The sequence below is a fragment of the Miniopterus schreibersii genome (assembly GCF_964146895.1).
Source record: "Miniopterus schreibersii genome assembly, chromosome: 1".
Lineage (NCBI taxonomy): Eukaryota > Metazoa > Chordata > Mammalia > Chiroptera > Miniopteridae > Miniopterus > Miniopterus schreibersii.
In genome coordinates, this window is record NC_138101.1 from 124,775,719 (window position 1) to 124,897,030 (window position 121,312).

The 121,312-nt window shown below is 39.8% G+C and overlaps 1 protein-coding gene and 2 pseudogenes across 5 annotated transcripts; all 3 read left to right on the top strand.

The window, feature by feature from the left end:
• Nucleotides 1-34,984: 34,984 nt before the first annotated feature.
• LOC308549445 (keratin, type II cytoskeletal 8 pseudogene) lies at nt 34,985-36,432 on the top strand (annotated as a pseudogene). Its single transcript has one exon. The product of its transcript is annotated as a keratin, type II cytoskeletal 8 pseudogene (transcript).
• Nucleotides 36,433-52,028: 15,596 nt separating this feature from the next.
• SNX6 (sorting nexin 6) lies at nt 52,029-113,255 on the top strand. Of its 3 annotated transcripts, none has more exons than XM_081122059.1 (14): nt 52,029-52,253; nt 52,411-52,458; nt 63,737-63,841; nt 66,140-66,250; nt 68,161-68,282; nt 70,200-70,323; nt 79,102-79,197; nt 80,969-81,074; nt 92,486-92,561; nt 95,453-95,492; nt 100,016-100,102; nt 106,718-106,877; nt 106,958-107,043; nt 112,539-113,255. In XM_081122059.1, exons 1-14 carry the CDS (start codon nt 52,248-52,250, stop codon nt 112,590-112,592), a joined length of 1,221 nt encoding a protein of 406 aa, XP_080978185.1. In that variant the 5' UTR covers nt 52,029-52,247; the 3' UTR covers nt 112,593-113,255. The 3 variants fall into 3 exon arrangements, with proteins under 3 accessions (XP_080978185.1, XP_080978186.1, XP_080978187.1); XM_081122060.1 differs by having other exon boundaries at nt 52,181-52,253; nt 112,666-113,255; XM_081122061.1 differs by lacking the exon at nt 66,140-66,250 and having other exon boundaries at nt 52,195-52,253.
• LOC308549487 (SIN3-HDAC complex-associated factor pseudogene) lies at nt 84,454-85,921 on the top strand (annotated as a pseudogene). The gene has a single exon. The product of its transcript is annotated as an SIN3-HDAC complex-associated factor pseudogene (transcript).
• Nucleotides 113,256-121,312: the final 8,057 nt, after the last annotated feature.

A 121,312-nucleotide genomic window follows, 5' to 3' on the forward strand; every position in this document is an offset into this window, starting at 1 on the left:
GACTATGAAATAAATAATACAACTTTGACATATAAGGCTATGTCAAAATTATGTATGTTTTTTGGCATATTGATTTCTCATGTGCAGTTACATTATTTTTTTTTTAATATATATTTATTGATTTCAGAGAGAGGAAGGGAGAGGGAGAGAGATAGAAACATCAATGATGAAAGAGTCCTCATTGATCAGCTGCCTCCTGCACGCTCCCGACTGGGGATCGAGCCCACAACTCAGGCACGTTCCCTGACCAGGAATCGAACCCCGATCTCCTGGATCCTAGGTCGATGCTCAACCCCTGAGCCATGTCCTGCTAGGCCAGTTACATTATTCTTAAAGCACTTTCTATAAATATATGTTATACCATGAAAGATATATCTACTCAGGCAGGCAGAATTGTATAGTGGTAAAGCCTGGCTTTGCCGTCACGTGTCATCAGAATGTCTGCTTCTACTTTCTACTAAGTTCATGATCTTTGACAAAGTATTCACTTTTGTAGGCCTCAGAGCCCTCATCTGAAAAACGGGAACAGTATCAAACCCCAGGATTGTCGGATAACCAATAATAATAGTTAACGTTTATTGAGCATTTACTATGGGTCCTTCACATAAATTATCTCATAGATTATCCCCCCAAACAAGGCAAGTAGTGGTGCTACTATGCCTCTATTTATGTATTAGAAACTGTAACTTAGAGATTAAATAACTTGCCCAAGGTTATGTGACAATGAAAGTGGAACAGACAGTATCTAAATCCAGACAGTCTTGACTCCAGACTTGTTCCTTTTTTTTTCCTATTGTAAAAACAGCTTTATTGAGATATAATTCACATCATACAATTCACCCACTTAAAGTGTACAATTTAGTGATTTTTAATACAGTTATGTAACTATCACCACAATCTTTTTGTTGTTGTTAATCCTCACCAGAGGATATTTTTTCCATTGATTTTTCAGAAAGAGTAGGAGGGGGAGAGGAAGGGAGGGAGAGAGAGAGAGAGAAAGAGACATTGATGTGAGAGACACATCGATTGGTCCTCCCGCCTGCACTGCAACCCAGGTACGTGCATGTGCCCTTGACCAGGAACATAACCTTCGACCCTTACGTTCGAGGGCCAACTCTCAAACCACTTACCCACACCTGCCAGGGCACGACAGTCTAATTTTAGAACATTTTTATCCGTCCTAAAAGAAACCCCATGTCCATTAGCAATCAATCACTCCACCCCTAACCCTCCACTCCCAGTCCTAGGCAGCCACTAATCTGCTTTCTATTTCTATAGATTTGACAGTTCTGGACATTTTATATAAATGAAATCATAAAATATATATGGTTTGTGACGGGCTTCTTTTACTTAGCATAATGCTTTCAAAATTTATCCTGGTTGTTTCATATATTGACTTTTGATTGCCAAATACTATTCCATCGTGGGGACAGCACTTTTGTTTATCCATTCATCCCTTGATGGGCTTTCGGGTTGTTTTCACTTTTCGGTTACAGTGAGTAATGAGGCTGTGAACATTTGTGTATAAGTTTTTGTGTGTGTGGATTTAAGTTTTCATTTCTCTTGGTTATATATCTAACAGCCATATGCTAGGTCATATGATAATTTTGTTTACCTATTTGAGAAAATTCTTTATTTTAATTGTGAAAATTTTAAAAAGTTGAAAGAGTAGTGCAGAGTACACATGTTCCCTCCATTTAGATTCAATAATTGTTAACATTTTGCCAGGTTTACATCCCCACTTCTTTCCCTCACATCCACCTTTCCTTCTTTCTCTCATTACATTTTTAGAGCCATCCCTCTTAACTACTACTTTATATTTATCACCAATTAAATGAGTGAACATCAGTAAAATAGTATAATGTATAATGTCTGGCCAATAATAGCTACTCAATAAATGTAAGTTCCCTCCTTTCCTCTTTTCCCCAGCACTTAGAAATGTTGTGTACAATCTGGGGCTGCAAGCTCTACATCAAGATAAGAGAAGGGAGATCTAAATAAAGATTTGTAGACCTTACTTTCTATAGTATTCCTCTACCAAGGTCAGTAGACTAGGTAGGTGACCAGCTAAACTGTGGTGATTCAGCTGTCCAATTCCTGGTTGATCTTATTAGGGTGACAATTAAGAAGAGCAAGATGGATTCTATGAATAGTTAAATTAATAGAAAGTAAAATAGGTAAAATCCAAACCATCACAACTGTGTGTTTTTTAAAGGTAACAGGAACTTCAGCTCCTATGCTATACAAACAAGCCTATTCTAAAGCAAAATAAGAAATCTTATTTACTAATTCAGGCCTTTTCACATTCTCACATTTTTTGTGGAAACATGAGGAAGGAGCTGTGAAAGAGAACTGACCAAAGCTGAAGTTTTACCAAAAATGCCAACAGGAAAGGTCAGTTTCTTCCTGGACAGTGACATAGAACAGGTGAGAAATAGGGTCACATGCTGCTGGGTGTACTGCCTGAGTCCCACCGGACCTGGTCCTGAGATTCTGAGTTCTGGCTTGTACATCAGAGAGAGACCATTATCACACCTAACAAAATTAACAGCTGCTTAATATAATCTGATACTTGATTTATATAAAAATTTCCACCACTGTCCCCAAAATGTCTTCTTATAGCTGGTGTGTTCAAACGATGGTCCAACAAAGTCCACACGGTGCATTTGGTTTTATTCTTATAAGTCTCTTGTAATCGAGAATAGTCTCCAAAACACCTTTTTAAAAAAAATGCCATTGAGTTGTTAAAGAAACTCAGTATGTTCAGTAGAATGTCATACTTTCTGTATTTGTCTGACAGTTTCCTTGTGATGTCATTTCCCTGTTCCTCTAGTCCCTGTAAACTGGCAGTTAAATCTAAAAGGTTGGTTAGATTCAGGTTAAACATTTTGGTGAGAATACTTCATAGGTGGTGCTGTGTCCTTCGTACTGCATTCACATCAGGTGCACACTTACCTGGTTACCCCACTGATAATGAGGCCAAGGTTGATCCCTACCATTACAAAGTTCTGTTTTCTCCTATCACCAATTAATTAATCTGTGGGATGATACTTTGGTCCTTCTATTTATTGTCACCATGTGCGGTAATCTCCCAAATTCTGGAAGATTAAAGGGGAAATAAAATAAATAAAGAATTGCCTTTGTTTTTCTATTTTGAATCAGTAGATTGAAACAAAGCATGTTTTATGATCACAGTGAAGTTAGAAATTAATAATGGAAAGAGAACAGGAAATTCACTAACATGTGGAAATTAAACAACTCCTAATTTCTTCTTCAATTAAAGCAAGACTGCAAAAATTGGCTCTTTACAAAAGAAAAATTTAAAAAAAAAAGATTGTCTAACTCAGCTTCATGATTGTAGCTCCTCCACCAAACTTGCTTCCTTTCCAGTATTCCTGATGTAGAGACTGTGCCTCCAGTTCAGCAAGTCAAAAACCAGACAGCATCCCGACACCCCCTCCTCCTTCTTCCCTCCTTAACCAATCCACTGCCAGTCCTCCAAATTTTATCTTATAAAACATCTCTCAGATTTGTTCACTTCTTCCCCAGCTCCCTGGCCCAGGCTGCCATCACCTCTCACCAGGATGACTGTTCAATTTCCTCCCATTCTCACCCCATCTCCAGCCTGTGCTCCACACTGTAGGCGGAGGAATCTTTCCCAAGTTCAGTGTTTATCCAGTTTACGATCCTTCGATCTCTTTTCCTTTTAGGATAAAGATCAAAATCTACAATGAGCCCTAGCTGGTTTTGTTCAGTGGTTAGAGCGGACTGAAGGGTCCCGGGTTCGATTTCAGCCAAGGGCACGTACCTCTGTTGCAGGCTCAATCCTTGGCCCTGTGCAGGAGGCAACCAATCGATGTGTCTTTCTCACATCTGTGTTTCTCTCTCTCTCTCTCTCCCCCTCCCTCCCTACCACTCTCTCTAAAAAGCATTGTATAAAATATCCTTGGATGAGGATTTTTTTAAAAAAAGATCTACAATGAGGCCTGCAGGGCCCAACTTCCACCCTCTTGCTACCAACCCCACCTCTCTGGCTCCTACACCCTCTTGCTTTCTGAGCTACAGCTCCTCCAGACTCTTCCTCAAATGCCCCATGCTGCTCCCTCCCACAGGGCCTTTGCATTCACTGTTCCCACTGCCTAGATTGCTCTTGTCCAGCCTCATTGCTCATCTGGCTCCAACTTTTCATCCAGATCTCAAGCCCAATATTACTTCCTCCAAGAGATCTTCCATGATCCCCCAGACTAGAGCAGGTCTCTGGTCTCTGGTCTGGTGTATGCTGTCAGCAACATGTGCCTTCCCTTTTAATCATAGTATATATTTACAATTTTATTTTATGACCAGTGGATTAATGAGGGTTAAGCACCCTCATTAGATTGCTAACTCCCTGAAGATGGGACCATGCCTCTTTTGCTCACTGTTTTCTCTCTTGTGCCTAGCACAGTAGCTGACACATAGTAGGAGCTCAATATATATTTGATCATTCATACAAATAGAACAAAAATTTAAGATGTTCATCACAATTTTATGATACAAAAAAAGAACGAATATAGAGGTTAAATTATAGGAAATTTATACAATGATATATGTAGCCACTTAAAGATCATGTTTCTGCGGGGGGTGAAGAGAGTAAAGGGAGGCAAATATATAGTGATGGAGGGAGACTCTGGGTGGTGAGCAAACACTGCAATATACAGATGATGTATCATAGAATAGAATTGTACACTCTAAACCCTATATAATGTTTTCAACCAATGTCACCCCAATAAATTTAATTTTAAAAATAAATAAATAATGTTTCTGAGTAAAATTTAATGATATTGAAAAACACTCATTATGTAATGTTAGATTTAAAAAGCATGATGAATGTGGAATAAAAGTCCTATTTATCATTTCCACATATTTTTAAAACATAGTTATTCAATGTAGTTTTGTTTTCTGCTTTTTACTTAACATTCTATGCAAATATGTATAGTATATATACACGCAAAAACTATATAGTAGTGCCCCTTTATCCAAGGTCTTGCTTTCCTCAGTTTCAGTCACATATGGTCAACCTTGGTCCAAAAGTTAAATGGAAAATCCCAGAAATAAACAGTTCCTAAATTTTAAATTGTACACTGCTCTGTCCTGAGTAGTGTGATGAAATCTTGTGAGTACACTACTTCCCGACCCAGACACAAACCATCACTTTATCCAGCGTATCCACACTGTATACGCTACATACATTACCAGCCTGTCAGTCACTCAGTAGCCATCTAGGTTGTGAGAAGATTGTCCGTTTTTGCAGTGCTTGTGTTCAAGTAACCCTAATAGTAACCTAGCGCAACATCACAATGCCCGTGTCATTCACTTTACTTTGTCTCATCAGGTAAGCATTTTAATCACCTCACATCATCACAAGGAAGGTGAGTACAGTACATTTTGATATTTTGAGAGAGATAGATAAAGGTCACATTCACATAACTTTATTATGGTATATTTTCATAATTGTCTATTTTATTATTAGTTATTGTTAATCTCTTTCTGTGCCTAATTTATAAATTAATTTTTATCATAAGCATGAATGTATAGGAAAAAAATAGTATATGTAGGATTTCATATTATGCACAGTTTTAGGCATCCGCTGTGGGTCTTGAAACATATCCCCCGTGAATAAGGGGGGACTACCATGTAGTAAAGGGAAAGAAAAAGGTTGATGACAATGTTATTGTTGATCTATTGTGGTAGACATGATTTCAGGGGAATTTATTTATTCTTCAGACTTTTGGTATTTTCCAAATATTTTTACAATAATCATGTATGTTTTTCTAATTATGAGGCAGTTATAATTAAGAGCATGGACTTTGGTGTTAGCTAGGTCTAAGTTCCAGTTTCAGCTCTACCTCTGCCACCTAGTAGCTGAGTGACTCTGGCCATTACTTAACCTCCCCAAAGGCTCAGCAAAATACCTACCAACAAAGTTGTTGCAGGAACCAAATGATAGAATGCATATAAATCACTTAGCACAATTTCTGCCATGTCAATAAATAGCAGCTCTTGTTACAGATTTTGATCTGATAAAGATGCCACTTTTAAATTTAAAAACAAACAAACAACATTTCCTAGGGAAAGAAGAAACAAAGATTAAACCCACATCTAGTTTCAAGTATATTTTCGAAAAGAAAAAAATGAGTTTAAAGTCACCAGGACCTTGAAAATGTGGACTACAGGACCTGGAGGATCAGCTGTAGGGAGCAAGATAATTGAATGTCAAGAAATAATTCCTGAGTCACTTTCTAAAAAGCAAAAACAAAGCCCTAACATTGCCAGCTTAAAGAGAACTGAGAAAGTAAGCGTTGAATGGAGTCATATACTGAAATGCAGCTGCTACAGCAGAGCCCCTCAGAGCTGTGAATACCATGATTGTGAGCAGGAAATAATTTAGCCAAACTGATTTGACTTGTGTCAGCAACATAGTGGCCAGCTTTGAAATCTGGATAACCCTCTACTCGATGGGCACAGACTTACATGACCTCAGCTTCTCCATAGCAAATCGGCAAATTGGCTCCACAGTCAGGTTGATCATTTGTAAGCTATCCAAAATTTGGGCATCATGTTCCAGTCAGGGCAGTGTGGAGTCAGGGAGACCAATTTTATAACCCTCATTAGATTTTCTCCAGTGGAAAGATCTGGTTTGAATCTCAGCTCCACCACGTACCCAGTTTTATGATTTAGGGCTAAAACTTAACCACTCATGAGCTTCGTTTTCTCATTTGTAGCTCAGAATGATGGTTGCTTCCTCACGAGGGGGCTGTGCAAATGGAAAGAAGTGATGTATGCGAAAGCCTAAAACAGAGCTTTTTACAACTGGCAGAGTCAATGCATTACTCCCCCCTCCTGTGGCAAGTCAATTCGCAGGCCAGAACCAAGCATGCCGTGTCTATATCTGAACATGGCTACTGCAGTGAGACATGTAGCCCACGTCCTTCATGGGACATATGTCCAGTGAACAGGGCTCCCTGCCAAGTGGTGGAGGCCTCCGGGGAGGGGACTGACGCAACCCCTGCCTTCAGGAAGCAGCATGCCTAAGCGGCCCTTCCACGCACTAGAACAGTTCAAACTGTTAATGATTTTAAAAAAGCAATGATTACATTGGCTTTCTTGAATGATTATACCTCCAAAATTTCTTTTTTATTTGTTAAAATTTTTATTGATTGATTTTTAGAGAGAGAAAGGGAAAGAGAGAGAGAAAGAAACACGTATCGATTGCTCCACTTATTTATGCATTCATTGGTTGACTCTTGTATGTGCCCTGACCAGGGATGGAACCCACAACCCTGGTGTATCAGAACAATGCTCTAACCAAATGAGCTATGGGGCTAGGGCCACCTCTGAAATTTCTAAATATAAACTTAAACCATGATACCTCCTACACACACACACAGTCCTTGAATCAAAAGAGTGATGGCTTTTCCCCAACCTTTTATTTTCAAAAATTTCAAACATAGAAATGTTGCAAGTAGCACATGAACATCATGTGCTGTTGACTTAGATTTATCAACTGAATTTCACTGCATTTCATTTCTCCCTTGCTGTTCTTTTATTTTTTATTTGTTGTTGAACCATTTAAGATTTAATTATAGACTCTGTGACACTTCATCCCAAAATACTTCAGAGTGTATTTCCTAACAACAAGGACAGTCCTCCTACATAACCATAGAATAAGTATCTCACTCAGGAAACTTAACATTAATACACTAGCATTATTAATATAATCAAATATTCTCAATTGTCCCGAAAATATCTTTTGTAAGTATTTTTAAAAATCCAGACTTCAAAAAGAAAAAAGGGGGCGAAAATCACACATGACATTTAATTGTCATGTCTCATCCAGTCACTCTGAAATTCAGCCCTTCTCTCTTTGGAGCTAGAGCTAATTGCTCTCTTTTTAATTTTCCTTTACATCAATGGGCCTCAAAAGTAAAATCAGCAATTTTTCATCTTCATTGCTTTCTCATTTTTTAATGGATGTTGAGAGAGAGAGAGAAACATTGATTCATTGTTCCACTTATTTACACATTCATTGGTCGATTCTTGCGTGTGCCCAGACCTGGGATCAAACCCACAACCTTGGCATATTGGGACACAGCTCTAACCAACTGAGTGAGCTAACCAGTCAAGAGTCATCTTCATTTCTGACCCATGTGCTTAAAAAAAGCAAAAGGTGACCTGTACTGAATATAATCTCACTATTTTTCAGTTCTTAGCTTTAAACCATATTTAAATAGAATAACAAATGTTAACAGCACCTACACAATGACAGCCCTGGGCAGGGAAGGAACAAGGCAGTCAGTTTCGGGCGCGTTCAAGTCAAAATAATGAACAGAATATCCAGATGACAAGACCAATAGGTCTTGATTGGATGGGAGCCTGAATTTCTCCCTAGATAAGATAAAGAAAATCACCTACAGAGAGGCGAGAAGGGAAGCCACAGAATGGTGACTTTCCCAAGGGAGGGACTATTCTGCGAGAAGGGCCAGCCTAAACCCTGGGAGACTTCCAAGCCAGAGGGGAAAGAGCAGGGCATGCTGCAGACCCAGAAGATCCAGGGAAGTGAGGTGTCCTAGGAAGCAAAGAAAGAGAGGGGTGTACAGGTAATGAGGAAGGAAGAATGAATCTCACCCCTGAGCCACTTATGGTTTTTAGTTCCAGATGCAAATTAATTCTCAGAACCAGGACAGGAGAGAGGCCCTGGGACCTGGAGCTATGACAGCTGAAGTCAGATCAGGTAACCTTCTTGAGGGGCAGGGTGGAGGCCAGGCTAGAGGTGCAAAGCCCCACGCCTCAGATCTCCTGAGGCAAAACTCCTTCAGGTAAAACTGAAGACACAATCCAAGAATAATCATCAAGAAGAGAAGTTACAGAGGAGACCATGAAGGGACAAGCTGGGGGACAAAAGCCAATTCAGTTGGGATGGCCAGGGAACAAGTGGAAAGAATCTGTGTCCTTGACAACACTGAGCCACTGAATTAACCAACTCCAAAACTGTCCCACCTTTGGACTTCCTGTTACTTAAATAATAAATTTCTGTGCCATTAAAAAAAACAGGCAACCTAAATCGATGAATTAAGAAAATCTCTTTAAAAACGTATTTACCAAGAACTCTTAAGAACCAAGAGAATAAAGTAAAAATATCAAATAGGTGAACATAACATAGTCACAGTGACTGCAGCAAATTCACTAAGCTCGTTAAGTAGATCTTATACAGATGATTATATTTGGAAGTTTATGGAGACTAAGCCTATCAGCCAGTAACTCAGTGATTATAAAAGATCAGAGGGGCCCTAGCCTGCTTGGCTCAGTGGTTAGAGCGTCGGTCCTCAGACTGAAGGGCGCCTGGTTTGATTCCCGCCAAGGGCACGTACGTTGGTTGCAAGCTTCATCCCCGGCCCCAGTTGGGGTGCATGCAGGAGGCAACCAATCAATGTGTCTCTCTCACATCAGTGTTTCTCTCCTCCACTCTCTTTGAAAAGCCATGGAAAAATATCCTCAGGTGAAGATTAAAAAATAAATAAAAAGATCAGAGGGAAAAACCAGAAAGGCAGGCAAAGGCAAATCTGTTATATATGCCCTCAGTTTCTAAAAACAAGACATATAAATACATACACACATATGCATATTATATATGTGCATATACATATATGTGTATGTGTATATACATGTATATATATGGGTGTACACACATGTCTATACAACACACATATATGAATATATACACCTATGTACATACTATATATATGCATGTGTGTGTACGTGTGTGTATACACAAAATTTCTCCCACATAGGAAGCACCGATGAACACATAAGCAGTTCTTATTACTCAGGTGGTGAGAACAAGAAAAGGCAGGGTCCAAACGACTAAACACTGAAAAGAGCTTTGAGGTGCTCTCACCACCTAACAAGGGAATTGTTGCCAGAGTTACTAGAATTAAAAGGGCTTTCGCAATGCAGCAGCTTTAATGGGCTTTCAGAGCAGCGTGAGTAACAGAGGGAAGCGTCCTGGCACTGCTCCCATTGTCGTGTTTCTCCGCGTAACTTCTCAGCAGAGACTGAATCATCAGCGGAGATTACTAAGCCCTTTTTGTATCTAAGAAATTAGCCCCACAGTGCTTCAGTTTACGCTACAAATCTTGCTTTAGAGTTGTTTACAGGACCGTGAATGGATTTAACAGATTATACTTTGCAAATGTAACTAAAACTTTTAAACTTATTGCCTTCAATTTATTATGAAAATAGCCTGGCTGGAGTTATGAAGAAAGAGGAAAGCATATTTTCCCTCTCAAATTAATGATATGACTGTAGACGTGAAACATCCATAATTTCATTTAGAGACTGTAGTATAGACTGCTTCTTTCCTAGTCCTCAGATCCTCTAATCCTGCGGGGGAGGGCTGGGGGGGTTTGAACAGCTGCGCATTTCCAACATAGTATTCCCTAAATGGTGTCAAATGACTGGGAATGAAGTTTTGGTGACTGGATGATTTATTCACTTAGTCATCGTTGTTCCATCAGGGGAAACAATAAGAGGCTTTTGTTTGTGTTTCCCTGTGTAGGGTGTGAGGGACAAAGAGAAGAAAATAGCTATATAATGAAACCTCGGTCCTCTTTTTTCCTCTCTCAAAAGAGGTCTTTATCTTCAAATTACTAAAAGCATATCATAAAAATAGAATATACGCTGCATTGTGGCTCTTTCTACATAGTCTTTTTGCACATGTTTCTGAAAAGGTTCTTTTTTCCTTCTCTATAAAAAAATGGTAATTCATGAATGTGTCCTGATCATAAAATATTCAAACATCACAGAAGTATACAGGGTGCAAAACAAAAGCCTCCCTTCAGTGCCCTTGCCCAGCTCCCTTCTCCCACCATTCAGCCTTTTTTATAAAAAAGTTATTTTCTTGTTTTAAACTTCTGTTACCCCGGTTCAGGGCAGTTTCATAACGACAGATGGCATATGACAAGCAACAGGCAAATTCCAAAATACAGACAACCACGAACCACTGAAAATGAGCCTCACTGAGGAGGGCAGTCCCAGGGAAAATCGTCACAGAGTGACTGAATACAGACGAAGGTAGCGCCTCTGAGAAAAGGGCACACAGAGCCAGAAATATCTGGGTTTGCTTCCACTCTGTCCCCAGCTAGCTGGATGTCCTCGGGCAACTTTTGTTTCCTCTGCTGTAATGTAGGCATGATATTAGGAGCTGAAATAACATCACGTGTATGAAACAAGTGCCTGATTTATGCTACGTCTTTGGCAAATATTAGTTTTCCTCCCACTTCCAGGGGAACTTTGTTGCATCCAAAGCACACTTTGGTTTGTTTCTAGTGAAGTTCTAGCTATGCCTGCGTGTTTACAAGGATGTTTATGACTCTGTTTTGTACCCTGATAATCAGCAGTGAAAACGAGCATGCTTTGCTCTCCTGTCAAGCTCCTCAGAACATGCCAGTGCTTTACAGGTTAATCAAAGGCTGATTAGAAATAGATCTGCACCACATTTGGGTTCAGGCAATGTACAGAGGTGGGCAAAAGTAGGCTCACAGTTGTATTACAAATAATAAAATAATTAAGAATAATACAAGAATAAACTCTGTATTTTGAGCACTCACAACAGTAAACCTACTTTTACCCACCTTAAATACGGATTCAGGCAACAGTGTTCAGGATTAAGAAATCCTCATAATTGTGTCTTTTTTGCCGGAATTCTGAATCATTAAATGACCGAATCAAAGAACAAGTTGAATAGTTTGGCAACACCGACGCAAGAACATTGGATTATTTTTAAATAATTCGTGTAACATTAACATGACTATTTGGGAGTTAAGAAATTTTGGGTTTCAGCACCAAGAAAGCTGCTCTGCAATCATCCAATAAGCAAGCTCATAATAAGGTTAAAGTGTCTTGCAGGAGGTAAAAGATGAAGGCTTCTGGAGGGATCCGAGAGCGCTTTTCCGCCGTCTATGAAGCGTAGAGTGCCCCCTACTGGTTACCTTCCAGAAAGCCAGGCAGTTAATGGTTTCGCAGAGGACTCGGTTCTGAAACACCCTAAATATAACCCTTTCTCTCTCTCTGTACCTTCCTTACTGACTGACCCTCTTCTGAAGGCTTATCGTTTGAAAGAGAAAGCAGTGGCTTTTTTTGATACCAACTTGATCCCTTAATCAGAGTGTGTCTGAGATACCATTCTAAATGTGATCAATTATCTTTGTTGTATCCTAAATTCTAAAGTAATATGCATTTCAGAAGAATAGTTAAATGGAATACAGTGGCCCAAAAATATTTAACTGGATTTTACCTTTTCAAAATATATTTTGTTGTAGGCCACACTCATCTCTCTGTACTAGTTTTTTTATTATTATTATTCTTGTGAATATAAAATTATTTCAAAATAAAAAGTTGAAAGAAAAATTCTGACTCAGCTTTAAATCATTTAAATATTTCTTTGAGCTTGTTGAACCACAAAGGAAAGAAAATGCCAATGACAAAGATAGAAAAATGTGCATTACTTGAAATTTGTATTTTCTGTTCTTTCACTTTCCCTGCTTCTTCTTTTGCTGGTAGCTAGTAGTCCTTCCTGATCATCCTTGAGGGGCTTGAAAGATCCAGCAAGAGCAGATATGCCCACACTCACAGGCAGTCAAAGCCAACCAGACTTCACATGTGAACTAACTCGCTGCTTTTCATACATGTGTTTAAAAGAAGAATCCTTATCTTTTAATGCAGTGTTGCCCAGAGTTCATTTACTTTTCATTCATCCATGTATTCATTTATTCCAGTTACTGGGCACTCATTATGTGCAGCACACTGTCTATATGTCATGAATATGTGTCACTTCTACCAGATATAGGTCTAAAATATAATCACATTCCTTTTAACATTAAAACTAAAGCTGTCTCTATCATTCTCTCTCTCTCTCTCTCTTTCTCTCTCTCTCTCTCTCTCCCTTTTGCCCTCCCCAGAATTCCCTTCTGTAATAAATCATAAACTCCAGAGAGCATACTCAGGCTGGAAACCAGTCATTCTCTTGGCTTGCCTACTGGTCTCTGAAGGAAGTATGAGAACTTAGGTTTGAACTTGTTTCTATTGCTCCCGACATTGCCCTGGATTGTTCCCCACAAAGGGTAGAAATCTCAAACTGCTCTTTAAACACACACACAGCGCAGAACCCACCTTTCCCTGGATGACTGGCAGCTGGAATACCCAGTCTTGCATCCATGACCTGAGAAATTTCTAAAACAAAGTAGTCTGTCCTTGATCTGGACTCCTTAGTCATATCCTTGGTTATCTTGGTCCATATAAAGCAGACAGCAGAGCTTGAAATACAGATGGGGATCTGTCTCTTTACTCCTGTCCTTTCTTTCTCTCTCTCCCCATCCAGGTTGGTGAACATTGAGGTACCTCTATGGAATTGTGGGAGGTTGTGAGCTGTAGACTGAAAGCCACCAATATTTTAAAACCCTTATTTTACAGATGAGGCTCAGAGGTATTGTGAATTGCTGATCTGGAACTTGATGGGGAGGGAGATAATTCCCTCCCTCTATCCTTCTTTAGTTCTTATGGCTGGACTAATAATAAAATAATAAGATTGATTAATAAAATAATAAGCCTAGATTAATAGGCTAATTTAATATGTGTGCTTTGGAGAATCACAATATGATGCTCAGATCATAAAATGAGGCTCAAAGAAATCATCAAACCAGACACCTTTTTACACTTTTTAGACAAAGAATAAATTTGTAAGAGATTGACAGAACAAAGACAACCTGATTAAATTCCTTTCTGAGGAATCTAGGCAAGGTTTGGGTATTTGTTAGTAAGGAATCTAAACAAATTATGGGCTTGGGTAGTAAATTAGTAAAGGCAGTACAGGCTTATTTATATAAGCTTTTTACTCTAGATTCTTTTAACTCTTGTGATTAGATTGTCTCTCAGCCCTCAGGAGCAGGGAGGCACCTATCACATGGGAGATTCATCTTCTGGTTTAGGGGGACAGAGAGGTCAGGGTTTTCTTCTTGAGTAGGCAGTTTCTTAAGTAATTTTAATTGAAAATGATCAATATGACCTTGGGGCACTCCTTTTCTGTAGAATCCCCTTTCTCAGCATCACAGTTTAGACTGACAGGATTTGAATCATCTTTATAAAAAAAAAGACTAAGCAAATAAAAACATAGGTGGATCTTGCCCTGGCCAATTTACCTCAGTGGTTAGAACATCAGCCTGCAAACTGAAGGGTCCGGGGTTCGATTCCAGCCAAGGGCACATACTTCAGTTGTGGGCTTGACCCGGCCCCAGTCAGGGTGAGGGCGAAGGCAGCTAATCAATGCGTCACTCTCACATCGATGCTTCTCTCTCTCTCTCTCTCTCTCTCTGAAAAAAAGCAATGAAAAAAATATCCTCAGGTGAGGATAAAAAAACACACAACACGATGGATCTTGAGAATATCATACTAAGTGAAATAAGTCAGACAGAAAAAAATCAAGAACCATGTGATATCACTTATATGTGAGATATAAAACTGAGAACAACAAATGAACAAGCAAACAAACAAAAACTCGCAGACAACAGCATGGTGGTTACCAGAGGGAGAGGGGTTGGGTAGGAAAGGGTGAGAGGAGGTCAAATATATGACGACAGAAAAAATTTTGGCTTTAGGTGGTAAACCTAAAGCAATGCAATATACAGATGATGTATCATAGAATTGTACACTTGAAACCTGTATGATTTTATTAACCAATATCACCCAAAAAAAAATTTTTTTTAAAAGATCAATATGCCAGTATAGGCTATCTTGGCTTGGCCTGCCTTGGGCCCTGATGAACTCAAACTGAGATATCCTAGTCTCATATCCCTTGCTCTTCCTGTTGTGTTGTTTCTCTTTTATTTCTACAAAGATTTATTTGTCTTCTGTCCCATTCCCTCTGAGCACAACCTTAGGTAGTTAGACCTTGAAAAGCAATCTCATAAACTAATTTATGAGGGGATGTCTATAGCCAGTAATAATTTGGTAAATTGCTTCTATCAAGGTATATCTGTCAAAGTCCCAGGAGGAAACAGATGGAGCACTCAATTAGGATAATTCAAGATGGATTTAATAATAAAGGTACTATTTACACAAGTGTGTGTAGTGTATAGGGAGACCACAAGAGATAGCAGCATATGGGCATCCATCCTTAGGCCTGGAAGGATGAAGAGAGGGAGCAGACTCTCCAGAGAGGCATGGGATCTGCCAGAGAGGACTTGTGACCTCTAGTCAAGGGACCCAGGCAGCCCAAGGTGACCTTTCAGGGATGAAGCTGAACAATTATAACACTACCCTGACTGACCTCTCTTCTTTTGATCTCTGCTGGGGTCTTCATTGTTTGAATCCAACTGGAAGTCAGAGGCATTGAACTAGCAAAGGCTGGAGGGGCGGGGGGGCACGGACCTGGAGGGCAAATGGAAAATATCCTTTCTACAAAACTTATACAATTTAGTAAGAAAATCCTGGAGTAATCTAATGGTGGCTCATTGTGATATGACTTATAATAAGAAGTATGTACTTGGTCCCTTTTCTAGTACAGAGCTCCTAAAACTCTTGAAATTTTCCAAGTGCTGAAAATGATAAAGGTGTCATTTGTTGTGTTAATGAGGTAATTTTTGGACCCACCTCAGGATGAAGGCTGATGGCAAAAAAAAAACACACAAAAAAAACACACACACAGAAAAAGCACTGCCTTGTGATTAGAGGGTTTGAACTTTCAGTCCCACTCCCCTGACCTCCAGGGAGGGGAGAATGGAATGGAGGTTGAATCGACCACCAACGAGCAATGGTTTAATCAATTAAGTCTCTGTAACGAAACTTCCATAAAAACCCAAAAGGCCTGGGTTTGGAGAGCTTCTAGGTTGGTAAGCCAGAATGCTTCCACATGCCACTGTGTCAGGCCCCAAACCCCATTAAGACCGAAGTTCTTTTGTTCAGGGGCTTTTTAAATATCCTTTGTAATGAACTGGTAATCTAGTGAACAAAACAGTTTTCTGAATTCTGTGAGCCACCCTAGCAAATTAATTGAACCCAAGAAGGGGGTCATGGGAATCTCTGACTTATAATTAGTGGGTCAGAAGAACAGGTAACAACCTTGATTTGCAATTAGCATCTGGAGTGGGGGCAGTCTTGCAGGACTGAGCCCTTAACCTGTGAGATCTGATGCTAACTCCAGATAGACAGTGTCAGAAGTGAGTCAAATTGTAGGGCACCCAGCTAGTGTCAGAGATCGGCTTGGTGTGGGGAGAAGTGGTGACAGACCACATTCATCTAAGGACGGTGTAGACATAAGAAACTTCCAAACCTGTACAGAATTTTTATGAATGTATTTGAGCCAAAATGATGGCAATTGCCAGGAAGCAAAAATCTCAAGGGATTGAGAAAATACTCCCGAGAATGTCACTTTTGCAGCTTATTTTATACATTAGAATAAAAGGAGGCAGTGTAAGGAGGATTACAGGAAATCCACTGGAGTAGGTTAAGAGGGTGGGAGAAAGCAAAGCAGGGAGGAAATCTCTAGGAGTAGATAAAAAGTAAAATGGAGAAACACATGCTTCTTTTACACTGGTGGGTCCAAGATAGTTAACAATTAACATTTGCAGCACATAGAAATAGTATGCAGGAAAGAAGGCAACCTTGAAGGGTTCTGTGGTCTTGTGCTCTGGTGCTAGGGGATGTGCCTTGGGTTCTGGTGAAGATTACTCTGACATTTCAAAGGTATGTTATCTTAGATGCAAAAAGAGAGTAGACAGGCTCACTTAAGGTAAAAATTGACCTTTGTCAAGGAAGCTACAAGCCTAGGATGTAACTACCTGCCATGACTCAGATGGTTACTTTCAGTCTCTGAGTTTCCAAGGACTGCCATGCAGGTCTTCCCTGAGCTTGTCAGGTTTAATATGTGGCCCCTTTTTTTTAACTCACAATGGGATCTCAGGTTCTGGGGGAAAACAAAGGGCAAGAGGTTTGGGGGAGAGAGCTTTCCCAAATACCCTCAACTCAAACCACACAGCCTATCCTGGAATTAATGTTACTGTAACCCGCTGTTCTATATATTTTTGACACAATTCATATGCAGGGAATTTTACATGAAAGTGTTATCATTTCCTAGGTCCACACAGGTATTTGGGAAATCCCTCAAAGTATTGTCCTAGCAAAGAGGGAGAGCCTTGCTTAGAGCCAAAGTCATAACAGGGGTGCAGAGGCATGCATTGGTTCCAAGGGGGGAGCTGAGGTAAAATGGAAGAAATTAGTGAACTTCAGATAAATATTTTTTCAAGGTAAAAACTAATAATTCCCAAAAGATTTCTCCAAAGTAAAAAAGAAAACATTTGAAAAGAAAAAAAACTTAGGAGATTAATGTTACTCTTTTTTCTTGGCTAATTTCTTAATGGGTATATGTTTAAGTTTTGATTTAGTCAAAGTAAGTAAAACGGCTCTTAAAAATCAGATTATATAACCGATGTCCTTAAAAATATTGTTTAAATATCCAAACTACATTTTAAATTTTTCTTTAAATAAGTTAATAGAAAAAGGCTGATGTGAAAAAAAAATCTTGAAGAACAAAATATTTTAAAAAGCATTTATTTTAATAAAAACACCCAACCACTCCCGAGTTATGGGAAGATAGTTATATAGCTATTACCTATTATAACTCCACAAAGTCCAACTAGGTAAGTAAATTTATCTTGAATAGAAGTGTGACCTTCAAATGGAGATATCTGAGCTGTGATGGACAAGTAGGATGCAAATTGGACTGAATCCTTCATAGCAAGTCATCAAAGCTGGGGAACCTATACATACAGCAAGATTCTAGAAGGCAAAAAAAAAAAAAAAAATAGACCACAGGAATTATTTTAGTCTCTACCTTTCCTGCCACAGCCAATCCAGTCCCTTAATGGAGGCAGTGCTATCTTTTATAAACACTTCATGGTCCATTTCTCTAACTTCCAGCTTGATTGCCACTCAAGCTTGCTCCCTACCACATCATACCTGGATAGTGTGATAGCTTCCTAATTACTGTCCTGCCTTTAGTTCCCCAGCTTCCACCACTTTTATCCAACTTCCACACCACAGGCAGAATTTTTTCTAAGATTCAGATCAGACCACTTACTTCTCTGCTTAATATCCTTCAATGATTTAACATCACCTCACTGATATATCCTGTATCAGTAATAAACTATTCTAAAATGTAGTGGCTTAAAACAACAATAATCGCACATTCTCTCACTGTGCGATTCTGATTTCTATGGGTCAGGAATTTGGAAAGGGCTCACTTGAACTCTGAGGATGGAATCAGATTTTGACTGGGGCTGCAGTCATCCAAAGCAAGGATCACAGGAGGTCATCGTGGAGACTGGCTATTACACATACCTAGGATAGCATCTCATCTCCAAGTCTCCTACAAGGCCATTCACCTTTGTCATCAGGAACAAGGACTTGCATGTCCTAGTGCATCTCCAAGCTTGCTATTTCAGACAAAAGAGGCAGTTCTTGATTTATTTACTCCTAAGCCCCAATAATTAGAGGTGGGGGCTCTAGTCCAGTTGGCTCATTTCTTTTTATTTTCTTGGGGAGGCAAAGGTTAGTGATACTGAAAAATAAGACATTCTTTGATTAGCATTACTGACAAATACAAAATTATTTGTAAGTCATGTATGTAAAATAGTATACATTAAATTAAATATGTATATTTAGCCCTGGTTGGTGTGCTCAGTGGTCAGAGCATTGGCCCGGGCACTGAAGGGTTGAGGCTTTGATTCACAGTCAAGGGCACCTACCTGGGTTACAGGTTCAATCCCCGGACCTGGTAGGGGCACATGCGGGAGGCAAATAATCAGTGTGTCTCTCTCACATCGATGTTTCTCTCTCTCTCTCCTCCCCACCCCCTTTCCACTCTCTCTGAAAAGCAATGGGAAAAATATCCTCAGGTGAGGATTAAAAGAATAAATAAAATAAAAATTTTTTTTAAAGTCAATGGAAAAAGTATCTTCAGGTAAATATTTTTTAAAATAATAAATAAAGCCCAGCCAGGCATGGCTCAGCGGTTGAGCATCGACCTAGGATCCAGGCGATCGCGGTTCAATTCCCGGTCAGGGCACATGCCAGGGTTGTGGACTCGATCCCCAGTCGGGGGAGTGCAGGAGGCAGCCGATCAATGACTCTCTCATCGTTGATGTTTCTATCTCTCTCTCTCTCCCTCTCTTTTCCTCTCTCTGAAATCAATAAAGATATATTTTAAAGAATTTTTTAAATAATAATAATAAATAAATATGTATATTTAGAGAAACATAACATAATACTTAAAGTTTTATATATTTGATAGTTTAAGTATAACATACTCAATAAAAACAAAATTCAGTTGCCCGGCCAGCATGTCTCAGCGGTTGAGCATTGACCCAGGAACCAAGAGATCACTGCTTTGATTCCCCGGTCAGGGCACATGCCTGGGTTGCGGTTGCAGGAGGCAGCCGATCGATGATGTTTCTCTCTCATCAATGTTTCTACCTCTCTCCCTTCCTCTCTCTCTAAAAATCAATAAAAACATATTAATTAATTAATTAATTAAAAACAAAATTCAGTTAATAAAATGTAATATACCCAATATTTCCCATCTGCCCTCTCTTCTTAAGACAAGGTAATCACAGCACTCTTCTTTATTTCCTCTTATAGCAGCTCCTAGCCCAATTTTTAGCATAAAGTAGAGGCCATTAAATATCTGTTGAATTGGATTGAATAATACTAGGAATAAATAATCCCCCAGTCTTCTCTTTGCTGTTCCTTCTGAATTTCTTCAAAGTAGTGGACAATATTATGTTCTAGGCACTAGGTTAAGCATTTTTCATGTATTAACTCATTTAATCTTTATAGCAATCTTAGGAGGGTGGTACTTTATTCTATCCACATTATAGATGATAAAACTGAGGCTTGGAGAAGTTGGTGTCTACTATTCACATTCTCCCCAAATTCTTCATAGTCTCTGGTTTGAGTCAGAAAAAGACTATTCAGTTAACTTTATGCCTGGTTATGAATATACTGATTCTACTGCTTCTATTTGCATGTATTTAGCAACAATATAATTGAAATTGCTTTCTTTTCAGGATATAGAGGAATATGGGGTAGAGGACCTATACAGAAAATATAATACTCCTTGCTTCTAGAATACAGTTTTATTGTTCTCATTTTAAAGTTTTGAAATCAAGACACAGCCTATCATTGGTGTGAACATTTAATACACTCCCTTTTTTGTTTCCCCCAAATGCTGTTGGTGCACCTTAGAGTCGCAGAAATACCTTATGTCAAATATGTGGCTCATGTCTCTGCTTCCCCGCGGTCTGGTAAAAAACGTGAAGACTATGACAGTACATATGCTTCATACAGCTGGGCTGACATACTGTTGTCTTCCAGGAACTTGTTGGCTGCCTGCTATCCACATACATTTACAAAATGCATCTGCAGAGTTAGGCATTTTTAATTTTGAGAGCTTAAAGCACTTTACAGACTGATTCTGTAGTAAACAGGGGTATAATATGCAATCTCTTACATATCAAAGAAATGACCATTGATTTTCCTGGAAGAGACCATTTTTTTCTTCATATAATAACTTCAGCATATTTACTTAAGGGTTGTTGTCATCATTACCATCATTATCATCATCATTATCATGTTCATGTAATGGAGGAAAAAATTCAACACCCTCATGTTCCTTCCAGAGTAACAAGTGTTAAAGTTTAAGAGCACATTTTATTTTATTTTATTGTATTGTATTGTATTGTATTGTATTATTTTATTATTAATATGTCTTTATTGATTTCAGAGAGAGGGAGAAGGAGAGAGAGAGATAGAAACATCAATGATGAGTCATTGATTGGCTGCCTCCTGCATGACCCCACTGGGGATCGAACCCGCAACCTGGGCATGTGCTCTGACCAGGAATCGAACTGCGATCTCCTGGATCATAGGTCGATGCTCAAGCACTAAGCCACGCAGGTCAGGCAAGAGCACATTTTAAAATTAATTATAAAGATGTGGCCTTTGGGAATGACTTAAATGGTCTGGAGCCAATAAAGAAAGGACTAAACTGCTCTATAAGAAATGAGAATTTGGAGGATTGAGGACAAGTAAGTTAGGAAAGGACAGGGGCTAAAGCAAGATGAGTGGCACTGAGGCTGAGATCTCACCCACTTTCTGCTGTCAAGCTGTGAAGTACAAAAACTCCTGAAGGAGAGCTGCCTCTTTCTAAATGTGCACAAAAGTGTCATATAGGCCAGCAGTGACTCCAAGAAGGACCCAACACAATGCCAAGAGACTACAACCTCAATGGACGAGATATAGGGTGATTTCTCCTTAGGAAGAAATGGACCAGAGAATTTCGAGTTCAGAATTGCTAAAATCCAATTTAAGTCATTCTGACTTAGAACATCATCTCCTCCATGGCTCTCTTCCTTCGATAATATCTGTTCACATATAGAATGAATGAGTGGCGCTTCAGGGAGAAGAGGTTGGGCAGGCTCCAGTGAGGGAATGAGGGGGGGGGGAGAAATAGAGAAACACTGAGTAGAGGGGCTATAGTGTTGCTGGAAGCAAGACCTCAACCAGAGGAGACTAAGCCCCAGAGTATCCTCAGAGACACTGGGATGAATATTTGAATCAAAAGTCATTTGAATTTCAAAGAGCTTGAGGACATCCACGCAGCTGACATTTGTATTATACACATATAAATATCACTTAAAATCATTTGAGTGTTCAATAAATGGTGCTGGAACAACTAGACATCCACATGCAAAAAAATTAATCTAGACATAGACCTTACACCTGTCACAAAAAATAACTCAAAATGGACCATACACCTAATGTAAAATGCAAAACTATAAACTCTTAGAGGGTAACATAGGAAAAAAATCCAAATGACATTGTATTTGCTTATGACTTTGTAAATACCACACCAAAGGCACAATCAGTGAAAGAAATAATTGGTAAGTTTAACTTCATTAAAATTAAATTTTTCTGTTCTGTTAAAGACACTGTCAAGAAAATAGAAAGACAAGCCACAGACTGGGAGCGAATACTCACAAAAGGAATATCTAGTAAAGGACTGCTATCCAAAATGCACAAAGAACTCTTAAAACTCAACAATAAGAAAACAAGCAACCCAATAAAAAATAGGCCAAAAACCTTAACAGATACCTCACTAAAGAAAATATACAGATGGCAAATGAGTATATGAAAAGATGCTCCACATCACGTGTCATCAAGAAAATACAAATGAAAACAACAATAAGATACTACTGCACACCTATTAGAAGGGCCAAAATCCAGAACACTGACGAAGCCACTTGCCGGTGAGGGTGTGGATCAATAGGAACTTTTATTCATTCCTGGTGGGAATGCAAAATGGTACAGCCACGTTGGAAGACAGTTTGGCAGTTTCTAACAAAACTTAACATACTCTGACCACACTGTCTGAGTAATCATGTTCCTTGTTTTTTACCTACAGGAGTTAAAAAACGTATGCCCACTCAAAAACTTACACACAGATATGCATAGCAGCTTTATTCATGATTGCCAAAACATGGAAGCAATCAAGATGTCCTTCATTAGGTAAATAGATAAATAAAATGTAATACATCCATAATAGAATAGTATTTAGTGCTGAAAAGAAATGATCTATCAAGCCATGAAAAGACATGGAGGAGCCTTCAATGTATATTACTAAGTGAAAGAAGCCTATATGAAAAGGCTTTGTACTGTATGATTCCAACTATATGACACTCTGAAAAAAAAGGCAAAACTATGAAGATGGTAAAAAAAAAACCAACAGTGGTTCCCAGGGGTTCAACTGGCAGAAATGACGAATAGGTGGAGCATAGAAGATTTTCAGGGTGGTGAAACGACTCTATATGATACTATAATGGTGGATACGCGTGATTGTACATTTGTCCAAATCCATAGACTGTACACCAAGAGTGAACTCTAGTGTAAATTGTGGACTCTAGGTGAGAATGATGAATCAATGTAGGTTCGTAATACCATATGTACCATTCTGGTGGGGGATGCTGATAATGGAGAAGGCTATTCATGTGTGAGGGCAAGAAGTATACGGGAAATCTCTGTACCTTCCAATTAATTTTGCTGTGAACCCAAAATTGCTCTTTAAAAAGTCTTTTTTTTTTTAATATCTTAATTGATTTCAGAAAGAGGAGGGGAGAGGGAGAGAGAGAGATAGAAACATCAATGATGGGAGAGTCATCATTGATCAGCTGCCTCCTGCACGCCCCCAACTGAGGATGGAGCCTGCAACCCAGGCATGTGCCCTGCGGGAATCGAACCTCAATATCCTAGATCCTTGGTCGATGCTCAACCACTGAGCCACGCCCAGCCGGGCAACAGGCTTTTTGTTTTTTTTGTAATCATTTGCAGAAGTGAGGACTGAGAAGTTAACTAACTTGCTCAGGGAAAAATAGCACATCTGTAACTGAAATATGGTTCCTGGGACTTCTGCTTTCTGCCATGATAGAGTAACAGGAACTAAATTTGCTGCCTTCCTTAAAAAACTAAAAAACTGGAGAAAATTTTTGAAACAGCAGTTTCAGACATTGAACAACAGGCAGCATAGGACTGTGATCCCTGAAGGGAAACAAAAAAGATGAACCCCAAGGTTGCTGCAGCTTACTGTTTAGAGAGAATTTCCTGGCAGTAGCACAGAGAGGGGGCAACTAGGTAGAGCCCTGAGGTCTCCCTGAGTCTAGGAGACAGAATTTAAAATTTGAGAAAATTCAGTGGCTAGAATTTGCAAGGCAGAGTACCAGAGAGATTAATTCAGAGAGAGAGAGAGATTCAAAGATCTGAAGAGAGTTCTTCTTAAGTATTCAGCTGAGTGCTGCTACTGAGGAAAGAACCACCAAAAAAAAGATTGCTGAAGCTTACACAGGACTGATAATAGTTTACATTTTCAAACACCAGACTGAAGAAACCTTATAATCAGGTCATCAGATAGTGTGCTCAGAAAGCTATTTATTTCCTCAGTAATAATGGGGTCATTTAACCTTAAATTAAAGGCTGCTCTGGTCCCACCTAGCAAAGCTTAAAAACAAGCCTCTAATGAATCAAATTAGTTATTTAACTGTGTGCCAAAACAAAGCTCAAAAACATTTAAAGGAGCCCGGCTGGGCGTGGCTCAGTGGTTGAGCATCGACCTAAGATCAAGGAGATAGAGGTTCAATTCCTGGTCAGAGCACATGCCTGGGTTGTGGGTTCAATCCCTAGTTGGGGACATGCAGGAGGCAGCTGATTAATGATGACTCTCTCATCATTAGTGTTTCTATCTCTCTCTCTCCCTCTCCCTTCCTCTCTCTGAAATCAATAAGGATATATTAAATATATAATATATTTAAAGGAATACAAAAAGTCCAGCACCTAATAAGGTAAAATTTCACAGTGTTTGATATCTAACCAAAGCATGCAAAGAAGAAAATATAACCGATGTTGAAGAGAAAAATCAAGGCAGAAGAAATCCAGAAATGAAATAGACGATGTAATTAGTATACAAGGACATTAAAACAGCTATTACAAATGTGAAAATGCTCCTTGACTTATGATGGGGTTATATCCTGATAAATCCATCATAAGTTGAAAATATTTTAAGTCAAAAATGCATTTAATACTCCTAACCTATCAAACATCATAGCTTAGCCTAGCCTACCTTAAACATGCTCAAAACACTTAAATTATCTTATATTTGGCCAAAATAATCTAACACAATGAATAGACTGTAGATTATTGGTGATTTACCCTCATGATCATGTGCTGACTGGGAGCTGAAGCTCCCTGCTACTGCCTAGCATCATGAGATAGTATTATACAACCTTTCGCTAGCCTAGGGAAAGATCAAAATTCAAAATCTGAAGTGCAGTTTCTAGTGAATGTGTATCACTTTCACACCATCATAAAGCTAAAAAATAATCATAAGTCAAACCATCATGAGTCAGAGACTGTCTGTACTCTATATTTTCAAAATGGTAGAGAAAAGATGAGCATGGTAAGGAGAGACATGGAAGATATAAAAATATTCAAATCCAACTTCTACTGATAGAAAAAAAACAGTATTTGAGATAAAAAATACACTGGATGGTATTACTTACTGCAGATTATGCACTGAAGAAGAAAAGACTGATGAATCTGAAGACATAGCAAAGGAGACTATCCAAAATGAAATACACAGAAGAAAACTACTGGAAAAAAATTGAACAAAGCATCAGTGAGCTATGGGACACCTTTCAGGAAGCCCAATATACATTAGATGTAAGTCCCAAAAGGAGGAGGGAAACAGAAAAATATTTGACTAAATGGCTGAAGTGTTTCTAAATTTTATAAGCTCTATAGATCTTATGCAATAGTCTCAACCAACATCAAGCAGAACAAAAAACTACCCCAAAGCGTATCCTAATCAATGTGTTAAAAACAATAATTTTTTTAAAATCTTAAAACCAGAGAGAAAAACACATATTTTATACAGAGAAGCAAAAATAAGAATGACTGTACACTTCTCTTAAGAAACAATACAGTGGAGCAATATCTTTAAATAAATGAAAAGGGAGAAAAAAAACCTGTCAACCTCAAACTCTATAATCGGCAAAAATATCATTTAGTAACAGAGTTTTGAAATACATGAAGCAAAAAAACTGATAGAACTACAATGAGAAATAAAGCCACAATTATAGTAAGAGGTTTCAACATCTCTCTCAATGACTGACAGAACAAGTAGACAAAAAAATCATGAAGGCTGTGAAAGGTTTGAACAACACTGTTGTCATTGTGACCTAGTTCACACTTACAGAACACTCTACCCAACCAAAGCAGAATATACAACCTGTCGTAAGGACACACTAGAACATTTATCAAAATAGACCATATTCTAGGCCATAAAACAATATATTTTATTTTAAAAGATTCAATAATACAAGGTATGTTCTATGGCCACAATAAAATTAAATTACTAGTCAACAACAGAAAGATAATTGGAAAATGCCTAAATATTTGGAAACCAATCAACACACTTCTAAGTAACTTATGGGTCAAAGAGGAAATCAGAGAAAAATTATAACATGTGGCTCTTTAATCTACATTTCAATTTATTGAAATAAACTTACAACTCAAATGCTAATTTATTACACTTCTTAAAATCCCTTCTATTTTTTCTGTCCAATCATCATGCAGAAGTAATCTTGTCATGACATCTTTAAGGTTTAACAGGTTTTTTTATTCTGGAGATCTATTTTCTCGTATTAGTGAGAAGTACTGTTTTATAATGAGTCATCTTTGTAAACTGAGTTGCAGGAAACCAAAACTCAACTCAAACTAGCTTAAGTAAAAAGAAAGACTCATTAGAAGGATTCTATAATATCTCACAGAATTGAGAAATGCCATGTATTTTAGTTTCCTGTTGCTGCTGTATGAAATTACCACAACTTTAGTCACTTAAAATAACACATATTTATTATCTTACAGTTTTGGAGGTCAGAAGTGAAAAATAATCTCATGGGCTAAAATCAAGGTGTCCCAGGGCTGTGTTTTTTCTATAGGCTGTAGGGGAGAATATATTTTCTTGCCTTTTCCAGCTTCTAGAGGCTGGCTACATTCCTTAGCTTGTGGCCTTCTTCTGTCTTCAAAGCCAGCAAAGTTGGGCTGAGTCTTTCTCACACTATCTCACACAATCCAAGATAATCTCTCCATCTCAAAATCAACTGGTTAGCAAACTAAATTCCATCTGCAAACTAAATTGTCCTTTGCCATATAAGGTAACACACTCACAGGTTCCAGGGATTAGAGCATGGATCACTTCGGGGGCCATTATTCTGCCTACCACACCATATAGACTACTTAGAGTTAGAAATGTGACATATAATGTCATCTGTAATGAGGACAGATAGCTTTGGTCAACTTTGCTGGAAAATTAATTTGATATCCGCAGGGCACCTTTAAAGCTGCAGGAAAAAGTAAGTTTATGAGCACTTCCAGATCTTTTTTAGGAGCAAACAAAAGGCCCATTTATCCTAGGATTGTCTTGTTATCAGCAAACTTAAGATCTACAAAGGACATGCAGAATATTCTCATGCTATTTCTTGTTCCTTTAAACTTTATGAAACAATGAAATGAGCCAATTGTTACAAAGGCAATTATCAAATAAATGTGCTAGTAGAAGACACTTTTTCACTTGCATTTAATTTTGGCCTTGTTGAGGTACCTACCCATTGCCGTAATTCTTTGGTCCACTCAGCAGAAGTTTCAGTGTAGTCTCACAACACCTATGGTTTAATGAAGTCTTTCCATCCCCACTGTCTTTCTTCTCTTCTGATGGACTCTTTCCAAGTTAAGATCTCACCTTCCAATTGCTACATCACCCTTCCCTTGTTTCCATACAAGAAGAATTAGGAGGAGGTCTCCCACTCCTAGTTACTATTTACAGGGCCATTCTAACAATTCTAAATTTTCTTGTTTCCAAAGTTACCTGGTGTTTAGCTTTCCAATCTCAAGACTAGTTCCTCTTACTCAGTGGTGGCTCAAGCTTGTAGTCTTCCACTCCAACTCAAGTCTGTCATTATCTTAGACCTGCTCTTTTCCAGTGACCTTCTCTATTCAGTTTTATCCACTCCCTTCCATGGTTACACCCCGGATCTTGCTGTCACCAGTAACTGCTACCCCACTGGAATAATACATTTCAACTCCCCACTTTCTGGCCACAGCATTCTATTCTTCCAGCTCCCTCACTCACTCTCCCAACTCCTGTTTTAGTCATTGCTATTTAGTAAACCACCCTAAAATTTATTAGATAAAAATAACATTCATTATGAAGCACAAATTTGTGGGTCATCTGGAGTTTGGCTGATGTAAACTGGGCTTGTGGTGATGGCAAAGACAAATGAGTGCAATCAGAAGAACAGTGATGTCTTAAGGCCGAGGCACACTGTCAGTCACTTCCACTCACATGCTATCGCCAAAGCAAGTCACATGGTCAAGCCCAAAGTTAGGGGCCAGGAAATACAAGGGGCTTGGCAAAAGTGTGGACACAGGGAGGATAGAAGCATTGGGGCAGTAATTCAATCAACCACAGTGGCTTGACATAATATAAGATTTTTCTCCCTCATTTCACAGTTCAGTGTGGTCAGTAAGGAAACTCTTCTCAACCCAGTCATTCAGTGACCCAGCTTCCTTCTTTTGTCTCTCCCATCTCTTTTTGGCCTTATCATTCTCTGCAATCAGCTGGAAAATATAGAAAGAGAGACAAAGTGTGTAGGATTACTATAGTAGGCTGACTAATGTCCCCTAGAGACATCCAAGTCCTAATCTCCAGACTCTGTGAATGTTATCTTATATTGCAAAAGGGGTTTTGCAGACGTAATTAAGTTAAAGGTCTTGAAATGGGGAGATTATCCTGGATTATCTGGGTGGGCTCTAAATGTAATCACCAGAGTTCCCTTATATATAAGAGGGAGGCAAGAAGGTCAAGGAGGAAGTAAGTAGGAGATGTGAAGGTCAAAGATGGTGGGGTGATGTGAGGAAGGGGTCATGAACCATGGAATACAGGCGGCCTCCAGAAGCAAAAAAAGGCAAGGAAATGGATTCCCCACTAGTGTCTCCAGAAGGAACTAGCCGTGCTAACATCCTGACTAATGGCTTCTAAAAATGAGAGAATAAATTGTGTTGTTTTAAGCAACTAAGTTTGTAGTAATTTGTTACAGAAGCAATAGGTAACTAATGTAATTACATAAGAGGTTTTTAATGTGCGCATCATTTTCATTCATGTCCCATTGAATTTAGTTATACAGCCACTCCTATCTCTACGGGGTGTGAGGAATGCAGTCTTTCTAACTTGCCAGGAAAAAAGGAGAGGGTGTGATTTGTGAGTGTCTGGCCAGTCTCCTCCCTTCATGGAAGCTTCCAAAACCATGGATCCCACGAGCCAAATGGAACAGCTTTTAGCACTCCAAGAGCACCATGCTCCTGCCCCACACCAGGCCTTTGCAATTACTACAGTCTCAGTTTTGCAGTGAACCCTGTTGCAGGTGATGGTAGTTTTTACCCAAATTCCTGAGACCCTCCCATACCAAGTTTATACAAGGTCCCTATTCAGTTAAATTCAGGAGAGGGAAAGAAGTATCTTTAATAATTTAGAATTTAGTGTATGCTACCAAGAGGTCTTTAAAATGAAAATACACATGTTCTGACTTTCCTTTTAAGAAACTACAAAGCAAAGAAAATTGTGTAAGTAGCAAGGTCAGAGAAGTAACTAAAAAATGTGATCAAAGAATATAAAATAGTAAATAATTTAGTACATTTTCTGAATCAAAAAGCCCAAAGAAACCTCAAGAGGTAATTTGGCCCAACTCTTTACTTCTTCCTTTTTTTTTTTTAATATGTTTTTATTGATTTCAGAGAGAGGAAGGGAGAGGGAGAGAGAGCACTATAGAAACATCAGTGATGCCCGGCCAGGCGGGGCTCAGCAGTTGAGCATTGACCTATGATCCGGGAGATCACAGTTTCATTCCCAGTCAGGGCACATGCCCGGATCACGGGCTCAATGCCCAGTAGGGGGCATGAAGCAGGCAGCCCAACAATGACAACTCTCATCATTGATGTTTCAACTCTCTCTCTCTCTCCCTTCCTCTCTCTGAAATCAATAAAAATATATTTTTAAAAGAAAAAAAAGAAACATCAATGATGAGAGAGTCATTGATCCATTGCCTTCTGAATGCCCCACACTGGGGATCAAGCCCGCAACCCAGGCATATGCCCTGACAGGGAATCGAACTGTAATCTCCCGGATCATAGGTCAGTGCTCAACTGCTGAGCCACGCCAGCCGGGCCCAACTCTCTACTTCTGAGAAGGCCCAAGCTGAAATCATCCCAGATGGGGCAAGGGTGGGAGTTGGGAGGAGGTCAGGAGTGGTGAAGACAGAAAGGTGGGCTAGGGAGTATGATCTGTTCTGTTCCAAGATCTGTATATATGGAGAAAGTTGTATAGACCTTTTCAAAGTTTTATCTGAGTTCCCAAAACCTCTCTACATAGCCAACATACTCAATACTAATAATATCTGGTAGGTGCCCTACATGTGGAAGACCCGCTGGCTTTTGACTTTGAAGAAGAGCTAAAGGTTGGGGAAACTCTTGGGCCTCAACCATACCCCAAGGAAAGCTAAACCTCAAGATTCTGTCTGCCTGGTTGGGCTGAACTGCTAGGTTAGCAAGTGGCAGCTCTCTGGACAACTCACCTCAAAATCCTAAAACTGAGCAAGAGCAAGATGTACCATCAGCATATGCCTCAGTATATCTGCTATTCCAATTCCCTCCAGACCTAAATTCTGAAGAGAAGAAATCAAGATCCATATGTCTATCCATGCCCCCCTCTTCTTTGGCTTCCCCTTCTCCCCACAGCCCATCGATACCGGAAGGAACTGGCCCTACTGTCTCCCTCTCCACTCCAGCCTCATGACAAGGTCTTAGGGACGGGCAAGAATACCTTGTTTACACTGTCAAGGAAGCTCAAACTGCTACGTTCTAACTACTTCACCATCTAAGTGCCCCACAGACAAGGGCAAATGACTGCTCTCTCTTGCTCTGGGACGGTAAACCTCTAGACTCAGGCCAGAGATGGAAAGCTAGGGAACACAATTTAGGGACATATTTATATACAGTGTTTTAATATTTACAAAAACAAGTCCTATTTCATTAAGTAGCAAAGCCTGGACTCAAATGCAGTTCTGTCTGACTCAAGTCTTTGCACTTGAAGAAGTTATTCTTTAACTTTTCTGTTCAAGGTCAGCCTTGCTTTGTAATATATTTTCCAGCTTTAAAATTCCATTTATTTCAACTTAATTAAAACTTTGCTGAGGATCTATTAAGGACTCTTTACTCTGCTCCTGCTATGGTGGACTTATCCCTGCTCTCAAGAAGATTTAAATCTTTTGGGGCTTTTGCTGGCCCTGGTCCTGTGTTATTGCCACACTCAACTTTGAACTTCTCCCTAGTGAATGAACCCTCCTTGAATCTCCTCATTTGAGTGTGACATCTGTTTCCTATTAGAATCCTGACTGGTAGGAAGTATGTGACTCAACTGCTTGAACTTATGTGGCAGATGGCTAGCTGAGTCGAGTGCCCTTCCGTAGTTCAGAGTTGTTGCTGCTCAGCCCAGGGGTTAGTGTCATTTCCCAGACCTCCTAGGGTCAGGACAGGCCACATGACTGAATGTGGACAGAAATGTTCCTGCCAACAGGCCTGGACCGCAAAAGCTTCCCAACTCAGAGTACTCTCTCTGACCTTGGTAAATAGAATCTGAGGCTCTAGAGCAGGCATTCTTAATCATTTTGTGCTATGGATGCCTGCATCCCTTCACAGAGTATTTTTTAATAACCTTTTTATTTTGGGATGAATTTAGAGGAGTTGTAAAGATAGTGTCCTAGTCCATTTCGGCTGCTATAACAAAAAATCATAGGCTGGTTGGCTTATAAACAACAAATTTATTTCTCATAGTTCTGGGGGTTGAGAAGTCTAAGATCAAGGTACTGGCAGATTCAGTGTCTGGTGAAGGCCCACTTCCTCACAGACAGCTGTCTTCTTACAGTAATCTTACAGGAAATGGTGAGCAATTTCTCTGGGGCCTCTTTTACAAAGGGACTAATCCCAATCATGGGAGGCACCAATCACCTCCCAAAGAACCCACCTCCTAATACTATCACCTTGGTGGTTAGGATTTCAACATATGAATGTTTGGGGGATATAAGTATTCAGTCCATTGCAATAGAGGAAAGAATTTCTATATAAACCCTACTCAGTTGCAGCTTCCCCTAATATTATCTTCTTACATTACCGTGGTACATTTCCTGAAACAAACTCTGGTACATTATTATTAACTAAACTCCAGACTTTATTCAGATTTCATCAATTTTTCCATTAACCACCTTTTTTTATTTCAAGTTCTAGTCCAGCATACCACATTGTTCTCTCTCCCCAGTCTCCTTTGGTCTGTGACAGTGTTTCAGTCTTTCCTTTTTTTCATGACTTTGGCAGGTACCAGCCAGGTATTATGTAGAATTCCAGAATAATGTTTTAAATGTATAAAACAGGATTATAAAGTAAACAAATCATACTAGAAGTTTTAAAATTGTAATACAAAAATTATATGCTTTTTTATTAACACATTAAATAACTAGATCTAGTAATGGGTCTAGTAACTATCTTAGTTTTGAAATAGTGATGAGTATAAACATTATTTGGAGATTCTGTGACAACTATAATATATATGAAAACATCTGTGATTTCTCTTGGTGGCAAAGTCCTGGGTACTGCTGATACTGCTGTGGTTTGTTGCCTAAGTAAAGCCTCAAGAAAATAAATATGCAAATTGTTTTCCCACCCAAGTTTACAGATTCTCTGAATCTGTGGCCTCCATGACTTGCCTAAAAGGGATGGCAGAACCATAAGATAGGAGGAAGCTGAGTTCCTGAATATCTGCATATAGCAGTGACTTCACTCTCAAACTATCTCCCATTGCCAAATAAATTTTGTATAAGTAAGAAATAAATCACATGGGGTTACACCATTGAGGTTTTGGGTTTATCACTTAAAGCAGCTAGCATTATCTTAATTAATATGCCTCATACCACTGAATTTTATATAGATATACACATGCATTAACTAACAATACAAAAGTACATATATTTGTATTAATTGAAACTTCTTTTTCTTACAAGTAACCAAAAGCTTGACCAAAAAAGGAGATGTTAGCCCTGCCGACGTGGCTTATCAGTTGAGCATCGACCTATGATCCAGGAGATGCAGGCTAGATTCCCAGTTGGGCACATGTCTGGGTTAGGGGCTCAATCCCCATTAGGGGGCGTGCAGGAGGCAGCCAATCAATGACTCATCATTGATGTTTGTATCTCTCTCCCCCTCCCTTCCTCTCTCTGAAATCAATAAAGATACATTTTTTTAAAAAAGAAGATGTTACAACGAGAGTTCTAGGGCACCTCACTGGATACAATAAGTTAAATTATCAGGCTTCTTTTTTTAATGTTTTTTATGATTTTTTTTTAAATATGTCTTTATTGATTTCAGACAGAGGAAAGGAGAGGGAGAGAGAGATAGAAACATCAACGATGAGAGAGTCATCATTGATCGGCTGCCTCCTGCACGCCCCCACAGTGGATCGAGCCCACAACCCAGGCATGTATTCTGACCGGGAGTCAAACTGCGATCTGGATCTTAGGTCAATGCTCAACTGCTGAGCCACACCCGGCCAGCCTATCAGGCTTCTTAAAGCCTGGGGTTATAGCAGTTCCAGGGACCACAGCAGCAGGATTCTGGGGTGCTTGCCTCTTATAATAGGCCCTGCATTAAATGACAGCTTCCAACTCTGTCTCTGCATATCTCTGCTAAAATTCTTTTTTTTTTTTAATATATCTTTATTGATTTCAGGGAGACGAAGGGAGAGGGAGAGAGAGAGATAGAAACATCAATGATGAGAGAGTCATTGATCAGCTGCAGCCTGCAACCCGGGCATGTGCCCTGACCGGGAATCGAACCCTGATTGCCTGGATCCTAGGTCGATGCTCAACCACTGAGCCACGCCCAGCTGGGCTCTGCTAAAATTCTTAAGCAGAGGAACCTGATTGGCTCATCCAGCTCAAATCAGATGTCCTCCTCTGGTCCCATCAGCCATGGCCAGGGGTTTACTGTCCATGATAGAAACATTGCTATTGGGGGCCCACTAACTCTTGAGTGGGAAGGTAGTTCTAAGGTAATAATTATAACAAACATCTGAGCTTTTGCCAAATGCCAGATACTCTCTTGTGTGCTGTATATGGGTTATTTTAAACCTCCTCAAACCTTTTGAGATAGGTAGATAATTTTTCTGAGAAGAATGCAGTGACCTTTTGGGATATCTTTCTTAAGAACTCTAATGTGTAAGATCCGAAGAAGAAACTGAAGAACAAAGAAGCTTAGAAAAATGTTGAAGCGTCCATGAAAACTGACAAAGCCTAGATTTACACTAAAGCAGTCTAACTCCTGAATCTGTAATTGTTGCCTTGTTACACATGAGGAAAAGGGATCAGAAAGACAACATGGCTCATCCATCCATAGTTACAAGTTGAAGGGCCAAGATTTGAACATAGGACACTATCGCCAGAGCCCATGTCCTTTCTTAATCTTGAAGGACAGATAAGTCAGGACAAGCAAAGATGAGAAAGAGAAGTCAGTTCAGGCAGTAGGAATAGAGAAGAACCTTATACTACCTACACATGCCAAAATCTGGGCAGCTTCCCTTTCCGGGCCAGGCCATACTTTGATTCTTTTTACTATAATGAGAATCAAAGTTTAGCACCACAAATCAAAGGGTTTCTCTACTGAACATAATGTCTAAACACTGCTTTGTGTTTCTGGGCACTCTTGGGCCCAGCCTGGGCTGAACAACAGTACCAAAGAGACCAGCAGAAGGGGGTGCCCAGGGCCTATGGCTGAGCCTCCATGGAGGATATCTAGGCCTTTTGCTCTGGGAGCTGGAAGGGTTCCCTGATTCTGAATGTTTCCTTTCACGGGACTCCTATGACAGAGGTTGAGGGCACTTCATAGGCTCCCTGGGGCTTAACCCCATTAGTCTTTGCCAGAAAATGGTTCTCACCCAGGTACTCTTAGATCTTAAACAAAAGGAAAAGTTACTCCAAGAAAGATTAAATCAGTCGAGTGAAACAGGTTTTCCAAACAAGGCTTGGGGTTTGTGTACATTACTCATTCTCCTTTGGGCAAAAGTCTAGATATCTTTTCAGAAAAGAATGCAGTGACCTTTTGGAACATCTTCCTTAAAAACTCTATGTGTAAGCAGCTTTTGGCTCCTTCTCGAATCTCTGTTTGGTTCCTTGACTCCACTCCAGCCTTCACCATGTCCACAAGGGTGACCCAGAAGACCTACAGGGTGTCCACCTCTGGCCCCCGGGCCTTCAGCAGCCACTCGTACACGAGTAGGCCCGGCACCCGCATCAGCTCCTTGTCCTTTACCCGGGTGGGCAGCGCCTACCGGGTCGGCCTGGGCACCAACATGAGTCTGGCCAGGGGTCACGGCGGGACTGGGAGTATGGGGAGCATCACAGCTCTCCAAGTGAACCGGAGCCTGCTGAGCCCCTTGAAGGTGGCCGTGGACCCTAACATCCAGGCGGTGCGCAACCAGGAGAAGGAGATCAAGATCCTCAAAGACAAGTTTGCTTCCTTCATCGATAAGGTGAGGAGCCTGGAGCAGAAGAATAAGATTTTGGAGACCAAATGGAACCTCCTGCAGCAGCAGAGGACAACTCGCAGTAACATGGACAACATGTTTGAGAGCTACATCAACAACCTTCGGCGGCAGTTGGACACGCTGGCCCAGGAGAAACTGAGGCTGCAGGCAGAGTCTGGCAACATGCAGGGGCTGGTGGAGGACTTGAAGAATAAGTAGGAGGGTGAGATCAGCAAGCGCACAGAGATGGGGAATGAATTTGTCCTCAAGAAGGGCGTGGATGACGCTCACATGAACAAGGTGGAGTTGGAGTCCCGCCTGGAAGGGCTGACGGATGAGATCACCTCCTACAGGCAGCTGTATGAAGAGGAGATTCGTGGACTGCAGTCCCAGATCTCCAACACATCCGTGGTCCTGTCCATGGATAACAACCGCTCCCTGGACCTGGACGGCATCATCGCCCAGGTCAAGGCCCAATACGAGGAGATCGCCAACCGCAGCTGGCTGAGGCTGAGACCACGTACCAGATTAAGTACGAGGAGCTGCAGACGTTGGCTGGGAAGCATGGGGATGACCTGCGCCGCACGAAGACTGAGATTTCTGAGATGAACGGGAACATCAGCCCATTCCAGGCTGAGATCGAGGGCCTCAAAGGCCTGAGGGCTTCCCCGGAGGCCGCCATCGCTGATGCCGAGCAGCGTGGGGAGCTGGCCATCAAGGACGCTCAGGCCAAGGTGGCTGAGCTGGAAGCTGCTCTGAAAAACACCAAGCAGGACATGGCCCGGCAGCTGCAGGAGCACCAGGAGCTCATGAACGTCAAGCTGGCCCTGGACATGGAGATCGTCACCTACAGGAGTCTGCTGGAGGGCGAAGAGAACCGGTTGGAGTCTGGGATGCAGAACATGAGTATCCACACCAAGATCACCAGCGGCTACTCAGGTGTGCTGAGCCCATCTTATGGGAACCTCAACTGTGGCATGGGCTTCCAGGCCAGTTTGGGCTCTGGCGGGAGCTCTGGCTCCTTCAGCCACACCAGCTCCTCCAAGACAGTGGTTGTGAAGATTGAGACCCACGATGGGAAGCTCGTGTCTTAATCATCTGATGTCCTGCCTAAGTGAATGACTACTGCTGTCCCTCCTGTCCTCCAAGCCTGTGGGAAAGGAGCTGTGCAGGGGAGCGGCGGGCACAGGAGACCCGCCTGAGGATCAGCCTCAGTCCTCAGCTTACCCTTGGGGTGGGAGAGTTTACTGCCAGGGGGACTACCTTTTTCCTATGTCCACAACATAAAAGCCAAAACAAGTGTTTTTTTCCAAAATAAAATCTCAACTGGCTCAGCCAAAAAAAAAAGACTCTATGTGTAAGATCTTAAGACTGGAATTCCCAAAAGTCACTTCATTCCTTTTTCTTTAAATTGAGATATAATTCACATACTATAAAATTCATCCTTTTAAAGTATACAATTCAATAGTTTTTAGTATATTCACCATCTGCAACCATCTAATTCCAGAACATTTTCATCATCTTAAAAAGAATCCACATACCCATTAGCAGTCACTCCCTATTTCCCCCACCCCTCCAACTCCTGGTCATCAATATCTACTTTCAGAGATGTATGTGTGTAAAGGGAGATTTTTCAAATCTATCTCCTTAGCAAACACATCAATTAATATCTGGCATCTCAGTAAGTGGTGCTGGGAAAACAGGACAGCCACATGCAAAAGAATGAAACTGGAGCACTATCTTACACCACACACAAAAATAACTGGAAATGGATGAAAGACTTGAATGTAAGATATGAAACCACAAAATTTCTAGAAGAAAACATAGGTGGTAAGCTCCTTGACATCATTCTTGGCAATGATTTTTTGGATCTGACACCAAAAAACAGACAACAAAAGCAAAAATAAATAAATGGGGCTACATCAAACTAAAAACCTTCTGCACAACCAAGGAAACCATCAACAATGAAAAGGCAATGTGCTGAATGGGAGAAAATATTTGCAAATCATGTACCTGATAAGGGTTTAATGTCCCAAATACATAGAGAATTCATACAACTTAATAGCAAAAAAGCCCCAAACAATTAAATTAAAAAATGAGCAGCAAGCCCAGCTGGGCATGGCTCAACAGTTGAGCATCGACCTAGGATCCAGGAAATCGCGATTCAATTCCCAGTCAGGGCACATGCCTGGGTTGCGGGCTCCATCCCCAGTGGGGGGCATGCAGGAGGCAGCCGATCAGTGACGACTGTCTCATCACTGATGTTTCTATCTCTCTCTCCATCTTCTTTCCTCTCTCTGAAATCAATAAAGATATAGTTTAAAAAATAAAATAAATTTTTTTTTAAAATGAGCAGCAGATCTGAATAGACATTTTCCCAAAGAAGACATACAAGTAGCCAACAGGTACAGAAAAGATGCTCAACATCACCAATAATCAGGGAGATGCAAAGCAAAACCATGATGAGAGATCACCTCACACCTGTTAAAATGGTTATTTTAAAAAAAGAAATAAGTGTTGGCGAGGATGAGTAGAAAAGGGAACAGTTAATTGTGCACCATTGTGAGAACGTAAATTGGTGCAGCCACTATGGAAAACAGTATGAAGAGTCCTTTAAAACTTAAAAATGGAACTACCATATGATCCAGCAATTCCACTTCTGAGTATTTATCCAAAGTAAACAAAAACGTTAACTCAAAAAGATATATGCACTCCCATGTTCATTGCAGCATTACTTACAATTGCAAAGACATGGAAACAGCCTCAGTGTCCATGGATGACTGAATGGGTGAAAAGAATGTGTGATATATATGGCATACATATGAATATGAATGAAATCTTATGAAAAAGAATGAAATCTTGCATTTGTGACAGCAAGGGTGGACCTCAGGGTCATTATGCTAAGTGAAATGTCAGACAGAGAATGACAAATACCAGTCTCACTTATATGTGGAATCTGAAAAACGAAAACAAAAAATGGAGCTCATAGATACAGAAAACAGATTTGTAGTTGCAAAGGTGGGGGTAGGGGATAGGTGAAATGGGTGTAGGGGGTCAAAAAAGAAAAACAAATCTGGCAGAGTACATTTGTAATAAATAGTTTAGAAAGCATATTAATAGCCCTAGCTGGCTAGCTCTGTTGGTTAGAGCATTGTCTCCATACATCAAGGTTGTGGGTTTGATCCCCGGTCAGTGCACATACAAGAGGCAACCAATGAATGCATAAATAAATGGAATAACAAATCAATGTTTCTCTCTCTTTCTCTTTCTCTCTCTCAAAATCAATAAAAAAAAATATTTTTTAAATGTAAAAACCTGTTAATAGTCCCACAACTTTTTTTTAAAGCTGCAGTGCCTCACTCACTGTTGCACATGCGATTGCACAATCCAATTACCAAGTTGACATTTTATCCAGAAGAACTCATCTGGTGTTGAAAAAAAGTCATATTTGTTAGCATAGTGAATGTAATTGTCAATGTTAAGATTAATTATCTGTTAATTGACCAAAATAAAAAAGCATCTAGCTCTAAAAGTTAACGTGATACGATTAAGAGAAGACAAAGGATTTCTCAACTCCTAAATTCAGTCTTCAAAAGATGAAAACATGCAATATTGATGACAGTGCACTGTGAGTAGAGGGAGTATCCAAAAATGATTAGAAGTTGCTAAGTTTTGTTTTGGAGGTTAATCACATTTTCTGGAGACATCTTGAGTCATCAGCATTCTCTGAAGACCAGGACTATAAAAAATACTTTAGCTTCCAAAATACAGGGAAAAGTGGAAATGAAAAAGCTTCACACACAAAAGAAGAAGAGAAGGGGAACCCTAAAGAAGTAATACGATGTCTTATTTTTTATTCTGAAGGTATAAATTCTTAACTAGAGAAATAGTAAGTTCCATGCTGGATAGAGTCCAATATTTTGTAAAATATCTTAAAATCCTCTTTTTCTATGATCTAAAAAAAATACAGCTTCACTTCATGTTGCACAAAAGGTGTGTTCTTGAAAATCTGAGTAAAAATGTAATTTTTGGAAATTATGTATTTTAGATGTTTGAAAGTTTCTGACTTTAAAAAAAATCAGAATGATCTCTGGGTAGAATTCTTCTCACAGTGGGGTTCTTAGCCTGCTCCAATGTACCTAGAATGCAAAGTAAGTCAGATATTTTATTTCAAATAATTTTTGAAAGATTTGTGTTTCTGTTTCTTTTTCTGTACAGCCTGAATCCTTATGTGAAATAATGGAATATGACCAAAGATGAGAAAATATATATCTAAATAGAGCTTGGTTTCCCTTATCCTAAAACATTTTACATCTGGGCTTAGTGAGTTGAGGAATCTTAAATCTGAGCCCTTATATTAATTTTTCTGACCACTTACAAGTGTCATATTTCAGGCACTGTCCCATATTCCCTCCAGGCTTTATGTATTGTGCTTCCACTGCTGTTCTGTGATGGAGGAATGAGGTCGTCAAATTATCAATATCAAAATGTAACTTAGAGCCCTAGCCGGTTTGGCTCAGTGGTTAGAGCGTCGGCCTGCGGACTAAAGGGTCCCGGGTTCGATTCTAGCCAAGGGCATGTACCTCAGCTGTAGGCTCGATCCTGAGCCCCAGTCGGGGCTAGTGCAGGAGGCAACCAATCTATGTGACTCTCTCACATTAATGTTTCCCTTTCTCTTCCTCTCTCTTTCTCTCTCCCAGCCCCCACTCTCTGAAAAGCAATGGAAAAAAGATCCTCAGGTGAGGATTAAAAAAAAAAAGTAACTTAAAAGTAATTTAATATATGTGCTGCTAATGTTCTAGTCATGGAGCAAAATTAAACTGTTTTCTATGTCTCTCCCTTAAGGAAGTCATGTTAAAAATAAGCAAAAGAAAATATGCTAGACTTTAGTTCCATAATCTTTGGCTTCCAAACAGAATTTTTCCAAATAGAATTAGAGTTACTGACATTAATCAATTAATCTGCATATGCACTGGTGTTTGGGCTCTGTAGAGGCCATGACACTCACGTCACTCCTTCTCTTGGTCTTTAGGCACCATGGTCAAGACCAGCTCGTTCACCATAGGTGCTGATTTCCAGGTCTGAATCCCAGAAATGTAAGAGTTGATTGTTTCCCTTAAGAGTACTTTTGCCCTGCCGGGTGTGGCTCAGCGGTTGAGTGTCAACCTAGGATCCAAGCAATCGGGGTTCGATTCCCAGTCAGGGCACATGCCCGGGATGCGGGCTCGGTCCCCAGTTAAGAGGGTGCAGGAGGCAGCCGATCAATGACTCTCATTATTGATGTTTCTATCTCTCTCTCCCTCTCCTTTCCTCTCTCTGAAATCAATAAAGATATATTTAAAAAAAAAAAAAGAGAGAGTACTTTTTATCTCTGGAACACTAGCCTTTTCACCTCCATCTGCTGAGACATGATTTTTACTTCTTTGACCTCTGTATGGTGTCTGTGTTGCTTGTTTGCTCATTGATATATTTAAATAAAATGTGGTTTGCCCTTTTTTTAACTCCTAAATTATGGGAGAGGATCAAGGAGCAATGAGATTGACAAATTTATTTCGTTCATCTGATTTGGTTCATTAACTGAAGTCAATAACTCTCAATCTTATAACTTATTACAAAAAAATTGTGAATATTTATGTAATCTTGGGATAGTCTGGATCTTTCTTGGCATTATCACTAAAATAGAAGCCTAAAGGTCAAGAAGACTGATGGATTCAACTACATTAAATTTAAAAACTTGTGCATGTCAACACATCATAACCTAAAATTAAAAGGCAAAGTTAAATCAAAAATATATCTTTATCATACCCAATAAAGGGATTTTATTCTTACCATATAATTTTCAAAAGTAATAGTAAAAATATTGTATTCTTAGCCTATACTAAGAACAGAAATAGGTAATTCACAAAAGAAGAAATACCAGTATCAAATTAATGAACGAACAAAAGTTCAAAGCCACAGTTAAAATATTGAAATTGCATTTTTACATTGTAAATAAGTTATTTAATGAATATTTTTTTATGCCTGCTATGTGTCAGGTACTGTGCTAGGTATAAATGTAGAAAAACCGTATGAGAAAAAATGAACACTTCATACAATGTTGGTAGGAGTATAAATTAGTACATTTCTAGAGAGTAATTTGGGAATGTATAGTTAAAACTTTTGACTTAATAATTGAACATCTCAAAAATAATCAGGCTCAATTGGTTGGGCATCATCTCATGCACCAAGAGGTTGCTGGTTTGATTCCTGGCCGAGCACATGCCCAGATTGAGGGCTCAATTCCCAGTGAGGTGTATGCAGGAGGCAACCTGGTCAATGTTCTGCTCTCACATCAATGTTTTTCTTTCGCTCTCCCTTCCTCTCTCTCTAAAAATCAATAAAAATATATATTAAAAATAAAATAAAAAATAATCAGGTATATTTCCAAAGATGTAACTACTAGGATGTGCTTTACACTATTTTTTTTTAAATAACAAACCAAGTCCAGCCAATGTAGCTCAGTGACTGAGCATTAACCTATGGTCCAGGAGATCATGGTTTGATTCCTGGTCAGGGTATATGCCCAGGTTTCGGGCTCAATCCCCATCAGGGGCATGCAGGAAGCAAACGATCATTGACTCTCTCTCATCATTGATGTTTCTATCTCTCTCTCCCTCTCCCTTCTTCTCTCTGAAATCGATAAAAAATAAATAAATAACAAACCAAAACATAATGTCAGTTTCAAACAATGGGGATTGTTAAAATGCATTGATACATCTAGATGATCAAACATTATACAGTTGCCTGGTCGGGTGTGGCTCAGCGGTTGAGCATCAACCTAAGATCCAGGCAATCGGGGTTCGATTCCCTGTCGGGGCACATCCCCAGGTTGCGGGCTCAAACCCCAGCAGGGGATGTGCAGGAGGCAGCGAATCAATGACTCTCTCATCATTGATGTTTCTATCTCTCTCTCTCCTTCCCTCTCTCTGAAATCAATAAAGATTTTTTTTTTTAAACCAACAACATTGTACAGTTATTAAAATGTATGCTGAAGAACAAAAATATACCTAATAGTATGACATAAGATTATAAAATATTATCTTGATTATGTCAATAAAAATACTATATGAGGTATATGCATGGGAAAATATTTAAAGGGATATGTGCCAGATATGAACAGTGATTATCTCTAAGTAGTGGATTATAAGTGATTAAATCTGTTAGCATTGTACCTAACGGATTTGGGCAGTGTCAGAGAACCTGTCTGTTGATTGTTTTGTTGATTGCTATTATAGGAGACATTGATGGCTTTTTACCCCACAACCATTTCCCTTTCTCTCCTTCCTGGAATCTCCAATTTTATTCAGGTGCCCACATTCTTCCAAGAAGCCTTGTGGTTTGGGGAGGTTAGCTCTGGTCCCACTCCCAGTAATAATTCCTGACTGGTCTAAGGCTTAGACTCTAAGCCAGTGATTTTCAACCTTTTCCATCTCATGGCACACATAAGTTAATTACTAAAATTCTGTGGCACACCAAAAAATATATATTTTGCTGATCTGACAAAAATATAGGTATAATTATGATTTGTTCACACTGTATGGCTAGTGTGTTGGTTGTTGTCACTTTTTTATTTGACAACCTAAGGGAAAAGAGGTCAGTGCCCCTTACTAAAAAGTCAGGTGTTGGGGATTCCAAGATGGTGGCGAATTGGCTGGAAGCTACACTGACACTCTCCCGGGACCAAACTGGAATTACAAATAAAATATAGAAAAACCATCCTGAATAATCAACTGAAGAAAAGCTGGAGAGCACCCTCATAACCAAGGACCTAAAGTGGAGACTGCATAGAGACTGGTAGGAAGTGCAGAGGCACAAGCGGGCTGGCTGGGCTCCCACAGGCAGCAGCTGAAGTTCCAAAGGGATATCTCAGCTGTGGGGGGTGCCCACTGAGAACTCTGGGGTCTAAACCCCAAGCTGGGCTCCCCAGCCCAAAGCACCAGAACTGAGAAAGATGCCCACATAACATCTGCCCATGAAAAGCAGCAGGGTTTCTGTCTGCCAGGGAGAGGCAGCTGGAAATGCAGGCACCCTCTTAAAGGGCCAACACACAAAGTTTCATGTGCTCCAGCAAAGGGAGGGCAGAGTGGACTGGAGCCATGTGAGGAGAATCTAGGGTTGAGAGCTCTGGAGATAGAGCTCAGAGGGCACCCCTCTGGATTCCTGTGCTGAGTCATTCCCCCATGCTGCAGAGGCCATCTTTCTCAGACAGATCTTTGCCAGCCAGGAAGCTTTTGCCTGAGGGGGTGGGGGGAGCAATTTCCTCACCCATTGGAAAACCTCTCACCCCATGCTGTAGAGTTTATACCTTGCTGGGGCCTACAGCCTAAGGCTCATTAAGAGACTCATATTAATCAGGCTGCAGGCAGAGATGGACCTCTGGGTCCTTTGAGCTTTTGTCTGATATGCTTCTGGACCTGGGATTTGGAAAAGCAGACTTTGGTGTGCATCTTGGTTCTGTCCAAATGCACCCAGCCCCAGCAGAGGGGACCACAAGACATGAATCGTTGATAGCCCCAAACAAGGTACTCAAAGCTAGTCACAAACAGCGTCTGACGTTGGCCTGCACCAGAGACCCTCCAAATAGACCTAGCAGATCTACTTGATACATAGAAACAAACTCAAATAGGCAGTCAAAATGGGGAGGCAAAAACCAAGCCCCAAATGAAAGAACAAGAGAAGTCTCCAGAAAAAGAGCTAAATGAAATGGAGATAAGCAGTCTATCAGATAGAGAGTTCAGAATACTGACTCTAAGGATGCTGAGAAAAGACAGGGAAACTATGAAGGAAATTAAGAATGACATAGCAGAAACAAAGAATACATTAGAAAGAATAAACAGCATATTAGGGTAACTTGAGGATTGGATCAGCAAATTAGAAAATAAGGTGTGAAAAAATCAATCAGAGATTTAAAAAAGCAATTTAAAAAAAGAGGACAGTTCAAGGGAGCTGTGGGACAGCATAAAATGTAACAATATCCACATCATAGGAATGCCAGAAGGGGAAGAGAATAAGCAAAGGATAGAGAATCTGAAGAAATAATGGCAGAAAACTTCCCTAACATGGTGAAGGAAAAAGTCACACAAGCTCAGGAAGCACAGAGAGTCCCAAGCAAGAAGAACCCAAAGAGGCCCACACCCAGACACATAATTAAAATGCCAAGAATTCAAGACATAGAGAGACTCTTAAAGGAAGCAAGAGAAAAGCAATTTGTTACCTACCTACAAAGGAGCTCCCATAAGGCTGTCAGCTGACTTCTCATCAGAAACTCTACAGGCCAGAAGGGAATGGCATGAAGTATTCAAGGTAATGAAAAGTGCCGGAGCCCGCTGGCAGAGTCGAACGGTCCTGAGGAAGGGGTGAGGATGAAGAAAAGACAGACACAAAAAAGATGGGATCGGGAGGGCTGCAGCTCGTGCCTGCTGCCAACTGCCAGCCCCGAGTTTATTTTCCAAGCTCTTTTTATACCGGTGATGTTGTTTTTGCTGAACAGCACCTGGTCCTGTTTTCCTCCCCCTTGCCCAATACTAAGTAATTCCTTTAAGGCCATACGACTGCTCTTTCCGAGTAAACATCCTGCCTCTTGCAGGAGCTCAGACCTTGGTAACTAACCTTATCTCGGCTTCTAATAGGAACTTTTGGGGGGGATTAAGTCCTTGGCTTGGTATGTGGCTTGACTGTCCCTTAACCCTCCAGGCCGGGGCCAACTTCCTAATAAGCCTTTCTAGAATCTAAGGCTGCAAGCTAAATTAGTATCGCCTTGGTGCCTCAAGGTCTGAGTCAGGTAGCAGGGGAGCACATCTGCAGCTCACCCAGGCAGCTCCTCTGTGCCTGGGGCCACAGCAGCTCACCCACATCTCCCTGGGAGCAGGGGAGCACATCCGCAGCTCACCCAGGCACTGTGCCCAGGGCCACAGCAGCTCACCCACATCTCCCAGGGAGCAGGGGAGCACATCTGCAGCTCACCCAGGCAGCTCCTCTGTGCCTGGGGCCACAACGGCTCCCCACAGAAAAGCAAAGATCTGAAACCAAGACTACTCTATCCATCAAGGCTATCATTCAAAATAGATGATGAGAAAAGGGCCTCTCAGACAAAAAAAGGCTGAAGGAATTTATCACCACCAAACCAGCATTGCAGGAAATGTTAGAGGGACTGCTGTAATAAGAAGCAGAAACAGAGAGAGAGAGAAACATAGGCATAAAGAAGTAAAAAGGCAATAATAAGTACCTATCAATAATAACTTTAAATGTAAATTAATTAAACTCTCTAATCAAAAGACAAAGGGTAGCTGAATGGATAAGAAAACAGGACCCAAATATATGCTGTCTACAAGAGACCAACCTCAGAACAAAAGGCTCACATAGCATGAGAGTGAAGGGATGGAAAAAAATTTTCCATGCAAATGGAAATGAAAAAAAAAAAATCAGGTGTAGCAATACTCATATCTGACAAAATGGACTTCAAAATGAAGGCCATAATGAGAGACAAGACAGGTCAATACATTATACTAAAGGGATTGATCCAACAAGAGGATATAACCCTGATAAACATATATGCACCCAATATGGGAGCACCTAAATACATTTAAAAAAACTCCTGGAGGACTTTAAGGGAGAGATTAACAGCAATACAGTCATACTAGGGGACTTTAACACCCCACTGACTTCACTGGATAGGTCTTCCAGACAAAAAATCAACAAGGAAACAGTGACCCTAAATGACACACTAGATCAGATGGATTTAACTGACATTTACAGAACATTCCACCCCAAAGCTACAGAATATACATTCTTCTCAAGTGCACATGGGACCCTCTCAAAGATAGATCACATGTTAGGACACAAAACAAGTCTCTATAAGTTCAAGAAAATTGAAATCATATCAAGCATCTTCTCGGACCATGATGGCATGAAATTAGAAATCAACCACAGTAAAAACACTCAAAAACATTCAAACACATGGAGGCTAAATAGCATGTTATTAAACAATGAATGGGTTACCAATGAGATCAAGGAAGAAATCAAAAACTTCCTGGAAACAAATGAAAATGAACACACGACAATTCAAAATCTATGGGACACAGCAAAAGCAGTCCTGAGAGGGAAGTTCAAAGCACTTCAGGTCTACCTCAAAAAACAAGAAAAACTTTTAACTCTCTAACCCTACAACTTGAAGACTTAGAAAGAGAACAACAAGAAAAGCCCAGAGTAAGTAGAAGGAAGGAAATAATAAAGGTCAGAGTGGAAATAAGTCACATAGAGACTAACAAAACAATACAAAAGACCAATGAAACCAAGAGCTGGTTCTTTGAAAAGATAAACAAGACTGATGAACCTTTAACCAGACTCATCAAGAAACAAAGAGAGAGAACCCAAATAAATAAAATCAGGAACAAAAGAGGTGAAGTAACAACTGACACCACAGAAATACAAAGGATTGTAAGAAAATACAATGAACAATTATATGACAACAAACTGGACAATGTGGACAAAATGGATAAATTCCTAGGAAAATACAATCTTCCAAAGTTGAGTCATCGGGAAGAATCAGAGAACCTGAATGGGCCAATAACAGCTGATGAAATTGAAGCAGTAATAGAAACACTCCGAGCAAACAAAAGCCCTGGCCCGGACATCTTCACAAGGGAGTTTTATCAGGCATTAAAGAAGAACTAACACCTATCCTCTTCAAACTATTCCAAAAAATCCAAGAGGAAGGAATATTTCCAAGCTCTTTTTACAAGGCCAGCATTAACCTAATTCCAAAACCAGGTAAAAATACTGCAAAGAAAGAGAATTACAGACCAGTATCCCTGATGAACATAGATGCTAAAATCCTCAACAAAATATTAGCAAATCAGATCCAGCAATATATTTTTTAAAATCATACATCATAATCAAGTGGGATTTATTCCAGGGATGCAAGACTGGTACAACACTTGCAAATCAATAAATGTGATACATCACATAGACAAATTGTAAAACAAAAATTACATGATCATATCAATAGACACACAAAAAGCATTCAACAAAATCCAAAACTCATTTTTGATAAAAACTTTCAGCAAAGTGGGAATAGAGGGATCATACCTCAACATAATAAAGGCTATATATGACAAACCCGCAGCCAACATCATACTCAATGAGCAAAAAATAAAGGCCTTTTCCCTAAGAACAGGAATAAGACAGGGGTGTCCACTTTCACCACGCTTATTCAACATAGTACTGAAAGTCCTAGCCAAGTTGGAAAGGAGGAGGTAAAAGGCATCCAAGTTGGAAAGGAGGAGGTAAAACCGTCATTATTTGCAGAGGACATGATATTGGACATAGAAAATCCTAAAGACTCCACCAGAAAACTACTAGATTTAATAAATTAATTCAGCAAGGTAGCTGGATACAAAATTAACATGCAGGAATTGATGGCATTTTTTATACACCAATAATAAACTCTCAGAAAGAGAAACTAAAAAAATAATCCCACTTACCAGTGCAACAAAAAAATTAAGATTCTTAGGAATAAACTTAACCAAGGAGGTAAAGAACCTTTACTCAGAAAACTACAGGACATTGCAAAAAGAGATAAAGGAAAATATAAACAAGTGGAAGATTATACTGTCTTCATGGATTGGAAGAATTAACATCATTAAAATGTCCATACTGCCCAAAGCAACCTATAGATTCAATGCAATTCCTATTAAAATGAAAAAGACTGACAAATCTCAGAGGGAAGGGGGGGGGGGGGTTAACCAAAGAATTTATATGCATAAATGCATAACGCATGGACACAGACAATAGTGTGGTGAAGGCCTGGGGCTGGGGGAGGGGGGCAGAGAAGAAGGGGTCAATAGGGAAAAAGGTAAGGGAAAATACCAATAGCATATTTCACAGATCCAGAACAAATACTCCAAAAATTTATGTGGAACCAAAAAAGACCCCGAATAGCTGCAGCAATCTTGAGAAAGAAGAACAAAGTTGGAGGATCACAATACCAGAAATCAAGTTATACTACAGAGCCACTGTAATCAAAAGAGCCTGGCACTGGCACAGCAACAGGCATATAGACCAGTGGTACAGAACAGAAAACTCAGAAGTCAACCCAAGCCATTATGCTCAATTAATATTTGACAAAGGAAGCAAGAACATACAATGGAGTAAAGACAGTCTCTTCAATAAATGGTGTTGGGAAAATTGGACAGGTACATGCAAAAACATGGAGTTGGGAAAATTGGACAGGTACATGCAAAAAAATGAAACTAGATCACCAACTTACACCGTACACAAAAATAAATTCAGAATGGATAAAAGACTTAAATGTAAGATGTGAAACCATAAAAATTCTAGAAGAAAACATAGGCAGCAAAATCTCAGACACCTCCCATATCAATATGTTTGCTGATACATCTCCTAGGGCAAGAGAAACAAACGAGAAAATAAACAAATGGGACATTAAAATAAAAAGCTTCTGCACAGCAAAAGAAACCATCAACAAAGCAAAAAGAGAGCCAGCCAACTGTATGGGAGAACATATTTGCCAATGACACATCTGATAAGGGGTTATTATCCAAAATATATAAGAAACTCATACAACTTAACAAATGGAAGACAATCCAATTTTAAAGGGGCAAAGGACCTACATGGATACTACTCCAAAGAGGACACACAGGTGGCCAAGAGACATATGAAAAAATGCTCAAAGTCACTAATCATCAGAGAGATGCAAATTAAAATGACAATGAGATATCACCTCACACCTGTCAAAATGGCTCCATCAATAAACGACAAGGGCTGGCGAGGGTGTGGAGAAAGGGGAACCCTAGTACACTGCTGGTGGGAATGCAGACTGGTGCAGCCACTATGGAAAACAATATGGAGTTTCCTTAAAAATCAAATATGGCCCGGCCGGACATGGCTCAGTGGTTGAGCGTCGACCTAGGATCCAGGAGATCAGGGTTCAATTCCTGGTCAGGGCACATGCCCAGGTTGCGGGCTCGATCCCCAGTCAGGGACGTGCAGGAGGCAGCCTATCAATGACTGTCTCATCATTGATGTTTCTATCTCTCTATCCCTCTCTTTTCCTCTCTCTGAAATCAACAAAGATTTTTTTTTTTAATTTAAAAAAAATTAAATATGGAACTGCCATTTGACCCAGTGATCCCACTTCTAGGAATATATCCTAAGAAACCCAAAACATCAATCAGAAAGAACTTATGCACCCCTATGTTCATAGCAGCACAACTGACAATAGCTAAGATCTGGAAACAGCCCAGGTGCCCATCATGAATGGATAAAAAAGCTGTGGGACATTCATACCATGGAATACTATGCAGCTGTAAAAAAGAATGATCTCTTATCCTTTGGGATAAGAGCAGGATGGATGGATCTGGAGAGTATTATGCTAAGTGAAATAAGCCAGTCAGAGAAAGACAACTATCACATGATCTTATTCATATGTGGAATATAATGAACAAAATTAACTAATGAACAAAATAGATCCAGAGACATAGAAGCATGCGACAGACTGACGAACCTCAGAGGGAAGGCGGGGGTGGGGGAGTGGGTGTGAAGAGATTAATCGTAAATGCATAACCCATGGACACAAACAGTTGTATGGGAAAGGCCTAGGGGTGGAGGGGATCAATGCAGGGGGAAAGGGGAACATCTATGATACTTTCAACAATAAAGATAATTTTTTTTAAGTCAGGTATTATATGTTTTAAAAATTCTTGCAGCACATTAGTTGAAAATCAATACTCTAAGCTAATCTTAGTTATACCAGTCCTCTTTAAAGGTGGGCATGTGATCCAGTATTAGTCTGAAATACGAGAGGTCTACAGGAGACAGGGAAGGCTTCTAAGCAAATTTTTTTCTGCTTGTGGATATTGTTAGGTTCAGATGTGAAACCTGAAACTGCCAAAGTCATCTTGGATCAGGAGGAGAACCAGCCTTAGAATGAGGTAGTCACTGAAGATGGCAGAGTGGAGAGTTGGAAGGCATCTAGGTCTTTGATGGCACCATTAAGCTACTGATTGTACTATTCCTAGAGACTCCTTATTTCTTGACTTTTTCATTGTGAGATAATAAAATTTCCTTACTGATCAAGTTTATTTGAATTGCTTTTTTTGCTACTTGCAGCTAAAGGCATCCTAATGATATAGTACACCCTGGAAAAAATGGAGGTCAGCAATCTTCCTGTGGAGAATTTTGTAGCATAACTCCCAGGAAGAAAAAGGGGAAATTAGGACCCAAAAGTCATCCAAAACAGAACAGGATCTCCTAGAATTTGAGGACGTGAGGAATTGATAAAAATATGTCTTGGTGAAAACTTCTTTGATCAAAACATGATAAAAGAAATTAAAGTTTTCTTCATCTAATTAAATAACTATTATTTCCTTTAGATTAAACTTGATTTTTTTTTGACAAAAATGTTCAAGGCAATTATAATTTTTTATTTCCAAAATTTAAAAGTAACTCACTAATTATCTCTAAAAACTTTGAAGTAATCAGATTGTGATTCAACATAATTTGCTCATGAAATGTATATAAAAGTAGATAATTTTATAGAAATCTATCAAAACAAGATGAAAAAATTATTATTTGGTTAAAAGTACTAGAGGAGTGGTTCAGCTTTAATATCTTCTTGATTTATTTTATAAGTAGTAGAAAAATCTATTATGTGAGCTTATCTTAATTTTCTTTTGATATTCCTTAATTTTGGTAACTGGCTTTTTGATAGCTGTTAGTATTGTTGCTGATAATTCCTTTTTATCATTCACAAAAGATAGCTTGAGACCTTTGCTCAGAAAGGAAGACTAAGTTGTTAATGAACAACTTAATTATTTCAAGGTTGGATTCTCTACTCATATGAGTTTTCAGCTACTGATTTTAACTACAGTAACTACTATATGTCTTTTTTTATAATTTTAGTTGGCTACGCGTATTTTAAATCCTGTCTTTTTTCATAACTAGTGATTTTTAAATTTAACATTTGAGAATTTCAATGTTTTTGGGCAATGTTTCTGGACTTGGCTAACTACTGAAATTTAAAGCCCTTAATTAATGATCAGAGGTCTTTGAGGTACTTCTTTTCTATATGACACTTCTTGACCTTTGTCCACAACGACACACTAGACCCTCCTGTCAGTTGTACATTCGTTAATTGTAGCTCCACTCTTCTCTCTCCACCTGGGAAGTGGAGCTTTATGGGCATTACCTTTAATCCACAAACAGACCACTAGGATTTACTGGCATTTTTTATAAGCAACAAACTATTGTAACATTCCTTCTGTGTCCAAAGTGGTACTGCACTGCTGGACAGTTGAAGTAGGTCTGGGGACATTTCATGGTATAAAGGAAAGGAATACTAACAGCTCATTTTTATAGTGCTCAATCATTAGCGCCCCAAACTCTCAGGTAGTTATTACCTCGCCGGCAGTAAAAACTTGATTACAGCCCGACTGCTGACTGTTAAGGTCCTTGGTTCCCACAGCTTCTCGGGCAAAATATTAATTGTGATTAATTATCCTATGGCACAATACAAAGACTAGATGATTTTATTGTGGCTTCCGGAGGGCTCTGGCTTGGTTTTTCGCTGCAGCCCTCAGGAAAAGGGAACTGGACAGCTCCCCAGGGGGCCTTAAGCGCTTCCCGGGTCAGAGCCGGCCAGCCGCTCGCTGTCCCCAGTCAAGTGGGTCCGGGCCTACCCGCCCTCTAATTTAGGCGCTTTGACCTTGAGCAGAGAACCCAGCCTGCGGTCCTCCCGGCGCGCGGACCCCGGCCCCGAGCGCTGGGGTGGGGCGGGGCGGGGCGACTCCGAGGCCCCGCCCGGCCCGCTGTCGTGGGCTCCCTCTCGCCCCGCGGTGCAGTGCGCGCGTGCGCCGGCCCTCGCCTCGGAGCAGCCATGATGGTGGGTGTTCTCCGTCGGCGCCGAACCCCGGGCGCGCGGTGGGGGCTGTGGGCGCGGGGCGGCCGCGGGGGCCCCGCCAGCCTGGCACTAATGTTTCCCTTTGTGTCTCCCTCACTCCGTCCTCTCCCCCGGCGCGCCGGCCCCTCCGACCTCGCAGGAAGGCCTGGACGACGGCCCCGACTTCCTCTCAGACGAGGACCGCGGTGTAAGTTCAGCCTCCTACTCGCTCGCGGGACCCTCCCTCCCCCGCCTTGGCCCTGGGGTGTGGTGCGCGTCAGGGTCCTGGCCGCGCGGAACCCCTTCCCCGCCGGCCTCCTTTCTATCTCCTCGCCGCCCCGCGCCCCGCCCTTCTGCAGCCCTCCCACCCTCAGGGACGCTCGGTTCTGATTTCTCCGGGACCCGCAGCCACTTCCCTGTTCCCCGCACCGGCTCGGACCCTGCGGCGGACCTCCTTCCCCTCCCGGGTCGGCGTGTGGAGGCCGGAGCCGGACTACCTCCCCTGGCCACTTTGGGGGCTATGAAAACCCGTTCTCAGACCTTCCTGGCGGAACCCTCACTTTTCCCTTGCGGACCTCTCAAACCCGCTCCCGCCCACCCTTCTTTCTCTCTAAAACAGAGAATAGTACAGGCTTGTTCTAAATTATTCATTGCGAGGGATGTTACAGTCACCGAATCTTAACTCGTCTCCAGGGTCCTACCAGATTTTGCAAAGTGCCCACGGAACCTTTACTTTTCTTTAATGCCCAAAAGAATACATTACCTTGGTGTTTTGAAGAGAATTGCATTCCACTTCAGAAAGGACCTTTTAGGGCCCCGATTTCTCCCACTCTCTCCCCCCATTTGCCTTGGCTGAAGGGCAGTAATCTTTATAGTGCCTTGTACGAGTGAGCACTTAAAAAATATTGATATATGATGATTGCTGCTCAGCAAGGTTCCATGGTTCACTCACATTTAACAGCCTGCACTTTAGTTTTTCCATTTTGCTTTTACTCATCTTAGGTAATGTGAGAGACACGTTAGTTGATTTTTGGCAGGCGGTAAAATAGTCTTTTAGGATATTATTTTTTTAATGATAGGTAGTATTCGCTGATGACCTTTATAAAGCTTTTAAATAAGACAGATGCAGGAGGTGCTGCGTGCTTTATTTGATAAATGACGAATTAATAAATTACTCAGTTTACACAAAAGCTTTATTTATTTATTTATTTTAATCCTCACCCTAGGATATTTTTTCCTTTGCTTTTTGGAAATCAACTGCAGTCTGTCAGTCTGCCACTCTAACCCACTGAGCCAAACCTGCTAAGGCCAAAAGTGCCATTTAAAACTTTTAGTGCCAAAAACATCATACAGTATTTCTAGTTATTTCAAAAAATTGTCGTTTCTGATTAATTTTAAAATGTGTGTGTGTAAATATGTATATGTATCTTCTGGGATAAGACTGGAAGTTAGATGACCACTTATAAATTACATTTTGGATTTTTTAAAATATGCTTTTATTGATTTTAGAGAGAGGAAGGGAGAGGTAGAGAGAAAAAGAAACATCAGCCTTGATCAGCTGCCTCCTGCACGCCCCCTGCTGAGGATCCAGCATGTGCCCTGACTGGAAATCAACCCCAGTGTCTCGGTGCATGGATGGAGGCTCAACCATTGAGCAGCAATATTTTGGATTTTAAATAATTCATTTCACTGAAACCAGAGTTCAGTGAAATGAATTATTATAGCACAAACTGAGTTTTCTAAATATAAAGCACATGGCCTTTTCTTTATTTAGATAACAACTTTGTCTTATTTTTGTGGTCTACCGGGAAAAACAAACAGGATTTGCTTCCTTGTAAAATCTGACTAATGTTCAGTACAAGTTTTAATTTTTTTAATATTTATGTTGATGTAGAGTATTTTCTAGTGACTATTTGTGTTCCTAACTTTATGCCTTTGGTAAGATTTGCGTATGGAACTGGAACCACTTAAGTAATGTGTTCAAAACTTTTTCTTGTATTATAAAATTAAAGGGACAGGAGGACAAAGAGCATGCCTGACCAGGAGGCTCTTATAGAATCTCGTAGGTGAAAATTTTAATATGAAAATGGGAAAACATTACCGTGAATTAGAATTTAGAATGCCGTGATGAATATAGATACATGTCCAGTTTTTCCTTACTTTTGTCCCATGGAACTGGGTGAATCATAATAATTATAGCTGCATACTGTCTAAGCATTGTTTCATTATATTGTCTCATCATCCTGGTGAAGCTTTTAGCATTCACCTTTTACAGATGAGAAATCTGAACCTTAGAGAAAGTAAGTAGTCTCAGGTCACATGGCCAGTGTAGGAGTTGGAGAGGTGGACTTCAAACCCACGTTTCTGACAACAGAGCCAGTACATGTATTTCTCAAAGTGGCCTTGAAACATTTGTATCAGAATCACCTGGGGTGTTTGAAAAACAAGTTTCTGGGTCTGTGCCCTCATAAGTAAATCAGTCTCTTGAGGTGGGGAGGACAAAAAACTGCTTTTTAAACAAGAACCCAAGAGGATTCTGTTGTGCACTGAAGTTTGGTTGTAGCTGCACAAGGTTATCCTGCTATTTCCTCATTTTAGGAATAGAACTATCTGGCCTTTTAAATTTCCTTGTATTGTGCTTGTTCTGATAGAAATAGATTGCCATAATCAGAACTTTTAGACATTGCACTTATAGTTTAGACTACCATGTTCAGCCTTTTAATAAAGAGTCTTGATAGAGAAAAAGCACGAAGTGCATATTTGATAGGAATTGCAGAGGGGACATCATAGATTGAAAAATAGTGTAAGCATTTCATACAGTAAGCAAAATTAAAGTGTTTGAATATATTTCTGAGCAGCCTTAAATTTTCATCATGATATATGAGATAGAAAAGAATATCTTACAGCCTTAAGAAAATATTGTTTTGTGAGAAACTCAAAAAGCAGATTTGAAGAATACACAATACTAAAAATTATTGGCCACTTTAATCTCTTCAGCCACACCTCTACATAATAGGGGATTTTCCCCCCACAAATGAAGAACAGTAACATTATTTAGTAAGCAAATGAGCCCTTTGAACTGGACACATTTGCTCTGATGTGCTTGTTTAATAAGAGCAATGGATACCAGCATAATGACAGTTCTCTTAGCATTTTATTTGAATTTAAATAATATGTTTATTGTTTCAAAATTACTTCAGGTGGAGTAGCTACCCCTCTCCAAGACTCTACTAGCCTTGTTCCTCCCTCTTTGTCCCTTATCTTCATAATGTCATCATTTTCCAGTCATGCAGGCAAGAAACCTCTGAATCATATCCTCCATCCTCATATCAGAACAGTCACTGAGGCAAGTTAATTTCACCTTGGAAATGTTGTGTGTCCTATCTTTTATTTGCATGGCCCCAGTTAAGGTCCCTGCTATTTCTTGCCTGGATTGTAGCACTCCCTGTCATTGGTGTGTCTCCAGTCTTACTACTTTACAATCCAGCCTTCACATTATTTCTAGTTACCTAACTAAAATAATTAAATCATGTAGCACCACTAGCCAAAAAGACTTAACTTGTACCCAGTTCTTTTTATTTATTTTATTTTTTTATATCTTTATTGATTTCAGAGAGAGGAAAGGAGAGGGAGAGAGGGATACAGAAACATCAATGATGAGAGAGGCATTGATCCGCTGCAGCCCGCAACCCGGGCATGTGCCCTGACCGGGAATCGAACCCCGATCGCCTGGATCCCAGGTCGACGCTCAACCGCTGAGCCACGCCTGGCGGGGCGCCAGTTCTTTTTGCAACAAGGTCTAAATTCCTTAGGCTAGCATTAAGCACCATTCATAACCCGTTCAGGCTGTCTTCATTTCTCAGTATGTTCCCCAGACACACTTTGGGTGTACTCTCATCTACTTGTCACTGCCCAGGCACCTCTATCGAGACTTTATTTTTTATTTTTGTCAACACATTTTTAAATTTGTTTTTTATTTATTGATTTTATTTTAATTTTTTATTTGTTTTAGAGAGAGGAAGAGAGAGAGAAACATTGATTTTTGTGGTTCCACTTATTTATGCATTCATTGGTTGATTCTTGTATTTGCCCTGACCTGGGATTGAACCCACAACCTCAGTGTATCAGCAACGCTATAACCAACTAAGCTACAGGGCCTGGGCTGTCTACACTTTAATGCCTGCTTTATGCATGCATTTCAGTGTTGTGGAGTGCTTTATTTTTTCCATACCCTTGTTTTTTTGAGGCGAATGTTGTGTGCGGGGTTTTTTTCACTTGAAATTTGACTTATCTTTCAAGACTTGGCCCAGATGTTCGCATTTTTTTGGTACCTGCACAGCATTTAGCTTGAACATATTTCCACAGTTACTTATAGCTATTTTAGATAAAAATGTGGCATAGATTATGTTGGCAGAGGATAAGAAGATGAATGTTGGCAGAGGAAAAAGAAAGTTTTTGCCCTGAGACCATCACAGTGTAATGAGGGACTTATGATAAAGTACAAAGAAGAGAGTGCTTAACTTTGTTGGAGGGGGAATAGTGAAGACCTAATAACTACACACTATATAACACTGATTGCATGCCAAAGGCTCTCCATATATTGACTCAATTCTCATGCCTGTGAAGTAGCTGCTACTATTATTCCTACTTTGGAAAGGAAAACGGAGGTTCGCAGAGATTAGCTTGCCAAAGGTCACATAGCCAGTATGAACTGGATTCAAACTCATGCAGTCCTGGGTTCTTAATCACTATGCCATCATCTAAAGGAGCTAATCCTTAATGTTGATCAGGAATTTTGTGGGAATGCTTGATAGCATATGTAGATAATTTGATCCCACCTGGAGCACTTGTTCTTACCAGAAGCAGGGTAGATACGGATACTATAGAGTGTAAAGTGCATAATGATAAAGGCTTTCAGCAGTGGGAAGTCCTGAAGGATTTTAACCTGGGAAACACCTATGCTCAGGTGACATTAGCATTGTAAATTACTCTGATGTTGGAGGGCAGATTCATTCTTTCAGAAGGCAGAGAAACCAGTCAGTAGATTATTGCAGTAGTCCAAATGCGTTGGAACTAAGGCAGTGGAAGAGGGGATGGAGGGGACATAGCAAAGAGATATTTAGGAGATAGAATTGACAAGGCATCGTGACTAAATAAATACGTGGGCTGGGCAGAGAAGGAGAAAGTGAAGAATATAGAAGAGCAGAGTTAGAAGGTAAATAAGTTTGATTTCAGATATGTTGCTTTCAAGTGCCTATGAGGCACCTAGTCTCTCACCTGCTAAACTAGAATGTCAGGTCTGTATGGGTGAGGATTGTGTCTTTTCATTGCCCTATCCCTAGCACCTAGGACAGTGGCTGGCACATTGAAGACATTTGGTTTAATATGTGAATACATCCAGGTGGATATGTCTAGTTGGTAACTTGAAATTATAATTGGGAATTTAGAATAAGAGGTCTGAGTTGAAAATAAAAATTTAGGAGTTATTAGCCAAGAATGGCTGAGATTGCCCTAGCTGGTTTTGTTCAGTGTTAGAGTGTCGGCCCGCAGACTGAAGGGTCTCAGGTTCAATTCTAGCCAAGGGCGTGTGCCTCAGTTGTAGGCTCAATCCCCAGCCCTGGTCAGGTTGTGTGCAGAAGGCACCCAATTGATCTCTCTCACATCTCTCTCTCCCTCCCTCATTCTCTGAAAAAATATAGTCAGGCCAAATAGCATCCAGGGGAAACCAACATTTAAGTCCCAAGGGAAAGAAATGGACTAATTTGCAGAGCTGAAGGGAGTAGGAGCAGAACGAGAGGAGCTCCCAGAAGTTGAGAGTTGTAAAAAATTGGCCAGAATGATCACCAAGGCAAAATACTGCAGAGAGGTCAAGAAGACTGAAAAATACTGGATTTGAAAATTAGGTACTCGGTATGTGAAGAAGGTTTCGTGAGACCAAGGCTACCTAGACTAGAAGAGCAGTGTATGAGCAGGTCCTGGAGCAGACAGGAAGATTAAATGCTCAGACACATTTCAGCCCTCTACAGGACACCACGTCTGAGGATGTGGAGAAGATGGTGAGGCTAGATTTATTTGTAGAAAGGTTTATTGATGCGTGTGAGGGAAAAACAGCTGCTAGTGTTTATTTCTTTGGGACGTGGGAAGCAAGGGCACTTGTTGAGAGTGGGATTAGAAATGTAGTAAGGGGTTGAGGTGGTAGAAGTTTGGAATGGTTGCTAAAAGAAATCAGAAGGGGAGCTGAGCAGATGCGGGGGATTGTCAAATTGTTTGAAAAGCCTAATGCAATTTGGAGACTTAATTTGTAGTGGATCACTATAAACAATTTATGACTTTTGTCTGGCCACACTTAGCAGCTCAAAAAGAAAAGTTGCCCTGGCCAGTGTGGCTCAGTTGGTTTAGTGTTGTCCCGTGCACGGAAAGGTTACTGGTTCTATTCCTGGTCAGGGCACATGCCCAGGTTTCAGGTTAGGTCCCTGGTCAGGGTGCTGTAGGTTGGGGAGGCAACTGATCAGTGTTTCTCTCCTCTCTCCCCCTCTTTTTCTAAAAAGAGAGAGAGAGAGAGAGAGAGGAAGGAAAGAGAGAGAAAGGAGGGAGGGAAGGAAGGAAGGGAGGGAGGGAGGAAGGGAGGAAGGAAGGAGAAAAGAAAAGAGAAAAAAGAAAAGAAAAGAAAAAAGAAAAAAAGTTGATGGTTGACTGATCCTGAGTGTGGGAATTTGCAAGCCAGGTATGGCACGAGAGCATTGCAAGTTGACAAGACCAATAAGAAAGGTATTGGAGCCCAGCAGAACGCAACTCAGTGGTTGAGCATCGACCTAGGATCCAGGAGATTGCCCTTCAATTGATTCCTGGTCAAGGCACTGCCTGGGTTGTAAGCTCAATACCCTGTCGGGGCGTGCAGGCAGCCAATCAATGACGACTCTCTCATCATTGATGTTTCTATCTCTCTCTTGCCCTCTCCCTTCCTCTCTCTGAAATCAATAAAGTTTTTTGTTTTGTTTTTTAAAGAAAAGTATTGGGAAGGTATTTGAGGGACATATGGAGTGCATTGGAAAAGAGGGAAGCAGCAAGGGGGCTAACAGACTGGAAATACATGGAAAGGTCACAGGACTGGAGGGATTGAAGGCAAGGGTTTTTTGTTCACCTTATATCCTCCACAAGGTCTAGGACAGTGGTTTGCATGTAAGTGCTAAAAAAAAGTTTATTTAATAAATGCATATTAGTATATTGTCTAAAGAGTAAAGGGTTATATTTGTGCTACCAGTAATATAACTTTGACTTGGAGGGAACACATAGCTAGACACCATTAGTACTACCCTAATAATGTTTTATTGTTTCTGATATGGTCCATGAGAGGAAATCTGGTTGCAAATGCCAGTTGGGACTTTTCTCTAGCCACCTTCAGCATCTCAAAATGTAAAAGCAAAGAAAGTTGATGGTTGAATTGATCCTGTATGTGGGAATTTGCAAGTCAGCTATGGCAACAGAGCAATGGGTGTTGATGAAACCAGCAAGAAAGACATTGGAATGACCTATCATGTGACCCTAGTAGTGTTTTATTGTATCTGGTATGGTACATAAGAGGAAATCTGATTGCAAATGCTGGGCATACAGGGCATAGAGTAATAATGAAAATGATGTATTACAGAACTTCCAAAATCATAACTGGGCTAGGAGTTAAATAGACTTAAAATTTGACCTGAATTAGTGAGCTTAATTGGATTTACTTCTGTCTCTCTCATGGTTTTTTTTGTTTATTTTACCATAATTGCCTGAAAACAGTTTCTTAGCCCTGTTATGGTTACCACCTTTCTTTCTACTCTTTCTTTCCATTCAACGAATATTTGTTAAGAGCTACCCCTGGGAGTATAGCAGTGAACAAAACAAACAGAAATCTTTGTCCTCAAAGAACTGACATTCTAGTCAGGGAAGGCCATCAAAAAACAATAAAATATAGTAGATGATGAACAAGTGCTGTGAAAAAAAAATGAGAGGGATAGGGATTGTTGGAGTGTGGGAGGAGCTGCAGTTTTAGATAGGGTGGCCAGATAAGGCCTTCATGAAGTGACATTTCATAAACACGAAGGAAATGAGGGAGTGAGCCATGCAGATAGATGTCTGGGGGCAGAATGTTCCAGGTAGAGGGAACAGTAAGTGCAAAGACGCCTAAGGTGGCAGCATGTCTTTGTTTAAGGAACAACAAGGCCATATGGTAGGGCGGCAGTAAGCCAGAGGAATAGTAGGTTAGTCAGGGACCATGTCAGATGCAGATTATATAGGCCCTGGTAAACCACTGTTAGGACTTTGGCTTTTCTCCAAGTGGGACCCTCTTAGGCTTTGAGCAGAAGAATGATTTCTAGTTTAATGAGATCATTCTGGTGGCTCTATAAGGAATAAATTGAAGAGGGAAAAGGGCAGAAGCAAGAGGCCGGTTGGGAGGCTATTGTAATAAAATTATTTTCCTTCATTTCCTCCTCCATCCATCTCTATACGTTTGCTTTTCTGGCAAAAGATAAACAACTAATATTTTAGGAATGGTTCTAAGGTAGATAGTTTATAGTAAATGAGTCAGTGTAGTAAACTAGTAGTGAATGTCTTCTTTACTAAATAATTATATGTGGAGAATTAATCTATCAACAGGGCAGTGTCTTTAAATTATTTTTCTATATGATGCTGTATTTGTGTTGCTTAATCTGTTTTCTAGTCTTTCTCTTGACCATGACAAAAATGTTTAACCTAGTCATTCTCTGGCAAAAGATAGTACAGTGTTTATTGACCCAGATAAGGGTTAAACCATGAATGTAATCTAATTAGAATTTCCTCAGACAAACTGTTGATGAATCACAAGTTGTTTGCTTTGATTCTTACCCCTAATAAACACACTCTAAAATTACTGACTTTAAACAAGGAAGAAAATCTGCTGTACATTTTATGTAATTAACACTAAACTTACAATGTGATACTTTATCAGATCTAGGGTGCAGTTGCCCAGCTGGCCAGGGTCAGTGGTTGAGCATCAACCCATGAACCAGGAGTTCACAGTTCAATTCCTGGTCAGGGCACATGTCTGGGTTTCAGGCTCCAGCCCTAGTGGGGAGGTGTGCAGGTGGCAGCCGATCAATGACTCTCATCATTGATGTTTCTGTCTCTCTCTCTATTCCTCTCTCTGAAACCAACAAAAAACATAGGGTGCAATTGATTGGAAGATATATTTTCTTTTATATACCACTAAGGGGGAAAAAATGCCAGTTAAACTGTAATTTGCCATCAATTGCAAGGCACTCCTATTTCAGATATGTTAAAATGTGGAAAATATGCACCTAGAATTGAAGAAATATGATAGCAGATTAGCTTTCAGTCAAATTTTTGTAGTGATGTGGGGGGGTAATTTGGGGGCAGTAATTTTATTATATTGGCTAGCTTTATAATCCATGATCATCTCCCCATCCTCAAATCCTTAATTTCACCTGCAAAAAGTCCTTCTTTACCATATAAGGTAACATCCACAGGTTCCAGGGATTTGTATGTAGATATTTTGGGGAGAGCCATTCTTGAGCCTACCACAATAAGCATCTTAAAAGTAGCCTGTATGTGAGTAAATAGAAAAAAGGAAACAGGTTTCTTAAACTAGAATTATGGTAAGGAGTTGGAAAAGAAATAGGGCAGTATGAAGACCTAAAAAAGACTGAATAGAAGCAAGGATACCAAAGAACAAAGTATTCTCTAATGTTTCCAATATTGCAGAGGCAATGAGATAATTGGAAAATGAAAAAGAAAACTTCTTAGTAAATCAAGGCAAATTTTCATTTCTTTTGTCAGACAACGGGCTACAAGTAGAACTGAGTACAATAACAATTTTTAAAGATAATTAAATGGTTTTATGTAAGTTTATATTATAAACTTTTAAAAATATGATACTGATTGAAATTTAACTTAATGTAAACTTATTAAAGTTATTAGTAAAGTTTTTATTAACTGCCACCATAGATAGTATCTTGCAATTTAAATAGTGATTAATTTCTTCTATGAATCTTTGATTTTATGTAATGGGATTTATTTTTTAAAATATGTCTACTCAGTCTAGAACCAATAGTGCAAAAATGAAATAGTAATGTTTTTTTCATTACTAATGAAGTTAAACAACTCTATTTAATGAAAAACTTCGCAAAATTAATCTTTTAATAGGATTTCTGTTTAAAGAACGCTTTTTGCCTATTTATAACAGCAATACATGCATATTTTGGAAAATTGGGAGAGTAAAGGAATATATAAAGAAGAAAATCCACTGCTATTCATATTTTGTATTTCCAATAAGCCATTTATGTATACATTTTTAAAAACATAATTGTGGTCATACAGTATAAACAATTTTGTTTCCAGCATTTTTTCCATTTACATTGTAAATGAAATTCGAAATGCTAATGACTAGGTGAAATTTGCAAAGTAACTTCTGGGTTTTACAACTAGAATTTTTGAAGCAGGCTAGTTATTAAACTTTAAATATTTCATATCTTTGCATCTGGCTGAGACTTATTTTCTCTTTTAGTGTATGTGATTCTTTTATATGTCTCCAAATTTCCCAACCATGTTAAAATGCTTATTTGTTTAAAGGGGAAGAAAAATTAATGAAATTTAAGAATTGTTAGTGGAGCCTTTGCCAGATGGCTAAGTCAGTTCGAGTGTCGTCCCATACACCAAAAAAAGAAGGTTGCAGGTTTGATTCCCAGTCAAGGCACATTACCTAGGTTTTAGATTCCATCCTGGGTCGGGATGCTTGCAAGAGGCAGCCAATTGATGTTTCTCTCCCTTCCTCTCTTTCAATGTCAATTTAAAAAAACAACATATCCTCAGGTGAGGGGGGGGGAAAAGAATTGTAAGTGGAAAAGTCCTCTCATGGACAAGTAAATGTAAGCACTAAAGAGAGAACATATCCAGTTCTTCTAATGTATAAAAGCTTACAGAGTAAGATGTGAAATTTCATTCATATCACAGGAGTTATTGAGCTCTGTGTGTTAGCATTTTTTAGTACTTTACATATATGTAATATACTTAACTATACTTAATAGTTTTATTGTATATCCCTGAATTAAAATAAGTAATAGAGTTAAAATTATTGGCCAATTCTTTTTATTTTCTTTTTTTTAAAGGTAGGTACCTTCCTTAATTTTAGAGCATTTGAACTTTAATGAACCCTTTTCTTGGAAGACAGTTTACTTTTGGGGTGAAACTAAAGAATCAATTATAGTTAATACATTGATTTATACAAAACATAGTTCAATGGTATAGAATGAAAATTAGTTAAGATAATAACATACCCAAAGTACCTGCCCCAAAATATGTATATAGTTCAAATGAACTTGAGTGTTTTTTAGATTTAAGGGTCTTCTGTTACTTTAGGGTTTTTTTGCATTATCTTATTATCTGGGAGAAGAATGAAATAATATAAAAGCCCACAGAATTTTTATTAAGGTATTGTTTTCTTTTTCTAGCTTAAAGCAATAAATGTAGATCTTCAAAGTGATGCTGCTCTGCAGGTGGACATTTCTGATGCTCTTAGTGAGAGAGATAAAGTAAAATTCACTGTTCACACAAAGGTAAATGTGATTTTGTACTTATATTATTTCAGCTATTTATTGTGCTATTGTTACATATGTAATAATATATTAACTGGAACTTTGGTTTTGAACATAATTAGAACAAAACTGTTCTGTGTGTTTTTTTAGTTTATAATTCACTGCTGCTATTTTAACAAAAAAGTTTTAGGGAAATGTATTTTTTAAATGTATTTTTTAAAGAAATGTATTTTTGTATCTTTTAAAAAGAATGAAATCTTATGATTTGCCATAGTATGGATGGACCTAGAGGGTATTATGCTAAGTGAAATAAGTCAGTGAGAGAAAGACAAATACCATATGATTTCACTTATACGTGGAACCTAAGGAGCAAAATAAACGAACCAACAGAATTCAGAGACTCATAGACACAGAGAACAGACTGATGGTTGCAAGAGGGGAGGGGGGTTGAGACACTTTGTGAAAAGGTGAAGGGATTAAGAAGTACAAATTGGTAGTTACAAAATAGTCATAGGGATGTAGAGTACGGCACAGAGAATATAGTCAATAATATTGTAATAAATATCTATGGTTCCAGATGGGCACTAGAAATATCAGAGTTAACACTATGTAAAATATATATGATTGTCTAACCATTATGCTGTATACCTGAAACTAATACAGAATAATAATGAATGTAAACAGTAATTGAAAGATGAAATTTGACATTCTTTTTTTAAAAAAAAAGAAAAAGGCACTAAGTGCAATTCTATTGTATGCTAGGAATATTGAGTGCACAGCACTAACAAAATCCACTGTATGAGTAATCAAAACCAAGCGACTCACAGTAATAAGGCCGACACACACACTTACAAAATACTGACTTTTTTCTCCCTAAAGGGAATACAACATTTCTAAGATTTTAACTGGGTTGCAATCTTGCATGTATTTGATACACCTAAGAATTTGCTGACAAGTTTGCTTCTTAGGATTTTAAACACTTTCCCTCTTTCTCAACATTATGTATACAAATCATGTTTGTGGAAGGTACTAAACCAAGAATCCTACATCTAATTAGAATTCTTTTAGTTTTATACAGACTATTAAAAATGACTTATACTTTGGCTGGGTTGCTTAATGGTTGGAGTGTCATCCCATACACCAAAATGTTGCGGGTTCAGTTTCCGGTCAAGGCACTACCTAGGTTGCAGGTTTGATCCCTAATCAGGGTGCATATGGGAGGCAACCAATCAATGCTTCTCTCTTACCTCTCTTTTTTTCTCTCTCCTTCCCTCCCTCCTCCTACCTGTTTTTCCCTCTCTCCGTAAAAAAAAAAAATCAATAAAAATATATCCTCAGGTGAGGATTAAAAGTGATTTACAACATGAGTAGTTGAAATAAACAGAAAAATGGCATTTGCATAGAGATGGAGCTTGGAGTAAAATTCTAAGTGTTTGAATATGTAGACACAGCACATATTATGCTGATAGAGAAGAACTTTCTGCCATAAGCAGACACCTCTCAATTCTCACTGACGTGTAGTAGAGTCTGTGATGATTAAAGGATCCATATGTTTCCAGCCTCAGTCTGTACTTCCTATGAAAAGGTTTATTCTTTTTTTTTTTTTTAATCTTCATCCGAAGATATTTATTCCATTGCTTTAGGGGGGGTGGGAGGGGAGAGAGAGAAACAGAGAGAAACATCAATTGGTTGTTTCCCACATGCACCCCGACCGGGGCCAGGGATCCAACCTGCAACCGAGCGAGGTATGTGCCCTTGGCCATAGTCGAGCCTGGGACCCTTCAGTCCACAGGCTGATGCTCTAACCACTGAGCCAAACCAGCTGGGGCAGATGTTCTTCTGAATGTGGCTTATTCACGACTTCCCTTGTCTTGGCAACCTATTGTGAAGAGAGAGAAAATCTGTAAAGATATTATTATGGATGGCGAGTTATCAAATTAGCGTCCTAAAGCCAAATCTAGCTTTCCTCTTGTTTTTGTAAGTAAAGTTTTATTGGAACACATACACACTCAAAAAGAATGAATCATAGATCCTAGACATAATGCAAATTTAATTTTCTCTAGACTTTTATTGATATATTTTATCATCGTCATTTTCAGTTTTGTTGTGTTTCTTCAGTTAATCAAATTGCTCTCACAAATTATTTTCATTTTAGATTTCAGCTTTTACCCACATTTTCAAATTGTAGATCTATTTTCCTTTGAATAGTTGAGTTTGATATATATTAATAGAATAACTTTTAAGTAATGGTGAAATATTTATTAAAAGCATTTTTAGTGTAATTTTAATTTTTGTACAAGAGAATTTCTGTCTTTGCAGAGTTCATTGCCAAATTTTAAACAAAATGAATTTTCCGTTGTTCGACAACATGAGGAATTTATCTGGCTTCATGATTCCTTTGTTGAAAATGAAGACTATGCAGGTTACATTGTAAGTGTTGAGGTTCCATTTTAATCCGATTTTTATAGGAGCGTTTTAGATACTTTGTGTTGAAATCTTGTTTAGCATTTTTAATGAACTAATGTAATTCTCAAAAATTTCCAGTTACAAAACATAATTGGTTACCACCTTTAATCCTGAATTGTCTTGTTTGGAAATGTGTGAGTGTGGATATGTTATGCTCCCTCATTTAAACATAAATTAAATTCTTACTATATGTTAGAATTGTAATAGGATTGTCCTAGGAATTAATTAAGGGGGTGTTACAAACCATACTAGTTTTGAACCCTTAGGTAGGTAGATTAAACTTAGAGTTGGAGGGCTATTCAAGAGGTTATCTAATCTAAATATGTACCAGATGTTGTGCCTCAGCTGTTGACCACACTCAAATTTCATTGAAATCATCCTGACCTGATTCCATCTCCATCCTTGTGGCCACTCCTCAGTCATTTGCTTCTCTTTCTACAATAGGCAGTGCATTCTTTTTTTTTTTTTTTTTTTTTTTCCAATTACCAGTTTATATAAAGGATACAACTCAGTAACAACCAAATGGAAGAGATGCATAGGACAAGGTATGGGGAGGGGAGTGGGCACAGAGCTTTCCGGCTCTTTCCAGGTGCCCCTCCTTTCCCCTTCCCAGCATGTCAATTATGTTCACCAACCTGGAAGCTCCCTGTTCTCTTTCTGTCCTGTTTCCACCTTGTTTTTCCCTGATCACCTTGTCTGATGGTATTTTCTTACTATTTTCTCCTTCCACAGACTAAACACTCCTCAAAGATCAAGACCCTGTCTTATTTATTTTTATATGCCCTTTGCTCAGCATCTTGCCTGGCACATAGTAGATACCATGTGCAGGCATCAACAGATGTGTGCCAGACTATACTTGATGCTTCTTTCCCTATTCTTTTCCTTGGTATAATCCTTTTCTTGAAGTCATTTTTATTTAACTTGTCCCTTTTCTTCCTCTTATCTTACCTGCTTTCTTTAATTTCCACCATTTCCCCTTAACAGTTCTTACTTGTAGACCCTTTCTCCTAAGATAATTTTTTTTCTTATATCCTTCCTTGAATGATATTTCTCCTAGATTTTTTTTTTTTTAAATAATGCTTATTTACCCCATTACTGTGGGTGAATAGAATGAGATTAGTGTGTCTTGTTCTCTTCCTGTTTTTGAGCCAGTGCTTTCCGCTTCTGGTACACTCCTCCAAACCAGGAACCCTCTTTAACATCCCTTGCTTGATCTTACTGTTAGCATTCATTAATTTTTAAAAACACAGAATAGCATGAATTCATTAATTTAAAAAATGCATTCAATTTTAATTAATACCATTTACGTACTTTTGAAAGTGGTATGTATATTTGCTACACATATTTAGTGTATAGTCAGAGCTTAATGTGCATATATGTTTGAGGACTATAGGTTGCTACATAGGAATCTGCAGAATAAAGTTTAGGAACTATTGTTCTAATACTAGAAAATAATGCTCTGCTAGTCTTCTTCCTTGGGATAAATGATCTCAAGGATTTTATTTCAAGGATTTTAATTTTCTAGACCTAGTAAAATTCTCTAACCTGACTTGGGATATTACTGGTACCCACTTCTCACTCACAAAGTCTTTTATGGTGGCTGTGTACATCTGCTGCAAGAAATAAAATAGTCTTTAGCCCAACCGGCTTGGCTCAGTGGTTGAGCGTCGACCTGTGAACCAGGAAGTCATGGATCGATTCCCGGTTTTCAGGCTCAATGCCCAGAGTGGGGTGTGCAGGAGGCAGCCAATCAGTGACTCTCATCATTGATGTTTCATATCTGTCTCCCTTTTCCTTCCTCTCTAAAATCAGTAAAAACATACATTGTTTTTTAATTTAATTTTTTGTAAATTAGTGATTTGGTTATATTATAGATCCCACCAGCACCACCAAGACCTGATTTTGATGCTTCAAGGGAAAAACTACAGAAGCTTGGAGAAGGAGAAGGGTCTATGACAAAGGAGGAATTCACAAAGATGAAACAGGAACTGGAAGCGTATGTGATTTTTGTTGTTGCTTTTGTTAACTGTGCTTGTTTTAATGCCCATCCCTTTTTTTGTGCTCTCCAATATCCCATCCTTTTAATCATTTCACCACAGTGACCCTTTCTGGAAGATGCAAGTTTAAGTCACACAACCAGTGTTAACGATCATGATCAGAGCTACAGGAAAATTATAGAATAATTATCCACATTGTAAAATTATTTAAATTAATGTTTTAAACAGACTCTGAAAATTAGTAATGGAGGATTCAAAAGTTTATTTAAAATAATAGAAAAATAATGACTTTTTAAAGCAGAATAAATTATTTTGTTTTTTATTTATAAGATCTTAGTCATTAGCAATCTGGTGATCTTTTTTCGACCTGTGCATACTACCAAAATTTCTATTTCTCATAGAAGTATGCACTGAGCAGTTCTGCACATATCCTGTTTTCTTTTTTTTTAAGTGTATGTGTGAGAGAGAGATTTAGAAAAAGAGGTAGGTTTTCCCCCTCTTTTCTCTGCCTGTAGCTTTTGGCTGAAGGGAAGAGAAAAAGAGCAAAGAAACAAGAATAGTTTTAACATGTTTTTCATTATATGATAATTAGTTCCATATATACTAGAAATGTATTAAATCTTTGAAAAATTGAGATATTTCTAGTTCATTTTTAGGGTATTTGTTGAAAATACAAAATATTTTCCCCTTTTATTAAACATTTAAAGTAATTTTGGATTTGCTGTATATTGTTTTTCTGTATTTTGAGAGTTTTACAAGGAAATAATTCTCCTTGCATTGTCATCCCCCTCATCATTCTTTTTCTGGTCATTTCTCCCCTTCGTGCTTTTCCTTTTTCCTCTTCCATTTAGTTTCAGTTATAAGCATATATTCACACTACTGCTAGACTCCTCTTCAGAATGCTAAACTTTCTTGACAAGATAAATTAGCAAAGTAGGTCTTCTTTGTCAAAGTGTAAGGTGACAGATATTTTAAGAATTCTGTTAGTGCTGGGTGCAAGCAGTAGTCTGATAGCAGATACATACTTCTATAGTTTATAAGACTGAAAACTGGAAATTAGCAGAGCACATTAATATTGAAGAATCTGTGGTTTTCCAGTGGCCCTGATCATGATTCTTTTGTGGTCTGGTTAGGGGTTGGATAACAGAGAACCTTGGGTTTATTCTACTGCTACCTCCATCCTCTGCATCCTTCTTTTTTGTCTTCACTGAATGACTACTCTCACAGAGATCAAACTTCTCCCAACATTGGTCCTGCTGGTTTGCTGGTATGTAAAACTTATCCTCCTTGCACGTAGTTGAAGAAAGAATATTGGGCCTTTTCCTTGAGTGTTTTTTGTTTTTTTTTCCAAACTGACATGTATTACTGTATTATCGCTGTGATTCACGATATTAAAATATTTAAACACAGTTCTTTGATGTAATGGCAAAAACTAGTCTCTCCGTGGTATTTCTTTCTTGTGTTTCTGAGTCATTAGAAGAAAATATTTATTAATGTTGAAAATATGCTTACTTAGGTTTGGTTTTGATATTTTTTAATATGAAGGTGTTAAAAGTAGTAATTATCTAGAAATTGAATCATGAAGATTGTATCCAATAATTTGTAGTATACTTTCTCTGAGGCTGAAAACAAACACCCCCATAGTTACCTTTAAAATCAACTTGCATAGGAAGAAAGGTTCATAAAACCAAAAATATTAACGTTTAACTATAATAAATACTATTAACTAGCATGAAGCCTTTTCAGAGCTGGGTTTTACATATTTTATTAACCATTCAACTAAAACCTTTGTTTACCTGGATTATATTTCTAATTTTGTATTTAGAATAATTCAAGAGTATTTGCTGAAAATATTATTGCAGATGATTTTCTAAATGATGCAGTGTTTTACCTTTGATTTTGTGTATTGTTTCTAGTGAATATTTGGCAATATTCAAGAAGACTGTTGCAATGCATGAAGTATTCCTGTGTCGTGTGGCAGCACATCCTATTTTGAGAAAAGATTTAAATTTTCATGTCTTCTTGGAATATAATCAAGATGTGAGTATTGAATTGATTAAAGTAGTGATCAAGGCTAATTTTTCAAGAGTCATTGGAAAAGGTAGGGAGTAGTTAGAAAAGGCTTAAGATCTTTTTTTATAATATTCTTATTTTTCAAGAAAGGCAGTTTAAAATGACTCTTTTTCAGTGGCATGCAGTATTTCAGTAGAACTTGAGTAGGTTAATTGAAGAAATGACAGTACATCATGTCACTACATGGGACCTTGGTTTTCGTCCTGAACTGTGAACTTCTTAAGAAATAAGGTTATAAAATTGATTAATGTTTCTTAAATTTGAGTTTGGAGTCTTCTGAAGCCTTATGGAGAATTCCAGGGAGGTGTTTGAGCTAAAGAATTATAGCTTGCTTTTGATCTGTTTAACTGGCATTCATGCTGATAACTCTTAATTTTTCTCCTTCCCTTCCTGCCTAAAAACTCTGTTATAGTGCAGAAAGAGAGATTGATGTGGGTTGAACTTTAAAGATTTCTTCCGATTTCTTCATTCATGGTGCTGGCCAAAAAAATTTCAGTGAGTGGGTGATATAGATCTTGGGGTCTATCTTTGGATGACAAGATTAACTCATAATTTTAGCAGAAAACAAATACAGCAAGCATGGAGCTTGTTTGCTTACAAGTGTACATCAAGATCAAAACCTTTTTGTATATAAATTTGCCTTTCATGTTTGGTTTTAGTAGATACAACAATAAAATGGCCTAAGTCTAGCAGTAGAAAAAAATGAAATTTTTTAACAGGGTATGAAGTAATTCAGGATCACAGAAGTATAGCAGTTTAAGCATGGACACTTTCACAAGCATAAATGTGATATGTGGTGCTGTCATGTGGTCTTTTATAAATAGAAATTGTAAAGAATGCTAGCTACATCATGAATTACAAGAAGCTAAAAACGATTCATGAGTAGGGTTACTAAGCAACATGTGAAAAACACGTGATAGAATACTGTCATCACTTTTTTACTTTTTAAGTTTGTTTTTGCTGGACCTTACTTATGGCCTGGACTAAAACCTTAGTAATAATTTGGTAGTCTGCATAGGTGTAAATTGCCGCATGGTAGTATCAATTCAGGGCACTTGAGCAAGAGAAGCAGCAGCATTATGTTCCAAATACTCTATCCCATTGCCACAGCCTTAGGACTATCTGAGTTATATATCTGTACTTTTAAAGTTTGTTTATATATTTATTATCTATCTCCTTCTACGAAAATGTAGGCTGTCTGAGAATAAGACTTTAATTTTTCACCACTGTATCCTATTTTAGAATAGTGCCTGATAGTTAAGATGTAAAATAAACATTTGTTAAAATAATTAGTGAAAGCTTATTAAATGTTTAGATCAGCTTTATAAATAGTTTTTAGAACTCTTAGGATATCATAAATTTTCTCCCACCAAGGTAGATTTTTTCCCCCCACTGTGCTATACTTTATATGCCCATGATTATTTTGTAACTACCAATATGTACTACTTAATCCTTTCCCCTTTATCACTCATTCCTCCTACCCCCACTTCCCATCTGGCAACCGTCAAATTTTCTCTGTATCTATGAGTTTGTTTTTATTTTGTTTATTTGTTTATTTTGGTTTTTTAGATTCTACATATAAGCGAAATGATGCAACATTTGTCTTTCTCTGTGTGACTTATTTCATTCAGCACAATACCCTCTATCTGGGTTCATCCATGTTGTTGCAGATGGCAAGATTTCATTCTTTTTTATGGCTGAGTTATATTCTGTTGTATATATTCACCACTTCTTTATCATTCATCTATTGATGGACACTTAGGTTGCTTCCATGTCTTAGCTGCTGCAGTAAACATGGATGTATACATGTTTTCAGTTTAGTGGTTTGGGTTTCTTTGGATAAATACCCAGAAGTGGAATTGCTGGAGTCTCCTTTGTCTCTTGTTTTAAAGTCTATCTTGTCTGGTATAAGTATCACTACCCCAGCTTCCCCCCCCCCCCATTTTCATGAAATATCTTTTTCCATCCCTTTACTTTCAGTCTTTGTGTGTGTTTCGATCTGAAGTAAATCTCTTGTAGACAGCACATGTAAGAGTCTTATTTTATTATCCCTTCTTCCTCCCTATATCTTTTGATTGGAGCACTTACTCCATCTGTATTTAAAATAATGTTGATGATATGTAGTTATTGCCATTTTATTATTCATATATATATTTTTTTTAACCCTCACCTGAGGATATTTTTTCCATTGGTTTTTAGAGAGAGTGGAAGGGAGGGGGAGAGAAACATCAATGTGAGAGAGATACATCAATCGGTGCCTACCACACACACCCCGCCTAGGCCAGGGATCAAAACCTGCAACCCAGATGTGTGCCCTTGACTGAGAATTAAACCCAAGACCCTTCAGTCCAAGGACCGATGCTCTAACTACTGTGCAAAACCAACCAGGGCTATTATTCATATTATTTTATCTTTTCTTTTTCTTCTCCTTGAAAAAGTCCCTTTAACATTTCTCGTAATACTGGTTTCGTGGTGATGAACTCCTTTAAGTTTTTCCTGTCTGGAAAGCTCTTTATCTGATCTTCAATTCCAAATAATAACTTTGCTGGATAGAGTAATCTTGGTTGTAGGTCTTTATTTTTTATCACTTTGAATATTTCATGCCATTCCCTTCTGGCCTGCAAAGTTTCTGTTGAGAAATCAGCCAACAGTCTTATGGGAGCTCCCTTGTAGGTAACTAACTGCTTTTCTCTTGCTGGTTTCAGGATTCTCTCTTTGTCTTTAACCTTTGGCATTTTAATTATGATGTGTCTGGGTGTGGGCCTCTTTGGATTCATCTTATTTGGAAGTCTCTGGCTTCCCAGGCTTGTGTGTCTATTTCCTTCACCAGGTTAGGGAAGTTTTCTGTCATTATTACAACAGATAGGTTTTCAGTTCCTTTACTCTGTCTCTTCTCCTCCTGGTATCTTTTAATGCAAGTGTTGGTACACTTGATGTCCCTTAAGTTATCCTTTTTTCTTTTAGCTGTTCTGATTGGGTGTTTTCTGCTACCTTAATCTGCTGAATCACTGATTTGATACTCTGCTTCACTGTTTATTCCCAGTAATGTACTCTTCATTTCAGTTATTGCATTCTTCAATTCTGACTGGTTCTTTTTTATGGTTTCTATGTTCTTTTTTATGCCATTGAAGTTGTCACTAAGTTTCTTGAGCATCTTTATAATCCTTTTAACCGTTGTTTTGAACTCTGTATCAGGTCAATTGCTTGCCTCCATTTCATTTAGTTCTTTTTCATTTAGTTCTTAGCCCTGTTCTTTCATTTGAGGCATGTTTCTTTGTCTCTCCATTTTAGCTGCCTCCCTATTTGTTTCTGTGTATTAGAGCTGTTACATCTCCTGGTCTTGGTAGAGACGCTTTGTGTAATAGGTGTTCCGGGAGCCCAGTAGTGCAGTCTCTCTGATCACCTGAGCCAGGTGTCCAGGTGTGTCCCTTGTGTGGATTATGTGTGCCCTCCTCTTGTAGTTGAGCCTTGATTGCTATTTGGAGTGTTGACCCTCAGGCTGAATGGTTATAAGGACTGACGGTGACTACAGTGGAGGAGCTATTGTCCGGGGACTGACACCACATAGCAGAATTTGCTTTAGTGGGGCTTTAGTGTCTGTTGAGTCTGCCCTTTGGCTGTGTCATTTGTGGAGGTTGTTAGGTAGGGTGCTCTGTTTGGTCAGAAGATGGCCACCAGGTGTGTTAGTTCTGGGGCCTCTTGGGAGGTGCAGGCCAAGGTCAGCTGCTGCCTGTTCCCTGCCTGGGGCCACCTGGTAGGAGCTACAAAGTGATCTGCAGATGGTTGCCACTTGGGAGAGGCTAACCTGTGAACCAAGTTTGGCTGCCAGTAGCGCTGGGCTTGGGGCTGCTTAGCAAGAGGTACAGGGCACACTGAGGCCAGATGCTGCTTGTTTGTGGTTCAGGAACCCTTGAGAGATTTTTGGAAAGTCTGCTGCATGAGCCAAGATACGCCATTTGTATGGAAAAGCCACCGGAAGCAGCTTGAGTGGGCCCACAGGGTGGGTGGGACAAGCTCAGGAATCACCAGGGCCCTATGACCAGTGTTAGCCAGGTTGATGGAAACCTCAATGTGGCACCAGCCTTTGTCCACAGGAGGAAAGCTCAGCAAAGGGACAGTGGCTTCTGCCAACATTTCTGTCTGGGAGAAAGCTGTCCCTCCAGCTCTCGCCCCAAAGCCAGACTATTCAGTTCCTCCCTGTATGTCCCTGGTGCCTTCGAGCTGTTGCTCCAGTGTGGAACTCAAAGCGAATGGGTAATTCCATGCATGGTCCCTTTGAGAGGAACACCTGAGACTCCAGCAGCCCTCCATTTCACTCAGCCATAAGCTGCACCAATTTTCACAACCAGAAGTTACGGGGATTTCTCTTCCTGGCACTGGAAACCTGGTCTGGGACTACTACTCGCTCCTAGGGGGATCTCTGAGATGTCCCTTCCAATTTTTATCTGCCACATGTGGGTGTGGGACCAGCCCATTTCACATCTCTGCCCCTTCTACCAGTCTCCGCATGGCTTTTTATGTATATCCCTAGTTATAGGACTTCTCTTCAGCTAAACTTCAGGCAGTTGTCAGTGATGTTCTGTAATTTAGCTGTAATTTTGAAATGTTTATGGGAAGAGGTGAGCACAGTGTTTACCTATCCTGTGTGTTTTTTCTTACAAACTAGTGTATGCTTAATAGAGATGGTGGTGATGTATTATAACCCTTTTAATATCAGTAAATGGTGTTTTGGAGGAAACCTAAAAGATGGACTTAAAGTGTTTTTCAAATATTCTTTAATTACTAATAGCAAGTGTATTAATAGATTGTAGATTATAGACTCCAAAATAAAAGGTTTTTCTCAATCTTGTTTCTAATGCTGTTTCTCAGATCTTTATTCAGTTCAGTGGTACTGGAAAAGAAATCGGTATGTTCTGTTCTATTATCTATGTTTCAGAGGGTCATGGGACTGATAAGCTATTGAAGTAGAGCTGGGGTGTCTTGAAGTCTAAAAAGACCATGGGGCATCTGTGAGGCCTAGAAAAGTTTGTTTCAGCATTTTAGTTGTATGAGAAATGGTCATTGCTGTGAGGAATGATTATATTTGGTATTGCTTTACTTATGTAATTGTTTACCTTCTGTTTCTAGTCAATACAATTTTAGTCTACTTAGCAGTAGGTTAAGTATTTAACCTATTTAACACCCAACCTCTATTAAATTCTTGTTAACTCATCAGTTGTCACACCCAGGACCTTGCCTTCTGGTTTCTTAAATCCTAGTATTGTGGATTCCAGACATAGCCTTCTGTCCTGTAGCTCTGTTTTCCCCTATTTCCTTTATAGGTGTTCGGTGAATTCTCCTACATTTTGACTTTGTTAGCAGCCCTTTTGTCTTTACTTCTTTCTCACCTAGCCTAGAGTACCTGCTCTCTTATTTGTAACATGGTTGTGACTTTTAGACAGCTCTTTCCCATTGTCCATGAAAGCTTATTTAAACTCAAAGCAGTTCCTCTTGATCAGATTCTCACCTTGTTCACTGGGAGTGGAAGCCAATCAGAAATCAAATCCCTGAACTTTCTGTATCCCCCACAGTCCTCACCTGCCTTGGCAAACACACTCATTTATTAGCTTTAGCTTTCTTTTTCTTTTGTTTTTCTCCAACATCTTCCTCTCCAATCTGGATGCCTTTTATTTCTTTTGCTTGCTAACTACCCGGACTAGAACCTACAGCACAGTGTTAAATGGAAGTGGCAAGAGTACATCCTTGTTTTTTGTCTCTGATCTTAAGAGGAAAGCATGACTTAAGAGTTACCATGACTTCCCAGTTCCTTAGCACCATTAAGTATGGTGTTAGCTGTGGGTTTTTCATAAATGCCCTTGAGCAGGTTGAAGAAGCTCCCTTTGTTTCCTGGTTTGTTGAGTGTTTTTATCATGAAAAAAACAAACGAACATCTATTGCGATGATCATGTGGTTTTGCCCTCTATTCTATTAATATGGCATATCACATTGTGCCTTTCCATTTTTACTAAGACACCTTTCTAGTTATGCTGGATTCCATGTACTTCTGGATCTTTGGGATCTCTTCTGAGTTTTCCTTTTAACTCTGTGGCTACTTCCCAGTATCCTTCATAGTCTTTTTTCTCCATATATTCATTCATTATATCTGATGTTTCCAAGGTTCCTCATTGAGTTCTCAAGTAGTCTAGAAGTTCCTCTAGACTTTGAGTCTGTAAATTATCCCTCTGTGATCTAATCTGTTCCTATGGCTTCAGATACTCTAGTATGCTGTTAACTTATAAATCTATATCACTCCTGAGTCCCACCTCTATTTATTAGACAGCCTCCTGAAAAGCTCCATTTAGATGTCCCCTTGGCATTTTACCCTTAGTTGAACTCATCCTTAAACCTATGCCTCTTCTTATATTCTCTATTTCAAAGAAGTTACCATGACTTCCCAGTTCCTTAAAACCTGAAAATTAAACTCTGGCCAATGTGGCTCAGTTGATTTGGTGTCATCCCATGCACTAAAAGTTTGCCGGTTCAATTCCCGGACAGAGCATGTGCCTCGATCTCCGGTTGGTTGCGTGTGGGAGGCAGCCAATTGATGTTTGTCTCTCTCTCTCCCTTCTCCCTTCCTCTCTCTCTAAAAATCAATAAAAATATTTTTTAAAAACCTACAAATTACCCATGACTTCTCCTACTCCCTCTTCCTATTAGAAGTCACCAAATCCCATTGGTTGTACTCCTTTACTATATTAGGAATGTGTCCACTTCCTTCTACCAACAGATCTAAAGATTAGTTCTGACTTTCATAGTCCTTATCTGGGTTATTGAAGCTGCCCTGACTGGTCATTCAACCGTCAGTTGATCTTTTCTTTCTCATTCCCTGAGTCTGTATTAAGTTCCTTGGGTGCTTCCCTAATGCTCTATGGATACCTCTAACATTATACTCCTCACACTATATGCTTAATCATATGCTTGCTTCCTTGTATCCTCCGCTATACCATAAGTTACTTTAAGAGCAGGGACCACCTCTTAATCATCTTTATATCCTTAGCACTTAGCATAATGCATGACTGTAATATACATTTGTTAGTGGTTTGTTAAATGAGTAAATTAATGAATTAATCAAAAAACACAGTTTAAAAAAATAAGTGTGTGTTGGGAGGCCTGAAGATAGAGCAGTGAATTCTAACTTGGAAGGGTTACATGAAGAGAGATGCCTTTCCATTTGGATGTTTAATTAAGTATGAATAGCAGTTTTGGTGGGAGGGTAGGTACCATTTCAGGTATAGAGGAACCTAAAAGTTCAGATATTCTTTTGAGAACTATTTGGAACATAAGTTTCAGTGGGGGTAAGTTGGGAGGTGGAAAGGTAAATTGAATCAGATTGTTGAAAATCTTTAATAACATACTAAAGAGATTGGCCTATATTCTCTGAACATTGTGAAACTGTAAAGTATTAAGTAAGGAAAAGATGCTCAAAATTTGATTTTGGAAAGTTGTCCCAAAGCAGCAGAATGGATTAGACTGAGATGAAGGATGCTAATACTACTCCCATATAGTAGTCTAGGCAAGAGATAATGAGGACATTTACTAGGACAGAGTTAATATAAAGAGACAGATTTCAGATATTTGCTGGTAGAATTTGAGCTGTGAGAGAAAGAAATGGTAGATTATTTCAAAATTTTTAATGAGAAGTATGGAGTTTTAGGAAGTATGTAGGAGTGTGAGAGAGTGGTTGGATGGAAAGTCCATGAATAGGGGAACCAGGAAAAGGAAAATTTGGAGTTTAGATTATAATGAGTACTGTTTTAGACTCATGTAACGTGAGGTCAGCAGAATCTCCACGTAAGGATATGATGCTGGCAATTGGCTCTATGGATCAGGAAAAAGCTGAGGGGTAGTGATCGAGACTTGTGAGTTATTTACATAAAGGTGAGCGTTGAAGCCATGCCAGTAGATAAGGAAATTAGATAGGAAGCTCCTTTATGGGACACCCTGATGCAGCAAGAGGTAAAGTCAGAGTTAGCTGCTTCTCAGTTTTGCCTTAGATAACCATTCACTCCACTCAAAGTCACTGTTTGTGTCCCTTGTGCTAGAAGTTGCTGGCACAAAAATAAGACAGGAGATGATGTTTAGATTCATTTAGAATTTACAGAATATATTTTCAGAGCTTTTACAGAAGTATATGATGGTATATTATACACCAATAGATTTTATGTTTAAAGGAACTCTTTATATTATGTAGTAGTGCTTGAACAGAGTATGATGAGAGGGCTACTTGCAACATAATTATTAAATATACTCATAGTGCCCTGTCCAGGTAGCTCACTTGGTTAGAGCGTCGTCCCAATACACCAAAGTTGCAGGTTTGATCCCCCAGTCAGGGCACATACTAGAATCAACCAACTAATGCCTAAATAAGTGGAACAACAAATCAATGTCTGTCTCTCTCTCTCTCTCTCTTTCTCTTTCTCTCTCTCTCTCAAATCAATAAATAATTTTTTTAAATAAATATACTTAAAACATTGAGGTATCTAGGCTTTATTGTAGATCAGTGAATCTGAATCTTTGGGGTGAGGCTAGACTTCTCTTTAATTTTCTGAAGTTTGAAAATCACTGATATACATGATGAAATTGCTACTTGATTACATTTAAAAACTGGGATCCTTTTGAGATTGCCATTTTGATGTCAGAGAGTAAAGGAGGCATTACTTTCCATTTGTAACTTTTTTAAATACTAACTTCTATTTTTCCTTTCAGTTGAGTGTGCGAGGAAAAAATAAAAAAGAGAAACTTGAAGATTTCTTTAAAAACATGGTTAAATCAGCAGATGGAGTAATTGTTTCAGGAGTAAAGGTATGATTTTATTTGATTAACAGGAGTATTGGTTTGAGAATTGACTCCTTTTAAAAGGAAACTAGATTAAGAATTTAGATGTACAGAAGATTATATTGGAGTAAAAGAGAAATTTGGACAGTAGAATCCTTAGGCCTGGAAAGCTGGGTCCCCTGCCTTGGGTACACTCTTTAGAATTCCCTTTTCCAAGGGTGAGAGATCTGCAGGTCCAAGGGTATTTGCCCGCCTGGAGCCGACGCCCCTTCCCTCCAAACCAAACTGTACTCCAGTTATGTAGAACCCTGTTTACTTGGCCAAGTCCCAAGCCTTCCTCCAGGTCCTGCATGGGCTTTTTCCCTGAGTTCATCCTGTAGTGGGTGGACTATGCTACTGGTGTTTGCACTCCATGGGTTATCAAGGGGTAACTAGCTGTGGGACAGCTGGGTAGAGGGAAGACATGGGAGAAGATCAGTGTACAGGATGGATTGTCCAGCCACATGCACATGAAATCCTTCTGGACGCCCTACAGAGCTGCAGCATGGGACACAAAGAGGGACTCGCTCCATTCGTACACTTGCCCTTGGCCTTACAAATGTTAGGGACAGACCTGGATTCAGATTGTGAATTAGAAGAGTGAAGTTGAGGTTTTGATCTTGTCTCACAGTAGATATATGACATTGAGAAAAGTCTCTTTCTCTGAATCTCAGTTTTCCATTTTCAACATGCAGTTGATAATGGCACCTGGCTCACAGGATTGTTGGAAAGATTGAATGAGATAATATGTGTGAAAATACTTAACAAAGTTAATTACCGAAATAATACCTAATTTTTCTTAACGATGTTCTAAAAATGGTACACAATTTATCTGAAGACTCTTACCATTAAAATATAAGAGGAAAATGCTTATATTACATTATCAAGCAATTACTAAGAGATAAATAATGCTGCTTTGTCATCATTACCTGTTTTATAGATACATTTACAATAAAACTTAGGTGCGAAATATTGTTTGTTTGATGTACACTTTCATTTTTCAGAGACAGGTCAGTTGATATGTTGACTATGCCGTGTGATGTTTGGTAGCCCTCATTTTCTTATTTCATCTTCACTACAACCCAGCAAGTTAGATAGTGTTATCCCCATTTTTAGTTAGGAAAACTAGTACAGATGAATTACAGATTTAAATGACATTTGCCAGTATTAACTTTGGCTTCTAGTGTTCTGTTGATGTGGGTCTTAAATTACATCATTTCAACTGGTGCTTTTTAAATAAATGATGGGCATTTTAAAAGGGAGGAAAGTACAGTTAATTTTTATTTTTAATGTTTATCTAGCTTTGCTCCAAAAAAAAGATTGAAGACAGTGGTTGATACAGTAATTGCTCCCAGCCTTCTGAAATGGCCCGTAGTATACATAATGGACTGACTTGTCTATCAAAATTTTTTCTTTTTTTCTTAAAAACAGTTGGTCACTCCCACTGGCCATAATGTATTTGTTGAGGTGTGGAGGCAGAGCATGAGTAGGAACACATTTCAGAGTACAAGCTGTGAACGTGAACCATATTGCGAGCTCAGAGCTTTCAGCTGCAAAACCATAGATTTCTTACTTAATAGATAGAAATTCATGTTTATTAAAGTCTGAACTTGTTGGTAAAATCAGTATAACATCTGGTTATTAAGAATAGTGATGCTGTTTCACTGATTATCTTTTATGATTATAATAACAAAATGGTTTACATAGTACACTAAAGCAAATAAATGAAAAAAGTTCATATTTTCTTTTGATCCTATAGGATGTAGACGATTTCTTTGAGCATGAACGAACATTCCTTTTAGAATATCATAACCGAGTTAAGGATGCATCTGCTAAATCTGATAGGATGACAAGATCCCACAAAAGTAAGGTTTTTCTCTGTGACTAAAGCTTATATTTTTTAATGGAATAATTACATATAAAGTTATTATGTTATTTACAGTTTGTAAAAGTTTTGATATAGACCAGTATTTCTTAAACTGTGCTCTATGAAGCCTTTGCTCTGAGACCCTTTTTAGCAAGTCTGTGAGGACAAAACCATTTTCATAATACCATGATGCCTTTTGCCTTTTTCATCGTGTTGACATTTATACTCATGATGCAGAAGCTGTGATGAATAAAATTGCTGGTGCCTTAACACAAGGCAGTGGCATCAAACTGTACTAATAATCACTGTATTCTTTTCCCCCAGTGCATTTGCAGTTTAAAAAAAAAAAATCAATTAAGAATGTCCTTGCCCTAGCCAGTTTGGTTCAGTGGTTAGAGCATTGGCTCGCGGACTGAAGGGTCCCTGGTTCAATTCATACCTCTGTTGCAGGCTTGATCCTGGCCTCGGTCGGGATGCATGCAGGAAGCAACCAATCAGTGTGTCTCTCTCACATAGATGTTTCTCTCTCTTCTCTCTGCCTTCCACTCTCTCTGAAAAGCAATGGGGAAAAAATACCCTTGGGTGAGGATTAAAAAAAAAAAAGAATGTCCTTGAGTACACTTTTTTTCCTCAACCCTTAAGTCAGAGGTGGGGAATTTTGTTTCTGCCAAGGGTCATTTGGATATTTATAACATTATTCTTGGGTCATACAAAATTATCAACTTAAAAATAAGCTATGAAAAAAGCTCCTAGATTTATTCAATTTCGAGTCCCACCTGCAGTTGCCTTGGCAAGGCCAGACCAAATGATTTCTTGGGCCATTCCCCACCCCTGCCTTAAGTGATGAAATAAGAGGTATGCATAAAGTACTTTGTATACTGAAGTATGATGATTCTCTCTAGTAAAGCATTTTAGTGATTGAGTTGCAACTGAGCTAGCTACTTTTTTCATAAAACACCATTTTTTACTTAAAAGAATGGCTGACAGACTATGATTATTTAGACTTTAGTATTTCTTAGACATTTTCCTAAAAATTCACTAAGTAAGCCTGTCACTTTAAGGAAAAAAACTGACAGTATTTGTTGACAATATAAAAGTCAAGCTCTTCAGCAATAATTAGAATTTTGGAAAACTTGTTTCTATTACCATGAGCTTGCTTCATAATAATTAAAGACTTGTCTGAGATTAATGATAATATTAGTGATATTTTTGATCTTGTATACTGAAATGTGTTAGCATTTCAAGTGTGTCAAGATTTGCATTCTTCATTGAACCAGTACTTTCTAAATACATGATGTTATAAAATTGGGTTTGTAAATGATCCATTAAAAATGCAAGATAAGGCCCAGCCAGCATGGCTGAGTGGTTGAGCATCGACCTATGATCCAGGAGATCGCAGTTCGATTCCTGGTGGGAGTACATGCCCAGGTTTTGGGCTTGATTCCAGTGGGGAGGCATGTAGGAGGCAGCCGATCAATAACAGCGCTCTCATCACTGATGTTTCTCTCTCTCTCCCTTTCCCTTCCTTTCTCTGAAGTCAATAAAGACATTTAAAAAAAAAAAAAAATGCAAGATAAGCTAATGGGTTTTTTAACAGCTTTCTTGAGGTATGATTGGTGATCAATAAGATGCAGTGTTCAAAGTACACAGTTTGATAAGTTTTGTTTGTTTTTAATCCTCACCAGATGATATTTTTTCCATTGCTTTTCACAGAGAGAGGAATTGGTTTGCGGGGGGGGGGGGGGGGGGGGGGCAGAGAAACAGTGTATCAACTGGTTGCCTCCCACACTCACCGGACTGTGGCCAGGAATCTAGCCTGCAACCAAGGTACGTGCCCTTGGCTGGAATCAAACCTGGAACCCTTCAGTCCACGGGCCAACACACTGACCACTAAGCCAAACCAGCTAGGCCAATTTGATAAGTTTTGACATGTGTGTGAAATCACTACAGTCAAATTAAATGAACTTATTCATCACCAACAAAAGCTTCCTTGGGGCCCTTGGTAATCCCTCTCTCCCACTGAGGCCTCCAGGCAACCACTGATCTGCTTTCTATGTCTATAGGTTAGTTTGCATTTCAAGTGGAATCATACAATGTATACACTTTATTGTCTGTCTTTGAATTCAACAAAATTATTTTGAAATTCATCCATGTTGTTCATATCAATAGTTCATTACTTTTTATTGCTGAGTGGTATTCCATTTTATGGATATGTCATGATTGTTTATCCATATCTGTTGGTGAACATTTGAGTTGCTACTTTTTGGCTATTACTAATAAAGCTTACATGAGCCATTTTATGTGAGTATTTGTATAGACCTATCCTTTCATTTTTCTTGAGTAATACCTAGAAGTACAATGGCTGGATCATGTGGTAAGTATATAACTTTTCTAAAAATTGCCAAATTTTTCCCCAAAATGATTGTACCATTTTACATTCCTACCAGCTGTGCGTGAGTGTTGTTCTTCATCCTTGTTAACAAGGATAATCAGTCTTTCTAATTTTAGCCATTCTAATAGGTCAGTAGTGGTATCTTGATGTGGGTTTATTTTGCATTTTTCTAATGACCAGTGATATTAAACATCTTTTCTTGTGTAAGTCCTCCAATTTTATTCTTCTTTATAAAAGTTGTTTTTGCCCCTCTAGGTAATTTATATTTTCGGATTTTAGAATCAGTTTGTCACTTTCTACAGAAATGCCAGCTAGGATTATGATTGGAATTGTATAGTCTGTAGATCAATTTGGGGAGGATTGACATTTTAAATTGATCTTCTGTACATGAATATGGCATATTCTCCATTTAGTTAGGTCTTTAAATTCTCCCAGCAATGTTTTATAATTTCCACTGTGCAGATCTTACACATCTTTAGTTAGATTGATTCCTAATTATTTTCTGATGCTTTTGTAAATTATGTTTTTTACCTTTCAGTTTTCAGTTTTTCTTTGCTCATGTGTAGAAATACAGTGTATTTTCAATATTGATCTTATATCTTTCAACTTTACTAAGTAAACTCACTAGTTCTGGTAACTGTTTTGTAGATTCCTTAGTATTTTCTACATAGATGATCATCTACTAATAAAAAGTTATACTTCCTTTCCAGTTTGTATGCCATTTCTTTCTTTCCCTTTCCCCATTGTCCTATAGTCTACCCTCTACTACAGTGCTGATGGAAGTGGTGAAGGAAGACATCTTTGCCTTGTTCCTTTTCTTCTGGGGAAAGCATTTGGTCTTAAACCATTAATTATGATACTAGGTGTAGGTTTTTCCTAGATGCCTTTTATTAGATTGAAAAAATTCTCATAAATTCCTAGTTTTCTGAGAGGGTTTTTAAAGTCAGGGATGAATGTTGGATTTTGACAAATGCTTTTGCAACTATTGAGATAGTCATATGGTTTTTCTTTTTTAGTCAATTAATATAGTTAATTGCATTGATTTTTAAAATATTAAATCAACCTTGTTTTGGGGATAATTATCACTTATACCTATGGAGTTTAATGTAATAGAGTACAAAAAGTTTATTTATAGGATTTTAGATTCCCCACTGGAACTAGCCCTTAAAAAAATTACTACTGTTGAGTTTTATTGTGGTATCAAAGAAGAAAATCCACAATTATCTGAAAATAGTAAAAATACCTCTTCCTTTCCCAGCTACACATCTGTTAGAGGCTGGATTTTCTCCACCTAATTGAAGAAAAGCAATATATTGCAGCAGTTTAAATGCAGAGGCATATGAGAAAATCTAGCTATCTTCTATTAAGCCAGACACAAAAGAGATTCACAAAAATGTAACAGTGTCATTCTGCTCACTAATTTTAAAATATATATAGTTATGTTATTTATGTTAACATATAATGGTTTTAATAAATTGTTATTTTAAAATGAATTAGTAGATATAAAAAATTTTTTTAACCTAAAAAAAATAAGTGCGTATTGATTGCTATAACTGGCATAAACAAAAGGTCTTTCGGGTCTTCATTAATTTCTAAAAGTGGAAAGGAGTCCTAAGACCAAAAAGTTTGAGAACCTCTGATACAGAGACAAGTGCAGGGTGCAGTTTATACCTCCAACTGTACCTAAAAGTATGAAATAGGACTAGACAAGGCAGTTGAGGAGGGAGTGACTGGAGGGGGGATTGGCCTGGCGTGCACTCCGCACCTCGAGAGCGTTATTGCGCGTGGATCGGCTGTTTTTGGAAGACTATTGCCCAGAAGAAACGATGTTTGGTTTTCACAAGCCAAAGATGTACCGAAGTATAGAAGGCTGCTGTATTTGTAGAGCCAAGTCCTCCAGTTCTCAATTCGCTGACAGCAAACACTATGAGAAAGACTTCCAGAGCTGTTTTGGGTTGCATGAGACTCGTCCAGGAGACATCTGTAATGCCTGTGTCCTGCTTGTGAAGAGATGGAAGAAATTGCCAGCAGGATCAAAAAAAAACTGGAATCATGTGGTAGATGCACAGGCAGGACCCAGTCTAAACACTACATTGAAAGCAAAGAAAGTGAAAACTCTATCTGGAAACAGAATAAAAAGCAACCAGATCAGCAAACTGCAGAAGGAATTTAAACGTCACAATTCTGATGCTCACAGTACCACCTCAAGTGCCTCCCCAGCTCAATCTCCTTGTTACAGTAACCAGTCAGATGATGGCTCAGACATGGAGATGGCTTCAGGCTCTAACAGAATGCCAGTTTTTTCCTTTTTAGATCTCACATACTGGAAAAGACAGAAAATATGTTGTGGGATTATCTATAAAGGCCGTTTGGGGGAAGTCCTCATTGACACGCATCTATTCAAGCCTTGCTGCAGCAATAAGAAAGCGGCTGCTGAGAAGCCAGAGGAGTAGGGGGCCAGAGCCTCTGCCCATCTCCACTCAGGAGTGGTGACTGAGGTTTACGTAGAAGGGGAACAAAAAAAACAATTTAAAGTTTAGAAGAAAAAAACCCACACCACAGCAACAAAATGACCCTCTTATTTTTAACCTGGATACCTGCTATTCTGCCAAAAGACAATTTCTAGAATAGTTCTGAATGGGTTACTTTTCCTTCACTTCCACACAAGCTCTGAAGCCAGTGTCTAGCGTACTAAGAGAAAAAAAGACATGTACATACTCTTTAAGAGGCTGAGTATTTCATAGAAAAGCTGAATGCTGCTATAAGGTGCTCTTTAAGTCTTTCTCTTTTACATCCCCTTCTAATGAATGAAACTTGGGGCACGTTTCTCAGAGGGCTTGCCGAGTGTGTAAATAATTGACTTTTGTTTGTGTTCCACGACTGGTGACTTCATTGAAAATCTACACAATTCAGTTTTAGCTCTGGATTACTTCAGTTGACCTTTGTGAAGGTTTTATCTGTGTAGAGTGGTTGTTCAACTTGTTTTAACCTTTCACGGTTTGGGGTATTTTTTTCTTCACTATATTAAAGTAAAATTCTAATAAAAGAAAAGAGGTGTGTTAACGTGGAGTGGGCCGGTTTTGGTTTGGCGTCATTTAGGCAGGCTTTCTGAACATTGAGATGTTAGATGGTAAATCCTGAACGCGGGACCCTTCAGTTCTAAAATCTTTATGAAAAGCCTGTTACTTGAACCCAAACCGAAGTACTCTTATTGCCTCTTTTCTACAAGTTCAGGAAGAATATTTCCCGTTCACACTTTTCATAACGAGGGAGGATCATTTGCCTACCTTATAATGAAATGACAGTGCTTATTTTTAAAGCTGGATTTTTAAAATTGGATAGTATGAATAACAGTAAGGAGTGAGCCACTTTTTATGGGCACCCTGTAGTTTTATAGTTCTTAATCTAAAGTTAAAGTTTTATATTCTTTTGGAAGAAACTACAAGCCACCAAATGTACAGGCTATAGAGTGGGTTGGGGCGGCTCTCCCACCGCCTTTAAGGTGTATTGTAAATCTCGGCCATTCTCATCTGCCTCCTGAGTTATTTTGAAATGGTTCCCTTTTTTTTTGTACATTTTGGCTACAGTATTGGTGGTAGAATATACTATAATATGGATCATCTCTACTTCTGTATTTATTTATTTATTACTAGCCCTCAACCACAGTCTTCTTTTCCCCATCCACCTCTCTCTGCCTGTAGGATGTACTGTATGTAGTCATGCACTTTGTATTAATATATTAGAAATCTACAAATCTGTTTTGTACTTTTTATACTGTTGGATACTTATAATCTGCTGCGGTCCAGCCGCAGCGGGAGTCAGGGGGCCGAAGGTGGGCAAGGCGTCGGCGCTGGGAGACAGCAGACTACACGACTCGGAGGTGGTGTGACACTGTTCCACTTTATTGAGAATCAGCATAATCTTTTACACTTTCTTTTTTGGCTACGATTACCTTTTTTTGGTTGGCAAGCAAGAAATATTATTCACAGGTTAAACAATACAAGTTTCGATTTCATCAGAACGGAACAATTTTGACTTTTATTTTTTAGAATAGAGGAGAAAGGAAAAATCAGTGACCTATAGAGTGATAGATGTGGCTTTGTTTGCAGCAGTAATGTATTAGTTTGTGAGACAGAAATTTTATATAATGTTTGCCTGTGCTTACTACTTCTTCCGGTTATATTTTAACTATGGACCTATTCTTAAGCTATTATATTCTTCTTGCCATTTTCTTCTAAGAACAGAGTGCCTTTTGCCATAGCTATTGATTAACTGCTTAAGAATGCTTTTCTTTTGTTTCTTTGGGAGCGAGCACCAGCGTGGCCGCTGCCTTGCCAAGCGTTTCATGAAGGGCAAGTTCTCATACTGAACATGCCTTCCATTTACATTAACTATTTTGATACTGTTCTCATTGGAAGCACCTGTATAAGGCTGAGGGGGGTCTGGTAGCCTTTCCATACTGTTAGCCCTTTTTAGGGGGATGCCATAATCTGCCATTTATTCTGTGTGCTACCCAGGGTGGTCCTTGTACAGTAGGCAAGGGGCGATGGCCTTTTTCCTGTCCTCGGCTAATCTTGCAATCATAGGTGGAGGCACTTGAGGATAGGCGGCTGCGTGAGCTCAGTTTTCTCTAGTTCCTCCGTAAATTCCTTACTGGGGGCGCCAGGGGGAATTTTCCTAGCTTCTTCTAATAACTATTTGTTAAAGCATCCGGCACATGTGATAGTGACTGGACTTGGGGAAATCGGTATTTCTTCAGAAGTGAGAACATTGTTTACCATTCCCAGGTTAGTTATTGATTTTACGACCCAAAATCCCCCTCCAAGGAGGAGAAGAGATATTCCCATTAAGCCAATTACTCCCACCCACATGCCACATCTCTCCTCAGAAGACGCCTTCCTTGAAGCTTCCTCTCCACATCCGGATTTTGTCAGACGACATGGTTGGGAGAGGACGTGGCAATAATCAAAACTTTTACTAGGTTATTGAATAAATTTAGTCTTATTAGAAAATAAATTTTTTTTAAAAAAGTATGAAATAGTTTTGGATATAACAAAACTAGAAGTACTGAATAGTTTGGGATGTAACAAATACTCCCATTTTGGAGTATTGTTACATGCCATGATAGAAAGGAAATAAAGAAATATCTGGCTTGGGCCCGGCCGGGTGTGGCTCAGCGGTTGAGCGTCGACCTAGGATCCAGGCGATCAGTGTTCGATTCCCGGTCGGGGCACATGCCCGGGTCGCGGGCTGCAGCTGATCAATGACTTTCTCATCATTGATGTTTCTATCTCTCTCCCCCTCTCCTTTCCTCTCTCTGAAATCAATAAAGATATATTTAAAAATTAATATATATATATATCTGGCTTGGTAACTTCTCTTACGTCATTCTTTTAGGAGGGTTGAGTTATTTTTTTTTTTTTCTTTTTAAATATATCTGTTGATTTCAGAGAGAGGAAAGGAGAGGGAGGGAGAGAGAAGAGATAGAAATATCAATGATGAGAGAGTCATTGATTGGCTGCCTCCTGCACGTCCCCTACTGGGGATCGAGCCCACAGCCCAGGCATGTGCCTTGACCAGGAATTGAACCACGATCTCCTGGATCCTAGGTCGATGCTCAGTCACTCAGCCACGCTGGGCTGGGCTATATTTTCTTTTTTTATATCTTTGTGATTTGCAGATTTCTATTGATGAAGTAGTAGTTTATACTTGCCTGTTTAATAATTAAGAACTATAAACTAAAAGTGTGGGAAACTTGAATTCCTTCCTAGATTCATTACTGATTCGCTTTGGAGCCTTGGACAAGTCACATAATTACTCATGTGTTGGTTTCCTTGTTTATAAAATGACATTAAAGATAAAATATCTCATACTTTCTGTTAAGAAAAACTTTGTCCCAGACCCTCCATCAGGACCTGCACTTACTTCCCCTGCACATTGAAGTCATATGGCACACCCGTGGACTCCAACTGCACCCTGCTTGCCTTCCTGAGAAAAGCCATACTCCACCCACTGGGGCCAGGCCCCAGCCCCAGCTCGTGAGAGTCCCCTTCCCCCCCAAACAGAAAAACTTTGTAAACATTAAATGTTCGTTCTAGTATTGATTATAATAATTAGGAATACCCTTAAGTTTAGATTTAAATGGAATCCTACTATTTAAATTTATTAAAGAATTATTTAGTTTATAAACATTGGCATACAGTATTTATTATGTGCCAAAGATTATGTTAGGCATTGGTGATTTCAAGATGAAGAAAATGCAGTCTTTACCCTTAAAGAGTTAATTTTGCAGGCAAGATAAACATGAAAAACAAAACTTACAATATATTGTAACTAGTCCTATCATAGTGGTGTGTATTAGTGCTATGGAAACATAAAGAACTACAAATGAAAAGAATCATCTGTTAAGAAAACTAAAGAAAATATTAGTGATGATTACTTGTTTGGCCAAATGAAATAGTTCTTTAAGAGAAGTGATAGTGAAACTATTTTACAGAATCATGAAATAAAAACTTTTCATAATGAATGAACCTAGCATGGACTGTGAAAAATTGAGCTTTTCAACATCGCTGTGATGTATAAAATCAGGGCAGTTTGCATATTTTTTGTGATCACATAATATAATAGCTAAAGGAGGGTAGTGTTCTCAGAACCAGATACTGTATTATTAGAATCTAGGTATTTCTTGCTCTAAAAAATAATTTCAGGGTCAGTTTAATAAGCATAAAATACTAATATATTTAATATTAAACACAAAAATCATTTTTGATTCCTGCCTCTCCATAACCAACCTTTAAAGTGACTTTTAAGTTTGTTTTTTTCTCTTTTTAGAAACAATTTTTTTAATTGATCTCAGAGAGGAAGAGGGAGAAAGAGAGAGAGATACATCAATTTGAGAGAGAAACATCAACCTGTTGCCTCCCACACACACCCTGACGAGATTGAACTGGAAACCTGGGTATGTGCCCTAACCAAGAATTGAAACGAATCCAAAACCTGGTATACAGGATAATTCTCCAACCGAGCCACACCAGCCACAGCTAAGTTTTATTTGTTTGTTTTAATATTTTTATTGATTTTTAAAGAAGAAGGGAGAGGGAAAGAGAGAAAAACATCGATGTGAGAGACATCTAATTGGCTGCCTCCTGCACGCCCCCTACAGGGGATTGAGCTCAAAACCCAGGCATGTGCCCTGACTGGGAATTGAACCGGCTACCTCTTGATGCTCAGGAAGATACCCAACTAACTGAGCCACACCAACCAGGGCTGTTTGTTGTTTTTAAGTATAATTTTATTGATTTAGAGAGAGAGGAAAGGAGAGGGAGAGAGGGGGAGAAACATCCATAGGCTACACCCTGCATGCACCCTAACCGGGGATTGAGCCCGAAACCCAGGCACGTGCCTGGAACTGGCAACCCTTCAGTGCACAGGACGACTCTCAACCAACTGAGCAACACTGGCCAGGGCATAAGTTAGTTTGTTTTTAACTTAAACTTTTAGGTTAAGATAATAGTGAAGAGTCTCACATATAGAAGTTACTATTCATGGGAAGAGGGGGATGAAAGAGAAAATTAGGGGACGTCTGTAATACTGTCAACAATAAAATAAAATTTAAAATTCTTTTTAAAAGTTACCATTCACAGTCTGAAGTTTTTACTCAAAAAGTTTCTTTATAAAAGATAAATTTTAGCCTTGTGGGGTTAATGTAATTTTGTATGGCAAAATAAAGTATAACATAAGCATTACTGTTTCATTAGGGAATAAACACATTAAAGCCTTGTAAAAAATACTAGTATAAGTGGTAATTTTCATACATTAGGCATGCCTTGGATTTCATTAATTAGTACCGTACTTACTATGTGCCAGGTATATACTAATATTTATTAACTTATTTAATTCTCCAAATAATAATATAAGGTGGGTACCATTATTATCCCCATTTCCAGATGAGGAAACTGAGGCACAGACAAGTTAAATGGTATGTATGCCCAAGGTCATACATATCACTAGTGAGTTAGGAAGCTGGGATTGGGTCCTGGGCACTTTGGTTCCAGGTCCACGCTCTTACCCATTGCACTATACTATCCTTTCTCTGAACCAAATAGAAGCATCTATTATATATAATCTTTTCTCAACAAGTGCATTCTTCTGTGGGGCAATCCCTAGGAAGAGTGTTGTGCTAAAGTTTAGAACTTTGCTTTTAGTACCCAAGGGTAATGGTGGCACCATTTATCTAGCTTCCCAAGCTCCATAATTTCCCTTCCTACATCAGGTCTACTGTTTGTAAATCTTCCCATTTCCTAAGTATCTTTCGGCTTTGCTCTTTCCTCTGTGCCCTCTCTGTTCCCACTATCTTGATCCTGGCCCTCAGTATCTGACACAATAGTTTCCTAGTTGGTTACTCTGCTTTCTGTGTCTCTCACTTCTGGTCTTTACTCCAGGAAGCAGTATTTTATTTTATTTTTAACTAAAATCCTTATCAGATCGATTTCACCACTACTATGATTGTAAAATGTTTAATAACACCGATTCCTACAAGACTAAATACAGACTTTATCATGGCTTATAAAAACTCCTTTTTTTAAGATGCTTCCAATTTATTTTTTCATCTTCATCTCCCTCTACTTCCCCTCTGTACCCTTCAGTGCCATAGTCCCGGAAGGCTCTCTGAATATCCTAGTATGTTCTTTTATGCCTCCATGCCCTTCCCTTTATCCGAAATACTCTCCCTTACACATTACCTGGTAAAGATTTGCTCATCCTACAAGCTCAAACTCATTCTGTAGTGTCTATACATCCTTCCCTGACTTACTCAAATGAAATCATCTGTTTCCCTTGCTCCCAAAGTAGTTTGTACCTCCTTCTAATATAATATCATATTGTATTATAGTTTTTCTCATTTCCTTCACTAGACTTTGGGTATCTCATATTACATACACATTGTTTGGCAGGTAGATAGATGCTCAGTATTTTTGAATTAATGAATAAATATTGAATTCTTTAAACTTTTTCCATAGGTGCTGCAGATGATTACAATAGAATTGGTTCTTCATTATATGCTTTAGGAACTCAGGATTCTACAGATATATGCAAGTAAGGATTCTGATTTTTTTTAAAAACAGTAAATATAAATAAAACAAAAGTTTTGTTGGCAGCCTGGGCATACACCGTACTATACACCCAGCAAACATTTTAGAATATTTTTGTGAAAACACATTGATAATAAGGAGTTTCTTTATAAACTTAGGTCCGTGTTAATTTTTATTCCCTTTCTCTCATTTTTTAAAATATGTTTTTATTAATTTTAGAGAGAAGGGAAAAGAGAAAGAGAGAGAAACATCCATCGGCTGCCTCCTCCACACCCCCTTCTGGGGATTAAGCCCCAAACCTGGACATGTTCCCTGACCAGGAATCAAACTGGTGACCTCTTGGTTCATGGGTCGACACTCAGCCACTGACCCACCCTGGCCAGGTTCTCTATTTTTTAAGTTTGAAAAATAAAAATGGACCTTAAGATATATATATTTTTTAAACTTTACAAAGTTTTATTTAATGAAACTAGGCTGGAGGGGGTATAAGAGAGAGTTAGAAAGACAGACTTTATGTCAAAATATTGTTAGGTTTTGATAAAGTTTATTATAAATTAAAAATGCTGTTTGGAATTAGAACATATATATGTATGTATTTCATTGGAGGCCAAATTGACTTTTTTTTTTTAATCCTCATCTGAGGATATTGTTCCGTTGCTTTACAGAAAGAGTGAAAGGGAGAGAGAGAGAGAGAGAGAGAGAGAGAGAAACAGAGAAACAGAGAAACAGAGAAACATCGATGTGAGAGAGACACATCAATTGGTTGCTTCCTGGACATGCCTCAGCTGGGGCTGGGGATCGAGCCTGCAACTAAAGTATATGCCCTTGGCCAGAATCGAACCCAAGACCCTTCAGTCAGGCTGATGCTCTAACCACTGAGCCAAACCCGCTAGGGCGACTTTTTTTTTTTTTTTTTTTAATTTTAGAGGAAGGGAGAGGGAAAGAGAAAACATCAACGTGAGAGAGAAACATTGATCAGTTGCCTCCCACACATGCCCCAACTGGGGATCGAACTCGCCACTTTTCGGTGTACAGGATGATGCTCCGACCAACTGAGCCACACCTGCCAGGGCCAAATTGACTTTGTTTGTTTTTTAATCCTCACCCCAGGACATACTTAGAGAAAGGAAGAGAGAGAGAGAAACAGCAATGTGAGAAGAGAGAAACTTTGACTGGTTGCCTTTCATGCATGTCCCAACCTAGAATGGAACCAGCAGCCTTTCAGTTCACAGGAAGACATTCAACCAAAGTGAGCCATTCTGGCTGGGCCCAAATTGACTTTTAAAGTAAAATTTAATGCTGTCACTTTGCACTTTTTAAAGAGGCTGGCTGTTCTAGTTTTTATAGTTTAGTAAATGTTAGGGTAGTTGGATAAGGAAGGTGTTGTGCAAGTTGGTGTAAAAACGCTTTCTGAAAGGTTGCTTACACAGCTGTCCTCTATTTACTTTATGCTAGTTTTTCACTGTAATCTAATGGTACTTGATTTTAGTTTCTCCTGTAATATTGTTTAAATCCAACTCTTCATTGAAAAATAATTCACTTCTTTTTAAATGTTAAGTGAAAAAACTATTTTCATAGTTCATGCCTTCCTCTAAACCACATCTTTGAACTTTCGTCTAGTATATCTCAGACATGTAAGATCCAAGTTTTTCAGCAAAGCAAGGTACTGTAGCTTAAACTACTTAACATGCTACCTTCCCAAAGAGTTCTTTTTTTTTTTTTTTTTTCTTTTAATATATCTTTATTGATTTCAGAGAGAGGAAAGGAGGGGGGGAGAAAGAGAGAAACATCAGTGATGAGTCATTGATTGAGCCCGCAACCCGGGCATGTGCCCTGACCAGGAATCGAACCCCAATCGCCTGGATCCTAGGTCAACGCTCAACCGCTGAGCCCAAAGAGTTCTTAATTCTTTGATAAGAAGAAAAGATCAATCTTGCCATGTGTTATCTGACGTAAACCTGTCAAAGCAAGTTTTTTTAGTAAAGTGAAGTTCATAAAATTGTGTTTCAGTTTTCAATAGTATTTGCCCTAATCCAATTATAGTGTAATCTATAATTGCCGATTTTACAAAATACCCTCTAGCAGTTTTGTATTGGGATTTTTTTAGTTGGTTGTCAGCATTTGTAAGAGGCTGTTTGGTTAAAAGTGAAAGTGAATTCTGAAATAGAAGTTGGTTATTGCTTTTTGTTGTTTTCCAAAACAAAGCAGCTCTATTTGAAAATGTTTAAAACATAACTATCAGATATCTTCAAAAACTGCTCCAACTTCAGTGTTTTCCTTTTAAATCAGCTTTTTGTCTCTTTGGATATGATTGTTCTGTAATTATTTGAAAGTATAGGCTTTATTTAGTATTATGGAGCATATTACTAAAGAATATCAAGACAAGCCCTAGCCAGTTTTGCTCAGTGGTTGGAGCATCGGTCCTCGGACTGAAGGGTCTTAGGTTCGATTCTGACCAAGGGCATCTACCTTGGTTGCAGGTTCGATCCTCAGCCCCAGTTGGAGTGCCTGTGGGAGTATCTCTTACATTGATGTTTCTCTCTTTCTGTCTCTCTCCCCTTCCACTATCTGAGAAGCAATGGAGAAAATATCCTCAGATGAGGATTTTTTAAAAAATATATCAAGACAAAATTTTTAGGTTTTATTGTATGGCTTAGTCTGTTCTCTTGAAATGGGAAGATTTTCTGTAACAACAGATTTCAAGTAATTTGTTATAGGTGGAAGTACAGAGATATTTTTGTTAAACTAAATGAAGAAAATAAGACCACTAAATATTATTATAATGAGACAAGAACATTCATTATTCATTTGTTTTGGGGCATTTTGTGTTCTCTAAACATTTGAAATGGAAAATTATTTAAAAGTATCTTCTAATAAAATATTTTTCTTTTCCAGATTTTTCCTCAAAGTTTCAGAACTGTTTGATAAAACAAGAGTAAGTACTATTAATTAACCTTTGATAATCCAAATCTCTGCATACAGTTGTGTTTAAATTGTTTAGCTTTATTGAGGAAGATGTTACACTTCAAAGGGATGAAAAAACATTTAGATTTGAAAATTTGAGAGTTTTGCAGGAAATTCGGTTTTTGTAATGGCCTTTTGGTATTTATTTATATTCTTAATCAGAAAACATGTTTATTATGGAGACTGGGTTTATTTTTATAAAAAAATGACCCTTTCTTGGGGCTTTGTAAGCTAGAAGAAAGTTAGATTCGTTGTAACTTTACCAAGACTATAGTGCTTTTGATCCCCCTTGGCACAGTGGTTTAAAATTGAGTTGTATCAAGTATACAACTGCAGGTTTCATTCGTGGTAGTAATAATTTAATAATGACATAATCTTGGTTTTCAAGGATGAGTCCTAGATACAGTAATATTTAACATTTTTATCACTTGATAAAATAGTGAAAATGTTTATTAGATGTTTAATGGTACTTAGCTGAGAGTGGTGGTGTCTAGTCCATTGTAAAATCTGATTTCAACATGACCTTTTTAATTGAGTGATAATGTAGTAGAGACAAGTAAAAGAAAAGAAGATATTCTCTCACAAAGGAAAAAGTCCTTAAATACATAAATGTTGTTATACTGGGGTCCATATAGCCCATTATTCTGCCACTGATATTTGTACCAGTGAGCATTTTCTGGGAAGATAGTTTTTTATGTGTGCATTTGGTCATAAGAATAGGGTTCTGTATCAGAATAGCCCTATGTGTCAGTTCTTTTTATTTTATTATGTTTTATTTTTGTTAATCCTCACTGGAGAAAAAAAAAATTTTTTTTAAATATATCTTTATTGATTTCAGAGAGAGGAAAGGAGAGGGAGAGAGATAGAAACATCAATGAGGAGAGAGTCATTGATTGGCTGCCTCCTGCACTCCCCCTGCTGGGGATTGAGCCCGAAACCCGGGCATGTGCCCTGACCAGGAATTGAACCCCGATGGCCTGGATCCTAGGTTGACGCTCAACCGCTGAGCCACACCTGGCCGGGCATGGAGAAAATTTTTTCCATTGATTTTTTTTCCCTTTTTTTAAAGAGAGTGGAAGGGAGAGGAGTAGACAGAGAGAAGAACATTGATGCAAGAGAGACACATTGATTGGTTGCCTCCTGAGCACAACTCTTGGGTGCACGGGGCAGCGCTCTAACCACTGAGCAACACCAGCCAGGGCTTTTGTGTCAATTCTTCTTTTTTTTTTTTTTTCTTTTTTTAATATATCTTTATTGATTTCAGAGAGAGGAAATGAGAGGGAGAGAGAGAGATAGAAACATCAATGATGAGAAAGTCATTGATCGAGCCTGCAACCCGGGCATGTGTCCTGACCGGGAATGGAACCGCGATCGCCTGGATGCTAGGTTGATGCTCAACCGCTGAGCCATGCCCGGCCGGGCAATTCTTTTTTTTTAATGTTTTGATTTATTTCAGAGGAAGGGAGAGAGAGAAACATCAATGAGATATAGACTAGCTGCCTCCTGCACGCCCCCTACTGAGGGTCGTCGAGCCTGCAACTCAGGCATGTGCCCTCACCTGGAATATACCAGTGACCTCTTAGGGCATGGGACAGCTCTCAACCAACTGAGCCACACCAGTTGGGCTGTGTGTCAGTTCTTTTGTGTTTCTTTTTTAATCCTCATCCGAGGACAGTTTTTCCATTGATTTTTCGGAGAGTGGAAGGGAGGGAGGGAGAAAGAAACACATCAATTGGTTGCCTCCCGCACACACCCCTCCAGGGGCCCAGGATGGAGCCTGCAACCTTCAGTCTGCAGGCCCGTGCTCTAACCACTGAGCTGAACCGGCTAGGGCCTGGCTGGGCGTGGCTCAGCAGTTGAGCATTGACCTAGGATCCAGGAGATCGCAGTTTGATTCCCAGTCAAGGCACATGCCCAGGATGTGGCTCAGTCCCCAGCTGGGAGTGTCCAATGATGACTTTCTCATCATTGATGTTTCTCTCTCGCTCGCTTTCCCTTCCTCTCTCTGAAGTCAATAAAGACGTATTTAAAAAGTAAAAATAAAAACTGGCTAGGACCTATGTGTCAATTCTTTTGGGGGCATTATGTATTCTCTGAACATTTGAAATGGAAAATTAAAAGCAGATGTCAAGATGGGATTAGAGCCCGGCCGGGCGTGGCTCAGCAGTTGAGCGTCAACCTAGGATCCAGGCGATCGGGGTTCGATTCCTGGTCAGGGCACATGCCCAGGTTGCGGGCTCGATCAGTGACTCTCTCATCATTGATGTTTCTCTCTCTCTCTCTCCCTCTCCTTTCCTCTCTCTGAAATCAATAAAGATATATTAAAAAAAAAAAAAAAAAAAGATGGGATTAGATGTGCAAGAGATTTATTGTGAGGAACAAAAAAGGAGCAAGAGTAGACAGGAAGAGCCTTCAGGCCACAGTGCAGGTCTACACCTGTGATAGAAGAGGGCAGAGGAAAGAGGACTAGGTAGGAAGAGTTTCAGACTATAGCACAGTTCTAAGGAAGTTTTGTCCAGGTCAAAGAGGAGTCTCTGAGCCATAGTTGCCCATTAGAGGAATTCTGCATCAGGCAGGAATGGGCTGGCACTACTGCCCGTTTTGCTTTGTCATTGGCTAGGTACAGCAGAGGCAGGGGGAGGATGGAACATAACCTTGGTATGAACGTGGTTCTGGATCCAGAGAGATTGCAGTTGGAACCATCAGTCAACTCTCCTCCTTGCAGCAAGCAGTTTCTCTTGAGGGAGATCTGAGTGGTGCATTTCCATAGCCACCACAATCCTTATTTCCTTTAGTGTTTGCATGTTGTTCTGGTTATTCTTGCTGTGTAACAAAGCATCCTAAAGTCAGTAGCTTAAAACAACAACCATTTTATTATGCTAATTAATTCTTTGGGTCAGGAATTCGTTCAGAAAGGGCACATCAGTGATGGCATGCCTGTGCTCCATAAATTCTTACTACTGTATAGTATCCTATTGCAATAATATACTTAAATTTATCTGTTCTGTTGGTGGACCATTTGGATAGTTTCTGGTTTGGAGCTCTTTACAAGTGGCACTGCTAAGACCATTCTTGTGTACCTTCAGTTGAACATACGTGCACATTTCTTTTGGACGGATATAACTAGAAGGAGAATTGGATGATTACAGGGTATCCATGTGAAAAGCTTTCTTAGATACTTCCAAACTGTTTCCCTAAGTGATTGTACCAATTTACATCCCCACCAGAAAGAATGAGTATTGGGTTGCTGCACAAGCTTGTAATACTTGGTGTCTTCTTTATTGTAGCTATTCTGGTAGATGTGTAAGGTTTTTTTAATTTTAACTTTTTATATGACAGTAATTCCATATTTACAGAAAAGTTGCAAGAATAGGACAAAGACTTCATGTACATGTATCACCCAGATTTTCTGAATGTTAACATTTTCTACATTGCTTACAGTCCTTTTATTCCAAAAGTCCATATTCCTTGTATTTTCTGCCCTTTGTGTACATTCTGTTTTTTAATAGGTAAAATTTTCTTTTATTTATGGCCAAGTAGTATTACATTGTGTGAATGTACCACATTTTCTTTTCCTTTTTTAATTTATATTTATTGATTTGAGAGAGAGAAAAAGATGAATTTGTTGTTCCACTTATTTATGCATTCATTGGTTGATTCTTGTATGTGCCCTGACCGGAGATTGAACCCGCGACGCTCTAACCAACTGAGCTACCCAGCCAGGGCTACATCTCTCTTTTTTTTTTTTAAGATAAATAATTTTTAATATATAGCCAATATGATTATCAATGATTCCCCTTAATCTAATCAAATACCCAAAATACAGATATTTCCAGTTGTCTCATAAATGGCTTTTTACAGTGGAATTTGTTTAAGTTGGGATCCAAACAAGGTCCCCATATGGTATTTGGTTGACATAGTACATCTTTCTTTATCAAACTGTATCTCTCCAGACAGTATGGAGAGTTCTCATCTTTTTAGTCTGACATGGTTATTTCCCATTTGATCCCAGTTTAAACTAACCACATCTGTTTATTGCTCCGTGGTGTCTTCAAGCACATTTTGTTAATATTTTGACTGTGTTTTTTGGTTGTCCTCAGTAGGAGAATTAGTTTCAATTATCTAGTCTACCATTGCCAGCTTTATCACTTTAAAATCATGTGTACATACCAGTTGCCATTGAAGTGAATAGAGAGAAAATATAAGTGAAGCTGAAGGATGATATTGAAACTCTTTATAGCCAAGAAATTGAGTCAAATATAGAGTTCTTCCATAAATTCACTAATTTCATTTGATCTCATCTTTTTTCTGTTCATTTTTTGTCAGTTACAAAGAAAAGTAATAGACTAGTAGAAAAGAGAAGGAAAGAAACCTAAATTACATAGGAATTAATGCTACAGTTATTTATAACTTTAATTTTTTTATAGTAATAAGGAAAACACTGAGCGTAGAATACAAGTGATGATTAAATGCCCAATTTTTCCCCTTTTTCAGAAAATAGAAGCACGAGTGTCTGCTGATGAGGACCTCAAACTCTCTGACCTTTTAAAATATTATTTAAGAGAATCTCAAGCTGCTAAGGTAACTTTATTGTTCATTGTTTTTTTAAGTGGACTAACAAAAGGCCATCTCTTTAAAGTTGTTAGACTAAGATTGTCAAAGATGATTTATTTCTTGATTTTAAATTACATTTTCTTTTTATTTACTTATTGATTTTAAAGAGAGAAACATCGATTTGTTGTTCCATTTATTTATGCATTAGTTGGTTGATTCTTATATGTGCCCTTACCAGGGATCGAACCCACAACCTTGGCATATTGGGATGATGCTCTAACCAACTGAGCTACCCAGCCAGGGCTAAGTTATGTTTTCAAGTGTGAATTTTTTTTTCTCCTTTCAGAAATTGTAGGTCAGGGAAAAATAAAAATTTCCTCTGTAAGCTTTGGATACAATATAGTCTAAATTTTTTTTTTATGAATTTGATATATTTATTCAAGTAAAATGCCTGCAAAATTAAAAGTAAAACCCCCAAATAACAGTTGTATAGCTAAAGGATTCCTAATTTGGTCTATATCCTTTATTGAAGGTGAGGGATCCATAAAACAAGGATAGGTTTTATTTTAAGGCAACTCAAATTTCCTTTTGGAAATCTGTCTAGGTACAAGACTAAAACTCTAATAAAAAAAATGTTTAACATCCCTGCCTGGGTGGCAGTGCGTGCAGGAGGCAACCAACTGATGTATCTCTCTCACATTAATGTATTTTTTCTCTCTCCCTTCTCCCTCCCTCCCTTCCATGCTCTCTACAAATCAATGGAAAAAGTATCCTTGGGTGAGGAGTAACAAAAAACAAACCAAAAAAAATGTTTAACAGAAACATCTTAAAAGCACAGAAAATTTAGTGACTTAGATACTCAGAATCACTGTTAATTTATGAATTGAGATATTGCACAGAAAATTCCCATTTGATCAGTGAAGCTTTGAACACCATTCCTTCATTTCGTATCAAATTATAAATAATCCTTTTAACTTTGAGGACTTGCATATATACCATCCATATCAAATCATTTTAAATCAGATTGTGCCTTACAAACTATTTACATTGGATGGGCCAGGATAAAATGAATTGTTCACTTTTGAAGACTTTAAATTTATTATTTTATTATAATATGTAGTAGTTATATAGATAACTTTTTAGAATGAAACATGGCTTTTAAAGTAAATCCAAATTTTTTAGTAACCACAAGAAAGAATTGAAACTTAATTGTAACAATTTTTTTTAAAAACCACAGTGATGTATCACCATACACCTTAATTAGAATGGCTAAAATTTTTAAAATTCTGCCAAAAATTATAGCAACTGGCCCTGGCTGATGTGGCTCACTTGGTTGCGTATCATCCAGTGCACTGAAGGGTTACTGGTTCGATTCCCAGTGTGAAGTGTGCAGGAGACAGCTAACAGATGTTGTGTTCTCACATAAATGTTTCTCTTTTCTCCCTTCCTCTCTCTCTCAAAATCAGTAAACTACTTTAAAAAATTATAGCAACTGGAACTTTCATACACTGTTAGTGGAAATATGATGCAATGCTTTGGAAAAGTGTCAGAGTTTCATTAAAAACTATGATCCAGTCATTCCAGTTTAGATATTTGAAAGCATATGTCCCCACAGATGTTCAAATCAGCTTTATTTGTAGTAGCTAAAAACTGGCAACAACAACCTTAATGTTCACCAACAGATGAGTAAATAAGCAAATTATGGCATAGCCATACAGTGCAGTATTCCCCAGCAATAAAAAGGAATGAGTGACTCATACAAGCAACAACATGGATGAATCTCAAAATAAAAGATTGTGAAAGAAGCCAAACAATAAAGAACGTAGTTTATACTAGAGTTCACTCTTAGTGTTGTACATTCTGTGGGTTTTAACAAATGTGTGATGACATGTATCCACCATTATAAGCGTCATACAGAATAGTTTCACTGCCCAAAAATCCTCTGTGCTCCATCTATTGATCCTCCTTCCCCCTAACCCCTGTTGGTCTTTTTTATTGTCTCCATAGTTTTGCCTTTTCCAGAATGACACATAGTTGGGCCTTTTCAAATTGGCTTTTTTCACTTAGTAATATGCATTTAAGTTTCCCCTGTGTCTTTTCATGGCTTTATAACTCATTTCTTTTTAGCACTGAATAATATTCCATTGTCTGGATGTACCAAGTTTATTTGTCCACTGACCTACTGAAGGACATCTTGGTTGCTTCCAGGTTTTGGCAGTTATGAAAAAGCTACTATAAACATTCATGTGCAGGTTTTTGGGTATACGTAACTTTTTGACTCTTTTGAGTAAATACCAAGGAGCACAATTGCTAGATCATATGGAAAGAATGTTTAGTTCTGCCAAACTATTTTCCAAAGTGGCCGTACCATTTTGCATTTCTGAGAGTTCCAGTTGCTTCACATTCTTACCAGCATTGGGTATCGTCAGCGTTGTGGATTTTGGCCATTCTAACATATGTGTGATGGTATATCATTGTTTTAATTTGCATTTCCCTGGTAGGTGATGTGAAGCATCTTTTCACATACTTACTTGCCATCTGTGTATCTTTGGTGAAGTATCTGTTAAAAAACTTGGCCTTTAACCCATTTTTAAATTGAGATGTTCATTTCCTATTGTTGAATCATAAGAGTTCTTTGTGTATTTTAGATAGCAATCCTTAATCAGATATGTATTTTGCAAATATTTTGTCTTTGTCTGTAGCTTGTCTTCTCATCCTCTTGACAGTTGTCTTTGGCACAGCAAATTTTTTTTTTTTTTATCCTTACCGGAGGATGTTTTTACTGATTTTTAGAGAGAGAGGAAGGGGGAGAGAAAGAAACATCGATCTGTTGCTTCCAATACCTCCCCCAACCAGGGATAGAACCTGCAACTTTTTGGTGTACAGGACGACTCTCCAAGCAACTGAGCCGCCTGGCCAGGGCTGCATAGCAGAAAATTTTAATTTTAAAGCAGTCCACCTTATCAGTTATTTTTTTCATAGATCATGCCTTTAGTGTTACATCTAAAAAGTCATCACCAAGCTCTGGCCAGTTTAGTTCAGTGGTTAGAGTGTCAGCCCATGGACTGAAGGATCAAGGGTTCAATTCCAGTGAAGGGCGCATACCTCAGTTGAGGCTCAATCCCTAACCCCAGTTGGGGCATGTGCGGGGAGGCAGCCAGTTGATGTGTCTCTCTCACATTGATGTTTCTCTCTCTGTGTGTCTCCCCCTCCCTTCCACTCTTTTAATATATATATTTTATTGATTTCAGAGAGAGGAGAGGAGAGGGAGAGAGAGAGATAGAAACATCAGTGATGAGAGAGTCATTGATCGGCTGCAGCCCGCAACCCGGGCATGTGCACTGACCTGGAATGGAACCCTGATCGCCTGGATCCTAGGTCGACGCTCAACTGCTGAGCCACTCCCGGCCGGGCTGCCTTCCACTCTCTTTAAAAAATCAACGGAAAAAATATCCTTGGGTGAGAATTTAAAAAATAAAAATAAATAGAAAGTCATCACCAAACCCAAGGTCACCTGGATTTTCTCCTATGTTATCTTCTAGGTGTCTTCTAGTTTTACCTTTTACATGTAGATCTGTGATCTATTTCAAGTTAATTTTTGTAAAGGGTGTAAAGTCTGTGTATAAATTTATTCATTTGCATGTGAATGTCCAGTTTTCCTAGCACCACTTGCTGAAAAGACTGTTCTCTATTGTATTGCCTTTCCTCCTTTATCAAAGATCAGTTGACTATATTTTCGTGGGTCTACTACTCGGCTCTATTTTGTTCTATTGATCTATTTGTCTATCTTTTTCTAACAGTGACACACTGCTTAGATTATTGTAGCTTTATAGTAAGACTTCAGTTTCAAGTAGGTAGTGTCAGTCCTCTGAGTCTGTTCTTCTCCTTCAATGTTGCCTTGGTTATTCTTTGTCTTTTGCCTCTTCACATGAACTTCAGAATCATTTCGTGGATAACTACAAAAAAAGTTTTCAGCTTTTACAAATAAAACTGGTATGAATCGATAGCTCAAGTTGGAAAGAATTGATTCTGACAATACTGAGTTTCCCTGTCCATCAACATAGAATATCTCTGCATTGATTTAGTTCTTTGATTTCTTTTATCATTTTTTGTTTGTTTGTTTTCCTCCTATAGGTTTTGTGTATATTCTGTTAGATCAGTACTTTAAATATTTTATTTTCTGGGGTGCAAATGGTATTGTATTTTTAATTTCAAATTTTACTTGTTCATTGCTGGTATATAAGATAGCAGTTGACTTTTTTTTTTTTTTTTAAACATATCTTTATTGATTTCAGAGAGAGGAAAGGAGGGGGAGAGAGAGATAGAAACATCAATGATGAGAGAGTCATTGATCGGCTGCCTAGCCTGCAACCCGGGCATTTGCCCTGACCAGGAATCGAACCCGGATCTCCTGGATCCTAGGTCGATGCTCAACCCCTGAGCCACGCCCGGCCGGGCAGCAGTTGACTTTTGTGCATTAATATATTCTACAACCTTATTATTCTCATTTATTAGTTCAGGAGTTTGTCAATTTTTTTTTTTCCTCATATTTCCGCATAAGCAGCCATGAATAAAGACGGTTTTATATATTTCTTCCAAATCTGTATACTTCTTATTTCCTTATTGCATTATCTAGGATTTCCAGTACAATGTTGAAAAGGAGTGGTGATATGCGACATCCTTATGTTTTTCCTAATACTAGTGGGAAAGAAAGCTTATAATTTCTCACCATTAAGTGTGATGTTAGTTGTAGGTTTTTTGTAGGTGTTTTTTAAATCAAGTTGAAGTTCCTTCTATTTCTAGTTTGCTGAGACGGTCAATTGATTGTTGACAAAGGTGCTAAGACAGTTTAGTGGAGAAAAGGAAAGACTTTTCAACAAATGGAATTGGACAACTGAATAGTCACATGAGAAAGTAAAGTTCGACCGCCTTTCTCACATCACATATAAAAATATACTCAAGCCCTAGCTGATTTTGCTCAGTGGTTAGAGCATCGGCCCACAGACTGAAGAGTCCCAGGTTTGATTCTGGCCAAGGGCACGTACCTCGGTTACAGGCTCAATCTGGGCCCTGGTCAGTGCTCGTGCGGGAGGCAACCAGTGGATATGTCTCCCTCACATCGATGTCTTCTATCTCTCTCTCTCTCCCTTCCACTGTCTCTAAAAATCAGTGGAAAAAATATCTTCAGATAACGATTAAAAAAATAAAAATGTACTCAAAATGGCCCTCGCTGGTGTGGCTTAGTTGGTTCGAACATCATCCCATGCAGTCTTGGTGCATGCAGGAAGCAACAGATCCATGTTTCTCTCTCACATCACTGTTTCTCTCCCTCCCTCTCCCTTCCTCTCTCTCTCTAAAATCAATAAAGAAGCCCAGCCAGCTGTAGCTCAGCAGTTGAACATTGACCCAGGATCCAGGAGATCACAGTTCGATTCCTGGTCAGGGCACATGCTCAAGTTGCAGGCTCGATCCCTGGTCAGGGGCATGCAGGAGGCAGCCAGTCAGTGACAACTCTTTCATCATTGATGTGTTTCTCTCTCTCTCTCTCCCTCTCCCTTCCTCTCTCTGAAATCAATAAAGACATATTAAAAAATAATAATAATCATTTAATATGTGTCCTTTTGTGTATGGCTTTTTAAACCTTGCATAAAGTTTCAAGTTCATCTGTGTGACAGCATGAATCAATACCTTCCTTTTTATTGCTAAATTATATGTGTGTGTGTGTCTGTGTGTGTGTGTATTTCTCACCCAAGGATTTTTTTTTTTATTGATTTTAATTTTTTTTTTAATTATATCTTTATTGATTTCAGAGAGAGGAAAGGAGAGGGAGGGAGAGAGATAGAAACATCAGTGATGAGAGAGTCATTGATCGGCTGCCTCCTGTACGCCCCCCACGGGGGATAGAGCCCAAACTAGAGCATGTGCCCTGACCAGGAATCGAACTGGAACTGGGATCTCCTGGATCCTAGGTTGATGCTCAACTGCCAAGCCATGCCGTCCAGGCTAATTTTTTTTAAAAATAGGTTTTTATTTATTTTAGAGAGGAAGGGAGAGGGACAGAGAGAGAGAGAAGCATCAATGAGAGAGGACCATCGATTGGCTGCCTCCTATACACCCCCTACTAGGGATTGAACCCAACTCGGGCATGTGCCCTGACCAGGAATTGAACCTGTGCCCTCTTGATTCATGGGTCGACACTCAACCACTGAGCCATGCCAGTTGGGCTGATTTCATTTTTTAATGAAATATCCAGAATAAGCAAATCTATAGAGACAGAAAGCGTTAATGGTTGGGGTGGGAGGCGAGGGTGGAGAGTGACTGTTGTTAATGGATATGGGGTTTATTTTGGGGGTGACAAAAAATGTTGTAAAATTGTAGTGATGGTTAACTCTGTGAGCATCCTAAAAACCATTGAATTGTGAACTTTGAATGAGTGAGCTATATGGTGTATGGATTATATCCAAATAAAGCTGTTATATTTAAAAAACACAAGAGTAACTGGCATATGATATTCACTGTATGAGTGTTATCTCTGAGGAAGATTAGGTGGCAGCAGTGCTAGTGGTGGCGGTGGTGGTGTTGGTTGAGTGTAACTAACAAAAATGTGCGGCATGTATTATTGTGAAACATTCTGTCTTATAGGATCTCCTCTATCGAAGATCTAGGTCACTAGTGGATTATGAAAATGCTAATAAAGCACTGGATAAAGCAAGAGCCAAAAATAAAGATGTTCTACAGGCTGAAACATCCCAACAGTTATGTTGTCAGAAATTTGAAAAAATATCAGAATCTGCAAAACAAGGTATTGTTATATTAACCTTTAACAAGGTATGCTTTACACTAATATATAAATTAAATAGTTAATCCTAATTTCTTTCACAGAACTTATAGATTTTAAGACAAGAAGAGTTGCAGCATTCAGAAAAAATTTAGTGGAACTGGCAGAGTTAGAACTGAAGCATGCAAAGGTAATGTCATATTAAAGGTTTAATAATTTAAGGAACTTAAAATTTAAAAATGAGTCAGTTATGAAATTGATTCTAAGGGATACTGTAAGAACTATTCCTGAATTGAAATTAAATTTTTCAACATTATTTCACTCCTTAAAAATATTTGGTTTTAGTAAATAAATACCCTCTACAGCTTTTTTTACAGTATTTGTTTACTTTTAATTAAGTCCTTTCTTGTAGTTAATATAAAGATAAAGCTTAGCTCAAACCTTACGGTAATTTTTAAAATAGAGAATCTTAGAATTGAGAGAGACTTTTTAAATGATCTAATTCAAACAAGAATAATATCTATAATGACTCTGATGGTCAGCTCTGCAAGATTCTAGTATCTAATATGGCAACCAGCATTATTTTTTTGACTAGTTGTTTAAAAAATAAATCTTCCTGAATAGAAACAAATGTCACTTGAAAATTTATTTAGCCCGGCCGGGTGTGGCTCAGCGCTTGAGCATCGACCTAGGATCCAGGCGATCGGGGTTCAATTCCCGGTCAGGGCACATGCCGGGTTGCAGGCTCGATCAATGACTCTCTCATCATTGATGTTTCTATCTCTCTCTCTCCCTCTCCTTTCCTCTCTCTGAAATCAATAAAGATTTTTTTTTTTTTTTAAATTTATTTAATATTGCTATCTTCAGTCAGAGGGACTGGAAATTAAAAATGTATTCAGCCCAGCCGGGCGTGGCTCAGTGGTTGAGCATTGACCTAGGATCCAGGAGATCACAGTTCAATTCCCGGTCAGGGCACATGCCCGGGTTTGGGCTCAATCAATGACTCTCTCATCATTGATGTTTCTCTCTCTCTCTCTCTCCCTCTCCCTTCCTCTCTCTGAAATCAATAAAGATTTAAAAAAAAAAAAAGTATTCAGAATTTGCAAAACTATAAGTATTAAAGAAATTTAAATAAACTTTAAATTTTTGATACATTTATAGCATTTACACTCTAAAGTTATTAAAGCTTAAACACAAATCTCTGTAACTCTGACATACATATTGGTCAAAATTTTATCATGTGAAATAAGGAGGATAAGTTTTCATTCATATTTTACAGTTTACCTTTCAGATATATGAATACTTTATATCTTCTCTCCTCCAGGGTAGACATCTTTGTGCTAAAAATTTTTCATCCTATATACCTTAACAAGCTTTTTACAATATTATTGACCCTCCTGTCACTGCTCTTTTAAAATATTGCACTCAGAGTGAAAATATTCTTTTATACATGGACTGATTATTGTACACTTTCTTTCTTTTTTTAAATATATCTTTATTGATTTCAGAGAGAGGAAAGGAGAGGGAGGGAGAGAGAGATAGAAACATCAATGATGAGAGAGTCATTGATCGGCTGCAGCCCGCAACCCGGGCATGTGCCCTGACCGGGAATCAAACCCTGATCGGAAATTGAACCCTGATCGCCTAGATCCTAAGTCGACGCTTAACTGCTGAGCCACGCCCGGCCAGGCTACTTTTTTTTTTTTAATAAGTGTTTATTTGAGCCAAACTGTCTGGAAGCACCGTCTCAGTGCTCCTATGGACATGTTTCTTACAACATGTTTTATATGTATAAGATACGGGCAGTTTTTACTACCACATTGCACCAGCTTGATTTGGCTTATAATCACAACTTTTTTTTTTTTTTTAATTAGTCACTTTTTGAGCCCCTAATCTCTAGTTGTGTGTTTAAATTGTTTTTAGTAATTTTTTTATTTTTGTAATAAAAAAATATAAAATATACCATCTTAACCTTTTCATTTTAAATCCTCACCCATTGCCTGGCCAGGCGTGGCTCAGCAGTTGAGCACCAACGTAGGATCCAGGAGATCACAGTTCAGTTCCCAGTCCGGGCACATGCCCAGTTTATTGGCTCGATCCCTAGTTGGGGGCGTGCAGGAGGCAACCGATCAATGACGATCCTCTCATCATTGTTGTTTCTCTCTCTCTCTCTCCCCCCCTCTGCCTTCCTCTCTCTCAAATCAATAAAGATATATTAAAAAAAAAAACTCTCACCTGAGGACATTTTCTCCATCAATTTCTAGAAAGAGTGGAAGGGAGGGAGGAGGGGGAGAAGAGAGATAGAGTGAGAGAAACATCGATGTGAGAGAGACACATCTATTGGTTGCCTCCCGCATGTGCCCCGACTGGGGCCAGGGACTGAGCCTGCAACCAAGGCACGTGCCCTTGACTGGAATAAAAGGGTCTCTGGTTTGATTCCAAGTCAAGGTCACGTACCTCAGTTGCAGTTTGATCCCCAGCCCTGGTTGGGGAGCGAGCAGGAGGCAACCAGTCCATGTGTCTCTCACATTGATGTTTCTCTCTCTCTCTCCTCGTCCTCCCTCCCTTCCACTCTCTCTAAAAATCAGTGGAAAAAATATCCTCAGGTGAGGATTAATAATAATAATTAATGACATGATGATGATAATAATATGAAGATCAAATTTAATCTATAAGTTAAATTGTATTGGGATATGGCCAAGCTCAATCATTATGTTTTGTCTATGATTGCTTTCACAGTACTATAGCAAAGTTGAGTAGTTGAAAGAGACTAGAAATCTCTCAAAGTCTAAAATGTTTATTATTTAGCCCTCGACAGGAAAAGTTTGCCAACCACTAGTATAGATTGATGTCAGCCTCTGATTGCCAGATTTTATACTTTTTCAAATCCCTTCTGAAATGTGTTCTTAGCGTTCAGTTTTCTGATAGCTCTTCTAGTCCCGTGGCACTCAACTGGAGGCAGTTTTGTCTCCAAGGAGACATTTAGCAGTTTCTGGAGACATTTGTGGTTGTCACAACTTGGGGTGGGTGGATTACTACTGGTGTGTAGAGTCCAGGGATGCTGCTAAAATCCCACAGTGCACAGGACAGCCCCACATGAAAGGTTTATACAGTCCCAAATACCAGGCTTGCTGACGTTGAAAAACCCTGCTCTGAAGCTCGCCGAAATAGCTCAGTTGGGAGAGCGTTAGACTGAAAAACCTTGCTGTTTAATATTTCTTAATGATTTTGTAAATCTGAACAGAGTTCCATTTTGATCCCAGAATCCGTATATGTTATTCCAAAGACTAGATTAGTCAGATTCACAGCAAGGTGGTTTGAAACTACCTTGGATTTAATTTATTATAACTGGGATATGTGTTGTCACATAATTGAAATCTTGTTATAACAGAAAACTAGTTAGGTCAAATTTTTGTCCTTGAAAAGTAGTCTCAGATTCTTTATTAATGAAGTATAAAATGTATGGTAAGGGCAGTAAAAAAAAAAAAAAATGATAGTGCCCACTAAGGGTGTGAAGTGAGTCCTCACAGGCCCTGTTAGTAAGTTGTGGGTTAATGCACAACCTTTTGTCGGGCAGTTTGGCAGTGTGTCAAAGTGCAGGATGTGCATCTTTTGACTCAGCTGTAGACTTGAGGAATATGCCTTTAAGAAGACAATTTCACAAGTATAGACAGGCTCGGAGTCATTTGTCACTGTCTGTTGATATACTGCCAAAAAATTGACAGTAACCCAAACACCTAAAGTTGTTAAATGTGTGTGTTCACTTAATTTCAGACTTTCAGGTAGTTGTAAGGAGAGTACAAAGAATTCCTGGGTACCTTTCACCCAGATTCCCCAAATGTGCAGATTATCACATTTGCATTATCCTTCCTCTTTACACACACACACACACACACACACACCTCATACACACCTCATTTTGCCTTAAACCATTTGAATAAGTTGTGGATATGATGCCTCATCACTCTTAAACACTTCAGTGTGAATTTCCTAAAACCAAATAATTGTCTTAAATCATCATTACAATAATAAACATCAGAAAATTAATTTTGATACTGTGCTTATCTAATCCACAGGCCTTTATTCACATTCCACCAGTTGTCCCAATAATGTCCTTAACTTCAAAGGAAACTTCAAGATGATGTGTTGCATTCAGTGCATGTCTTTTTAGACTTCTTGAATCTGGAAAAGTTCCCGAGTCTTTGTATCACATAGCATTGGAAATTGTTCAAAGTACAGGCCTACAAAATTCCCCTTAATTTGGGTTTGTCTAATTAGGTTTAGGTTGTGCCCTTTTTGTAGAAATACCACAGAAGTGATGCTCATGTCTTCTCACTGCATCATGCAGGAGGCACATGCTGTTTATAACATTGATCATTGGTTAAAGTGATGTCTGCAGGATTCTCAGTGGCTAAGTTACTGTTTTACGCTTTGGAATTATGAAGTATTCTGCAGGGATTGTGTAAGCATCTTATCCCTCCGTCACCACTGTCCAGAGTGGTAGGCACTAGCCTGGTGTGGCTGTCAAACACTTGAGATGGGTAGTGGATAGTGCAACTGAGGAACTGAGTTTTTATTTACTTTTTTTTAAACAAGATTTATTTTTTTAGATTTTTTTTTTGAAATTGATTTTTAGAGAGGAAGGAAGAAGAGAGAGAGAAACATAGACGTGAGAGCAAAACATCTATTGGCTGCCTCCTGCATACCACCTACCAGGGTAGATCCTACAACCTGGACATGTGCCCTGACCTGGAATCAAACCCAGCAACCTTTCAGTGCATGGGACGACACCCAACCGAGGATACCAGCCAGTGCTTATTTGCTGTTAATCAACAGAAATTTAAATTTTATGTAGCTGCACGTAACTAATGGCTACAGCATTGATATTTTAGCATCATACTGTTTTTTGGCATCTATCCATGATTTTTACCTGAATCAAATATTATGATGGTTGCAAAATGGTCACTTCCTAATTCCGTCATTCTTTATATACTTCGATTGACCTTCTCGAAGTAGGTTTTCCTTCCACCCATTTTACATACTATGTAACCTAAATATTGGGGTAAAAGTATGTTTAGAGTTGTTTGTATGGAAATTAATACAAAACTTACAAATAGTAATACCAGAATAAACTGTGTGTTTCAAATACAACTGTAAACCTACTTTTGCCCTACCCACCCTGTACTTAAATTTGTCTTGATGCGTCTCTTAAGTTTGGATGGCAGTTTACATATTTTACAAATGGGTTCTTAGGTATGAATTTTACAAAACACTTTTGTCTGCAATATTACTATTTTTATAAAAACGCTTTAAATCTATACTAATGTATTCGTGAATGGCTAAAAGAAAATGGTAAGCACCTATCTCGCAGCCAGAAAATGTTCAGCAGTTTAGCTTGGACACAAGGGGCATATTTTCTCCCTCATCAGGATATGCTGAATCAAAACATTAATACTGGTCTAGATGGAAGCTCACTGAAGAACCTAGTATGTGGAAAATACTGTACATGAAGCAAATAACATAATCGTATGTCTTTAACCCTTTATCCGTGTATAGTAAGTAGCTGTTTCCAGAATTCTTCTGTCTTAACAAATTAACAGTTACGTGATTTCTCAAACTTTGTATTTTGAATGAGACCCTTCCAGACTATTGGAACGTGATCCTCTACTCTCCCTTCCTGTTTAGGGTAACCTACAGTTGCTGCAGAACTGCCTGGCAGTGTTAAATGGAGACACATAAGCCACACTCCACCTTCGGGTTAAAAAGGGCTGCCTTCCTTCAGATTTTATTTTTGTTTTCTTCATGATGTTAGGCATTTATACTGCTCACTGGAAATGAAAGAAACAGCTGACAAAGTGCACCTACTCTCCTCTTTTCTGAGAAACAATGGAGCAGGGCCGTCCCGGGTGCTGCCGACCTGTGGTGAACGCTGCTACACTCCCGCACCTACTGCTCCCCGGGGCGGCTGTCGCTCGTCCTGCGCTCGTCTTGCAAAGCCCAAAGTTCAGTCCTTTTTTAAAGTAGCCTCTATAACTCTGTGTATATTATGAATAGTATTCCTTATGGCTGCCAATCTTTATTTCCCTTTAAGTAATTTCTGAAGTTTAACCCTTTCAAAATATATTCTTCAAACAAGATAAAGGTCGCCACTACCTTTTTTTCTTTTTTTTTTTAATTTTGTTTTTAAGAAAACATTGTATACCACCTTAGCTCATCCATGTATCCTGGTAAAGCATCTTAATCAGACTTATTTTTAATCAACGAATATTTCTTAGAAGTTTTGGGACAGACTTTATGTAATCTTTCTAAGTATGATTTCTGAAGAAAAGCAAATGCATTAGTATGTTTGCCTTAAACTTGTAGACTAAACCAACTATTGTCAAATAAACGGTGATAAGAGTGGTGGTTTTTAACTCTGTGGTCATTGTATCACTCTGAAATCTGGAGTAGCTATAATGAAGCTATCTACTCCTCTGTCATGCTTTACAGGGCAGGTCTTAGTCTTTATTTCCCTTAGAGTGACAGCTTGGACCAAGTTCACCAATCCCTTTACAAAAGAGTGGACTGCTGCTGTGCTTTTGGCACTTCATGGAAGATGGAATCGGGCAGAGGCCGGTTAGAGGCAGCTGTTCCTAACATACAGGAGCTGAGACTCTGGTGTGCCCTGGTTCCCTGGATGCCATCCCCAGGTGGGCCGATTAACCCCGTGACACGTGCTGTGGAGCCGGTTGGTAGTGACGCCAGCGTGTAGGTTAGTATGCGGAGAGGGAAGTGTGCCCTAGGGAACGGCTCCTGCCGGTGGGGAAGAAATGGAAATGTGCGCCATGCAGCTAGGGTACAGCGAAGGGCACTAATTGTCGGTAGTTACGTTACAGATATATCGGCCTTTCTAATGTGAGCGAACATTATGTCATGAGCCTGTTTAAAATTCGATTGAGCGGCTGGGTTCTTGCACTCAGCCTTTGTCTAAGGTTTCTCCCACTTGGAAACCACGGGCATTGGTTGGTCACTGCCTGGATGGGGTCCTGGTTTCTGAAGAGCGCCCGGTCTGCGTCCCGAGGCGAGTGGGCATGACTCCCGCCCTCCTCCACGGCCCCCGCTGTGCCGGTTCACGTTTCTCTCCTGCACGCTTGTTCTCCGATGCCATTTAACTGTCGCTTTTTTCTGTTGACTGAGAGACCTGTGTGTTCTGTCCTTCGTGTCACCTTCACTGGTGAAAATATGCCTCTGCGGCGCTCACCAAGTGGGTGACGGGGGGATGGAGAGCCCTAGCTTCTGGAGTCGGTGGGGTTCCTTCACGGGGTGCCCTTGTGGCCTCAGGCAGGCTCACTTGACCTCTCTCTGCCTCAGTTTCTCTACTAGACAGGACATACCGACCTACCTCACAGGGGTGTTGTGAGGATTAATAAATGTTGGTACAGTGCTTTGGAAATGTGAAGTTGCTCTGTAAATGCCAAGAAATAGCAGGCACAGGGCAGAAAGCTATACATACCCGTCAGTTCACGTGTTTGTACCAAGGTGGCCTTTGGCGGGGGAGGGGGTAGAGTGGATGGTAGGTGCCTTGGCCCCTTTCATTTTTAGAGTACTTGTGGGGGGTGGGGGAATACTGGAAGCAGCAGTGTGGGGGCAGGGGGTGGAGGGTTGCTTAAAATATAAAAGAGTTGACTTTGCAAGGGTCTTCTCACTCACAAGTCCTACAAATGGCATTGATAAAACACTTATTCACCATCTCGTGCCTGAGGAACGCAAAGGTGGAACAGAAAGACAGACACCTGCTGGCAGAGACCAAAGCCCTGCATGGATAGTCTAGGGTTTCCCTCTGGTGATGCTTCATGCCAGCGATTTTCAACCGTCGTGTCACAGAGTTTTTAAAACATGTGATACCTGACTGTTTAGTCAGAGGCACTGGCCTCTTTTCCCTTAGATTGTCAAATAAAAATATGACAACAGCCAACAAACACAACTGTAGCCGTCGGTGCCAATGAATCAAAATTATACCTTGGTTTGGTTTGGTTTGGTTTGGTTTGGTTTGGTTTGGTTTGTGTTTGTTTGTTTTTGTTTTTGTCAGATGGGTCAAAAGTATATTTTTGTAAGTTTGTGTGCCACGAGATGAAAAGGGCTGAAAATCGGTGCTTTATGCTCTGAGGAGGAGGAACAGGAGCAGGCCAGGCAGCGGGGACAGGGATGGGGACGGCCTGGGGTAGTCAGTGGTTGGCTGGGAACCAGGAGACTGGGATGAGGGGCTTATGACACGAGAGTGGAGGATAGCAGGAGAAGAAATTGCTAAAGAAAGGGGGTCAGGCCTGTGGACCACTGAGGCTCGGACTGGTGGTACCTACTTTGGAAGAGCTTATACAATATTCTTAATGTTTTGTAGTGAAACCATGGAAGTCGAGACGCTCAAACTGATCTTTTTTAAGTGGGGCACTATGCAGAAAATAGAGCAAAATGGGAGCTGCGGCAAGGGCTTAAAAGGAGAAGTGCCGGTGCTTTGGGAGAACAGGGAGGGACTCAAGGCCTGAAAACCAGGGAGTGCAATTGTACTTGAACTTTCCATTAAGCCGTCTCTGGAGAGAGCGATCCTAACGTCCGTCTCCACCCGCGCCCATCCTTTTTCCCGTGGACCTGCAATACGAAAATTAGGTGTGGAGAGGGGGAGGAGCCCTCTTAAGTAGGATAGATATGACTTTGACTATACAGATAACAAACACACACAGCAGGCACGTTAAGAGAGAACTGAATCTTCATAACTTCTCACTGCTACCCAGGGCGCCGGGACAGCGACAAGAGCTGGAGCTTGACTTCCTGAAGCTTTGAAGCCACGCACTCCCAAAACAAAGCCGCTAAAGCTGGGTGTTTCCTCTTACATAAACTTTAAAACACAGACAAATCTTTAAAATGAATTAAGTGCAGACAAGCCCAGAGGCCTAAGAGAACAACTGAGTTCTGTTTTTGTAACCAACGCAAGTCAGGGGAGAGCGCGAACGCAGTCCCCCACTACCACAAATTATGCAGTCGAGTTTCCCACATTTGGGGAAATCGCAGGGGTCAGCACATCCGGAGTGCAATGGATAAGCCTCGCCCTGGGAAAACCACCTTCGTGATCATGGTATCTCCCCTGCCAGGTAAGTATGAGTTGCCGCGCACGCCTCCACCCCGGCCCTCGCGCTCGCCTCGCTCTTCACACACGGTCACTTTCCTCACCACGGCCCCGCACCCTCGCTGCCTCGGGCACCCTCGCGCAAGCCTCGCCCGTCGCGAAAACCACCCGGAGGGCCTTTGGATCTGGGGCGCAGGGAGGTTGGGGGCGCGGGGTACTAGGACCGGCAGCCTCTGCGCTCCTGCTCATCGGCATGCGACACGCCCTCACAGTGACGTCAGGGCGTCCTGTCTCCTGGCCTGACGCGCGCGGGTGGCCGCCAGGCTAGGCGACCTCTCGCGGGCCCCGGAGGACCGGATCTCGCTGCACCCGGCGCCCGGCAGCTTTGGCCCCACCGAGGCTGTGGGGCAGGGCCTGGGCTTGGTCTCGACTTCATTTCCGCGAAAATGACGCGCAACGGTGTCCATTAAACTTCGATACTAAGATCAGGGCTTCGTCACCGATTTCACATGAAGCTGTGTGAGCCTCATTCATGATCTTTCCGATTCTACAGTAACCTAATCTTGCAACAGTGAACGGAGAATCTGAACAGAATGTCAGGTGGAGGCGTCCGTCCGTTCACGGTGTAGGTGCGGCTGTGGGCCGGGGAGGGGTGTTGCACGTCTTTGAAAATCAAATGAACAGAAGAGTCCCATTTCCGCCCTGGGGAGTTAGGTTGCCTGCTTCAGGCCGCCCGGTTTTATCTTTTTCTCTTGGGCGCCAGAAGAGTCCTTCCTGAGATCCCGCGCAGGTTAAAGGTGCTTCCTCCCCAGGGGTGAGCGGAGCGATTGGGCCGCGGCGCGCGGCTGTCCCTGCGCGGTCAGTGCCGGGAGCAAAGCCCGGCGCGGGGCGGACCCGAGGGGAGAGGCCAGGGGCGGGCCTGGCTGCGCCCAGGTCCGAGGGAAAGCGCTGCGGCGCCCTAGCCGCCTGCGGGGCGTTTCAGGAGGTTTCCTTCCTCAGTGTGCATTTCCTGAACAGGAAGGTTCTCTTGCCTAGCCCCAACACGATTATGGAAATCAAGAAATCGGCACTGATTCAATATTTACAATATTATTCTCATTTACGGACATTATTCGATTTTCATCGATTGTCCCTATAATGCCCTTTATGACAAAGGGAAATTCGAAACCACATGTTGCATTCAGTTGTCGTGTCTCTTTAACCTGCTTTGACCTGAAATCGTCCCCGGGTCGTTCTTCGCAGGCAGTCTTGACGACTAGAGGCCAGTTGTCCTGCAGCATACCCTTCAGGCTGGGCGCTGTCCTGTTTCTTCACAATCACGTTCAAGTATGCACATTTGAAACGAAGACCGCGTAAATGACTTTGTGACCGTTATGGGCTGGCTTGGGTCCTTCCAAAACATATTTTCAGGTCCTGACCCCGGGGGCCTATGAATGTGACCTTCCTTGGAAGTAAGATCTCTGCAGACACGGTCGAGTTAAGGTGAGGTCGCTAGAGTGGGCCCCCAGCCACTAGGAGGCTGTTACCCTTCCAAGAGGAAACGGCCACGTGAAGAGAGCGACACAGGAGGAGAAGCCCTGTGACGACAGAAGCAGAGGCTGGAGCGATGGACCCGCAGGCCGCGGGTCACCCGTCGCCGCCGGGAGCTGGGACGCGGGAGGAAAGGTCCCGCCCGGGGTCCGAGTGCGAGCGCGCCCCGCCCACAGCTTGCTTTGGGATATCCAGCTCCCAGAGCCGCGAGAGAATGAGTGTCTGTCGTTTTCCGCTCCCCCGTTTGCAGTCGAGGCTCACCTTAGAGCGGATGAGGGCTGGGGTCCAGGGAGACGGCGAGCGTCACACAAGGCCCGTGGTCACTGCGTGCGCACGGCGGGAGGTCTCGCCTTCTGGTTGGTAAAAGCGCAAGGCCCGGGGCGGCGACCTTCTGCCGGCGGCTGGCGCCAAGCCCGCCCCGGAGCGCCAGACGTTTCGGGGTGCGCATCGCGCCCACCGGGGAGAAGGTCACGCACACCCGCCAGGTTTATGATGAGAAAGACTACAGGAAAATTCGATTTATAGGTCGTCAGAAAGAGGTGAATGAGAACTTTGCCATTGATTTAATAGCCTGGGAGTGAAGTGGAGAGTCGCGTAGTATCATGTGACGGCGGTGGGGGGGCTCTTGGCCACCCGGAAGTCTACATAAACTTGGACAAAGAAACCAAAACTGGGAGGTGCGGTTACTGCGGCCTCCGGTTCAAACGGCACCATCACTAGGGCAGAGCGTGCACCCGGGTCTGGGAGGCTGTGCGCCTGAGCATCTCAGCGTCCACAGGAAACAGGGAAGGTCCTGGTGCTGCACGTGGGGTGCTCCTACTGTGAATAAAGGGCGTTGTTGTCAAGCAAAAAAATAAAATAAAAAAATAAAAATAAAAGTAAATAAAAACGCAAGGCCGTCCCTTCGACACCTGCCCTGGCCAGGGCGTGGTGCGGCTCAGCGGGCTGGAGAGTCATCATCCCCTACACCGAGAAGGTGGCGGGTTCGTTTCCCAGTCGGCCAGGGCACAGACCTAGATTGTGAGTTTGATCCCCGGTTGGGGCACATACAGGAGGCAACCGATCGATGCCCCCCGCCCCCCAACACCCTTTTCCTCATCAATAAGCATACCCTCTGATGAGGAGTTCAAAAACAAAACAGTGACGCCTGCGAAGCACAATAAATTGAGGCGCAGTCAAACGAGGTGTGCCTGTCCTTTGCTATGACAGCCCTAAAAAATTAATGCGGTGTCCTCCTCTGGGCATCACACGTGGAGGCGCTTGGGGTCAGTTTATTCGATTACTGGTGGTGGTGACATTGATTACTTGGTTAAGGTGGTGTACCAGGTGTCCGCTGATGGGTAACAAAGTGCCCTAAAACCTAGTGATTTTAAACAAGGACCATTTTACTTGCAGTTCTTGGGCTCGCGGATTCTGGCTGGGCTCAGCCGGGCAGGTCTCCGGGTCTGGAGCGGGATCGCTCATAGGGCTGCAGAGCGTCGGGGCCTGGGCAGCCTAAGGGACCTCGGCTGACCCGGGCCTCTTCCAATAGGCTCCAACAGGCTAACCTAGCCTTCTCCTCATGGTGGTCGCAGGACAGCAAGTGAGAGCGAGTCCCGGTGAGAAAGTGCTTTCCAGCCTTCTTGCTAATGTTGCATTGGCCAAAGCAAGTCACCGAGCCAAGTCCAGAGTCGGTGCGGGAGGGCCCTGCAGAAGCGCACGCCCGGGGGCCCGTGGGCCGGCGCCGCGGCCGTCTGCCGCCCGAGGTGTCTACCAGGCTTGCCCTTTGGGACGATCAAGTGGTTTGTGTAGCGATCCTTTGAAGATAATTTGTAAATACCCTGTTCCTCATCAGACTTTAGCACGATAGTCTTTACCGCCTGTGGGTGACTCTTGATGATTGCCAAGTCTTGATTTTCTAGCTCCGTCGCTCATTCTACATTCAACAGATGGCGTTCTGTTGGAAGGAGGAACTTTCCCTCCTCCCCTTAGGTACAATCCATATGAACTCACGGCTGTTATTCGGGTGTTTATAATCCATCACTGTTTTTATTTAGTTGGGCGTTCAAGTGTTCTGTGAAAGCCCCTTCGAGTTAGCTACCTTGTGAGATGTTCCTTTCGCTTTGGGAGCGTTTCCTTAGTTCCCCGCGCGAGATGCTGCAGGCTCTTCCAGGGAAGGCGTCGCCTTCCCCGGCTCCTCGGGAAGCGTCCCTTTCTCCACAGAGCCTGGCTCCTTCACTGGGGAATGGCATTTAAGGCAGGAACCGGCCGCTCGGCTGGCTTATCGTCGCCGGGCGTCTTCACTGCCAGGCCCCTTCGGCGCCCAGAGCTGGGAAACGCACACAGCGGCGCCTCGGCTTTGGAATGTAACCCCTTCCGGAGGACCCTGCGAGCCCCGAAACGTTCCAACACCGAGGCCCGGTGTCCCATAGACAGTGACGCAAAATGGATTAATCCGTCCCAGACCTTTAAAATCAATCCCTGAAACAGCAATTTACCGTGAATTTTACTGCCTAATGATACCACAGATCCATAAAATGATACACAATGAAAGCAATAAACACAATATACTGTACCGTAAAAGCAAAAATAAATAAACACAACGTAAAAACAGTACTGTAGATGATAAAAATGAAAATGTAATTTTTTCTTACCTACAATGATGATAGTCACGGCTTGGATGGGGGGGCCGACACACACAGTCTCATGTGCTCCAGCAAAGGGAGGGCAGAGTGGACTGGAGCCCTGTGAGGAGAATCTAGGGTTGAGAGCTCTGGAGATAGAGCTCAGAGGGCACCCCTCTGGATTCCTGTGCTGAGTCATTCCCCCATGCTGCAGAGGCCATCTTTCTCAGACAGATCTTTGCCAGCCAGGAAGCTTTTGCCTGAGGGGGTGGGGGGAGCAATTTCCTCACCCATTGGAAAACCTCTCACCCCATGCTGTAGAGTTTATACCTTGCTGGGGCCTAGGGCCTGAGGCTCATTAAGACACTCATATTAATCAGGCTGCAGGCAGAGATGGACCTCTGGGTCCTTTGAGCTTTTGTCTGATATGCTTCTGGACCTGGGATTTGGAAAAGCAGACTTTGGTGTGTGTCCCAGTTTCTCTGGAGACATAAACGCAGGTGGTCTAACTCCCAATACGTGGCTATACCACCGTGAGGGTCGAGAGACACTTTAGTTCAATGAGACCGAGCCAATAATTCAAGTTTCAAGAAGGGAGACAGAGACAAACATGAAGCAAATCACACAGGGTTTATTTACCAGTTCCCAATGGTTCTTGGCACCAGCAGGCCACCCGGAGGATCCGCTGAAAGACACACACGAGGTCTGGGGGTGTGGCCGCAACGGCGCCGGTCACTGCAGCCCTCTGGAAGTTCTCCTAGAGAGGTGCAGGGCAGAGCAAGGCAGGGTCAGCTTTCCCGGAGCTGGGGATGAAGTCTGTGGAGGGCAGGCAAGCATCCAAGGATGTGGCCGAAAAGCCGCTGCTTTTAACAGCTGAGTTGAAGGTGTGGTGCGCCTTCAGTGTGTCTTATCAGGGTCCTACAGAGCGCGGGCCTGCTTGGAAGCCAGGGCTACAAAGTGTTAATCTTATTGTGGCACGCAGGCATCACAATTACACTCAGTCACACAAGATGAAGTTACTTATTTCAAATCTAATACACACATCAAACTTATATTCCTCACTCTAATACACACACAAATCTATTTCTATAACAGCGTGCATCTCGGTTCTGTCCAAATGCACCCAGCCCCAGCAGAGGGGACCACAAGACATGAATCGTTGATAGCCCCAAACAAGGTACTCAAAGCTAGTCACAAACAGCGCCTGACATTGGCCTGCACCAGAG

Coding starts and splice junctions, on each gene's coding strand:
- SNX6 (XM_081122059.1), top strand. Junction 63,842..66,139: donor AATTCACTGTTCACACAAAG/GTAAATGTGATT, acceptor CTGTCTTTGCAG/AGTTCATTGCCAAATTTTAA. Junction 81,075..92,485: donor GATGACAAGATCCCACAAAA/GTAAGGTTTTTC, acceptor CTTTTTCCATAG/GTGCTGCAGATGATTACAAT.